A 144,179-nucleotide genomic window follows, 5' to 3' on the forward strand; every position below is an offset into this window, starting at 1 on the left:
TTATATTTTTTTCTTTTCTCCTACCCAGGTTTTCATTAAGCATTAAGAAAATGTACCAGTGGCAAAATTGAAATCACTGCTGCTAGCAAAGCAAAACAATTTCTCACTGACTTATTTTCATTTACCTTCTCTTTATTCTATGCAACCATCAGAGAAAATGTCAGTACCCATGATACCATCATCTGCAAAAATTTATCTATGTCTGCCTCTTTTCTAAAAAAATTGTATTTCTTACTCCTCTAATATGTGACCAGCCAAATCCTTCAAACTTTATTTTGGTGTCTTATTCTCAGCCCCTTTCACAACCCTCAACATTCAATATCTGGGCAACAGAACAACAGGAAAAAAAGGCATAAGCAAATAGTTGATCTAAAGATACTTTACTATATACAAAGTATTTGGGAAGTATTAATTATATGTCTGTAGTATTTGGGTAACTTAAATTACTTTTCTATGGATATTTTAATTTATATTATGCAGTTAAGTTTTGATGTATTCGACCAGTCAAATGAATTTGGTCGATTGCTGTGCAGAGTACTAGAGAATTTAAGGTTAAATGGCAGTACAAGTTTAAATGACAGTTTTTAACTGCAGGGCATACATAGCCTTGTGAGAGAACTGTTTTTGAAAGAATATGCTTACAGGGGTCTCAAACTCAATTTACCTGGGGGCCACAGGAGGCAAAGTCAGGGTGATCCTTGAGTGCAAAGTCAATAGTAAGCCTTGAACATGGGGGGTGTGACCCAAACAACTAAAACAAAACAAAACAAAAAGATTCCTTTAGGGCAGGGCCACAAAATGTTGTACGGAGGGCCACAAATGGCCCACGGGTCGTGAGTTTGAGACCCCTGCAAGAGTTATCTGCTCAAAAGAGAAAAATCATAATTCAAATAAAAGAATAAATAAATTTTTATCTCCACAGAGGTTTTTGGAAATACCAAATAGAAAAGACTTGATTCTCAAAGTCCTCACCAGTTTTGAACTGAAAATGGAAAGCTTCATCTTGGTTAATGTTTTATGTATTAGATCACTTCAACAAGTCCTTGGAAGTCAAATGTAAATCTCAGGATAAGAAAAGTCAGTGATGTCTAAATTATACTTATATTTTTTATAAAAAAAAAAAGAAGAAAATTGAATTTTTAAAAGATTCTTGGTGTTTTTTAATCAGAAGGCAAATAATAGTAAAAATTATAACATCATCATCATTATAATCATGACACCAATAAAGAAGGAGCCAGTATTTTGCATGAATGTGGTCACATTTTTATAAAAAGTGTATAATACTTACTTAAACAACTGGAAGTCTAAGTAGTCCAAGTGCAGTTGCATTTCTAAGGTGAGGACATTTTCTTAACCTTTATTTTTGTGAAATCTAGCTGTGTGTACAGGTTGAATTCTACCTTGGTGTCAAACAATACATAATTACAAGAGTACAAGAATTCTGGATCATTGAGGGACTTTTTTGGGGGGGCGCCACACCCGTTTGAGGCTCAGGGGTTACTCCTTGCTAAGCACTCAGAAATTGCCCCTGGCTTGGGGGAACCATATGGGATGCCGGGAGAATCTAACCATGGTCCTTCCTTGGCTAGATCTTGCCACCTCACTGGCCCTGAGGGACTTTTTTTTTTTTTTTGACTCTGTTCTTTATTTGAGAAAAGTTATTTTTCAAATAGTGAAAAGAAATCTATGACTACACTGACATAGAAAATGTTTTCTAGAACCAACTCTGGTAATTATCAGGGGCCCACAAGAGCTAATCATGAAGCATGTGGTGTCAGAGATTGACTCAGTTTTCACACAAACTAAGAAAGTGGAATAGTTGCTTAGCACAAACATTTTATATATTTTAATTATAAAAAGTTTTATAGAAAATTTAGTATTATATCTGAGGCAGGAAAATAGAAATTAAATTTTTTGTTTTGAAAATTATAATTTTTGTTGTCAAGTCCCTGAATTTTTGTACAAATATCAACCCCCAAAATAGCTCTCACTCTCTTAATAATAAGATAAATTTATTGATTCATAGAACTATAATTTAAGAGTTTATAGTGTTCTTTGGAAAATACAATCCCTTTAATTTTTTTATCAATAGTAGTCTAAGATTTTCTTATGACTTCTCAGAATTATCACAACTGGTGTTCTAGTTGAAGAAACTTTTGATGTCACAGTTTTTGTTTTGGGGACCATCTGGCTGTGCTCAGGGATTACTTTTAGCTTAATGTTCAGTGGTGATGTTCAGGGCACCAAATGCATGCAATTCCTGGGTGGAACCTGGGTTGGGTACATGCAAGGAAAGTACCCTACTCTCTGTACTGTCTCTCCAATCTCATAAGAGAAAATAGTTTGTAGCTTTCTTACATGATGTGCTAAAAGGATTTCTCAGATGACTTGTCTGGGTCATGAGGCCAACTTTACCAACATGAATACCAAGGAAAACCAATGTAGTAATTTGATTGGGAACCTGTTGAGAAAGCTAAATTAAAGAATTTTGTGTGGATGCTGTTAAGTAACAGGAAGAGATATAGGATATAAAGAGAGAAGCATGTACACCAAAATAAAGGGGGGGGAGCATAGGAAATAAAATTTATTCTTAAAAAAGGGAAATTATATTACTTTACACAAAAGTAAACTTTCTCTGTAATCTTTAAACTTATTTGGTCTCTTAAGTAGAATCTGCTGTGAATAGGCTAGAGAGATAGATAGTATAGCAGCAGCAGAGGGTTTGCCTTGCACACAGCAGACCTGGGTCAATACCCAGCAACACATATATTCCCCCAAGCACAGCCTGGAATGATCCCTGAGCACAAGCAAGCAGCAAGCATAGCAGTATTTGGTAAAAATAACAAATACAATTTTGCTACTAACATAATATAGAATTCACTTATTTAAGAAGTAGGTTCAGGTGGACTCTTAGTGATCCTCAGGCTTCCCCCCTCCCTCCATACTCCAAGGGGGGGTGTGCATGGGGAGGAGGGTGGGCAGACATCTGGCTTCTGGTTTCCTCTTTGATTCTGGAGACCAGCTCTTGCCAGGTATGGGGTTTAGGGAGGACCCATACCAGAACCTTTCTCCCTAGCCTGGGGAGTGCTAGGAGGCTTGGCAGGCCCCCAGGCGTCCTTGTCTTTTTCGCCTGACTCCAGGCCTTCCCTGGGTGCCAGCTCAGATGGCCAGAAGTGGGTTCAGGTGGACTCTTAGTGGTCCTCAGGCCTCCCCGCTCCCTCCATACTCCAGGGGGGAGGTGCATGGGGAGGAGGGCGGGCAGACATCTGGCTTCCAGTTTCCTCCTTGATTCTGGAGACCAGCTCTTGCCAGGTATAAGATTTTTCTTCTCTGGACTTCAGTCCTTCCCTGGGCGCCGGTCTAGGTGGACTCTATAGGGGTCAATAGGCTTTCTCCGTATCTCTCCCTACACTAATTGGAATGTGCTCTGGGAGGAGGGCGGGCAGTTCTAGCACTGGTTTATGTTGGGACAGTCAGTGGAAATTTTTTCTCCTTGTTTTCATATTGATAGTATTGTATACATATATTCTATATATCCATAATATCCATCTTGTATTGTGACCTTGATACTGCCCTACAAAGCTCATTTCTAATATTTTACTGTCTCAGTCCCAACCCTTACTTCCCCCCATCTTCCCATGTAGGTGCAGCTAATGACATGAAGCTCACCACATAAAGTGATAAGTGCAGTTAGAGAAATAACTACACTGAAAACTATCATAACAATGTGAATGAATGAGGAAAAAAGAAAGCCTGTTTCGAGTACAGGTGTGGGTGGGGTGGGGAGTAGGTAGAACTGGGAAATTAGTGGTGGGAATCCTGCACTGGTGAAGGGGGGTGTTCCTTACATGACTGTAATCATACAACTACAATTATATTTGTAATCACGGTGTTTAAATAAAGATAATTTAAAAAAATAAAAGGTTTTGCCTTAAATATTGTATAAATTCTGCTAATGCTATAAACTTGCTTGGAAAAACATCATTTGCTCATTTGTATACAACTTAGGAGAATTTCAAGACCATGAAAGAATTCTGAAGCCCATATAAGCCTTACCTATATTGAATACCCACTCTGTTTCCAGCAGTTTTATAACATCATAAATATTGGTTTTGTGTCTGATACTGCTAATGAGTTCCATACAAAAATCTTTAGCCTACAAAATCCTTGTTCAGCATTTTCTTTTGGCAAAAGTAATTAGGGTTTAAAAAAAATATATGTGACTATGCTAAATCATTTCATGGTTGGATAGCTATTTTTATAAAGTAAAATAAATACAATTTTATTGTCTTCACTGAAAGTCTAAAGTTTTTGCTGTTGTTTTTGTTATGCAGTTTTTGTTTGTGTTCTGGTTCTATCTCCCTTCCCCCTCAGTCTTAAACTAGTGGAGCCACTGGTTAACTACCTATGACAGACTTTTTGTCATTCTGTATCCTGGAGGGATGAATGTGTTAAGAGTTTCAATCCCCAAATGTTTTTCAAGTGAAGACTTTAAAGTAAAATTTTTAAATTAGAAGACATAATATTTCATCTCTAGGTCAAAAGTAGTTATTGAAATAGGGGCAAAGAAACCTCAAGCAAAACTCACCAACCACCTAAAGTTTTGAGAAGTTAATTATAAATGAATACAATCTTACAACTCATGATGAATTTTAGAAAAATACTTCTGTCAGATTATACACAAAAGCCTAACTCAGATGTGCCATTAACATTCCTTTCCACTGGAATGTATTATAGAGTATATCTTAGTGACAAGAAGCCCTGGTACCATTAGTGGCAAGATAATTTATAGAGATAAATAATTTAGAATTTTCTCCTTCTTATAGGGGAGTCTGAAAAAATGAGAACTATTTTCTTTATACTACTCAAACCCTTTGAAATGTTTTGTGGGGCTCTGAGTCCTATAGGCAGAAAGATTCCTTTGCCTTGAGGATCAGATATAATGGGTTTTGGATTAAATTGTCAAAATGAAGAGTGTAGTCTTAAAGTCAGAAATTGAAGGAAAAAAAGATCTAAACCTGTTAAATATGTCTTAAAGGGTAGAGATGTATGTTATGTTCACTTTAGTTATTTTTTATAAGGTTTGTTCCTCACAAAATGTGCAGAAATTGGAAAGAACTGGGTGATCAGAGACAGCAAAATGGGTGGTCTGTAGAGATTTATTTAGAGCATTGACCTGAGTTCCAGGGCTTCATCCTTGCACAGAACAGAGATGCCAACTTCAGAAGGATGATAATATGGCTCAGAAAATAATGCAAAGTACTAGAGACAAGAATTCTTTGCAGCATTTTTAAACATTACTGAAATTCAGATATGTCGTATGACCCTAGAAAGGGGGAAAATGTGCCTCCAGATATGGCAAAATTGAATTCTTACCAGAGGAAGCAAGGGTTTATTCATCTTCAACTTAATTTAGTAAGGCAAGATCTGACACAGCTAGTCTTTCGCCTACCTTTCACCTTAGATCACTTTAACTTTGCTGTATCTTGTAATTAATACCTTTTCAGACCTTTGGGAGGAGGTACTACAATACAACCAAGATCAAAATCAGTTTTCTTCAGTGCCATATTTCTACAGATAAAATAATGTACTGGTTCCAACTCTGAATAAAGAACTGAAAGTGAATTATCAGAATAAAATGTCTCCATGAACATTAAAATAACTTAAATGTTGAAAAATAAAATAAAATAAACTTATATTCAAATAAAAATAATCAGACACACATAAGGACCAGGCATTCGCCTGGTTACAAGATAGGGAACAAATTAGCCATAAGAACAGAAAAGTTCTCAAGTAACATTTGCCACAAATGTAGACTTTCCTTGAAACCAGTTAAACTACTTGCTTTGCAGTGAAGGTAAAAACAAAGTACTGGAGAAAGGGTAACATTAGCCAGAATTAAATTGATGCAGCTCAAGTTTCTTCTTGGCTCAGTAAGAGAATTTGTGTCTACCACACATGTTCTTGGCAGTCATTAAATAGTGTTTCTATATTTATTGATTTGTGTGTTTATTGTATACAGTTTATAGAAGGCTTTAAAGCCCAGAAATATTTCAAAATTATTTTATAAGTTGTCAAAAGACTAGGTGTAAAAAAATCTTGGTTATTAATTTTGACACAAAATGTTTATTTGGTTGATCAACAGACTCTTCTCCAATCTCCTTTTTTTGTTTTGTTTGTTTGTTTGTCTGTTTTGGGCTACACCTGGTGGTGATCAGGCGTTACTCCTGGCTCTGTGCTCAGAAATCGTTTCTGGCTTGAGGGACCATATGGGATGCAGGGGATAGAACTCACATTAGTCCTGGGTAAGTCACGTGCAAGGCAAACTTTCTACCTCTGTGCTACCACTCTAGCCCCATTACATCTCATTTTAAAGACATGATAAAATTTTTTGTATAATGTATAATTTTTGTATAAAAATGTTGGTTATAATGTATAAAAGTAAGATAAATTTGCTCCATTTATGTTCATATTATAGCAAAAAATTGAAATTTGCTCTAAAGTTCTTATATAACCATATTTACATACTTACTATATGCCCTATTAAGGCACAATGGTGGGTTTTGTTAAATATTTTGTTATATATAATAATTTTTATATATAATATAAATATTATATTATATTATATTTTATATTATATTATATTATTATATTACATTATGTTATGTTATGTTATATTATATCATATTTATTATATTATATTACATTACATTATATATAAAATATATAATAATTATTATAATTGGGGATTTGGGGTTTTTTAGTTTAGTTTAGTTTTTCTGTTGTTTGGTTTTTGTTTTTATTTTTTGAGGATGGTCTACATCCACCTGTGTTCCCCTAATTACTCCTGGATTTGCAATAGAGTCAATCCTGTGAGTACTGGGGGAACCTTAAATTTAACTTCAAGTTATGTGCTCATTGAGAAGGAAACTCCAAATAACCAATTATGGTAACATGCTAACACAATGATCAGGTATACAATAAAATAATGTGGTCCTTTTTCTCTGACCACATATTTGCAAACTATTCTAACTCTAAATGAGAATAGGAAAATGTCAGTGTACCTCGCTTACATATAGCCTATTAATAAAAGAATATAGAACAGCTTGTCACTATGGGAGTACCATATTTTCTGGCCTATAAGACAACTTTTGAAACAAAGAGAAGTCAACCAAAAATCGGGGGTCGTCTTATACGCCGAGTATATCCCAGAAAATGTTTTGATATGCCGCTAAATGAAAATGGTCTGAATATTGCCACAAAACGAATTTTCCAACTCAATCCTGCACCAGTCACTACAAGGCTGCTCGGGCCTCTCTAACTCAGCTAATCCAAGCAGGCTTTTTATGCATGCAAATTAGACAATGTTCTGGACCCGAATCTACACTGTCAAAAGCCTGCTCAGATTGGCCAGAGTCAGAGAGGAAGTCTATTACAGTATAACCTTTGAACCTTTGTTTGTTTTGATTGGCTTATTGTGGTACATACAGTTGCAGCACAGGAACGTTCTGTCTGATACAGTGAATAAAGGCCTAAACCTATGTTTTAACTGAAAAATTAGCAGGTCGTCTTATACACCCGGTTGTCTTATATGCCAGAAAATACGGTAGTCACAGTTCTCTCAAAACCCAGGGTAGGAAATAGAAAGGTATGAAGGCCTGAGTAAAGAAAATCAAATAGAGTGGAGCAATAATGTAGGTAGTACTTGTAACTAGAATTTGTGGCAAGATACACAATTCTGTGGCTTTACTGTCTTATTAAGTCTAGGCATGACATGAGTAGTAATTATTTACAAATGTGAATGAGATACAGTGCTGGTTTTATGAGGGGAAAGAGTAAGTGTGCTTTGAGCCCATAAACTGACCACACTATACAATAAAACTAATTTGAGGTTACCTGAACTATCCTCATCAATCAGCAAGAGAAAAACCAGGAAGATTAACTATCTTGCTATAATTAAGATCAGGTTGAAAGTAGAGTTTTTATTCATTAACTCTTTAGTTAATAATCCTATCTGGCTTGATAGTAGTCAGAGACTAATGATTAACAGTAAATTATTAAGTATTGACATGGAAACATTCTGATTCTTTTTAATATGTAAAATCAATATAATTTTCCATCACTAGACTTCATTAGATTCCTAGTCTAAAAACCAAGAGATATAAATTTGGCTTGAGCTAAAAAAAATTGTTTTAAAATACTAAAATTGTTTAAAAGAGAATGATGTCACAAACAATGGGCCTTTAGGACCTATTGCTCAGATGGCATCATCACTCTCAGCAAACAGAATGGACCTAGGATTAGCAAATAATGTTGCTAAAAGTGCAATTATTTTAACTTGTGATGACATGACGGTGTAAGCAAAGGAACTTTCCAGCCCTATAGTCTACCTCACTTACTATATACCTATGGGGAAGATATATACTAAAAAATGTGTCTAAACATCATGATAACTAACATCTAATAATGAGTAAAGTTTTACTAGAAGTCTCTGCTCAATATTCTGTAAAAATAATAAACATGTTGTATATCTATAGAAAATTACATGTCATATCTGATGCAAAAATAGAAATTTACCAACTAAGAATTTAAAGAAATAAATAAATCCACTTAATTTCTTTTCCTCTTCTAAAACTACGTTTTAACTAGAGCTGGCTCTTCTTACTCTTCTTAAAAGGCCTTCTTTTTAAAAAAAAATATGAAAAAAAAATTTTTTTTGCTGATAATAGCCAGCAAAGATCTGGCGGGAAAGTTTGGAGACGTCCAAAAATTTCCCACATATTTTTTTCTCATCTCTCATATATTTTATCTGTAACTCATCTATATACTGTTTGTCAATTTATGTGCTGTGTGAATCTGAAAGTTTGTTTGAGTATGCATTGAGATTGTATGTTTGGAATCGTGTGTTGAAATAGTGAGTGCTTTTTACTATAACTAAGTATATTATAGATATGTAAACTTTAACCAGATGCTTTTCCTAGGTCAAAACTGGCCTCAGAGAAAAGCAAAGAAAAAAAAAAAAGTACTTGACTTTTAAATCCAAGTGCTTCTAGGTCTTAGATCTGCTCATCTCCCTGATGGGGAAAGGATTGCTCCAGGGTGCCCATTGTTTAAGGAAATAAGGTCAGGGTTTTTTAAAGTTTCCAAATTTCTCTAACTTTCTATTAAAGTTTTTAAGAAATAAGAATTGTTTAAATAATGTTGCAGTCAATTATGATTAACCTTTTTTAGACAATATTGCTAATTTTGTAAGTGTATAATATTGTTGAGAAATTAATTTTATTGATAGTTTTAAATTTAATCTTGGTCATATTGATATTATCAATGGGTCAAAGTAATATTAGAAATGCTATCTAATTATAATGATACTTAATTGTCATCTTAAAAATAGTAGATCTAAAAAACTAACTTTAATTGTTTTAAATAAACATCTAACATTTAATAATCTATATTAATATTATTTTTTATAAATAAGGGCGGTTTTCATAATTTCCACCTTTGAGCCTTATTGTAAGTTTTAAATACTAATTTGATAACCTGGCATACACTGTCAGCACTGGTCTTAATTAAGTTGAGGTGTAATTCACCTTAAAAATGCCCTCAAATTTTACCAGATTTAAGTACTTTATTTGGTAAAAGGGGACTTGTCCCCAAACTCTAAAGACTTTAATTGTAGCTAATGACATTAAAGCTAATTAATCAGGCCATTGATTATTAGTCAATTAATGCAAAATTATTTTCAAACATAACTACTACTTAATTTAACATCTACCTCCACTCCCACTGGTCGCATTTAGTGCATAAAACCAGTGAAGTGAATTTATATTCTTTATTAAAAATAAATTGTTATCATATATAGTGTCTTTGGTTATCAACATCAAAATGGTAATGAGAAAGTTTGAAATAGGAGTTAACTGTTTAAAAAATAGTGGATTTATAATATTGCATGATCAAGCTGAATTATTCTAAATAATCTAATGTTTTATATAGAAAATTCTAAGTATGTAGGACTTAAATGCTCATGTTACAGTGCTCATAAAATCGGAGCTACATTACTTATTATAACCTAAATTACTGAATTGCATTTTTTTTAATTTTAATGGTTGCTCTATGTGTTCAGTAAATTTAACAAGAATTTGCCTCTTGGCATCTCCAGTGTTTTTTAGTTATTGAGATACTTAATGGCTATATGTATATATATTGCAGATGTATAAATAAAAAGCCTTCTCTGCAGTTCAGATTAATCCTCTTGCAAACAGAGCCTTCAATGAGTGTCCCATAAAGGAAGATTTTTCCAATCTTACTAAATTTATGTTAAAGAGTATAACTTAAAATTCAGGTATCTGGAAATAAAACTTAAAACTACATGTAAAGAGCTACTAACTTCCTGTATCTTACTAAATTATATGCATTTTTAGAGGACTTAAGTCCCAATCTTCTTAGTTGAAGTGGAAGTTACTGATTTTTAACAAACTGGTCATAAGTAACAAAGTTTTAATATGACTACTAATCTAACTTACCAGGGAAATCTTACCCTAAAAATTAAAGTGAGAATATAATGGTAATGTAATTCAGCTGTGTTTTCTCCCAGCATAGCATTAAAGTTTTTCCTAAGTAAGACTGGCAGTATTACTTGCTACTTAACTTTCCATTTAAAAAAGAAATTTTTTCTCTCCCTATTTTCTTTCAATGATTTTTTCCAATACATTTGCTTTCCTTTATTTAAAAAGATAAACAATATCATCAATTATGTCAATTATGTGATTTTCCTAACTATAAAAATTTTTCTTTTAAGTATAGAATAGTAATCTTATGTATAACTAAATTCAATTTAACTTGCAATTATGGCAAAAAAAATTTTTTTTTTTTTTGGTTTTTGGGCCACACCGGGCATTGCTCAGGGGTTACTCCTGGCTGTCTGCTCAGAAATAGCTCCTGGCAGGCACGGGGGACCATATGGGACGCCGGGATTCTGACCAACCACCTTTGGTCCTGGATTGGCTGCTTGCAAGGCAAACACCGCTGTGCTATCTCTCCAGGCCCTATGGCAAAAAATTTTGCTTCTTTTACTTTCCTTATATTTCTAACCTCAAAAAATAGCTATACTATAATTTGTGTAACCTTATATTTAAATAAATAAAAATACTTAAGTGCTTCCTAAGCAGGTGATAGGAAGTCTAATTGATGCTTTTTATGCAACTTTCACAGATTTTCATTATTAATAGAACTAACTTTATTCTTTTCTATATATGTAATTAAATATATACTTAGAAAAAATTCTTAATCATTCTTGTCAAGTATTTTCATAAATCTGTATGTGTATATAAGTGTGAACTCTAGTTAATCCACTATGGATTTAAAATTACATTGACTCATGTGCTTTATGCAGCAATTTATATTACCTTACTATATTTTTTCTCTGCTTGCTTTGAATACATATATGACAGAAGTAACTACTTATTGGACTTTTAAATGTAAAAGAAAGTAAATTCAAATACTGTTATATATAAAAAATATATAGCTATAACTACCACCACTACTTTTTACTTGCATATAAAATGCATTTAAATATTATGACTATAAGAAATTTACCTTGCTTCATAACAAATTTGAAATTAATGCTATGTTGCTTTGACTTAATTTTTGTGTTCTCATTTCAAAGAAAATTCTGTCCTCCCAAAAGGAAAGGACCACGTGCAGCTCCAAAACCTGATCTGCTCCGATAAATCCCACTAATCAATCTGATCTTTTTTAGAAATTAAAATTACAGAATCAAACCAGTCAATTGCATACACTTGCAGTCAAGGTAGCATCAAAATTTTATTTTTTCTTATAGGTAGGAACTACAGTCCTTTGCCATTCTAAAGACAGAGGATGGAGTTTCTCTGCCCGCAATCCCTTTATAATACTACTTAAGATGACATTACTTCTATAATATAAATCTAGAAGGGAAGCCTATAGCTTCTTCTGAAAATAATATGGCTATCAGAATTTAATACAGGTCTAGGGCCCGGAGAGATAGCACAGCGGTGTTTGCCTTGCAAGCAGCCAATCCAGGACCTAAGGTGGTTGGTTCAAATCCCGGTGTCCCATATGGTCCCCCGTGCCTGCCAGGAGCTATTTCTGAGCAGACAGCCAGGAGTAACCCCTGAGCATCACCAGGTGTGGTCCAAAAAAAAAGCAAAAAAAAAAAAAAAAAAGAATTTAATACAGGTCTAGAGACATTTTCTCTGGGACCCAGTCAAGAATAAGCAACAATATTGTTTAACAACAATGTCTGCACTAATATCTAGCTTAAGTTTCCAGTTTTTCAGATAGAACGCAGGAACTATCTGGCCCCCTGGACAGAGTCTTTGCCTGGACTGAGTCTCCGTCTGGACAGAGAAAGGATCCACTTGCAGAATCAGCGACTCAACCCTCTGCAGATTTCAGCTGCTCAATCCCCCCATCCTGTGACAACCAAAAGGGACCAGAATGCAGACATCCTGGAAACTCCTGTTGACAGCTAACTAACTACTGTAGACTGCCTGAGAACAGATGACATCAGACTCGCAGATAAAAATTAAAAAAAAAAAACTGAACTGATACACTTATAAAAATCAACTGAACTTATAGACTCATACAAAAAATATCACCTTTTACTCTTCTGTGTATATGTTTCTTGTTAAGCCTTGTTTAACAGCAGCTGCTACCATTTACTGTCTTATCTAAATTCATTGGAATTTAGGAAAAAAATATTATGTATATGTGTATATGAGGAGATTCAGTAGACCAGCAGTTCCCCTTCTAACAATATTCCTATCAAAATTTGTATATTCTATTGTTTTCTATTGTTTAATTCTTCCACTCTGAAAATATTAGCATACCCCAATATTTTTTTTTGATTCTTATAATTTTCTCATATACAGTGCTTTACCTATTTGTTCTAACTCCTTGGTGTCAGGAAAGATTCTCTGTTTATATTAGTCTATATTTTAGTCCTCATAAGTTAGATTATAACTGATATCCTAGTCTTCGTACTATTTTGACCAATTTAGCTAATATAAGTTTTATATTAATTACAACTTCTGTATCCCACATTGCTGGAATCAGATTGCTAATTATTAATTTTTTGGTGCTGTTATTTCTCCACCTTCTATTTTTACAGCAAGAAATTATTTACTATTACAATAAGACAAGCCTGAGAAATGGCATGGAGGTAAAGTCTTTGCCTTGCAGAAGGTCAGTGGTTCAAACACGGCATCCCATATGGTCCCTTGAACCTGCAAGGAGGAATTTCTGAGCGCAGAGCCAGGAGTAACCCCTGAGCACTACCTGGTGTGACCTTAAAAAAAAAAAGACTGTAATGCCAGGGCATACCTAAGCTTTTAGGGGGGCTCAGCTCACCAGATATATCTTCAGATTTTCCTGGTGGGTAGAACTAATTTAACCCCCATGGGGTTCCTCAAAAGGCCCTCTGTGGATGCCTTTTTCCCCTGCGTGGATGGTTGAGGAATTTCCAAAGAGACACCTGGCATTACATTTTCAGCCAGTATTTGACTATCTCTCCTTTGTATATATCAGGCAAAATAATAGACTCTATCAAATAATTTGGCTCAGAAATTCCAGCATCAAAGTTTATTTGAGTACCCCTTTTTCTGGATATAGCCAGCACTAAAAGCAAATACAATTTTTCTCTTTGCAACTGCAATTTCTGGTAATCAAGGGTGTAACCTGAATGCAGATCTTAACTACTGACCCTCCTTTAGAAATAGGGAACTCTTTCTTGGGGATTTGGTTCCTACCTTTTAAAACTATAGAATCCAGCCTAGAAAGATCAAGTTTCTAGATATTTCTTACTTGCTCCTAGTCCTGATTTTGCATTTAAAGTAAGCTTGCAAGGAATTACCTTGAATTGTGACCTTCTCTCTTGTAGCTTAGAATTTTTAGTCACACCCATAGTTTAGATATTGTTATTGTTATACTAGGCTTTGTGATTATAATTATTCTTCACCTGTGGCTAATTTTACCCCTATAAATTTCTCTGCTCAACAAATTAAACTTGTCACACTCCTGCCAGAAATGTGTTGACCCCACATTCTCTGTGTGGTTTCATTTATTTCATATTTCATATTTTGCCGTCCGTGCAATCCACTCTCCCTAAAGTGGATTCACCGAAATCTCACTGATGGCTGTAGGACAGAAGCTGCCTACAGCAGGAACAAATATCTGCAAATCTGATTACACTCAACATCAATCAATACGTTCCAGGGATCTACAAGAAAGTTTTAATTTTTTGATAAATATTAATTTGTATATATAGTATATATTCATTTGTATATATAGAACACATTCTATTCTATACTTCTCTAGTCTTGGGGGGAAGAGCATATTTCCATTTTCCCCCATTTTTCATTTGGTTATATAGATAATAAAATATCTTAACCGTTTGTAAGTATTATCTTCAATGATATTAAGTACAGTCACAACAGTATGATTACCACCATGTATTTTCACTGTTTGCTGTATGAAGCTCGATGGCCAGTAAAATTAACACACCTGCCTGGCATATAGCTGACATGGGTTCCACAACCCCCCCTAGGAATGATGCCAGGAGTAAGTCCTGAGTACTTCCAGGTGCAGACTAATGCCAAAAATAAATAAATAAAAATAAAAAATAAAACTGAAATACCTATTAACAATAGATCCTCATTGCTTTCTTTTAATATAGGTCCTCACAACACCAATCTACTTTCTGACCCTATTACTTTCAGTGGTCAGGCTGGGAGGGGGGGTACATCGTGACTGTGTTTTAGTAAAGAAAACATTGAAACAGATAATAACAATGGAAAATAGCTCATGCATTCAATTTTGAAGTTCCTAGTTAACCGAGAGGGAGGGGAGGGAATAACCAAAGTTGGGGAGGGGTTTCTATGACAGAGATATATTGATACTTGGTGATAGTTGTTATGTGGTAATTAATGTACTTTGAAAAGGCACAAATGTATACTCCTAAAACATAGTCATCAAATTTTATATTGATAAAAATTTTAATATAAAATATGTCTATGCCAAAATTTTACATGTATGTTTATAGAAGCAGTATTCATATTGTCAAAACAAAAAAGCTACCAAATATTAGTTAGTTAATGTGTGGGTAAACTATGATACATCCAGACATTCAGCTATCATTTGTTACCAAAAAAGTACGATTAGGAATGATTCCTGAACAGCATCAGAAATGCCCATGAGCATCCAGTTTGACTTACACATATATATTCTTCGTTTTTTGCTAATTAATTTTTCACAAAGTATAGATATAACACATTTTTCTTATTTTTTTTTACTATCCACTAATAACTGGTAGCTTTCACATTTTGTCTTATAAATAGAGATATACTAATACGTATTCTGAGACATTTTCTTAAATTCTTTGGTTTGTAGCAAGAAAAAAATTTATGAATTGTACAATAATTTATTTTTAATTTGGGTAGGGTTAGGAAATTAACATTCTTTATTTATTGTTTATTAGTTACCATTTTACATTTCCATCAACAGTACATAAGACTTTGATTTTTTTTTCATATCTTCAGTGGTACTTATTATTTGTGTTTTACTATACAAACTATAATAATGGATATGAGGTGATAGTTTGTTGAATTTTCTTACTTTATCAGCAATTTATGAATTTATTTATTAGCTTCTTAGATAATTAGTTTATCCTGAACTTCTTTGAAATAGTCTGTTTGCTTGTTGTTATTCTTTTTTTTTGGGGGGGGGGGTCACACCCAGCAGTGCTCAGGGTTTACTCCCGGCTCTATGCTCAGAAATCGCTCCTGGCAGGCTCAGGGGACCATATGGGATGCCGGGATTGCTGGGATTCGAACCACCGTCCTTCTTCATGCAAGGATGCCCAACCTCCATGCTATTGTTCCAGCCCTGATGCTCTTTGTTATTCTTATAGAATTTTATAAGTTTTATATATATATATATATATATATGTATATATGTATATAGGATATTAGCCCTTTGTTAAATATGTAGTTAAACAGTCTTCTCTTCCAGTCTGTGAGTTGTCTATTTTAAGCCTGTCCTCTCATAAAATATAAACAGAGTTTTTTTTGTTGTTGTTGTTGTTTTTGGTTTTTTTTTTTGGGGGGGGGCCACACCCGGTAACGCTCAGGGGTTACTCCTGGCTATGTGCTCAGAAGTTGCTCCTGGCTTGGGGGACCATATGGGACACCGGGGATCGAACCCGGTCCGTCCAAGGCTAGCGCAGGCAAGGCAGGCACCTTACCTTTAGCGCCACTGCCCGGCCCCATAAACAGAGTTTTGACATACAAAAGCTTGAAACAAATTTTCTCACTTTTCTCTAAGTGTATTTAGTTATACTTTTTTTTATTGATTGATTGATTGGTCTTTGGGCCACACCCTGTGGCGCTCAGGGGCCACTTTTGACTCTATACTCAGAAATTGCCCCTGGCAGGCTAGGGACCATATGGAATGCCAGAAATCCAACATCCTGGGTTGGCCACAGGCAAGGCAAACGCCCTACAACTGTACTATCTCTCCGGACTATGTATTTAGTTATTCTAAAAAAAAAAAAAAAGGCATCGAAAGTTAACCACTTACCTGTTAACAATCAGAAAAAAAGAAAACAGCCGGAGAGACAGCATGGAGGCAAGGTGTTTGCCTTTCATGCAGAAGGTCGGTGGTTCGAATCCCGGCATCCCCGTGCCTGCCAAGGGTGATTTCTGAGCATAGAGCCAGGAGTGACCCTAAGCACTGCCGAGTGTGACCAAAAAAAAAAAAAAAAAAAAAAAAAAAAAAAAAGAAAGAAAGAAAGAAAGAAAAGAAAGAAAGAAAAAAAAGAAAACAAAAGTGTATGATCCTACCACATATTTAATTTCTAGTAAAGTAGAAAAGTAGTTATTAAATACTAGTAATGAGTACAATTTGAAGAATACCTTGGTATTTTAATGATTTGGTCATCAATCCTTTGAGTCAATAGAAATTTGAATAGAAATTTGCACTTAAAAAGGCTGATTATGGACTACTTTAAGACAGAGCATAAGTTGGAGATCACCATGCTGTCCCAGTGGGTATCTATGCTCTACTCTTTCTTCATGCCAGCTGCAAAGCTCAAGGAACGGTTGGATCAGTCGATGACAGAGATCGCGAGCCGTGTGTCGAAGGGAAAGCTGGGCCGCCATGTGCGGGTGCTGGTGCTTGAGCTGTGCTGCAACGACGTGAGCGGCGAGGATGTCGAGGTCCCCTATGTACGATACACTATACGCTGATATCCATCCATTCCTTGTAGACTGGCCCGCCCCCCTATCCAGACCCCTCCCAACCCAGGGCTACCATTTGGTCTCTAGCAGTGACCCAGCTAGCCAAGCCTGGTGTTCCCACCTTGCCCCCTACCTAAGTTTCTCTTGGCCGCGCTTTCTACCTTATTTGGAACCTGAACCTAATAAAGAGTTATTAAAACCTCCCCCCAAAAAAGGCTGATTATGAGAGAATAATAATGTAAACAAAGAATAATACTGACTAACTGAATCTGAACTTGTAAGTGATTCACAATCCCAGAATGAATGCAGTATATTATCTTCCAAAAGGGTGTTTGTTCTTTACTAACATTTTCATTATATCTGCCACTCACTGATGACTGATATTGGGAAATTTTCTGAATAAATTTGAATTTAAATTCTGAATAAGAATGCTACTTCTCTAGAGAAACAGCATCAAAATTGAAGTCCTGTTGCCACGTAAGTGCAGTCAATGAACTTTACTTGCAATTTTGGGGAAAGAGAATTTGGGGGAAATTTTGTCATGCTAAGAATTTTGATAAATCATATCATCAGTAGTGAACTCTTGCTATTGTTCACTTGATTGATTTTATACTATAAAAGTAAGAGTAATTAAATAATGACAGCAATGGACTACCACAATATATTTATATAAATTAATGTTACTTTCATGTTTTGGAAAGCCAGCCTCCCAAGAAATATGCAGAGGGCCATAGAAATATTCAGCCAGATGGACTGGTCATTTTGTGCTAAAATTTGAGGATCTGATGCTGCTTTGGCTCTGTGGTGACTTCTAAGCAACACCAGGTGGATCTAGGTTTCAAACTTGGATAAATGCAAGTCATGTTCACTAATCACTGTACCCAAATAACTTTCAAAAAAATGTTAGCTACTGCTTTTAGATTAATGTTACTACATTGACTATTACTGGAATTTAGGAAATATTATTTTATAAAGGAATAAAGCTATAATAATCTTATGTTTTATAACCTTGCATAGTTAAATAACACTAAGGTGAATAATTTAAGCAGCTAAAATAAAAGTTGAAATCCAGGAGGGCAATAGATAAAGTTAGAGTGGCTGAGAGTATTTATCTGAAAACAATGACAAGCTGAGGTTATGACAAGATTTTATAGAAGTAAAGACATTTTATTATTCATTTTTAAAAAGTACAAAGAAAAAGTCAATCAAGAAAATGTTCTATAAAGTTTTAATATTAGCTAAAGTAAGTAATAAAAGTAAGTATGAGAGAAGGCACAAAATTGGATTAAACAGACATAGTAATAAATCATGAGAGAGAGAGAGAGAGAGAGAGGAGAGAAGAGGGCACAGAGAGATAGTACTGAGCTAGTCACTTGCCTTCCTGTGGATGACCCCAATTATATTGCTCTGTACCACGCAAACGGTTCCCTGTTAATCAGTAGCAGTCATTTCTGAACACTGGGGTATAAGTGCCCTTTGAGCTTAGCTTGGGGTGCACATTTAAAAGAGATTTTGGCATGGAGACATGAGTGTTTGGAGTTCCAGTGCCAGTGCAGAATAGCACATTTTTTTAATTAGCTCAGTATCATAACTAACCCCCCAAATAGCACTAATTAGTAAAAGGCAGATAGATATAATTTCAGGCTAATTTAATTAGTTACTTGTGACATCATATGAGAATAATAAATACGTGTATACAATATTTGTTTCAACCTTTGGTTCCTGACTTAGGGCTATTAAAGTCTTTGTCATTTCTTAAGTGTTAAAATCACTTAGAACAAAACAGTTTCTAATTTTTTTAACTCAATACAGATTTCATTCTTACATAGATCCCTGACGAGTGGCTGACCACTTCTGCTAGACAACACCCCTTCAAGCTGCACCTCTGCACCTCTAGGTTCTGAACTCCTCCCAGGATACACTCATCTTAGACAAATTATCCAAATTATTCTCCTAGATATTGTTAGCAATTTTGTGGTAGATAGTTAAAAATTAAACTGGAAACATATTATCTAAAACATTTAACTTGATTTGAATTAAACCACTTAAAAGTAGACTCCATCGATCATGTACTTCCATCCTGTGTCTTTAGTCATCTGTCATTTTGCCAGAATCCCTCTCTAAAGTTTTAACCTTAGCATCTTGCATAGCTTCTGTAACTCAAAATTTTGGGGATGATAGAAGCGTATTGTGATTTAGTAAGGTGACTTTGGCAACTTTCTGATAACTCCAGGATGTGGCTGTTCATGGGCAAGATCAACCCAGCAATAGATATTGGATCTTTCACGTTCTGAACAATTATCTTGTTATATATTTCTACAATAAACTGGTAAATGTGCAAAAAGTGTTGTTCAGTCTTATAAGCCTTTAACAAATTAATTACACCTGAAGGTGAAAGAAATAATGGTAACCTCTGATGTGATCAATTTTGCCAATTGGGACAAAAATTGTGGGAAACCTGGGATAGTACCAATTGGACCTGAAATAAGAAATTGGGACAATATTAAACTATTAACCTTCGACTGCAGCATCTGATGTTATTACCTGGTTAATATCATTAGAATTAAATTGAATTTCTTATTGGTCTAAGGAAACCCACATATATATTGCTTTTCATGAGTAAAATAGAATACTAAATTCAATTTATTAATCTAGTTAATCTTAATTTATAAATAGAGTATGATTGACAAAGAAAAGATTAGTTAGTAATATTATACATACAGGTACAGAAAGCTTGTTCAGTTCTTAAAAGACTACATTAAATAACATAGAAACTACAACAAAGGCAATAAAAGTTTACCCCAAGAATGCAGAATTTAAAATAGGAATTTTAGTGTAAAGAGATAATACAAGAGATGAAACCAAGAATACAACCATGTGTGTCCCCCAAAAAACAATACAAAGAAGTTAGATATTTTTAAAAATATAGTAACTGCATTATATTTTATAGGATAAAATCAGTATATCATTTTAATAGTGAAAAACTGAGACCAAAGAGATATTGAAGGGCTGAATTGCATCCATTGTATATTGGAGTCTTAAGTTTGACCCAGCACCACATGGACCCCCAAGCATATCAAAGAATGGTTATTAACACTGAGTCAGGTGTATTTACAGACCATTGCTGTATATTGCCCTTAACAACAAAAATGGAAGGGCCCGCGAATTAGAGGGGTTAACTCACTGACACCAGTTCAAATTGGCTTTTATGTAATCCCCTGATTTCCACCAGGGGTCACTTCTGAGCACAGAATCAGGAATAGCTCCTGAGCAACATGGTAAAGCTCCCCAATCCCCAAATCCACTGTAATAATGGCAACTTAAAAAAAAAAATGATTACGTAGGGCCCAAAGAGATAGCACAGGAGTAGGGTATTTACTTGCATGTGGCCAATCCAGGAGAGATGGTGGTTCGATCTCCGGGATCCCATATGGTTCCCCCAGAAACTGCCAGGAGAGACTTCTGAGCATAGAGCCAGAAGTAACCCCTGAGTACCTCAGGGTGTGACCCAAAAACCAAAAAGAAAAAAAAAAAGTATTTATAGTTTTTAGCTTAATTTTTTTAAATATTAACTTTGGTACATATTGCTTATTGACTGAAGGATAGAATTTATTTCCTTCATATTATCATGTGGTAATGTTAATTGAAATTGATCTCAGCAAATTTTGAACTTAAGACAGCTCATATTTTAATACCATGAGGATTCTTCTTGTAGTTCTCTCTTACACAAAATCATCATTTAATAAATGGTAAGACATGCATACTGCGGGGCCGGAGACGTGGCGCTAGAGGTAAGGTGTCTGCCTTGCAAGCGCTAGCCAAGGAAGGACCACGGTTCTATCCCCCAGCATCCCATATGGTCCCCCCAAGCCAGGGGCGATTTCTGAGCGCATAGCCAGGAGTAATCCCTGAGCGTCAAATGGGTGTGGCCCCCCAAAAAAGACATGCATACTGAGGTTTATTTTAGCATGTTATTTGATATAACAAAAATTTAGTACCAACGCAAAGAAATAAAAGCAAATAAAAAATAGACATGTTTATGATGTAATGACCTGGTTATCTCTGGAAATAACTGTCTCCCCCAAATTTAATATAAATAGTGCATATTACATATTTAAAACATTAATATTTATGTATTTTTAAAGATAAAATGTGAGGGAATATCAATAAAAATATAAACATACCTATAATCTTAGATTCCTCTATGTAAAACTACAAAGCATAAAACACAGAAATTTAGATATAAGATTATAATTTAAAAAAATAAAGTATTAATATATTTTCCGAGGAACTAGATGATCATAGATAATATAATTAATAATAAATAAGTTATAAATTGAAATATTTAGTTATTTCTCTTAAACCACAATTTAATCTCCATTTACTTGCAATAATTCACTGCATTAAAAAATAGATAATTGGAGTTGAAGCATATAGTGTAGGGCATTTGTTCTGCACAAGGTCAACCAGGGTTTAATCCCTCACATTCCATATGTCCCCTGAGCACAGGCAGGAGTAATTCCTGAATAAAGAGTAAAGAGTGATATCTGAGTGCAGCCAGATGTGACCCAAAACCAAAAGTATATGCAGTATTTATTATATGTCTTTTACCTTTTAATTTTTTCTCACTCTCACCCCATGTCTTCTTATTCTTATTGTTTGTCTCCCTCCCTCCCTATTTTATTTCCTCTCTCCCTTTTTTCCTTCATCCTCCCTCCTCCATCCTTCCCTCCCTCTTTCTTTTTCTCTCTCTCTCATTAAGTATGTAATATTGGAACATAGTTCAAACTTCAAAAGAAGAAAGGTTATTTTTTAATGCAATGATATTTGTATTGGCCAAAATTCATGTGTTGAAATACTGATCAAATGTGATAGTAGGTGTGGTCTTTGGGATAGAATTAGGTCATGTGGAATGAATGCTTGTGTATGAGATTAGTGCTGTTATAATTAAAGGCCAGATGGTTAGGTAGTTCTCTTTCTGACATGTGAGGACAATGCAATAAAATGATTCTCTATTCATTGGAAAGAGACATCCATGTTAACTTCCTATCTCTATTTATTTACCAACTTCAAGAATTTCTAATAAATTATTGTTATTTAAATGACTCAGTCTATTGTAGTTTGTCAAATCTGTTTAAACTGATTAAGAAATAGTGGTTGAGAAATAATTATTATGGCATTATTATGGCACTAGAAAAAATGGTGATGCAAGTTCCATACCCTGTGCATAGTAAATAAAATAAATACTACTCTAAAAGAGATATAGTTAATATCTATTTTGTGGTTGTATATATAGCAAATGGTTCTCAGGAAGTTCAGATTAATGTCAGGTTAAGATAAAGGAAGAAATAAAATATGTAAAAAGACAAAGAGGGTCTGAAGAGGCTGGGAAGGCTATGGAGAACCTGCCTTGCACTGGACCAACCTGCATTTGATCACAAGCCAAAGTGACTTCCTGAGCATCAGTCATCTTAGTGGAATCTTTTCTTGGTACTGCAGAGCCCTTATAAAGAAATTCCAATTTGTTGATTGAGTCACATTAAGTGTACGTGGCCTTTGGGTACAGTGACTACTATTTGAGTTATGTTACAGCCTTTTTAATGGACAAGATGAAACATTGATGGAAGATTAATTAGCGGGACATTATTTTGGGAGTGGGAGTAAGAATGAGAGATGAAAGTTGGATCAAGATAACAGGTCATGAGGATATACCAAGATGTGATGTCCTAACAAAATCTGATATTCTCTAAATGCCAAACCCCCAAAGAAAAGGAGTGACTTGACTTCTGTGGAAGGAATTAGAATCATGATGACTGATGTTTAAATTTACAAGAACTAGAGACTTAAGGAGTTAAGATGTTGTTAGTTGTGTGAATTTTCTTTCAGAACCATTTGACATATAATAACCAGGAGTTGCTCTTGATATATAGAATTATGGAACATACAAAGCTGGTAGTTCACTTTATGAGCAGGGGCAAAATGAACCTGTGTTATACACAAGAATAGGAGTGTGTTTCAGTGAATAAACATACAAATAAGTAAATGGAACAATTTGCTGAGGTTGTTTTATTCTGTGGGCCATCTGGTACATATTAATTAGCACACACTTATTTTATATGATCTTTAAATAAGATTTCTTTCAAAGAGCTTCTAATATAAACTTAATGTGAAATTTTCCATACAAAAATAAAATAGGGATCCTGTAGGACTTCCAAAAGAGCAAAAACATTTGACATGTTAGCATCAAATAAAGCACTTATAATTATTATACTATACATATGTGTTTTCATGTATACATACATAGGTTGAATATGTATAGACAAATGTATGTTGTATGTAAATATAGGTATATATACCAATATATATTAATATCCTCTCAGAATAATACTTGTTATGCTTTAAGTGTTTACTAAAGGTTTCAATATATTGAATAAATATTGTGGCTATAATATAAAATATGTTGCCTTAAGGTGAACTAAATAATTTGGTAGATGTTAGATTCATATATTTTTAACATGACTCCAATGTATTTCATCGAATTGTGTTAATTAAATTTTTTTGCTTAATTAGGGATTGCCATGAGATTCAGTAGATAGATGAACAATCTTCAAAAAATTGAAATATAAGTAAAATACTAATAATATTAGATCTGAAACCATAAAATATATAGAACAACATGAAGGTAAAACACTCCATGACATTGAGACTAAGCGCATCTTGAAGGAGGAAACAACACTTACCAAACAGGTGAAAGCAGAGATAAATAGATGGGAATATATGAAGCTGAGAAGTTTCTGCACCTCAAAGGAAATAGTACCCAGGATACAAGAGCCACCCACTGAGTGGGAGAAACTATTCACCCAATACCCCTCAGATAACGGGCTAATATTCATAATATACAGGGCACTGACAGAACTTTACAAGAAATAAATCTAATCTCATCATAAAATGGGGAGAAGAAATGAACAGACACTTCGTTAAAGAATAACAATTGGCCAAAAGGCACATGAAAAAATGTTTTACATCACTAATCATCAGAGAGATGCAAATAAAAACGACTATGAAGTACCATCTCAGACCACAGAGATTGGCGCACATCACAAAGAATCAGAACAAACAGTGCTGGCGAAGATGTGGAGAGAAAGGAACTCATTCACTGCTGGTGGGAATGCCATCTGTTATATATGAAAACATTTCCATAAGATTATTATCATACTGACCCTACCCTAATCAATTATTGTACCCACAGTAGGGTGTGACCTGGAGATAGTATATTGGATTATTACTTACTTGGTTTTCTACTCCCACCCTAGGATGGTACCTGATTCTTGTCTATAAAAGCAAGGGTCTGTGGAAGGCTAGAGAATTCTTCAGCCTTCTCGATTGAATAAAGCTGGTATCTCCTGAAACCTGACTGCCTGTGAATTTCTGCATGCCGCTATCCTGAACTCTCAGACACGCCGGCTGAACAGGGTGGCAGACTAGTGGTCCAAGCTGGAGGAAAAAGACCTCATCCTCCATCTCATCACCTTCCAGCCACATCCAAGGGCTGTATTACAACAGCCATCTAGTTCAACCTTTATGGAAAGCTTTATGGAGATTCCTCTAAAAACTGGAAATTGAGCTCCCATATCTAGCTATACCACACCTAGGGATATACCCTAGGAACACAAAAATACAATACAAAAATCCCTTCCTCACACCTATATTCATTGCAGCACTATTTACAATAGCCAGACTCTGAAAACAATCAAGATGTCCTTCAACAGATAAATAGCTAAAGAAACTGTGGTACATACACACTATGGAATATTATGCAGCCATCAGGAGAGATGAAGTCATGACATTTTCCTATAAATGGACATACATGGAATTTACTATGCCAAGTTAAATAAGTCAGAGGGAGAGAGATAGACGCAGAATAGTCTCCCTCATCTATGGGTTTTAAAGAAAAAAGAAAGATATTTTTGAAATAATTATCAGAGTCAAAGAGAAGGGGGCTGAAAGGTCCAGCTCACGATATGAAGCCCACCACAAAGAGTGGTGAGTACAGTAAGAGAAATAAATACACTGTGAACTATCATAACAATGCGAATAAATGAGGGAAGTATAAAGCCTGTCTAGAGTACAGACTGGGGTGGGATAGGGAGGAGAGGGATTTGGGGCATTGGTGATAAGATTGCTGCACTGGTGAAGGGGAATATTCTTTACATGACTGAAACCCAACTACAATCATAGTTGTAATCAGGGTGTTTAAAGATATTTTAAAAATACTAATACTTAAATTTATTGAATATAATTTTATATTCTAAATTCTAAATCTCTTCACAAGAAGGGTATAATCCACGGTGATATGGCTTAAAATGGCAACTTTCAAAGAGAAGCAGATGGGTTTTCACAATTGTTAGATACCCTTCTCCTCCAGCTACAACTTTTAAGTACTCTTAAAAAAAATCCCTCAGGAATATACAGTAAAATTATGTTAGACAATCGAAGTCTAAAATTATTTTCCTTTTCATCTTGTTTCCCAATTCACAAAAGGCAGTTCTATTGGTGTCATCCATGGCATAGGGTGAGGCGATACTAATTGGCTAATAAAATTCTTATTTGATGAGGTAATTGGCTAAAGGACTGGTAGTTTGATTGTAATTCTTGCTAACTTTTGGAGAGCTGTCTTATTGTGAATTGATATTAATTGAACTGCAAATGCCTCAGGCTGCAAATCAGAATTTTGTGAAAACTGTTTCAAGTTAAAGGATTACAATCAGATGAGAGTTGTAGTTAATAAACAAGCATTAGGCAAAGTATGTGACATCAGTTAAGGGGAAAAAATACTTTCCTGCTCATTATTTCCTCAGCAATGTTAACTAGGAAATAAATTCTTTACAATTTATACCTCAACATTTTTTTACTGCAATGCATATGTGCTTTACAGTTCCTATTTCTTTTAAAGTTTAGCTTCAAAATTCCATGGCATTTAGTAAAATAGCTTTTATATATTTATATTTAAGTACTTAGATGAAAATTTTAAAATAAATATTTGTTCTTTTATGCTTTTTAACAAAAGACATGTTCTGGTTTGTGTTATACTGCTTTGTTCATTTGAATATTTTTCTTCTGACGTTATTGACTCTCATTTAAAAGTCAGACCCATGTTTTACTTATCTTTACAGATTTGAGCTAATAAGATCTTTTACACATTATAGCATTTCCTGAAATACAATTTATTGCTCAGAATTTTCCTCGAAAAGAAGTTAGAAAAAGTGTTTTGGAGTATGATGTGTGAATTAGAGAAATCTAAAAATACTTGCACTGTAAATATACATTGACATTTTGGCGACCCAAAATTCTAGTTTGAACAATGAGGAAACTCATGAATTATTTTTATTGTTCTGACCAATTGAAGAAAAATAATACTATATGTATATAAATATTATATAACTATATTAAACCCTCTGCATCTATTTGTATATATGTAGAAAGCAAAAATTTTCATATAAAATACCTCATAAATGCATCTATAAGTATACACCCTAAGAATATATAACCCGAACTTGAATCTAACATACAGACTGCCCATTAATTTTGTCAACAATGGAGCATTTTTATCTCCATTTATGTGTGATGTCTTGGAAGACCTTGACTCTAATCACTTAAAAGGTTATTTTATTGCAAACTATTTTCTTCAGAAATGGGAAATTTGTGAATTCTACGTAATTTGGATATATTGTGTAAACAAATGAATTTAATTTTAAAATGCAATTGAAGTAAATGTGTTAAAAGTAATAATATTTTATCAAGAAATACTTGGTTAAAACATTAAAAAGAGGGACTTATGAGAGATGTAAGGTTTTGCCTTGCATGCAGCCAACCCAGGTTCATTCCTTGGCATCTCATATACTTTCTTGAATCCCCCAAAGAGAAATCCTGAGCCAAGGAGAAATCCTGAGCATTTCCAGGTGTGTACCCCATCCCCCACAAAAAAAAAAACAAACACAGATTTTTAAAATATTTCAAGACAATACTTCACCTATTAAATCATTATAAATCCAGCGTGCTCAAATGTTACTCCTGGCTCTGTACTCACAAATGGCTCCTGTCAGATTCGGGAGACCATATGGGATACCAGGAATTGAACCCTAGTCAGTCCATAGTTGGCAGCTTGCAAGGCAAATGCCCAGTTGCTGTGCTATGGCTCTGGCCCTAAATCATTATATTTTAAGGTTTACATCTAACTGGATTTTTAGCAATATTATAATTTTTGAATACTAAATATAATGGGCAATGGTTTAATTTCATTATTCAATAGGAATGAAACTATCTCATGAAAATTACTCATTATTGAATAAAAACATAGTAATTCAATTGAGTATGTGACTAACCAATACTCCTGGACTGGTTCACTTAAAAGAAACAGTGAAACAAACAAAAAAAATTAACCAATTACATTAAAGGAAAGGGACCTTGCTAAACTTAGTGTACTATTAAGACTAAATTGGTTTGGTTGTATTGCTATTAAGCTCAAAATCAGTTTGGATAGAGTTTAAGTGAGTTAAGGGCAGTGGGAAGGAAACTTGCAGAGGTAAATTAAAATATCTTAAGTCAGGATGAACTCACATGCAAAACTCACTCAAACTCACAAACACATATACACACACGTGCACACATGCCCTTTTCCCTTTTTGTTGTTACTGTTAGGAGCCAGGATCATCTACTTGGCTGTGTTATTTGTCAGAGTTTATACATTTTGAGGTACACACTAACTTGTGTTCTGCCGGGGATCAGTTTGTTAGGGTGTGTATGGTGCTGGCTCAGAACAGAAACAATTTAGTTCAAGAACCAAACTAACTTTTGACTTCATGGCTCTCTAACCGACTCATATCCTTGGACCCTAGCTAGAATTTTGTTATATGTTGTTGGAGCCACCCCTGCAGGTATTCTGGGTTTACCCCTGGCTGTGTACTCAGGAGTCATTCCTTGCGTTACTCAGGGGATAATATATAGTGCAAAAAGGTAAAAGTAGGGTTGGCCAAGTAAAGGCAAGCTCCTTAAACTTTCAATTCTTTTTGGGTTTTCCTTATTACTTTTTACTCACCTTTAGTATTTTCCCAATGCCAATTTCTTATGCTCTAATCTTAGAAATTAGAAATTATATATGCAATAATTTGGTACAGATGGATTCAAAATATTGGTGTTCTCTGGAAAAAAGTTTGAAGAGAGATTATGATAGAATTAATTACTGACTGAAAACACATCTCTATTTTTCCACTTTCAGGTATTACTTAAAATCCACGTTTGAAAATGCAGTCACTGAAATCTGGTTGTACATGGGTGAGATAGATTAAGAATATGAATAGAAAACTGAGAGCAGTGTCTACAGAAACAGGAAAAGTCAAGTGTAAGTAGAAGAATCCTGGTGCTACAATTTAAGAAAGGAAGATTTAGATGAAAGTAACTAAAGTAGTGACAGCATTAATATAAGTAGAAAATAAGAGAACCTATTTATTTATGAGAAGATTTTTTATTGGTAGACATTGAATTTGAGAGACTGATATTCAGGTTAATATACTACCAGTTCCTAGAAACACAAAATACTTAAGGAAGATAGACCACAGCTACTCTGGAGTTAAGTGACTAAATCTTTGAGATAACAATTATAAAGGAAATGTTAGTGGACACCAATCATACTTTTTTAAAGATATAATCTAATGTTCCATTTGTCATTACATATGCTTAGTGCTGGGATAGGTATATATGCATTATATATGTGTATTAAAATTGAAGATGCTAAAATATTATATTACAGAAAGTAATTCATTCACATTATTTTCAACAAATAAATTTTTATATAAGAAACATTTCTATTTGCTTATCTTGTACTTAAAACATAGCCTTAAAATTAAACTCCCTAACAAGAATATTGCAATCTTGCAAAAATAAAGAATATAAATTAGCAAATATTAATATAAATAAAATTTTGTATAGGCTTAAATCCTATTTGAAACATTTTTCTATCACAGTTCCATTAAAATGATATTGCCCTTGGTCCTTGCAGAATATTAAATTCTATCAGCAGAGTTACCTATAAGATTACAAAACTATTCATAACTAAACTTTTGTGACTAAAGAGTGCTGAAGAATCAATCACAAAGTATTAAATCACATGTCATTGTTTTATAAATTAGCAATGTGGAAGAATATTTAAAAAAATTAAAGTCTTTAAAATGAGCATTGAGTTACATAGGCCAATTTAAATCAATAATATCTAATCACATTTTATCAATGAATTGACAGTACAGGTAAATTAGCTGCAAGAAAATACTCCAAATCATGTTAATATACTTATTTGAGTATTTTGTGGACTACTGATAATTCTAATTTAACTAATGCTGAAATAAAAAGAAATATTGACTGTGATATTATTAAGAAATGCAAGTCTTGTACAGCAGAGAGTGCCTATTTTCAGTATTAAAAAAGAATAAGAACAACCTAAATAGTTTAAACATTTAGCAGGAAAGAAAATTAAGAGAAAATAAGGTCTAACACAGGCAAACATTTAGCTTTTAAATGTTTCACAGCAATTTAAAAATAATAAAATAAAGAAGAAATATTCTGAATAAAGTATCAGAATTTTTAAAAAACATTTTAATAAAATAAAGTTAAAGTTCTTAAATTATTATGTTTTGATCCAACTTGTGATTTGTAGTATTAAGAGATATATTTCCTCTTGGTTTCTTAAGAAATGATATGAAAACACATATTTTTATCTATTTTAATTTTAAATACTTATACTTTTTAAGGCACAATTAATTTTTATACTATATCAACAAAGAATTTCATGAAAATATATTTAAATTTAAAAGTGGACTAAATATAATTTCTTTTATCAGAAATAGTTAATCAATATAATTTTTCATTATAATGAGATGCTAGATTTCAGTATGTACTTAGGTAAATCCAAATTTTCTATTGGTTCAAAAATGCTTACTGTATTTTTAATTTTCTGGCATCTTGACTACATGGGACACCCTTCAAAATGACTTGATTTTACAAATTAGCAATTTTTAGAACTTTATTTCTTTAGAGAGCTCACATATTTATAACTGATATTTTCTACTTACAAAGTTGAAATGTTATGTAATATCATTTTGTTTAATTGGTCTGTCACAATACTATCTAAAGTTATACAAGAATAGAATGGCTTTCTCTGACTGTTACAAGGAAGGAAATTTGTAATGCTACACATTAGAATGGCGATCACAACAAGATTTGGCGTGCACATCATTTTATTATCTGAATTATCTGAAATAATTGTAATTAATACTAACTGATGAAAATCATTGGAATTTAGATTATGCACTATACTTATATTTCACTTGCTTCTAAAGCAAGATGCTTGCTATACATATATACAGCTTTATTAAAGCACAGACATAACAAGATCATGCTGTCAGTCAAAATTAAGGTGCCACATTTTTGTTACAATCAAATGGCATCCAAAATGCAATATATTGGTATGAAAATGCAAAAATTTTCTCTGATTGGCATTTATGAATGAGGTTTGTTACAATTAAATGGGATTTTATTGTGTACAAATGGAAAATGTTTATCATAAATATACAGACCAATATATAACATTGAAGAACAAGAAGCAAAAAGGAAATAGTGCTCTTGCATAGAGATCAATTCGCTTTGCTGCAGTTGGAATGACAGGTTTGGCCGGGGGAGGCTTTTTGTTGTTCTTTGCCTGAGATTTCCCAAGTCCATTGTTAACTTCGATAGGTTTCCCATAACAATCATAATTTGATAATTCAAAATCTCTTGGTAAGCTTCCAACAATGCTGAAATCATTTGATCTTAAGTCAGACTTGGAGGTACAAACCTTCTTGCATCTGGTCTCACCAACCTGAGTAGAAAAATCAGACAGTGAATTTAGAACATTTTTGTTTATAAACACATAATTTGTAAAGGTTATTTATAAATTTGATGGTTTAATCTATTGATTCTTAGTGTAATTCTCAGTGAATTAAGTTCTCAGATTACCTGAACATTTAAAATACAAAAAATGATGACTATATAGGAAGGCTTATATCACAGAAAAAAGTTTTGATAAGTTACATTTATAGTCATAATAGATTTATATTATTATGTTACTTTTTGTTTCTTTGGTTTTTGGAGGCCACTCCTGGTGACCTTCAGGGGTTACTTCTGTCTCTGCACTCAGAAATTACTTCTGGTGGACTGGGGGGTGTTGGTGGAGGGAACCATATGGAATTCTGGGATTGAACTCTGGTTGGCAGCATGCAAGGCAAAATCCTACCCACTGTACTGTTGCTTGGGGCCCTAGTATGTTACTTTTATTTTATATTTTTTGTTGTGGGATCAACTCACAAATTAGTGATTAATCTTAGTTACTCCAGGACATGTAAGAGTTCTCAGTAAAATACAAATACTTCTAATTTACATAAACATATTACAGTCTGCCAAGGACTTCAATAATTTTACAATTTTGTTCAAAATGCAGTGGTATAATATTAGTTTTATTCATAGAAATTATTTAGCAAACCGGTCAGTAAAATATACAAATGTTAATGTTAAATTATTAATATAAAATAGCACAGCAAAAGCTTTTGTTCGTACAAAAATTTTCATAATTTAATTTGTTACACCCTCATCCAAATATGTATTTAAAGGTTCTTATATTTGAAGTGAATACAGGCATATATATGTGTGTATGATAGCAAGAACCTTTACTGTAAATTTAATTTTTAACTATGTGACCCAAGTGAATAAGCAATAAGATTAGGTTTCCTACTGAGAGTTCTTAGGTTCCTTAAATAGCTCATGATTCATTAACTAGTAGGCTAGTTACATCTCCCATTCATCAGAGATTTTTCATGAGCATAATTTTCTTTTAGTTAGTATATGTTATACATAATTATCCTATCAAAAATATACATGAAAGCAAAAAACAGTGTATAATATAAATACTACTTTAGCAATTATAATATCACATAGAGTGCAATTAAGTAAACCGCTTACAAATAAAACATACACAAATTCTAATCAAGAACATTAATGTCTAATTTATAAATTCTCAAATTATAATGTGTCCCATTTATTTTCACCATAAAAATCTTTGTCACTTCTCAAGATTACTGGGAGCAAAAATTAGGCAGTATGATAATTAAACTGTCACAGATTTTAAAATGGTGCAGATAAAAGGTTCTAATGATTCAAATTTTAGCTTCTAAGATTTTCTTTGCCATTTTTTTTTCAGTATATTTTCTACATGTTTAAAAGCGAATCACTTTATTTTATATTACTTGACTGGAAGACTTAAGCATGTTTTCATGGTGATAAAAATACTGTGTGACAATTAGTCAATCCTAATTTTTAAAACATTCCCTTATTCTAAAGTAAAATTATTCATTTCAAAATTTTAAGTCATTCAATCTGTATTGCTGGACATTATTCTAATTTTATCCACATCACTTTTGTTGTAAATAGCAAACACAACATATACAAGTATTAGAAATACGATGACAATAATATCAGGTCTTCAACTGTTATTATTGAATAGAAATGAGTAAACAAAACACTAGAAAATAAAGTAGTGAGCAGGTAGCATTCTCCACAGTCCTGTCTGTCTGCTTTCCTCAAATGTTTAATCGCTGTCCCCTTTTTACAAATTTCCCACCAAGGTAAGTTCAGTCTTTTTATTTTGTGGAGGTCATACATGGAAGTGCTCAGGAGACCATGAAGATGTCAGAGATTAGAATGAAGGACTCCCAAATGCAAAGATTACACTCTGGCACTGCCCCCACCGCATCCCGGTGATGAAAATATCATGGCAAACTTTTAAACACTGTAAGTATGACTTTAGTAACAAAAGTCATAATAGTTTTCTAATTCTATTAGAAACTTTTAAATTGCTGGCATATTTAAATCTACTTCTTGAATGTGCTCAACTTTAATTCATTGAGCTAAATTTAACACTTGAACCCCCAAACAAAATTCAATCTAATATGTATCCATTCAATCTTATCTTTCATTATAAATATGTCTATATGTTCTAGGGGACTATACTCTGATAAGTTCCCTTCCAATATTCTAATTCTTGAAATATATATAAGATCCCAAGATCATTTGATATCACTATTCTTTTTTTTTTTTTTTTTGGTTTTTGGGTCACACCGGCAGTGCTCAGGGGTTTTTCCTGGCTCCGTGCTCAGAAATCGCTCCTGGCAGGCACGGGGGACCATATGGGACACCGGGATTCGAACCAATGACCTTCTGCATGAAAGGTAAACGCCTTACCTCCATGCTATCTCTCCGGCCCTGATATCACTATTCTATATCACTAGGAAAACTCTAGAATTGCCCAGGTCCATCAAAGGTACATCAGAGAATTCAGAGCCATCACACCACTAGAAATTGAGTAAATTTTCTACAGTATATTGTTATTTTCTGTCTATTAAAAGAACCTTAACTTATTATGTGAGTTACATGAACACTTTATTTCCCATGCATATAACTTACGGAATATTAATACTATACTGTATGTATATAAGCACATGATAATTTAATACATATATTATTAGAGATGCAATAGATATAAAATGTGAACACACAATTTTAAGAAATGACAGAGACTTACCAAATACAAACTGCCATTTTTTTAAAGATTGTGGAAATGCAAACTAAAACAACAATGAGATATCACCTCACTCTGGTGAGAACAGCTATACCAAAATCAAGAAACAAGAGAGCCAATAGGAATGTGGATAAAAGGAAACCCTCATTCACTGTGGAATTTAAATTGGTTTAATTGCCATAAAAATATTATGAAAACTGTTTAGGAAGTTAAACAAACTATGATCTGACCCAGCAACTCCACACCTAGGTCAGGTATCTATCCGAAGAATATAAAAACAAAGGTTGAAAAGGTATATGGACAACTGTGATTCCTGTAGCACTATTTATAGTAGCCCAAATCTAGAAAAATCCCAAATGTCCAATGAGAGATGAGTGACTAAGGAAGTATTGTATAGGGTTGGCATGTGGCTAAAATGAAAGGTCTACAAAAGATGGAGAGTTCCAGTAAAAGATTTCAAAATTAGTTTCTATTGAACTTAAAAATGCCAAATTTTCAGTAGAAAATTACACATCATACAAACTGGGATAGATCTGAAATTGAATGATATTTTTGGAGCAGAAGGCCTCTCGAGGGCCTTCTAATGATCCTTTAACAACTCTACTCACTGCTAGAAATTGAAGATCTGATACTGTTTGGGTCAGGCAGTGCTCATGCCAGGCTCACTGGTGGTACTCAGGGTTATCTAAGGCCATGTCTAGTGGTGCTCAGGGGTCTTCAGGCTACACTGTGAGATGCTCTGAAAGCCATGTGGTAACATGGATTAAAACTCATTGTGCCATTGTTTCTCGGCCTTTTCGCTAAGATAAAGTGTAAAATTCATTGTGCCTTGCTTGCTTTCTAACCTCAGTGCCCAGATCTCTACTAGTTAATCTTTTAAAAACATCAGTCAAAATGTCATTAATGAAAATATTCAAAAGTCCCACATGCCTGCAGCAACTATCAACTAGATAGATTTTAAAAATAGAAAAAAAAAACATGAATATGTCAACAACTAGATATAATTAACAAATTAGAAGGAAAGGATAAATTAAAAACTATAAACCCACTATGTTATCTATAAAATATAAATAAAATAAAATAAAAGACATGTTGGATGAAAAAGAGTGAAAAAGTTATGCTAAAGGTAAGCTCCTTTAAAGTCATGCTTTTTGAATAATAGGCATAAGGAGTTTAATAACCCACCAGAAGATCACAACTAAGAATTTTCACTTCGGGCTACATGCTTAGAAAATGACTTAACAGAAACTAGAGTGGCAGACAGCATCTTCTAGGAGGAGTTTACTTGTTATATATCTAAAAAAAAAATCATAGGCGGCATCTTAGGTAGTCTCTGTCTTCACATAGTGGTTAATAGTAGTGGTCAATGTACTGGACAATGTAAGAGGGGACCAGAATATAGGCCCAGTAGACAAGACTTTCAAGATCATAGACAGTGTAGACCTATAAAACTCTGTGACATTTATCACACTGATTAATAGGAATAGAATACTTGCTTGTCTTTCCAGCCAGAGAGTGAATGAAGGACACTTTGGATAAGTGACAGCTATTCTAAAACATAAAGTAATAAGTTTTTTTTGTTGTTGTTGGTTGTTTTTTTTTTTTTAGGATTTATGAAGATCTGTGTCTCAAGGCTTTGGTTACAATTCAAGGTGTAGGATAAAACTTTACCGGATGCTTTTTGTCCAATATCTATTCCCAACTATTCAAAACTGGGCTTGACTAGGGGTTTAGTTTCCTTATGAGCAAAGAAATCAGCTGATTGTCTGATATATTTTGTCAGTCAATGAATCCCAAAAGTGAACAGAACCATCTGCTGTGGGTGCTGATAGATATAGTTGTAGTTGGGAGTGAAAGTAACATGGAGAAATTGTGGGGAAAATTATGAACTAAGAATTCACTGGAAAAATTAATATCTGTGGGAAGTACTTTTTTAACTTTGTATTTAATGTTTCAAATGCTTTTCATTTCTTTTCATAAATATGTTGTGATAGTTCTTTTAATTGGTGTTAAGAACAAAAGAATGCTATTAATTTCATCAAACCTTTATACCCATTCAGTTCTATCTGTTTTCTGACATCACAGAGGAAATGGGAGAAATTGTCTCATTGGACAATTTGATTCTTACCTGCAAAGTGCTAATGTGAACAGGTGTCCCAGTGCCATTCACAGTATTCTTTTTAGCGGCATTTCCACCTTTTCCATCTGCTTGCTCAGCCTTAGCAATTCTGGCTTTTTCTGCTTCAACTCGTTTGGGATTATTCAACATCACCTGGACAACAGCATATTCCACCAGTGAAGCAAAGCCAAAGAGAAGACAAGCGATGAGCCATACATCAAGTGCTTTTACGTAAGACACTTTGGGAAGCTCAGCAGCCAGGGTTGTACACTCTGAAGCCAAGCTGAGTACGGAGAAGATACCTATAGAGACAGAGATAAAAATTCTAGTTGCTATTTACCAATCTGAATTGTTCTGCAAATGTTTTTCTTGATCAAAGAGTTGATAACTTCCTACTCATTGGTGATAAAAGTTCCTTAGGACCTTTAAAACACAAAGGGGAGAAGGAACCATACATTTAAGTTTAATGATAGGATGAATGTAACCAGGAATGTTGTAATTACTTAATCTTCAAATTTAAACTTAATGTTGTTTCTCTTTAAAATAGAAATGTAAGTCAATGTGAGAAAGAAAAAGAATTTTGACCTGGTGCAAATACTAAAGACAGAAAATCAATTCAACAGTATCTCAAGGAAATCATAATTCTGATTAGAGAGAAGGTTAATTTATTTTTCAGCTTCATTTATAATAGAAATATTGTACAGCTTCATTTTGTCCTGTTGACAACTAGCTCAGAAGAAAACCAATAAGGCAAATTTCTGGCAAAGTTCTTAGTAAAATACTCTACTACAGGGGTCTCAAACACAATTTACCTGGGGGCCACAGGAGGCAAGTCGGGGTGAGGCAGGGCCACATAAGGGATTTCGCTTACCGAATATTCGCAATAAAAAATCGCATTAGTAAGAAAAAAAATCACAAAAATCGCATTAAAGAATTGCGTATCCCCTAATGGAACTGCTCGGGGTATGCGAATGTTTAATGAGAATTTTTTCTTACTAATGCGATTTTTATTGCGATTATTCGCTAAGCGAATAATTGTGAATACTGCGATATTTGAAGGCTGGCCGCAGGCCATGGAGGGCCGCAAACGGCCCGAAGGCCACGAGATTGAGACCCCTGCTCTACTAGGAATGGTAAAGGAAACAATGATTACAGCTTTCCAAATTAGATAGAATATTGCTCCCTTTAAGTTTAACTATGTGAGGAAAACTAACTAGTTAAATATAGAAATTAGAATATTTTTAAATTGCAATAATTTATTTCTCTTTTCACATCTTACTTATATTCACAATCTTCTCGGTCTACATTCTTTCATATTTTTATAAAAAGAAATAGAGAAACATGAATCATTGTCACAATCAGGGATGCCCTGGCTTGGAAAGTATCTCAAGGTAGAATGTTGATCAGCAGTAAAGTGAGTACCTGGCACCAAGAAAGCAAAACAACCAAACCAAAAGCAAGACAATAAAACCAAGAATATCATCTGCTCTCTATCCCTGGTGACAGCAACTACAAAAAGAATCTCTTATTTTGCCAGGAGAATCTCACATTTTTCTTGTCTTGTGAATTCATTATTTTTATAGACCAGATGTACTTTTCGCTTCCTGGACATGACTGCCTCTGAGATTAAATGCTTATACTAATTATTAAAGATGTGTTAGGTTCTTGTTTTCCTTTACTTTGAAATAGGAACATTATATTTCCACTTAGGATCAATAAAAACATTAAAAGAAATATTAGATATTAGTTGCATCAACTTTAAGGAGTTGTGAAATTTTGTTTTAAAATATTCAAGAGCACAAATATTTATTCATTGGTTCATACTCTAGAATCTGCTAATGCCTTATAACTGTTGCTAAAAATGTTTACAAACTTAAAGAAGTTTACACTACTGTTGATTTCCTAGCAAAGAGTGCAGAATAACCGCCGTGGTTCAAAATTTAACATTTTTTTTTTGAGGGAGGGGGGAATTTGTGTCATCCTTAGAGTAAAATGTTGCTTTTTAAAATAAATTCGGCTTAGCTAGAGATAGCATTCAACACATAGAGGATAATTTAGTAAATAGACAAAAAGATATAGAGCAGAGTGAGAGCTGGTACAAAAATTGGTTTTCTACCACTCCATGGATAACAACAGTGCTCCCAGACTTTTTGGGGCCCTTCATTGGCTTTATGTTGCTAGTTTCCTTTGGTCCTTGGGCTTTTCGCAAACTCACCACCTTCGTAAAGAATCAAGTGGATGAAGCAACCAGAAAGGACTCAAAGGTTCTATACCAACAACTATGCACCTCAGAAGACCAGCTGACACCTGACATCTCCCCTCCTGCCAACTCTCCGCCACTTAAGTTTGAAGTTATCGAGGAGCTGGCGCATAGACCTCAATCTGTGCTTTGCCAAGCTTTGGAAACGACTGAATCAAGGGTAGCAGATGCGGTGACTGGAAGCCCCACACCTCTTCACCCAGTGTGGCCAGTCCACCGAGGCATGTCTGTCCCTTCTATATTGTATACTAAACAGGGGGAGATGTGGGAGATCGAGCACCCCACATATCAAAGGAACTATGAATGAATTTTCCACCGCCTGTCTGATTCAAGCCACAAAAGTTTGCATAGCCCCGAACCAACAGAAAACTCTGCAAATAAATTTAGCTCAGCACAAAGAATCTGGCTTAACCAGATGCCTTAACCTTTCCATGGAACCTGTTTTTGTAACTGCTCTCAAGCATGTAGTTATAAATATGTTTTTGTAAAGTTTAAATTATTATCCTTATTGCTTGCACAAAAGATAGATCTAAATGGAAAATAGGCTAAACAAATAATTGTATTTGCATAAATATCAATTAGCTATTTGTTTAAGAATTTGCTTCCCCTCCCCCCATCCTGCCAGGTTCCTCTTTATCCTTCCCGCCATCAAAATGTGTTTATGCTCCCATTGGTTAAAATTGTTGTACTTGTACAAATCTGATTGGTTTATGTTTAAATCCTATGTTACTAAAATAGGCCCTGGATTGAGCTATTATGAAAGGGGCCCTTGGGCTACTGTGAAGGTAAGAAGTGCTCAGGCCATGGGGGTATTGTTGGAAAGATGTGTGCAGAAATAATGTTAACCGTATATTAACTTCTGATCCTCAATAAAAATAAGTGACTTATAAAAAAAATAGAAAAAAAATATTCAAGAGCAAAAACGTTACTTTAGGAATGCTTTTAAAAAAATAATGACAATATTACCAAGATCTATAAAAATTGGTAAGTTCCTAATTTAAGGCAACAATAATTATTCTTAGTTTCAAGGAAAGCAGCATTTATAAGATTATGTTTTTAAAAATTAAATAGGTCTTTTCTAAATTGGAAGTGGAAAGTAATATAAAAATTCAAGATGTTCTTAATTATTGTGCTACCTATAGTTAATTATACCTATGAGCATTAATTTGGCAAACTCCTTTTCCAAGAAAATTTTCATAAATTGTTATGTGCCAAGCTAACAATGAAAATAGTTATTTAATTATTTGATATAGAATACAGAATATACTATTTTGTTTCCATAGTACTTTATGCTTATCAATAAAAAGAATACACTAACTATAATAAATTGACCTGAATTTTTATTCTATCATATTAAGAACTTTATGAAAAATTGAGAATAATACAAATTAAGGCACTTTTTTGATTGTTTTAATTTTTCACAATGTTGAACAGAATACATTATTTAAAAACCACATAAATCTAGGACAAGAGAAATAGTATTTTCAAAAGTATTTAAGGACTATGTCTCTGATAGGACTGTACAAAAGAGAAGAAATAAATAGTAGGTATAGAAACAAAGTATGAGGAAATAAGATTAGACTCAATGTCAGAATATTTTGCAAATGTCTTTTCAAAAACTTGGTTACTGATTAAGGTGAAAAGAATTGAGATAAAGGAGAATGAGTAGGAAAAATAAAAGATGGGAACAGCATACTTTATAAAAAAGGAATAGTTGTATGAAAAACAGTTAAATTAGATGAAACACAAGAAATAGGACAGGTGACCATGATTCAGCACAGTAACCTTGATTAGCCAATGCCATTTAGAGAGATATCACCTTGTATAAGGAAAAGACTGAGTCAAAGGCATAAAAAGAGGAAGGAAGGGACCGTCTTTGAAAGGAGTGATATGGCATTAGTGGAATTTTGGAGGAAGAGGAAAAGTATAAACAAATCATGAAATTAGAAAACATAGTTGTCTATTTTTTTTCCGGCCACACCCGTTTGATGCTCAGGGGTTACTCCTGGCTAAGCGCTCAGAAATTGCCACTGGCTTGGGGGGACCATAAGGGATGCCGGGGATCAAACTGCAGTCCTTCCTTGGCTAGCGCTTGCAAGGCAGACACCTTACCTCTAGCGCCACCTCGCCGGCCCCATAGTTGTCTATTCTATTGAGTTGATTATTATTCTAAGAAATAAGAATAGTAATGATGATAAAGAATGTAAATTCCAATGTGGACATTCTCTTCAGCAAACAATATTAAAATAAAATATGCACATTTTCTTTTTCATCCTGAAATAAAAAATCTAAACAGTATATTTCTTTGGACAAATATTTTAGCATTATCTTAACATATCTTTTCTTTTTGGTTTGTTTTGTTTTCTTTGCTTATTTTTGGCTATATTTGGCAGTTCTCAGGGCTAACTCCTGGCTCCACACTCAGAAATCATTTGTGGTGGACTCAGGAGACTTTACTGGCTGGGTACCCGTGATCTGGGTCGATTCTGTGCAAGGCATGAGCCTTATATGCTATACTATTGCTTTGGTCCTTAATATATATCCTTGCAATGGAATTATTTCACTGTTGAATAATGTGTAATAAAGTTGTTTAACTTTCAATTCATGAATTAAAAAATATAGGGTCAGGAATAAAAAAGAAATATAAAACCCATATTCATAAAAAGATGCTTGTTTATATTCTAATATATTTTCTTATAAATGTTCCATATTTAATGGAATTCTTCTTTAATAAATTTTAAAAATCCTTAATGTATTTCTAAAGTATTTTTAATTCATCATTTGTCCAAATTCTTCATTTACAGTACAAAAATGAAATTTCTAGATTTCAACTCTGAGTAATTGTCATTAAATTGGTATCAATTATTACAAATGGATGTTGGCCAAATGTTATTTAAAGTTAAAAAAGCTAAAAAATAATATAAAATAGATAATACTAGTTATATAGTCAGACCTAAATTAATTATTCTATAAATAATGTACAAGAAAAAAATAAAATTATTTAGCTTATCAATATGCACTCCAGTTATATTTCTGGAGGGGAATATAGTGGATATGTATTGGGCCACACTCAGCAGTGCTCATGGGATAGGCATATCTCTAGTTATATGCTCAGTTATGTCTCTAGTTATGCTCAGATAACCATACGAGGTGCCAGAACTGAACAAGTATGGACTGTCTATAAGGCATGTGCCATACCCCTAATTTTATCATTTTTATTACCACTTGGTAATCATTTTATTTCTTACCAAATACAAATTTATTTTATTTATTAGCAAATTTGCCATTATCAAAATTAACACTTGGTAACTTTTATTACCATATTTGGTAATTATTCAAGAGGCCATTTTTTATAGTAAAAGCTCTGGCTGAGAATAAGATGTACTGAAATTTCTTATTCAGCCAAACTCAGAGGTTAAATTAATAAGAGACGGGGCCAGCGAGATGGCGCTAGAGGTAAGGTGTCTGCCTTGCAAGTGCTAGCCAAGGAAGGACCGCGGCATCCCATATGGTCCCCCCAAGCCAGGGGTGATTTCTAAGCCCTAAGCCAAAAGTAACCCCTGAGCATCAAATGGGTGTGGCCCGAAAAACCAAAAAAGAAAAAAAAAAGAGACAAAAATGATTAACAGCATATACAATGTATTGATTACTAAGGAAAACAATAAAGTCCAAGAGCTGAAAAAATGCTAAAGGAAGGAAATATATGGTAGAGATATTATATTTGTCATTAATAATAAGCAGGAACCAAATCAAAAAGCAATTATGAGTACATAAATGCCAAGTACTCCAAGTGATTTTCTTTGTCCTGGCATACCCCACCCCACCCCCACCCCTGCCAAATGATTTTTTTTCACACTGAAGTAAACTACTTATTAAAATTACCCCCTTACTTTTGCAGATCCATACCCTTTGCCAGCAGGAAGCATTTACTGACGTTATAAACCTCTGCCCAGGTACTGGTTACAGATTTAAGGGATAAAAATCTCTAGAAAGGCAAGTTGCAGGCATAGGGTGTGAGGCTGGTCTGGTCTTAATAAAATCAAGAAATTGCCTGGTCCTGAAGTAACTCAGAGGCCTGAGGAGCAAATCCCTTTGAGATGCAAATCCTGACCCCAACAGAAGGAGATGTTGTAGAATGTAGAGGCTTTTCCTGTGAAAATACTCTGACTAACATTCATGAATGCAGAAGCAGAGAAGTCTGAGCCTGGACAGGATTAGAGAGGTTATGTGTAATGTCATCTCCAAAAAAGCCCTTCTTGGCTTTTTTTCTCCTTGAAGCGCTCTCTCTCTCTCTCTCTCTCTCTCTCTCTCTCTCTCTCTCTCTCTCTCTCTCTCTCTCTCTCTCTCTCTCTCTCTCTCTCACTCTAAAATATTCTTAAAAACATTCTAAATTCATTCATTTCTCTAAATTATTATTTTATTTATTTATTTATTTATTTATTTATTTATTTATTTATTTATTTTGGTTTTTGGGCCACACCCAGTGGTGCTCAGGGGTTACTCCTGGCTGTCTGCTCAGAAATAGCTCCTGGCAGGCCCCAGGGACCATATGGGACACAGGGATTCGAACCAATCACCTTTGGTCCTGGATCAGCTGCTGGCAAGGCAAACGCTGCTGTGCTATCTCTCCGGGCCCTCTAAATTATTTTTCTGTGAAATATTTGTATAGTTATAGGGAAATAAGGAACATAGAAGGTAACAAATACTTAAGAAATTGCTAGCCCAAAACTAGCCAAAGACATAGGAATCTTGGTCAGCTGAAATGTAAATCCTGAGCACTTTGGAGATTGAAAAACTGGCTCTCAACCAAGAAGCAGAAAATGAGGCAACACCTAGAAAAGGCTTAACCTGAAACAAAAGAACCAACAGAAAAACCTCAAGGTCATGATAAGAATAAGAAAGGACCATCAACCAACACAAGGATTTTAGTGGGACAATACCCAGAAGAACTTTTATGTGAGTGAGTGCTCCAGATTAGGACAATGTGAAGATAACACCTCCTCCCAAAAGCCATGCACTGTATTTTTTTTTACCCCCTAGGCTTCCTCTTCCCTCACATTACACACAGTTGTTTTACTTCACTATTTTGCCTCCTAAATTATTTTCTTTGGGAAAAGGAAAGCAATGGGCCTGGAATGGCTGCATTAAAGTTAAGACTGCAAAGAGCAATTCCTTGCTCCACCCTGAGTCAAGAGCTCCACCAGAATTTGCGTGGAGGTTTATGGCACTTCTTATGGCTGCCACCTAACATAGGGTTGACATGAGTGTTGGCACCATGTAGTTGCTTGGAGTGGACTTTACCAGTCCTATCCAAACTGACCTTTCCTGGATGGAAGATATGCTTCAAACAGAGGTGGAAAGAAATATGTTAATTTAATCCAGGCCAAATCCCTTGCTCCTCACTTTACAAGCCACTGGCAAGAGCACTTTTTAAAAAATGAACAAAAATTTAATTTCATCATCATGAGATGCACAATCATACTGATTATAATAGCTAGAATCTGGAAATAACCCAAAAGTACTCTCTTGATCCCTCTTTTGATTTAAAATTTAAATAAAAATTTTCCCCTATTAGATAATAAAAACCTATGTGATATCAGTTTGAAATTCACAACCTGATTTCTTGGGAACAATTTAGAAAGAAAATAAAAAGATTTGCTGAGCTTAATCATTCTAATTGCCAACTATTCAAAAAAACATCTAACCCCATCAAAAAATGGGGAGAAGAAATGAACAGACACTTTGACAAAGAAGAAATACGCATGGCCAAAAGACACATGAAAAAATGTTCCACATCACTAATCATCAGGGAGATGCAAATCAAAACAACGATGAGATACCACCTCACACCCCAGAGAATGGCACACATCACAAAGAATGAGAATAAACAGTGTTGGCGGGGATGTGGAGAGAAAGGAACTCTTATCCACTGCTGGTGGGAATGCTGTCTAGTTCAACCTTTATGGAAAGCGATATGGAGATTCCTCCAAAAACTGGAAATCGAGCTCCCTTACGATCCAGCTATACCACTCCTAGGAATATACCCTAGGAACACAAAAATACAATACAAAAACCCCTTCCTTACACCTATATTCATTGCAGCTCTATTTACCATAGCAAGACTCTGGAAACAACCAAGATGCCCTTCAACAGACGAATGGCTAAAGAAACTGTGGTACATATACACAATGGAATATTATGCAGCTGTCAGGAGAGATGAAGTCATGAAATTTTCCTATACATGGATGTACATGGAATCTATTATGCTGAGTGAAATAAGTCAGAGAGAGAGAGAAAAACGCAGAATGGTCTCACTCATCTATGGGTTTTAAGAAAATGAAAGACACCCTTGTAATAATAATTTTCAGACACAAAAGAGAAAAGAGCTGGAAGTTCCAGCTCACCTCAGGAAGCTCACCACAAAGAGTGATGAGTTTAGTTAGAGAAATAACTACATTTTGAACTGTCCTAATATTGAGAATGTATGAGGGAAATGTAGAGCCTGTTTAGGGTACAGGCGTGGGTTGGGTGGGGAGGAGGGAGATTTGGGACTTGGGTGATGGGAATGTTGCACTGGTGATGGGTGGTGTTCCTTTTATGACTGAAACCCAAACACAATCATGTATGTAATCAAGGTGTTTAAATAAAAAAAATTATGCATTAAAAAAAAGTTACTAATATAATCTCGATTTCCTTTGAAATCATGCAGTATATTCTTGCCAAAATTAAAAATAAGTCATATTCAGGTACATATGAACACCCTGAATATTTGGAAATCAAACTATTTTGTATATAATTCTAAAGAAGACATGCATCAAAAAGAAATCCAAAGAAAATTAGGTTTTAGTAAAAAAAAATACATTATATTAAATTTTCGCATTAGGAGCCTGAGAGATAGCATGGAGGTAGGGCATTTTCCCTGCATGCAGAAGGATGGCGGTTTAAATCCCAGCACCCCATATTGTTCACGGAACCTGCCAGGAGTGATTTCTGAGCATAGAGCCAGGATTATCCCCTGAGCACTGCCAGGTGTAACCAAAAAAACAAACAAACAAAAAAAAAACTTTTTTTTTTTTTTTGCATTGCAGAGAAAGGTGTAATTAAGGGAAATTTGTGACTTCAAAGGAGTACATTTGAAAAGAAGACCTAAAATCAATTATCTAAACTCCCATGATAAGGCAAGCAAAATAAGGAAAGAAAAGAAAATCACCTTAATCCAAAGGAAGCAAAAACAAAGGACTATAAATATGAACTAAAATTATTGAACAAAGAAATGAATAAAAGAACAATAAAATCAAGTCTTGTACATTGAAAATAGTAAAAAAAAAAATGTATGTTTTCTCTAGAGCAGGGGTGGCAAACACGCAGCTCTCAAGCCGCATGCAGCTCCCGGCCAAAATGAATGTGGCTCTTTGCCTCTTATCATGATTTTGTTTACTGTGGCTCTTTGCCAAGTTTGGATTTTGTTCTGCTGCTTCTGAGGAGGGACCTCTGAGGAGAGAGCTCCGAGCACGGAGTCCCACCCCCAGGCTGCGTCATCCCTCGGAAACAACTCCACGGGCCAGCGAACCGGGGACCCGTGTGTCACATGTTGGGTCACATCTTGCCGTGAGTTCTTAGTGTGGAGGACGCAGCACACCCTCACCATCACTGCAGGATTTTTACCCTCACTCAAAATGACAAAATGCAATATGTGTTTGATATATTATTGTTAAAATTAGCTGCTTTTGTGTGAGTGTTTGTTTTGGCAGGTCACTGCGTGGTGTGGCTCTCTGACTCACAGTTTAAAATTTTGGCTCTTTGTGTTGAACTTATTCGCCACTCCTGCTCTAGAGTGATCATGAAAACAGCTCAAAATTTAAAAATATTTGAAGGGCCCGGAGAGATAGCACAGCGGTGTTTGCCTTGCAAGCAGCCGATCCAGGACTAAAGGTGGTTGGTTCGAATCCCAGTGTCCCATATGGTCCCCCTGCCTGCCAGGAGCTATTTCTGAGCAGACAGCCAGGAGTAACCCCTGAGCATCGCCGGGTGTGGCCCAAAAACCAAAAAAAAAAAAAAAAAAAAGAAAAAAAAGAAAAAAAATTTAAAAATATTTGAAATGAAAACTAGAAAATCAGCAATTCTGCTCATTAAAGGATATGAGAACATTATTAATAGTTTCATGCTAGAAATTTCCTGAATTCACTTAATATCTAGAAATAAACTGGAATCATTTACCAAAGCAAAGAGGCCCTATATTGTTGGGAAGATCCTCAAGAAAAAAAATTCAAAGCAGTTTGATAGTTGCCATTCTGAAGGAACTTATCCTGTCCAGTTTGCTCGTGTTGACTTACCACTTCTAGAAGCAATAATTTCTAGTGATAATTATAGGAAGAGATTCAAATAACAGTCACATTTCCCTAAGCATAGATAACTTAACTCATTTAACTTTAAGATCTTGGGGCTGCTTTTAAAGTTATAAGCAGTTTTTTCCTTTTATCAAAATAAAACAAGTATTTTAGTTTTGAACATGTTATATATTAACTGTCTTTTTTCCTAAAAATTCTTTCGATTCTCATAATTGACTTATGGAAACTAAGATCAAACCAGCAAACAAGCGCCAGTTACTTGGATGAATCTCTAGTTATTTCTTCAAACAGAAGTCATCTGTTTAACCTGAATATTAACTTTATTTTTACATTTCTTTTTTAAATATCTTTATTTAAACACCCTGATTACAAATATTATTGAACTTGGGTTTCAATCATGTAGAGAACACCCCCCTTCACTAGTGCAAATTCCCATCACCGATGTTCGAATCTCCCTCCACCCCACACCACCCCCACCTGTACTCTAGATAGGCTTTCTACTTCCCTCATTCATTCACAATGTTATGATAGTTCACAGTGTAGTTATTCCTCTAACTGCACTAATCACTCCTTGTGGCAAGCTTCATGTCTTGAGTTGGACCTTCCAGCCCTCTTCTCTTTTGTGTTTGAGAATTATTGCAAAAATATCTTTCATATTTTTTAAAAAAAAAACCATAGATGAGGGAGACTATTCTGTGTGTCTCGCTCTCACTCTGACTTATTTCACTCAGCATAATAGATTCCATGTACATCCATGTATAGGAAAATTTCATGACTTCATCTCTCCTGTCGGCTGCATAATATTCCATTGTGTATATGTACCACAGTTTCTTTAGCCATTCATCTGTTGAAGGGCATCTTGGTTGTTTCCAGAGTTTGGCTATTGTACATAGTGTGGCAATGAATATAGGTGTGAGAAAGGGATTTTTTTTATTGTATTTTTGTGTTCCTAGGGTATGTCCCTAGGAGTGGTATAGCTGGATTTTCAGTTTTTGGAGGAATCTCCATATCGCTTTCCATAAAGGTTGAACTAGACGGCATTCCCACCAGCAGTGGTTAAGAGTTCCTTTCTCTCCACATCCTCGCCAGCACTGATTGCTCTGATTCTTTGTGATGTGTGCCAATCTTGGTAGTATGAGATGGTACCTCATAGTTGTTTTGATTTGCATCTCCCTGATACTTAGAGATGTGGAGCATTTTTTCATGTGCTTTTGTCCATTTGTATATCTTCTTTAACAAAGTGTCTCTTAATTTCTTCTCCTCAGTTTTTGATGGAATTAGATTTTTTTTTTCCTGTAAAGTTCTGTCAGTGCCTTGTATATTTTGGATATTAGCCCCTTATCTGAGGGGTATGGGGTGAATAGTTTTTCCCACTCAGTGGGTGGCTCTTGTATTCTGGGCACTATTTCCTTTGAGGTGCAGAAGCTTCTCAGCTTAATATATTCCCATCTGTTTATCTCTGCTTCCACTTGTATGGAGAATGCTTTTTCCTCCTTAAAGATGCCTTTAGTCTCAATGTCATGGAGTGTTTTACCTATGTGTTGTTTTATATACCTTATGGTTTCAGGTCTAATATCAAGGACTTTAATCCATTTGGATTTTACCTTCTTTGTATATAAAAAAGCTGGGGCCTTGAGTTTGCTTTTTTGCAAGTGGCTAACCAGTTGTGCCAACAACACTTGTTGAAGAGACTTTCCCTGCTCCATTTAGGACTTCTTGCTCCTTTATCAAAGATTCGGTGATTGTATGTTTAGAGAACATTCTCTGAGTACTCAAACCTATTCCACTGATCTGAGGGTTTGTCTTTATTCCAATACCAGGCTGTTTTGATAATTATTGCTTTGTAGTACAGTTTAAAGTTGGAGAATGTAATGCCTCCCATACTCCTTTTCTTTAGCTATACGAGGATGTTTATTGTTCCAGATGAACTTCATAAGTGTTTGATCCACTTCTTTGAAGTATGTCATGGGTATCTTAGAGGGATCGCATTAAATCTGTACAATGCGTTGGGGAGTATTGCCATTTTAATGATATTAATCCTGCCAATCATGAGCAGGGTATGTGTTTCCATTTCCTTGTGTCCTCTCCTATTTCTTGGAGCAGCGTTTTATAGGGTTTTTTTGTATAGGTCCTTCACATCTTTGGTCAAATTGACTCCAAGATATTTGAGTTTGTGCGGCAGTAATGTGAATGGGGTTGTTTTCTTAATGTCCATTTATTCCCTATCATTATTGGTGTATAGAAAGACCATTGATTTTGACTTTTGTTTGTTAATTTTGTAGCCTACCATATTGCTATATGAATCTATTTTTTCTAGAAGCTTTTTGGTAGAATCTTTAGGGTTTTCTAAGTAGAGTATCATGTCATCTGCAAACAGTGAGAGCTTGATTTCTTCCTTTCCTCTCTGGATGCCCTATATATCTTTTTCTTGCCTAATCGCTATAGTAAGTACTTTCAGTACTATGTTGAATAGGAATGGTGAGAGAGTACAGCCTTATCTTGTACCAGAATTTAGAGGGAAGGTTTTTAGTTTTTCTCCATTGAGGATAATATTTGCCATTGGCTCATGGTAGATGACCTTAACTATATTGAGAAAGATTCCTTTCATTCCCATCTTGCTGAGAGATTTTTTATCAAGAATGGGTGTTGGACCTTATCACATGCTTTCTCTGCATCTATTGATAAGATCATGTGATTTTTATTATTTTTTTGTTAATGTTCTGTATTATGTTGATAGATTTACAGATGTTAAACCATCCTTGGATTCCTGGGAATAATCCTACTTGATCATAGTGGGTGATCTTCTTGATGAGGCATTGGATTCTATTTGCCAGGATTTTGTTGAGGATCTTTGCATCTGCGTTCATCAGGGATATTGGTTTGTAATTTTCTTTTTTGGCAGCATCTCTCTCTGGTTTTGATATCAAGGTGATGCTGGCTTTATAAAACCTCTTTGGAGGGCCTGGATAGATAAGCACAGCGGTGTTTGCCTTGCAAGCAGCAGATCCAGGACCCAAGATGGTTGGTTCGAATCCCCGTGTCCCATATGGTCACCCGTGCCTGCCAGGAGCTATTCCTGAGCAGACAGCCAGGAGTAAACCCTGAACACCGCTGGGTGTGCCCCCCCAAAAAAAATAATAATAAAAGCTCTTTGGATTTTTCCCAGTTTTTCAATTTTATGAAAGAGCCTGGCCAGATTGGTAGTAGTTCCTCTTGAAAGATTTGAAAGAATTCATTACTGAATCCATCTGGGCCTGGGCTTTTGTTTTTGGGCAAATATATGATTACCATTGTAATTTTCTCAATAGTGATGAGGGTGTTCAGATATGCTACATCCTCCTTATTCAACCATGGAAGGTTATGAGTCCAAGAAATATCCTTTTCTTCCAACCTAAATAGTATCTTAATAAAATTTTCACTGAATTTTAACTTTTTTCAAAGCAATAATTTGCTAATTTTTCTATGAGAAAAAATATATATATACTTGGGACAAGATATATAACACAGAGGGTAGTTTGCTTGTTTTGTGCACACTGGGACCAGTTTGAATGCCTGGTCTGTATATCGATGCCTGAGCATTGTCAGAAGTGATTTCTAAGAATAGAGTTACGAGTATGCACTAAGCATAGCCAGTTGCACTCCAGAACAAACAATCAAACAAATCTATAGTTATATTACACTTAAAAGTAATGGTTCAATTATTTCTACCAAAAACAAGGAGAATGAATCTCAATAAAATCAACATTGTACCAGAGGTTATAGATACTACCATAAAATTAGAATATTAAATGTTGGGGCCAGAGCTTTATAGTAGAACAGATAGAGACTATGTATATCTTGCAAGCAAAATTTTATCTCTATTATCCCAGATGTTTCCTGGAGCAACACCAGGAGTGATTGCTGAGCACAAATCCAAAAGTAACCCCTGAGTGTCACTGGTTATTGTCCAGAAACAAACCAAAACAAAATATTTTAGACTATGGTAAATAACTTGTAGGGATATAAAACTCATCATTTTGATCAACACAATGATAGTGTTCAATAAAAGTAAAATTCATTTTAGCATAAAATACATTAATCTTATTGTTAGGCTTTCACTCACAAATAATGAAAGCATATGGCCCTGAACAGACGTACAGAATTAACCATAGCGGTGTTATTTATCATAGCCAAAAACTGAATATGGATTTATATATCTACATTTTTCAAAGATAAATCATAAGTCAAAAATTTATATACCTATATTTGGGTTTTTTTATTTTGTTTTGTTTGGGGTTGTTGAAGTCTGGGACTCAGGTCCACCACCCAAAAGACCATCAGGGCGACAGGCAGTAAAGTAAGTACAAGGTAGTTTATTCCAGCATGCTGGGGTCCAACATCTCCTGAGAAATGAGAACACTGAAAATGGCTCCTATGTAAAATTTAAAGGGTTTGGTTCCTAAGCTAGAAGCACAGCTCAGTGTCATCTGACTATCTGTCCATTGCTGCAGATCCAGGGTGTGGTTGGCATTTGCCCTTCTGTCAGCTGCTGTTTAGCCTTATATGGGTGTAAATCCCGCATTCACCCCTAGGGCCTGGTCTAGGAACTGGCTGTTCTCTGGGCCTAGTCTTTCTACCTTCAAATTGAAGCCTGTCATGGGCTCACAGCAAAGCCCAAAGAAAAGTTTTAGCAAGCAGAGTACAGCAGCCAAAGCATTGCTATCTCTAAGCAAAAGCACACCATATTCTAACATCAACATTTAAGTTACAGTTAACTCTAAATCTTAAATTCCAACAGGGTCACACTTGGCATGGACAGAAGCTATTCCTGGTTCTGTACTCCCGAACTACCTCTGATGGTGCTTGGGAGAATTGAATTGAATTGGAGCTGACCATATAAGACAAGTGCTTTATCTTCTGTACTATCTCTTTTGACTTCTTAAATCCTTTTTATGTCTCCATACCCATGATCTATTTGCACACAATTTCATTACTATTCCATGGCCTATATTATGATATTTTTTAGCTGACTTTTAAAAATTGCTTTCTAAATGCTTATTTTCCTTTATCACTTACCCCATCTCATTCTGCTTTAAATACAAAGTAGGAAAAGAGAAGTTGTTATGCTTTAAATTAAATCATTATCAAAATGCCTCAAGGGCTTTACAGTTTGCTCTAAATATAAAAGTTCCACATTTTTAATACTCTTACCATAGTTATATTCCTAAACTTGTCCACTAATTCTAAATCCAGATTCTTCCAAAAAGAATATAAATTCTTTGATGCTAATAATTTTTCATGTTAAAAATTTTGTATAGTCTCAATATGTCATCTATTCAATATACATATATAGTTGAAGAAAACATCCAAACTATAAAGACTTGTTCATTTGCCTTATGATTCCTGGGTAATAAAGAAACTGATTCAAAAAATTATAAATAAATTAGTTTGCTCTTATATAAAAATTTTAATGACTATATAATTTTACCCTTACCTTCTGATCAGTACCTATGACATACATATATTTGATAATTAAAATTTATAAAATTTCTTCCAAATATAGAAAAGTTACACAGAAGTCCACCAAGCGTAACGAGTCTAATAGCAACACAAAAATGCTCAACTAGCACAAAACATAGCCCAATGACTCTAGTAACATCATTGAGAAATATAAAAATTATTTTAAATTGATATTTATTGATTTGTTTTGAAAATTCCATTTGCCTTTGTATAATACAAACAAAATGAAGTAAATTTGTTTGGGTCTGCAAGGGGGCATACAAGGATGGTGGATGAAAGTTCACACCAGTAGTGGAATTTAATGACTAAAGCAGTTTGTATTATGAACAACTGTATAAATCAAGATGTCATAATAAAAATTTAAAATTGCAAAAGTAATAAATAAAAGGGTAAGATATATTTTTCAAGTTGGCAGAGCTCATAAACACACAGCAATAATCAAGCCTAGGTTTTACTCTAGTGATTTGTTGGATCCCCTCAGTGATGCTGTTCGCCAACCACCTGGCAGAAGAACTCTGTAGAGAAACTGTTTGGGGGACCGCATAGATAAGTTGTAGCTGGGGATTCTCCTTGGGGTGAAAGCTTCAGAGGCAGCACTCAGAAGATGGGTGAGGGCACAACAAAAAGTGAGACATTTCTCTATGATTATTGGTTACTAATAAGGGTTGACTCCTAACTTCCCTCCTCTCTCACAGAGACCTCTAACATATAAGGGGATATATCTCTCAACACTATGTTGGTCCCTAGGCATTTCTAATCCCCAATGTTATGCTTAACTTCTACCTGGCACCTCACTACCCTGATAAGCTTCTACTATGTCCTGACATCCTGAACATATCCCAATTACTCTTGCTCTATGTAATTATTGTTGGAATGGAATAAAGTGACTCTTGTCACCTGTGGTGTCCCCATTTTTCCCCCTTATCAGCTGGGGCAAAAAATACCTAGTCCTGAACACACCAGGAGAACGGAAGTGGACCCTTGCTGACCAAATGGATCAGTTCAGTAGCTAACTTTTCTTTTTCTTTCTTTCTTTTTTTTTTTCAAAATTCTTTGGACCATACTCAACATTGCCAGGGCTTACTCCTGGTTTTACACTTGGGATCACTCTTGGTGGTGCTCAGGAAACCATATTGGGCGTTGACAATCAAACTTCGGTGTGCCATCTACAAGGCAATTCCTTACCCACTGTACTATGGCTCTGGCCAATCAGGACTGTGATTTTTCTTTTGTTTTTGTTTGTTTGTTTGTTTGTTTGTTTTGGGGTCACACCCGGCGGGGTGCTCAGGGGTTACTCCTGGCTGTCTGCTCAGAAATAGCTCCTGGCAGGCACGGAGGACCATATGGGACACCGGGATTCGAACCAACCACCATTGGTCCTGGATCGGCTGCTTGCAAGGCAAACACCGCTGTGCTATCTCTCCGGGCCCCAGGACTGTGACTTTTCAACCATCATTTCTGTTCCATGAAATGAGTTTTCTGCCTACTTATTGACAGCTCAGGGACTCATCAAAAATCATGTTATGGATGAGAACTTATAAACTCAATTCCTTCAAGAATATGTGAGAATATGGATGTCTCCTGTATACTCTTGGAAATTTGATTTTTCTATTTATATTTCCACATCAATCTAATTAGCAATCAAACTATAAACACTTTTTAGGGAAGTGTGTTTTTTTCCAAGTCTAATATATTAAATCTAGGCTTAGGGTGTTTCATTCATATTTATTACATATTTCATTCTCATTCCCTAAAACATTAATATATTAATTATCATTGTTTCATGGTGATATGTACTAGCAACGGTAACATTGTATATAGTTTTGATTGTTAAGATACTGACTTTGTGGATTTTATCAAATATGAAACAGTGAATTTTTATTTAGATAAAAATCATCATTTTCATTGTTTCTTTCCTGTTTAGCTATTTTTTAAAAAAATCTGTATTTCATTCAATTTCTTCAGTAAGCTAAGAGAGGAAATTTATACAAGGACATTTTGATAAATAAAAAACTAAAAGGTTATGTTCATTCATTCACTAAAAATTCCGATTTATCACTACCTTACATATATCAGTTCCAGGTGGTATTCAACACACACACACATATACATACATTCACTCACACACATGTATACACAGAGTAATGACAAAAATTTAAGGGCTCTAAATGAGTCATAATAGTGTCCTTATTTTGAAATTTATTCAGTTTTCTCAAAAGAAGGACTTGTGATTATTTTCCAAAGCAAAGACTTAGTCTAACCCAGTTGCAGTCTTCACATCTGGCTAATTATGTTTCTTTCTATATCACAAAATTTAAAAATTCAACAAATTGGAGAGTCTGGTTAACCAGCCCTTATTTTGTCTAAGTCACTATTGATTTCTATGTTTAACAAAAATATTGGCATCACTTAAAAAAATCTTATTCCATCTTCCCAAATTAAGAGATTTAGTATATAATATTATTTAAAAAAATTTGACCAACACAGTTATTTGATTTTAATATTGACATGCTGTTCAGGATTTTAGGCTTTTTAATTTTCTGGGAAAAATTCATTAATTATTTCCTGGCAGTCAAAGTTGGATAGTATGACTTAAAATAATCAGGACATGAAAAGGATAACCTCAATATAATGCATAAAGAGAAAAATCTCATGCACAATCAGATTTTGAGGACAGTCTCAAATGATAGGACATAAATTATCATGATTTCATTAGCACATTGCTTGAATCCAGTGAGTTCATGAAGGCATTACCCATTATAAGATAAGATAGATAAGCAAGACATGATAAGCAAAGGCATTCTTTACCCAGGGGCACTCTGGCTGCACTGGCATCCGGGTTGATCCAGAAAGAAAGCCAGGAGAGAACGACAATGAGGAGGGTTGGGGCATAGACACCCATCATGTAAAACCCCACTTGTCTCCTGAGAGTGAAAATGACCTCCACACATGTATAATAACCTGGAAGAAACAAACATAGTGCAGATATGAGACTCCTGCACATGGATACTTTCAAAAACAGTTATATCTATTGGAAGCAATTGTACAAAGGCAACTCCACATGAAAACCTTTGTTTAAATATATCTAATTTATGAGCTCTCAAAGCTAACATTATGGGACCTGCCTCACTTGACCTTTCACAGCTTCATTATGACATTATGACATTGAGAAATAAGTACCACATGCTGCTCCACTGTGGCAGTGTCTCAGATTTTAAGTCTTTGTTCAGAGACTCAGCAACCAACTTCAACTTTTATTAGTTTCACTGGTACCCTCAGAGCCAATGATCATAGGAAGTCAAATGGAGAGGAGTAGAACAAGTCAGAAAAAGGAAACACTTCCAGATTATGCATTGTTCAGCAATGGACCCTAATTTTTAGCTAGGAAGGTTTGATAATATCTACCATGACTAACAATTAAGAGAAGGATTGGAAGTCAACTTTAACCTGGACAGGAAGTAGGTGTCTTCAATCTATTACATTAATAAATTACAAATTTCAAATATCTCTCATTATCTTCAGTATTTCCTTTTTCTTCCTCCCTTACAGGTTCTGAGATGCACTGTAATTGAGTACAAGGTGGTGAATTTTATGAGCAGAAACATGCAAAAATTACTCTATAATTTAATTCTAAAGCTGACATGACATCAACTCATGGTCCAAATTATTCACAAATTATGGGCAACCTTCTAATAGCCTTTTCTGAGTTGAGAAAGAAAGAGCCACAGTCTCGTAGCACTGAAATTAAAGGATGTTCCAGATGTTTGTGGTTATTTTGGAAACATTTTCTTTCCAGTTAGCAATTTCAATGCATGATTTAGTATCTTCAACTCAATATAGATAAAATGGCATCTATCATTAATTAAAATAAGGTCATAAAGTTACCCTTAAAAAACCAAGAAGTTTAAAATTATTCACTTTTGCAAAACTAAAACAGTACATTAATATTCTAAAAGTTGAAACAAATAAACACTGTAAAAATAATTATTTGAAAGTGTTAATATTACCTGCAAAATTTTTATAGTTTAAAAATTCTGGTCAAGTGTTTTTAACCTAGTATATTTTCAAGTTGTATGGAATATATAAGTATATTATTTATGTATATACCAAAAATTTTTATATTTATTTATTTATTTTGGTTTTTGGGCCACACCCTGTGATGCTCAGGGGTTACTCCTGGCTATGCGCTCAGAAGTTGCTCCTGGCTTCTTGGGGGACCATATGGGACGCCGGGGGATCGAACTGCGGTCCGTCCTAGGCTAGCGCAGGCAAGGCAGGCACCTTACCTCCAGCGCCACCACCCAGCCCCAAATTTTTATATTTATTAATTACTGTTACCAAGAGCAATATTTCTACACCAAAATATTTTAATAAATTTTATTTTATTTTATTTTTATTTATTTATATATATATTTTTTGGTCTTTGGTCTGACCTTCTGCATGCAATGCAAATGCCTTACCTCCATGCTATCTCTCCGGCCCCTATTTTAATAAATTTTAAACAAGAGAATTATTATTTTTATCCTATTGTTAAACTATTCAGATAAGCACTCCATACTATTTCTGATGTTAAATATAATCACAACTAGGTCACAGTGATTGGAAGGATGTTAAAGCTAGATAATACATAAAAAAATAAAAAATTTTTTAAGTTGAAGTATATTTTAATTATGCCAGATATTTCTACATATTATGTGTCTGCAATAATCCCAGAGATTTTTCTTAATTTTTAAATTTTAATTTCAGTTACGAAAATTCTTTTAAATCATACTAGATTTAGCACTATGAAAAACAAAGTAACGGGGCCTGAGAGATAGCATGAAGGTAAGGCGTTTGCCTTTTATGCAGAAGGTCATCGGTTTGAATCCCAGCATCCCATATGGTCCCCCGAGCTTGCCAGGAGCGATTTCTGAGCGTCGAGCCAGGAGTAACCCCTGAGCGCTGCCGGGTGTGACCCAAAAACCAAAAAAAAAAAAAAAAGTTACAAAACTTTGTCTCCCTCTTTGCTCCCACCATTCAGGTTTTTGTGGAGACCAACAAGAACATCAGATCTTTTTAACATAGGATCTGTGCAAAATTTCCAATATTACACATTCATAAACGTAACTAGTTACAATAAAGAAATTTCTAAAGTGATATTTAAGAAACTCTTTTGGAATAGCATCACTCACTTAATGTAATTTTATATACATCTAATACATGCGAAATGAAAATAACCTATTGATAGTGTAAGTTGTCACATATTTCATAACATACTGCAGTGCTCAGTGTGAAAATATTTTGAATGATTCTATTATGTGTAAACACAAACTGAACAACTTATTTTCTGTGTTCCAGAAGTTCCCTCTACATTTTTGTTTTATGAAGTCATTCTCTAGGGGAGCTTCACAAGATTTGGATGCATTCAGCAGTAAAATACATGTTTGGATATTATAGTGATTTGCTCCATAAACTTTTATGAGACACGTCTCGATCTTTTTTGATCATTTCCTGGTACTGTTACGTTGATGAGAGGCAGGTGGGCAGCTAATTGATATAAATGTTCACTGCAAATTTAATTTACATTCTATTTCCTGTGATTTTTATTTGTTATTTACTTAGAATTCCAATTTAAATATTTTTGTGTTTTCCCCCACCAGATTTCTCTACCTTTGTAACTGCTATAATTGTGAAAAGCATAATTTTTAACAAAGTCAAAGTTGAGTCATTATTTCTGAATATATCAAGAACATAATGGCCATCATATTACTTGTTTTGTGTGCTATCATTTCTAACCGATTTCAATGTTATTTATTATATATTCCATATGTTTGCTTATTCAACCTTTTAAGGATATTTCTAAATATTGTTCAACATTAGAATAGCTTTTACTTATAGTCATCTGATGATTCATGTAAGTTCTGATAAAATAAAAAAAACATTGACTGGAATATAATAAATGCCAATTATTATGATGTTAGCCACAAGACTTTTTATTGCTATTTTCTGTAACTAATGAGGTATCACTGACTTACATACCCTAATAAAAATACCACAAGAAAACCTTTACTTAACCATAAATCTTGCAATTCCCCAAATGCTTTCTACCACTGAAGACTTTACTTTTTTTTTAACCTTAGAACTAACATGAACATTAACTTTGTTTACAGTGTAGATGAGGTTTGAACATTCACCGGATTCTATTTCAAATTTATCAAAAACAATTTAGAGTACACATTATGAAATGTTCAGTAAATAACCTACTTGTCACAAATTAATTCAAATAGGACTGATTTCACTGGGAGCAGAGCAAATATCTTTTAAACTTGATACATTATTGTAGAATACATTGGGAAGGTTTACTTTTGGTTCCTACATGAAAGAGTGTAGTAATTTACTAGTTGAACTCATTGTGGTCATTAAAATACTGATCAAAATGTATTAATTTATTACTATTCTTGATTATTTTATTATTCTTTCATTACTATTATAAGCAAAATAAGAATTGATTAAACACAGTACCCTATACTGTAGATATTAGTATTTTCTCAACAAAAAGTTGTGAATTTAAAGTTTGAGTAAATCATATTACAAGAGGTTTGAGTAATATTTTCGTTTATGTACAAAAATGATAAAAATTAATGATGAATACTAAATTTTTGTTCTATAAACAAGACTAAGAATATTATATGAGGAATGTTTTCTGATGTTTAATAATTTTACACATTTATTTCTTTGTGTGCAACATAAAGTTGTGTGTGCTTTTTTTTTTACCAGTTAGAATATGTGGTTCAACCACTAGCTAAAAACTGCACAGGGACAACACATGGGTATACATGGATTATATCATTCAGATCCATAATGTTTGGCTCTAAAAACATCTATCCAAAGGTAGAATTTTATGGTACTACTAAGAAAACAAACATTCAGGGAAAGTTTTTATAACTAAAACTAAAAAGCAAAGGGCATGCATTATATACACTAAAAACTACGTAAAGGTTTTCAAAATCCTTGGTGAATATCATATTTGAAATATTTAATATGTAGATTAGTTCAATAAATATTGAACTAATTAATTTGGAAATTTCTTAGAGAGAGGCATTCCCAGTGGTACTCCAGGATTACATTAGGTTCTATGCTCAGGGGCCACTTCTGGTGGAACTTAGGAGTTCATAGGCAGTATTGAGAATCAAAGCAGGGTCCCCATTTTGTATAAGTCAAAATCTTTACCCCTCTGATATCTCTTAAACCACTAGATTTATAACTTGATTTTCGATTCTTTTCTGGGAAAAATTATTAAGGTCAACCTCTGAAGTTGGATATAGTTTCAATATAAAGAATCGCACTTGGGGCCAGAGTGGTTGCACAAGCGGTTGGGCCTCTGCATGCGCTAGTCTAGGATGGAACACAGTTAGATCCCTCGGTGTCCCAGATGGTCCCCCAAGCCAGGAGCAATTTCTGAGCCCATAGTCAGGAGTAACCCCTGAGCATCGCTGGGTGTGGCCAAAAAAACAAACAAACAAAAATTCATACTTACCAGTGCCTTTGTAGTATTTTGTGCAATTACCATATTCAATATCCTCTTTTTTAATATCAAATTGAGGTAAGGCAATTTTTTCTAACTGAACAGGATCCCCAGACTGCCAGATAAATCGTAAGTCATCGGTTGTATAACCAACTATAAATAAAAATAAATAAATTAAAAGATTAGTTTGAAAGAACTATTAATGATTCAAAAATTTTAGTATTCCAAGCACTGAGCATAGACAGTCAAAAATTTCAAGAATTTCTTGTATGAAATTTTTCTTAAAAACAGAAAGAAGTAACATTAGGAAAAAAATACAAATATTAACAACATACTACATATAATTGGTTTAAAAAAGAACAATAGAAAATTATCTGTATATTAAAATAATCAAAATCCTTGGGCAGTAGTTCATTTCTATCAATATCATCAGAAAGGAAGTAATCATTTATAAGGAATATCAACTTATTAGAGTATATATTTATGATGCAATATATACTACCACAAAACTTAAACAAGGCAGAACTTTTAAAATATACTTCAGATTTTCTTAAAGAAGTTACATTTCCACAAGAGAGCAATAAAGCAATTCCTCAAATAAACATTATTATAGCTTTCTAAAGCATCTTTTTTTGTTTGTTTGTTTTTTGGGCCACACCCGGTAACGCTCAGGGGTTACTACTGGCTATGAGCTCAGAAGTCACTCCTGGCTTAGTGGACCATATGGGACGCCAGGGGATCAAACAGTGATTTGTCCTAGGCTAGCGCTGCCAAGGCAGACACCTTACCTCTAGTGCCACCACACCGGCCCCTCTAAAGCATCTTTTTAGCTTTGTCATGTGGATATAGTTCAATAATCTTATGAGATTTTATGGCATAAGGCAGCTTATCATTCAATTTCATAACAGGTTTCTTTTAGGCAATACTGCAATGCATTTTGTAATGTAGTAAAGTATAAATGCATGGCTGGAATTTCTTCTACAAAAGTATGTATATATAAACATAGTAACAGGCATACATATATACAATATACAAAAACATTAACATTTTATACTCTCACTTGATAGCTAGAAAGCAATGCATTGTGTTTAAATTTAATATACATTTCCAGTAACTTTAAAGAAAATGGTCATACGATCCAGCTATACCACTCCTAGGAATATACCCTAGGAACACAAAAATACAATACAAAAATTCCTTCCTTACACCTATATTCATTGCAGCACTATTTACCATAGTAATACTCTGGAAACAACCAAGATGCCCCTCAACAGATGAATGGCTAAAAAATACGGTGGTACATATATACAATGGAATATTATGCAGCCGTCAGAAGAGACGAAGTCATGAAATTTTCCTATACATGGATGTACATGGAATCTATTATGTTGAGCGAAATAAGTCAGAGAGAGAGAGAAAGACACAGAATGGTCTCACTCATCTATGGGTTTTAAGAAAAATGAAAGACACTCTTGCAATAATTTTCAGACAAAAGAGAGGAGGGCTGGAAGGTCCAGCTCACGACATGAAGCTCACCACAAAGAATGATGAGTTTAGTTAGAAAAAAAAACTACATTGAGAACTATCCTAACAAAGAGAATATATGAGGGAAATAGAAAGGTGGGGGTGGGTGGGGAGGAGGGATATTTGTGACATTGGTGATGGAAATTTGCACTGGTGATGGGGGGTGTTCTGTGCATGACTGAAACCTAACCACAATCATGTTTGTAATCAAGATGTTTAAACAAAATATTAAAAATAAAAAAGAAAATGGTCAGAAAACCACAAACTACTCAAAACCCATATAACAGGCATATGCAAGATATTTAACAAGGTTTATTACTGTTTAACTCCATTAAAATAGGTCATATCATATAGGTATTTAAACAAAAGTTGTTTGGGTCAATGCTAATTTTCAAGTTTTATCTGCTACTTATTTGGAGGGAAATGCAGAATCTGAAACAGTGCTTGGAGAGCCAGGGGCCACTCCGAATGTTAATTCAATGGGTTACTTGGATGGCTTGATGCTAGGTCCCAAAGATGCATTATTGCTCATGCCCTATGGTGCTAGGAACTCTTTGACCACCTCTTCAGTGCTTTGGTTCATTTTGGGCTACATTCAGTCATTCTGAGAAGTGTCATGTGATGCTAGAATTTAAAAAAGGGTCCCTTAGATCTGTGCTATCATCTCAGTCTTAAAAAGATAAGTTTATGGGGCCAGAGCGATAGCATAGTAAGTAGGGTATTTGCCTTGCAGGTGGCTGACCTAGGTTTAGTTCCCCAAGCCTGTCATGAGTGATTTCTGAATGTAGAGCCAGCAGTAAGTAACCCTTGAGTGCTGTTTGGTGTGGCCCAAATGTCCAAATAAAATAAAATAAATATAAAATAAGATAAATGTAGGAATTACTGAACAAATTTTATTTATTTTACTTCAACCACTAGGCTTCATATATAACAACTAAAAATTTGAGCACAGAAATTTTTTAAAATCCACCTTTGAAAAAAATCTACTATCTATCCATCAATGGAAATTAATAGAATTTAGAGAATAGTTTTCAAGGTTGTTCTACACATTATGTTCTGAAAATGTATTGTTCACTCTGAAATCTTAAACTGTATTGCAAGGTAAGAAGTTATTTTTTCCTCAATTTTTTGGTATATTACTTCAAATGATGTTGACAATTGGTGTAACATGGAAGTGTACACCTGTGACTCCACCTCAGATTTACGTGTAACTACCTGCAAGAACCTGACCATTTCTGGGAGGGGTCTTGGGAAAGTTGGATAAGGCTTTTGACCGGAAGGATTAGGGTCTTTTGCCAGCATGGAGGTTGGAGGAGACATGGATGAAAGAAGTTAAGATGCAGGGCAAGCTAAGAATGGCATGTGCTTAATTAGATTTATAATATGATGGCCAGGGCCAATAAAGATGTTATCTCTTTGGAAGCCTGCCTGCGAGTGAGTTCAATATCCACTAATTTCCTGGACCCAGACCCAACGGCTGAAGGGGGTTGCAAAGCCACGTGGCCTGGGATGGCAGAGAAAGGTCCCTCCATCCATCCACCATCCAAGCCCATCCTAAGGGTTTAATGCAACATACACCTACATATTTAAAAAAAAAAAAAAAAGTAAAAAACAAACCATAAGGGCTAGAGAAATAGGACGGAGTAAGGCACTTGCTTTGCAGTTAGTGAACCTCAGTGAACCCCTGGCACCACATATGGTGTCTCCCTGAGCGCAGAACTTGATTCATATTCCCGAGTAAGCTCTGATCACTGTTTTTGTAATCAAAACACAAACAGAAAACAAAAACATGTTGATCTTCATGCAATTGGATATAGTAACACAATAATTATAATTTCTCTAAATAAATGCTTTCGATGAATATTTCTAATCTAATCATTATTTGGTCATTTTTTTTTTTTAGATATTGGTACTCTGTATTGCCTCAGTATTTTTAAATGAACTGGTTCCCACAATGAGTTCACTTGTGGGTCATTGTACATACAACTCTCCAGCTGCATCTTGCAACGTTGTGTATCCATGGGAAACAAGGTCAAGTCCAAAGGACATGAAAGAGTAATAGATAATCTGAAAGGAGAGACAGCAATCTTAGATATCAATTGATTTATTTTCTACAATCACCAAACTTAAGAGTAAATCATCAATATATAAACATTAAAGTTAACAGTACCTCATGCTGACAAGAACATCTCCATCCCGGAAAATAAAGAGAAGGATATTTTCCTGGGTGACATCATGAAAATTGGCACTCTTTTCATTTGCAAAAAATAAATCAGGTTTCCACAGACACTTGTACATTGTGGGATCCACTGTTAGTGCATCTGAGCCCCGAAAATCACTGGGGAGTTTCAACCTAGGATCATTCCACTTTTGTCTTAAAAAGATGTTAACTCTGTAGTCCTAAAAAAAATAAAAGGTGTTTATGTGTGTTTTTGTTGCTTTGGAGAAGATGCATTTAAGAAGAGTACAAAAATAGTTTATGACTAGTATCACAAATACTGTATGTATAACAGCTGCTAACTCAAACATTACCTAGAGCAATTGATTTAGTTTTCAGAGAATGAAAATATTGTAAGAGATGGGAATGTAAAATAATATTGTTATGTTAAAAATATAGAATAAAATTTGGTTGAAGTAGATTTTTGCAAAAGCAATAAGGAAAATTTTTCTTTTGTCTTTAACTAATTAGCAAATTACATATATAGCATGCACTATAAAATATATATTTTTGAGAAAGAATGAGAGCAATATTTTTTAATTTTAAGAATGACTGAGAAAAGTTGAGTTTGAGAGTTTGTTTATCTAGTCTATGTGAGAGTCAACTAGATGTATAGATTCATTAATATATGGATCATAAATGTATACATCATATTCATTAATTAGATTATTAATATAGTAATATGATTAATATCATCAATAATATATTATTAATTATATTCATGGATGTATGGATTATAAAAACAGATAAAAATAGTTACAAAAATTATGCAAGTTGTATGCTTAATCATAATTCATTTTTAACTCTAGTAGGTAATCTGTGAACCCCTCAAAAGATGATTACTGAATTTTCTTTGTACCTATCTTTAATAAATGTGGCATTAAATTAAACACTAAAGCTTTTTAAATTGCATTAATTTTACACAGATTTTAAGAGTAAATGAAACAAAGAACATGGTTACTATCTTAATGCATTTTATATATGGCAATTAAATTAGGTTCTTTTTTTTTCTATGTGCAGAAAATTTCAACAAGAAAGCATAATGCGAGGCCTGAGCAATAGCAAAGCAGTAGGGTGTTTGCCTTGCACATGGCTGACTCAGGACAGACCTGCATTGGATCCCCAGTGTCCCATTTGTCCCCCCAAGCCAAAAGAGATTTCTGAGCGCATAGCCAGGAATAACCCCTGAGCATCACCGGGTGTGGCCCCAGCTCCTCCCCCAGAAAAGAAAGCATAATGCTTAGGAGCTTTTATATTAACTTTATATAGCAAACTAAAAATGTAACAAGGTAAGTTATATTAGGATTCATCTTTATTTTTAAAAATTGAACATTCACAAGACAGTATTATTGACAATATTCTCACAAAGTCAAAATGAAATGAATCATAACTTTAAAATCAAAACTCAAATAGTAAAATAAGATATATTTTATTAAATAATACCTAATATGTATTTTACTTAAAAGTAAAACATATGCAATTTAAATGCACACACATTATAACGGTATAACATACAAAATAATGAATAGTGAATCAAGAAAATTTTTTTTTTTTTTTTTTTTGGTTTTTGGTTTTTGGGCCACACTCGGCGGTGCTCAGGGGTTACTCCTGGCTGTCTGCTCAGAAATAGCTCCTGGCAGGCTCGGGGGACCATATGGGACACCGGGATTCGAACCAACCACCTTTGGTCCTGGATCGGCTGCTTGCAAGGCAAACGCCGCTGTGCTATCTCTCCGGGCCGGAATCAAGAAAATTTTAGAAAATTATTTTATTTGTATGATCTCACTTTCATATTTAAACTATAGAAATTAGAGAAGGGAAAGGCCTATTGCAAAAAATGTACATTCAGTGAAGAACAAAGATTTAATCTATCTACAACCTACAGATACTTTACATCTGAATGTTTATGAAACTTAATATATAAATTGACTTTTAAAATCATATGCAGATTGTTTGGGAATGAAAATGTCAAATAATTAAGAATTTTATAAACTGCACTGACCAAATCTAACCACAAACAAAAAAGAAAATTAAAGAAACATTTTTCTAATCAAATAATTATGAAAACAAAGATGGAGTAATAGACTAAAACTCAGAAAAATGATGCCATATGAATGGTACTCCATATTAACAATAGTGCAAACCAGTGTCAAAAGGGAGAGAGAGAGAGAGAGAGAGAGAGAGAGAGAGAGAGAGAGAGAGAGAGAGAGAGAGAGAGAGAGAGAGAGAGAAGTAAAATGCTTGTCCCAGAGGCACGGTGGAGGTGGGAAGGAAACTGAGGCATTAGTGGCAGGAAAAGTGCACTGGAGAAGGTATTGTACATTCTATTACTGACATTCAATCATGACCAATTTTGTAACCTCAGTGCTTAAATAAAATAATAAAAAAGCAAAGAAAATTATGTCCTACATTACCACATAAACAAAAGTACATATATATTCAAATTTATACTGGGACTAATTACATCTGATAGTAATTCCAATAATTATAAAACAATAACTCTATGATAAAAAAGCCTCCCATAGAAAGGCTTCTAGAAGAATAATACAATATTGTTTCTCGACAAAATCTTTTATCTTTTCCATATAAACATACGTGCCCTTCCAGTTATTAAGATCTATAATTAGGTTAACTATTTTGTAGTAAGAAATAGAAGATGTCACCTAAACTAAATCATTGGGTTGATACCTCTTGGCATTACTTTGAACACTGAACAGTACTGCACTGCATTTCAAATTGTTTGCTTAAAACTTCCTTTAAAATATTCTGTTAAAGAATTAGTTTTTTTAAATTGCAGGTGATATATACTATTTTATTACCATTTCTTTGTTCTTTTATCCAATTGTTATTGAAAACTACCTTTTGAACCATTTTATTTAAAACATTTTGTTAACTTATCAGAAGTTTGTATGAAAAATCATCAGAAGAGGCCATCATGTGCCTTTATATACTTATTGTGAAAGAGTATATATATCGACCCTTTATTTTGATTAGAGAATATTATATAAAAATAAAAAGATGGCTTTTAGTGTGTATTTATTTTTCATGTGTATTAATATATTATTGTAGATCATCACATATTATTGTGTATTTATTAATCTATACAGATATATTAATATAAGCATATCAAAAAATGACTTATTATCTCAAAGCTTACTACAAAAATCCTGTCATTTTAAAGTATTACATCAGCAATTCAATGCAGCAATTTTTTTGTCTGGAAGCTAGGAACTGAAAAAGAAATCCTAGACAATGGAATTTTTTATTTATCTCATATCATGTTATGACTATCATTATATGACTGTTACATATTTAGTCTTAATTCAATCACTGCATACTATCTTTATTATTATAATTGAATACCTCAAATCTTTTCCATAAGCAGAGGTGGTAAAAATATGTAAGTTGAGACATTTTTGTACATTTAACAAGACTTTTTTTTAGCATTATATATGTGCCGAAGACAGTAAACCCTGCAGCAGTGCTTTGGAAGACCCCCTATCCCACAGAAACAATTTGCTTTACACACAACCCTCCAATTAAAATTCCATGCATATGGTCCTTATTTGGGGTTCATGGTTCTATGTTCAACATATATAAAAATGAAATATTGAATTTATAATGTTTTGGTAACATTTTTATCCCAAAATTTTATTGCAATGGTAGTAACCAGAGCTTTCTCCATATAAAGCTGACATAGTTAGCATGTGATGCTTTGATAAAATCTAAAGGAGAAAATGTACAAATGATATATGCAAGACTCAATCTAAATTTCAATGTACTTAAAAATTTAATTTATTCATTTTTTTAGCATTTCAACAATTTTGTTGAAAAAGTAGTTGACCCTGCCTGTGTGCTCCACCTCCACCTCTAATGGTCCCTCCAGGTTCAGGCAGCAGAGCCTCAGGCAGGGCACTTAGATGACTGAAGACCTTCTAACTCTGAGCACAGAAATTCATCTCCTCACGGCCACAGGCAAAATAGGTAAAACAGTGGTGATTTTTAACCTAGGCAGGATTCAATTTCCTTTTTTTTTTTTGGTTTTTGGGCCACACCTGGCAGTGCTCAGGGGTTACTCCTGGCTGTCTGCTCAGAAATAGCTACTGGCAGGCTCGGGGGACCATATGGGACACCGGGATTCGAACCAACCACCTTTGGTCCTGGATCGGTTGCTTGCAAGGCAAACGCTGCTGTGCTATCTCTCCGGGCCCCAATTTCCTTTTTAATTCTGAATGCTATCTTAAGTAAGACTTTAGTTGTATTAATCAATAGTTAACTTTAGTGTATTAGAATCAGCATAAATATAATATAATTGTAACATAAATATATAGGTCCTGATTCAACTCATAATAGGTCAAATTCTTAAGAATGAAGACTGAAAAAAAAAGAGAATGAAGACTGAAAGCTGAATCATCAGCAATGCAAAGATTTACTATATGATACAGAAAAATGGAATAAATAATTTGAAAAGAGGTGAAATCAAATGTGGAGATTTGGAATGATCAGTGAAAGGTCAGAGCCAAAACCAAGACAGATAAATAATTCTTACATGTAGTAATAAAATAACCAAATTTCGGGGCTGAAGTGGTGGTGCTAGAGATATGCTAGCCTAGGACGGACCACAGTTCTATCCCAGTATCCCATAGTCCCCACAACCCATGGGCCATTTCTGAGTGCATAGCCAGGAGTAACCCCTGAGCATCAACGTGAGTGGCCCCAAAACAAAAACAAAAACAACAAAAAAAGAAAATAACCAAATTTAACAAATTGTATCAGTCACCTCAATAAGGAAGATACAAAGTTGGGAAAAAATATTATAATACACCAATTAGAATCAGTCAAATTCAAAACACTGAAGACAGAAAGTTTCAAATGAGAATATGGAGCAACAGGAACTTATTCATCCCCTTTAGGAATGCAAAATAGTGCTGTAACTTGAAAGACAGTTTGGAATTTCCTTACAAAATGAAATATAGTCTAACCATATTTTTGTTTCCAAAAGTAGTTGAAAGCTTAGGTACAGAGACATGTGCAAACAAGTGTTTATTGCAACTTTACTCAAAATTGCCAAACTAAGGAAGTAAGCAAAAAGTATTTGGTAAACAAATACACCAAGTGTACCATGAACGTATAATATAATATAATATAATTCAGTGATCTTTAAAAAAGCTATCAAACCATGAAAAACCTTATAGATATATTAATCTTATTATATATTATATAACCATATATATATGTGTGTGTATATATATATATATTTTGTTAAATTCATATAATATAAATCCACTATTATACCAAAGACCTCAAATTCTCTATATTTTACAGTTTCATCTCTCCTTTACTCACTGAATTTACTCCTGAAAATTATTTATTTTTATTATTGATATATATATTACTTATATATATATTACCAAGTGAAAAAGTCTATATGAAGAGGCTAAATCCTATATGATTTCAATTGTATGGCATCCTATAAAATAGCAAAATGACAGTTATAAGCTATAGTAAAAATTTAGATTTTAGAAATACAATATTTTCCACAGAGGATGAACCAGACAATATTCCCAACAATATGAGATTTATGTTTTATGATATCTCTGCCAACACTTATTGTTTCCAGTGTTCTCAACATATTCCATTCTCATTTGTGGTATGAGAAGATATGTGATTCTCACTTCAGACTGCATTTCTCTCATAGTAATTAATGATGATATAATTCAGCATGTAGTATAAAATTTTTCTAAGCTTTTTCACAATCCATTTGTCCTCTTCATAGAATATGGGTATTATCCCTTTCTCTGATGTTCACAAATATGTTTTCCCAATAGGTAGGTTGTCTTAATTTTAGCCCAAGTTTCTTTTGTAAAGGTATTGTTGTGGGAGGCCCTTTAACTAGAGAGCAATATGGAGTCTCTGATACCTGAGAAGACAAAAAGTCTGTGTATGTGACAGGTTACTGGTGGTGCTTCCCCCATGAACCTAAAAAGAAAAAGCTGACCATAAAAAAAAGCTTTTACCAGAGGTAAATGGATAAAGAACAAACATGCTATGTAAAGGCTACAAGTTGAGATTAGATCTGTAGCATTGTTAACAGAACAGAGCATCCCAGGATCACTTATAGTTAATGTATAACAGAATCACTTATAGTAGAAGTATAGTAAAAGTAGGATCACTGCTAGTAAATGTATAACTCACTAATAACCCCCCTTAAAATATGTGATGTATGGGAATGTTATGGTGGAAAAGTACTGAACCACCCCTTCCCCTCTTTTGTCTGAAAACGTGATCATGCTTGCTATAAAACCTAGCCCCCCTTTCAATAAACTTGGGACTCTTGATCGGAACTTTTCGCCTTGAGTCTCTTTATCTCCCAGCCCCTCTTTTATTTCAGGCCGGAATCCTCTTCGTGACTCACTAATAACTTCATGACCCTCATCCACCCTGCGGGCCGGGGTTCCCGGGGTCGCATATTGTAATTTGACTTAAGCCATTTTGACTATGAAACCAAAAGCAATGATAAAATTATGCACTTCAGTACAACTTGGATAGTTTTGTATAAAAGTCAGATGGAGGGGCTGGATCCGTGGAGCAGCAGTAGGGTGTTTGCCTTGCATGAGGCTGACCTAGGACTGACCGTGGTTCACATCCCCCAGCATCCCTATGGTCCCCCAAGACAGGAGCTATTTCTGAGCGCATAGCCAGGAGTGACAGCTGAGTGTCACCAGCTGAAGCCCCAAAACAAAACAAAATAAAACAATTCAGATGGAGGGCCTGAGCAGCAGCACAGCAGTAGGGAGCGTGCCTTGCACGCATCTAACCCAGGACGAACCTCTGCACATAACCAGGAGTAAGCCCTGAGCGTCACCAGGTGTGGAAAAAATATCACAAATATTAGATGAGTAAAAGAAATAAGTAAACAAAATGTAAAGTTTCAAATGAAGAGAAACATTTAGACCCAGATGACAGAATAAAGAATGACAAGTGAATAGGTGGGAGAGGAGTGGATGGGTGGACTAAAGGGAACATAAGTTCATTGGTAGAGGGCCGTGGATACTTTTCTGTAAGATGTGATCACTGTGCATATTAAAGCCATAAGCATTAATAATATCGTAAACATGTGGACAAAATTATGATAAATTATATATACATATATATAAATAATTTCCAGGAGTAAATTTAGTGAGTAAAGGAGAGATGAAACTGTAAAATATAGGGAATTTGGGGGCTTTGGTATAATGGTGGATTTATATTATATGAATTTAACAAAATCTATCAATGTACAATACAAAAAAATTCTAGTTGTAAATTATAAACTTTAAGTGATATGTCAATGTAAGTTCACTGATTCTAACAAATATACTAATTGATGAGGTATATTGGTAAGGAGGATAATTGGGCATATATACTAGGATAGGCAAGAAGCATATGGAAACTATATTTTTTTGCTTAATTTTCCTGTGAAAATAAAACTTACATAAAATGTCTACATTTTAAAATTGAATTAAAAAATACATACTGTAGAGGTGAGAAAGAGAAACCTAAGAGAAAGAGGAGAGAGAGAGAGAGAGAGAGAGAGAGAGAGAGAGAGAGAGAGAGAGAGAGAGAGAGAGAAAGGGAGAGAGAGAGAAATTGAGACAGCAGATGCCTTACAACGTGGTTGATCTGGATTGATGCCTAGCACCACAAATAGTCCCTTGACCCCCATAGAAGTGATCCCTAAACACAGATAAAGGAGTAAGCCTTGAGCACTCCAGTTGTGGTCTAAAAAACAAACTCAAAGGACTGGCTCACAACATGAAGCTCACCACAAAGAGTGGTGGTGAGTGCAGTTAGAGAAATAACTACACTGACAACTATGGTGACGATGTCAATGAGTGAGAGAAGTGGAATAATGGAATACCTGTCTAGTATACAGGCAGGGTGTGTGTGTGTGGGGAGATTGGGGTCATTGGTGTTGGGAATGTTGCACAGGTGAAGGGGGTGTTCTTTTTATGACTGAAACCCAACTATAATTATGGTTGTTAAACAAGGTGCTTAAATAAAGACAATATCTAAAAAAAGAAAAAGGAAAATGAAACTATAAAAACAAACAAACAAACAAAAAACCCAACTGGTTAATTTAAAAAACATACTAAATGTGAAGATTAGGCACAAAACTATATCTTCTTGTCATGTTTTTATATTGTACTATTAAATATCAACATCCATTCAATATCATACTAAAAGGTTTTCTAATAAATCCACCTAAAGTCTTCAGGATTCTCTAGGAAAATAAAAAATTGTCTAACTTGCCATTTATTGTTAAGGCTCAGAATTGGAAAATTTGGATAACATAGAGAAGACTGATAAATCAAAACATATTTTTGTCTGGTCAAGATGAAAATGAATTCTGTCAGGTAAGAGAGATATTCCCAAAGTTTATGCCTTCATGGTCATGGACCTATGGCCATAAACAAGTCTGTATCTAATTTAGAATCTAAATTTTGACATCTAAATTTGACATTCTTTCTTTCAGTCTCCTGAATTTTCCATTGGTTTTAGTATCCTATAGGTCTCCTCATTAATGTGTAAAATTAATAACTGACATATCCTCACTATCTGCAAGTTTGTTTGCGTTTTAAAAAAATGATAGACTTTTAAACAAAATTATTCTGTAGAATAATTCCATTAAGTTATATACACACAAAAAGAATTGAAAGCAGAAACTACAAAAATTTTATATTAACTATTTGTAAATTATGGTTGTAGCAACATTAGTCACATAACCAAAAGATGTTGGTGTCTATCAAAATGTAAAAATTATAATATTCATGAGACATGTCATATTCATTGTGGAATGAAGCTATCATATATATCATATCACATATATATAAATGTTAAAACATAAATGAGCCTTAAAAACTATACAAAAAAGTTAGGACTGGGGTTGGAGAGATAGCATGGAGGTAAGGTGTTTGCCTTTCATGCAGAAGGTCATTGGTTCAAATCCTGGCATCCCATATGGTCCCCTGTGCCGGGCAGGTGCAATTTCTGAGCGTGGAACCAAGAGTAACCTCTGAGCACTGCCGGGTGTGACACCCCCCCCACACACAAAAAGGTAGGACTAAAGTAGTTTTCCCAATATCATTATTTAAAATAGACACTTGGAGGGTGGACAAGCAATAAAGTGGGTATCTTCAAAATCTAAGAAAGAAGAAAATCATGAAAATGTGACTATACTGAATTAATAGGAAGAATGCTTGAGATGGGTCAATAGCAAGTTCCATAAAATGGGTTAAGTAAAATGAAAGTAAGCACTCTTGGCAATGAGAAAATCAGTGAAGACTCAGCTTGAACAGTTTTGACAGAGCAGCATATGAGAAGCAAGATGGCAGAATATTGGAAATTGAACACGGGACTTTTCCTATCTAATAATATAGATAACAAGAAGACTGATATCCGGAGTGGTGCCAAAATATTAACTGAGTTTCTTCTGAACTCTGCTTCCTTTCAGCTACTTTAGTATATATTCATTATGCCACATACATTTTCTGTGTCTATTAGAATCCACTTCAAAACCAGAAATTTTTATAAGGACATCTATTAGCAATATCCAGGACCCACAGGACTAGAACAGCAGTGCAAAGGGTCATGCAGTATCAGACTCATGCATGCTTAGAACAAGGTCTACCATTTGAATGGTGTCGTGACCATTGACAGTATTTTCTATGTCTGTTATATTACATTATATTGCATTACATTACAATGAACACCACTAAAATGGTGCTTACTATTTTACACAATTTCAGTATCTTAGATCATTTAGCTATAAAAATATTTCAGAGATTTTCTCTCAGTTACATAACTCTTTGCCTTTGCAATTCTTGATTTAGTTAGCCAATGTATATATTAGGATGCTTTATAACATCACAGTTTCATTAATAATTTGAATCAGAATTCATCAAAATAAAAAGCATGTTAGTTGGCTTTAATTAATGTTTTATGAGTATTTCCAGATAATTTCAGTTATTGGTATTTCAAATGCTCTTCTATTAGTATAAATATCTTTGAAACCTATTTACTTTTACTTTCAGTTACTTAGAGACAATAATTACAGCTCCATTTTTTACTTTGCAATGAACAAATTTCCATCAGTAACAGACTTCATTTTATCAGTGGGAAATTACTTAATTGTTTTTAAAGAACTAGACAAATACTATTTATTATTCATTCTAAATAGCATACTATTAGACATTATCTGGAATATAAATGTTCTCCAAAAATGTGTAGTTCTAATTAACACTCAATCTATTTTTTCACAGCAATTAAGCTAGTTTACAATCAAACATAAAAACATGGAAGGTCTTATTGAAAATTCAATATTAAATATGATTTAATTCATAGTACATTTTTATGTTGATAGGAGTGCTCTCCTCTTTACTTATTATTTTGACCTACCTGTCACATACCACAACTTATTTACTTATTTATATTATCATTTAAAACATAAGCATTCAAGGAAATAAATCTCATTCTGATAACATCTGGCTGTACTATAATTGAAGTTCTATTAACAGAGCTCTTAGAAGCTTAGCTTTAAAAGATTGCAATTTAAGCATTAGGAACTATATAGCATAATTTAAAAATTTAAAATTTAACTTCCAATATAAATTATGAGCAATATTTTAGTTATTTTGTTATTTTATAGTTTTCATTAGAATATTTGTTAATATTTAAAAATATTAAGTATTCATTAAATATGCACATTAAAAGTTTTTATGCACATTAAAAGTTTTTATTTTTATGCACATTAAAAGTTTGTAGATCAATATTTCATTCTTAAGAGAAGAGTTTTCTACCTGACACAATAATGCCACACAAAGTTATAAAGGTGTTAGATTAGAAAAATCTGAGTCTAGATATATAGAATCTGTCAAATGTATTTCTCTTAAGAGCAGGAATAAAAAAATTATTTTGGACATTTTGACATATTTAATAATTTGTTCAGTATTATTAATACCTAGTTTTCTCAAATTGATTGATGATAATGACACATTTCTAGAAGAAGAAAATAAAACTTAGACATTTCTCATTCTACCTTCTTGCCCAATGCAGAACCCACAGAGAATGTGATCAGCCACTAATATGTCTGAGAAATATTTCTGCAAGGCAAAAATAAAGAGGAAAAGTATAATATCTTATACTATATTATTTTTCACAAAGAACATTTTAACTACTAAAACTCAATTTCTCTTTCAGAGAATTATGATTTTCATAGTGAAAATTGAGTAATGGTTACCAAAAATGATCATTTTGATATTTTCAACTATGAAAAAAGTTGGGTAGACAGCTTTGCAACAGAATTTGCAAAAAATTAACCACAGTGACATATCCCTTGACAATTTTGAAGAAAAAATATTCATAATTCTTCACCCTGAAAATTACTTTTTTTTGTTACTGTAACAGAGCTGCCAACAACTGTAGGAGCTTACACAACTCCATTACCACAGTACTGGCCTTCAAAGTAACAAAATAGGTTTTCTGGACTGCAGTCAAAGTGTCTTCTGGTCTAGTTCTTTCTGGAGGCCTGGAGAGGATTTATTTCAGTGCTTTTATGAGCCTGTAGAAATCACCTCATTGAATAGGCAGGCTCTGCCTTGCTCATCTAATTTCAGATCAGTCAACTATCACTATCCTCCTACCTCCTCTGACCTCTAAGGACAATGTGTTTTTATTAGGTCCATATGGATAACAACAACAAAGGCTGTTGATAACAACAACAAACCAAAAAGTCTTTAATAGATCAAACATGTAATAATACTTTTACCTTGTGAAACCATATTAACAGTTTCAGAGATTAGGCTGTGGACATTATGAGAAAATCATTATTTAATCCCACACACAGGGTATAAAATGCATGATTAATAGGGGAAAAATGAATGCAAAGCCACTTTAAAATTCTCTTTGGTAAAAGTTAAAAGAGATAGGGACCAGAGTCATAGTACAATGGATAGGGTACTTATCTTCCATAAAGAAGACCTGGATTCTATCCCCAATATACCATAAGGTCTCTTGCACCCACCAGGAATGATCTCTAAACACAGAACAAGGTGTAAACCCTGAGCACCATTGAGTGTGACCGAAAAACAAACAAAAGAACTGGGAAAATATCTCTCTGTCATCCTATAATAATTCTTGCAGTACATTTAACAAAAGTAACAAACATAAAAAAATATGAAAATAAGAAGTATTTAAAGAATGTGTTTAAAACCCACATACAGAATGAAAATCTAAAAACTAAAATTGCTTTTCAAGCAATAAAGATGAACGATTGCTAAGAACTATAATTAAACTCTTTGAAGATTAACCTAAGTGTGATTTTTTTCTTGACAGGCACAACTATGTTGTTCAAGAAAAATAAATTTAAATTGATTATTAAAACAAACAGAAAACTATGCAGCAGAAAGCCATAGAAAGTTTGAAATGACTGTGCACTGCAGGGCAATAATAATTCAATATAATTACAATGCATGGCTATACCAAAGAAAAAAGTGCATTGTATAAACAAACTTATTTCCATAAAAAACTCTAATGTATTTCTGATGAGGCAAAGTGCCTGTGTAGACAGGCAAAGTGTATAAGTATACTACAAAGCCCAGTTTTTTCTCCATGGGAATATTTCATATTTCCAATTATGAAAATCACTTATTTAAGCCAAAGGTAATAACTTTATGGAAAAACAACAAATATGAGTATAACCATAGAACAGAAGTCATCTATCTTCTAACAAAACATTCTCTCCCTGGTTTTTACTTTTCATTGTCACAGCATTATTACAAAAGTGAAAAGAGTTAAAAGTTGCTCTTGTAGCAACTTCAAATTGGGATTATTACCTTTGACAATTTTGGTATGTATCAGGATATATTAATGTGTAGGCTTAATCATTAGAACTTTCAAAGGGGCTGGAGTGGTAGTACCAGGGCTAAGACTCTTACATTTCAAGTAGCTGGCTCTGTTTAATCCCTGGTGCTACATATTGCCCCCAAGCACCTTCACTGTGAGTCTAAGCACAGAGTCAGAGGTAGCTATTTGGCTACTGATGGGTGCCCCAAATCCAAAAGGATACCCTCAAAAAAAAAATAAGGTGAAAGAATACAAATGAACACAAAGGTACAAGAAACAGGAAATGCAAAGCTATAAAATGATACATAAATAAGCTGAAGTTGTCAGTTTTCTTCCAGGATGAAATAATGTTTTGTGAGTAAATGTAAGATTAAGCTTAGATTCAACAGCAATATTTAGCATTGCAATGAAAAATAAAAACAAAACTGAATAACTAGGAAGAAATGTTTTCCAAATAGAAGTGTAAAAATTTCCTAACAACAATGTCCGAGTCTATAACCTTGACTGTGTCTTTGATCATCAACTTTATACATCAGAAGACTAAGTAGCCTTCTCCTTTCAGAAGTTGCCCTACATCTGTCCGCCACCTGACTTGGTGTTATTTATAGCGCCTTAACCCCAAGCTCTGCATCTGCCCCAGGCTTTCTGGAAAATGTAACTGCTGGTTCAGGTAGAAAGGTTTAAATTAGGAGGAAAGAGTTGGTCGATGCTGAAGCTTCCTGAATTTTAGAACTTTATCAGTTCTTTGAAGGAAAATATTTCTAGTGGATTACCAATAATAAAGAAAAAGTGCACAAATGGCTGTAAACTAATGTCAATGGTGCATTTTTCTCCAGTACTTTCTCTACTTAAAATATTATATTAAAGATAAGATGACAAGTACAATGAAGATACATGACAATAAAATAGAAATTGATCATTAGAATGCAATTAATTACTGCTGCACAATATTTTGTAATTTTCATTTGTTGGTGGATATGAGACATAAAATGAAAAATAGATTTACAACTCAAGTGGTATATACAAGTGTTCATCAACCTTTTTTGAACTGCAAACTGGTATCTATCCTACATATTGGCACATGGACAGGTAGCTATACCCAAAGCAATGATTTCCAACCTTAGTAAACCTGCTGAACAGTACCTGCAACAGAGGCTGTGGACCAGTACCTGTTTGAAACCACTGCTGCAAATTTACACAAATATTTACTCTCTACTTTCCAAAGCTTAGTTTGGGGGACTTTATTTTATTTTGTTTTTAAGGAACAAATCTCTCTGGGATTTATCAAAAAGACAAGATATGAAGTGTTGGTAAGGATGTGGAGAAATAGGAAAAACTGCACTCCTGATAGGAATGAAAACTAGGAAAGTTGAAACATAATAGGGAGGTTCCTCAAGAAATTATAACAGAACTCTGTCTGTAGAGATAGTATAGCGGTCCTTGTCTTGCACACAGCTGACCCAGGACAAACCCAGGTTCGATCCCCGGCATCCCATATGGTCCCCGGAGCCTGCCAGGAGTGATTTCTGAGCACAGAGCCAGGAGTAAACCCTGAGCACCAGTGGGTGTGTCCCCAAACAAAACAAAACTAAAAAAAAAAAAAAAAAAAAAAAGAAAGAAATTATAACAGAACTATCAGGGACCACAAAGAAAGTTCAAAAATTAAGGCTTTTATTTTGTGTACATAAAATTAACCTTGGTTCTATAACCAGCAACTTCATATGGTCCTGTAAGCAGCAACAGAAATCTTAGTACAAAACTAGCAAGTTCCGAGAATCACAGGTGTGTCTCCGACCCTTCCTCCCTCCAAAAATTCCGGCAATCTTTTCTAGATGTTTATCTAAACAGACAATTAAAAACAAAAACCCAGAACCTTTGTCTGCAAGTATTCATCGAGGATTTTGATTTTTTTTGGGGGGGAGGGGTTTGGGGGCACACCAGTCAGTGCTTAGGGGTTACTTTTGGCTCTGCACTTGGAGTCTGATGGGCTCTGGGAACCAATGGGATGCTGGAATAGAACTCAGATTGGCCTCACACAAGACAAATGCCTTATTTTACTATCGCTCTGGCCTCCACTGTCTTTTTTTTTTTTTTTTTTTTTTTTGGTGGGGGAACACCTGACTGGGTTTAGTGTTTTCTCCTGGTTCATTGCTCAGGGATCATTTTTGGCAGTGCTCAGGGCAACATATGTGGTTCCTGGAATTGAAATCAGCTTGGCAGCATTCAAGGCAACCATTCTGTTTGCTATACTGTCTACGCAGACCAAATAGCAACATTTTATAAAAAAAAAATTAATTGTCTGAGCTATGTAATCAAGCTATACTGTTACAAATTCAAGTACTAAAAAATGTGATATACACATACAATGTGCTAACTAACTATTCATCCTTTGAAATAAAGGATGAGACGTTTATTGCTGGCAACAACATGGATAAATGGGGAGGACATTAAGCTAAGTGGAATAAAAATGTCAGAGAGACAAACATTTCACATTATTGTTTATGTATGAATTCTTAAAAATATTTTTAAAAATAAATTTAAATTAATAGGAAATTAATAGGAAAGAAATTGTTAAGGGCCTTGGAATGAGGGATACAAGAGAGGTTAGAGAAATAGCACAGAATTTCAATAATAAAATAAGTAGCATCTGTAGAACAAATAAATCATATAGAAACTGCAACGATATAAATAAGACTGAGTTACAGAATTGAAAATTTTCTAAGAGCAGAACTTAAATCTTATCTCCAAAATTGGTAAAATGTGAGTTGTGAACATATTATTAACTTTATGAATAAATATTTTCACCATAAATTATTATATGCATGTGTCTATACTTATAAAATACTTTAAGTAGCTTATAACTATATTTGTTAAATATGCTTAATAAATGGAGAGAAATAATGTAAACCCACCCATGTAATAATATCTCTTAATATTACATCTATTTATGGTATATGCCCATTTATTTCCACTTGTGAGTAATTATTATCAGTTATGATAATGTTTATAACACGCATTGAGAAACAAGTTTTATCTAGATTTATTTTTCCCTTAGAAAATATTTTAATGCTATCTGTATATCTTAATAGCTTGTCTTTTTAATAACTATTTTGCAAAAGGTATTAGACATTTATATATTTTTTTAAAAAATCAATTGTAAATGCTTGATGGCCTTAAAAGTCAAGTTTATAAAATATATTTCATAGGTATTATAAAATACATACTGCTGAAGGCAAAATCATTAAAATGATGTCAAAATGCAACATTAAAAAATTTGATAAGTATGGCTACTGCTCTTTCTTAGTCCCAATATCTGGGCTTTGTCTGCACTGTGTAGTGTGAAAGGCAATTTAATTTTCATAGGTTACTTCTGAAAAGAAATAGCAGATATAACATATATGATTTTGTAGGATAATTTTTTAATTCCAATATAAATACTATAAAGTAAGAACATTATTTCAACTTTTATTTAACCAGGTAACAATTTGGTTTTTGTCTAATGGGGATTATCAGTCTAAATGTGCTCTACCAGTTCTTTTATTTTTTTATTTTGGGTCACACCCGGCGGTGCTCAGGGGTTACTCCTGGCTGTCTGCTCAGAAATAGCTCCTGACAGGCACGGGGGACCATATGGAACACCGGGATTTGAACCAATCACCTTAGGTCCTGTATCAGCTGCTTTGCAAGGCAAACGCCGCTGTGCTATCTCTCCGGGCCCCTCTACCAATTCTTTTATGGCTACCTTAATTCACGTTGTGCAAGATAAAAAATACATAATTTATTTTTTACTTATTCTATCAGCATAGAAATTTAAGAAATTATTTTTTATAGAGTCACTATTTACTGAGTTCTTATTGAAGCTAAATACTATGTAAAATAAAGAGGCATGTTGCACTGTTCCTGACTTTAAGCTGTTTATTGTAATTTAAAGAAAAAAATATGAACAAGAATTGTTTAGTGACAAGTAAAGAAGGGTTTAGAGTTTAGTAATAGACAAATGATAAAGATAAAAGATAGGAATTTTAAAAAAGGGTTAATGTGAGTCAGAATCAGTCTAAAAGCTCTGATTAAAAGATAAGAGATTAAGATTTGAGATAAACAGTGGGGCAAAGACTTCATGATAAGAACTAGTTGGACTAGTTCCCAGCAAGAAGTACTTTGACTCACTAGCTAATCTGATGAGTCTATGCGGAATATTATGTTAGCAATCATGAGATATTTAATAATCATCATCAAGTAAATTGTAAGCAAAGTCTACCTTTTCTAACATCTCATTCCCTCTGGTGTTTTAATGCAATAGAATTATGAATTATACTGCTGTAATTAAGAGAAGTTTAAGTGTCTGATATTTGGAAGAAGTCCAATTATTTTTCAATAATATACATAATAATGATTCCTACCAAGTTCTAACACATCTTGATTTATGGGAGAAAAATAATCATTGAATGAGCTGCAAGACAGAGATATTTCTAACAAGTGGTATTTTAGGATGATGGGTGCAATGTAACAATAAGCAGGATACTATAAAGTGCACAGGGACCAAACAAATCTGTTACTGAGTCATAGGAGAAATCATTTCTTACTCTTATAAAGTGAAGTACTTAGACAGACTAACTACATTTATAAATAATGAATGTCCTGAATGTCTTATGGTAATCATTATCTTCTTTTAGAACTTTCTTCTAGTGCTCAATACTGAACTAGCTATCTTTGCAGTGAAATTTTAAATAAATTTTAGATTTAAATTCAAAGACCCTTTTTCAAATACCATATTCTCCAGCATATAAGATGACTAGGTGTATAAGATGACCCCCCTACTTTTCCTGTTATTAGTGTTTGAACTATATTCGCTGTATGACTATCTCTCTTTTAATGTACACCAACAATCATTTTACATTTGTAATTTGTAGTGAGTGACTGTGATTTTTTAATTGTGATCTACATTGAAAGCAGGGAGAGGCGGCTCCTACAAAAGCAGCTGAGGTGCAGTGATTAATAGGACAACTAGTGAGAGACAGAGCGCCTCCTCTGTGTCCCATAAAAGCTGAACAAAGGACTGAGCACCAGAAAGCCGCATACCCAGCGCCTGGATATGATGCTACACGGTAACTCAGCACCTCTATGTGCCTTGAAAAATTAATCAGGAGAAACAGCAGACTGAGTGATGATGCCTGGCAGCTGGATGGGATGAGGAGGTAAAAGGGGGGAGGATCACTGGTTCCTGAAGCTGGAGTAAGTTTCAGCACGCTGTATACTGGTGTATAAGACGACCCCCGACTTTTAAGAAGATTTTCGTGGGTTAAAAAGTCATGTTATATGCCTGAAAATATAGTAATTATGTAAAACAATACTCTAACTTCAAATAATTCTCAAATTTTTCTTTTCTAATAATTGTCCAATGCTGTCTAAATTTCTGTTATTTAGGATAAAACGGTTCTACAAAAGCAGAAAATATTATAATTACATATACAAAACTAGGCATCTATCTTGATTAATAAACTAATTTAGTTTAATTTAAATATGATATGCAATAATTTTACAACATATTTTGCTGCTCTTCAGAACAAAGTATTAAATGTGTTATATCCTTATTTGTCTAGTGTGTGACATTAAATTAAAACAAAGCAAAACTAAACTAAACAAAACCTGTGCTTTAAGCATAGTATCTTAAAAAGATTTATGTGTTGTCTTTTCTCTTGCATGAATTAGCACTTCAGCACATGGCTTTTCATAAAGGGCATAAATCTAATATTTTGTGAGCTCAAATATAATCTTCTATGACTTCAAAAAACAACTTTATTAAATGTCTTTTGAGAAGTTGAGTGAGAAATGCATTACACATTAATCACTAATTATTCTTTATAAGCATTCAGCATAGAGAGAGCAGACACCCTTTCTATAAACAAAGGGCCTACAAGCACTCCTTTCTGCTCCTTATCAATTTTTCCCATTATATCAAATCTTTTCAGGAACTTCATTTTCTTATTTTATAAAAATCAAATTTCCTCTTTGTATTCACAACTCTCTATTCCAAGTATTACAAAATTAGCACAGCAGAGAACAATGATACTCATTAGTGGGAAAAAATAAATCTGACTTATTAAATGCTTTTGAATCCTCGGCTTTAGAAAGATATTGAGGAAGGAGTTATTCCAGAGTATGTATTTTATAGATTCTTCTCCAGTTATTATTCCAGTAGTTGTTGAAAGTAAGTATATTATTTTATTCATGACTATAAATTATAATGCAATATTAAAGTTGAATTTATCAAGAACAATAGAAGAGTAGGAAGGTGCTTGTCTCACACTTGGCAGACCATACAGTGTTCTTTAGATACAGATCCCATATAGTTCCCCAAGAACATCAAGAGTGATCTCTGAGTGAAGCACCAGGAGTAAGCACTGGCCACCAACTGGGTGTAGCCCCCAAAAGAAAACAAAAGAAAAATTAAAATGCTAAATTTGAATTGCAAATTGCATATGTATTTAAATCACTAACTTAACCTAACCTGGGGATTTGGGTAGATTATGCTGGAAGAAAGCATATATTTATTCCTTAATATTTTTTTCAGTTTTAAAATTGTTTTCATGATCCACTAGTTAAAATTATAATTATAACAAATTAGTTGCCTTACCATTGTTGTCTCTTGAATGGATCCAAAGCTGTTGATAAAAATGTTGACTACTACATCAACAGGAATGCCTATAAAAAATTAGCATATACTTAGTAGTTGTAAAACACTTGGAGAAAATTCTCATACTTTTACACTTACATTTTATTCATTTGGCTTTAATATATTTTAAAAGCCAAATTGGATATAAAATTATAAATATATGGTCTTAATACATCATCTTTGCCATTGTAAATTATTTTTTCTAATTTGGGATAATAATAAAAATCAAAATGATTTATTCCTAAATATTTATCTCTTAAATTATAATGTTTTGGGGGAAATACTTACACTGAAACATTTAAATCAGCTTAGAACACTCATTATAATCAAACACAAATTATTTTTTGAAAATTTATTTATTTAAGATATGGTTTGATTTTTGTATTAGTTTTGTTTTGTTTTTGGGTCACACCTGGTGACGCTCAGGCTCAGGGGTTATCCTGAGTCTGCTCTCAGAAATCGATCCTGGCAGGCATGGAGTACCATATGGGATGCCAGCATTCGAACCATCGTCTGTCCTGGATTGACTGCATGCAAGGCAGACACTCTACCGTTGTGCTATCTCTCTGGCCCCTGATTTTTGTATTTTTATAATCAATATAACTAATTTTGGTTCCCATTAAACGGAGTATTCAGCACATTTTATTTACAACTACTATAGCATGATTTTCACTCATAAAATTGTGAAGTTAATCAGACATAGAACAGAATCATCATAAATATACATTTGCCTGACCTATTGAAATATAATAAAAAAGTTCATGGAGAAAATGTAAGGAATAATTTCGCAAATTTTTATTTCTTTACTCATTGAGGTTGTTGGTTGGGATAACAAAGAGAAAGGCAAAATGTGAACTTAGCCTTTTAGCCATAGAACCACTGACTGATGAAAAACAGGTGGTGAATCAATATATAGTAGACATGTGACAACCCAGACCAGGGCTGTTGTTGAAAGTAACTGAATAGGTTCTGGTAATGAACAAAAACTTCTGTTTTTACAACATAGTTGTATAACTTCAGTTGACTAGAAGCAGCTGCTGACTTTTTTTTTCTTTGCAGAAAAAAAAAAAACAAGTTTATAATGCTAATCTGATCTACATTAATACCTGTCTTTAACCAGCAACTAAGATTACAGTTTTTCAGATGAGTTTTTTTTCCCTATAACATTTTCTATCACATATATCATCAAAAGAACAAAATAAACATAAAATCAAAGCAAGAAAAATACAAAACATCGTGCAGCTATACAATCTTAAACTTTTATTGTAAGTATGATTTTGGCTTTTGAAAGGCATGATAAATATTATTTGGATAAAGCAAAAACAATGTAGAAAACATAATCATCTTTCTTTACAAGGCTTTAACATTCTTTTGTAAACTATACATCATATTGTAGCAAAAGGACATAATTTTCACAAAAATTAATGTGAAATGCTAAAGAAATCTAAACACCTATAGAAGTATTCAATGTCTAAAAATGAATTTATGAAATTCTTCAACAAATTACAATACTAATGTCCATGAATAAAACCAGATTTGTATCCAGAATCTAAAGTTTTAATTTTTCAGATTAAGAATAGTAAATACTTTAAAAATCATTAAAGAGGTAGCTGATTAATTCACAAAATTCACCATTTTGTAGATTTTTTTAAATGGGAATCATACAAAATAGATTTATAATTTGGCTATCTTTGAGTATTTTCAACATGAAACTTTTTATTTCCAGTAAGTAATAGGTCATTTGGCATTTCAAACTTTGATTGTTTTGAATATCACTAATAAATGATTTTACATTGGTGTAATTTTACATTGGTGTAATTTTTAGCTGCAAATAATGAAGGTTTTGTAAAGAAACAAACAAACCTTTGAAATTTGGCCTTATCCTGGGATCATAACTAACCAACAGCCTATTCAAGATATTGCTCGTGGAGTTGGCAGGTACACGGGCAAGGTCCTCTGCTGACTGCTGGCTAAAGAATAAAAAGAAAACAGGACAAAACCTTGATGAATATTTTAGGACAGGAAGCAACAAAAATGGATACTTTTCATGAGAGAATAATTGCATTTGGAGAAAAGTTCCCAGCTATAGCAAGAATTAAATTGAAATGAGTAGACAGTGTCAAATATTGTTAGAAAACAAACCAAAGAAGTTCTTAGCACTTGTCATTTTATAAAACAGCCTTATGTAGTACTATATTGCTTTCTTTTATGAACATTTTACTTGTGATGAAGCCACATGTTTCACAATCTAACATAAAGGGGATGAAAACAATACTAAAAGAAAAATCATATTTGAGTCAAGTGTATTAGTTTTCTGAGCAATAGTGTTTAAAAAAAGTACATGAGGTCTCAAAAAAATAAATAAAAAATTAAAAGTATATGAATGTGCCAGAGCAATAGCACAGCAGTAGTGCATTTGCCTTGCACATGGCTGACCTAGGTCGGACCTGAGTTTGATCCTTGGCCTCCCACATGTTCTCCCAAGCCAGGAGTGATTTCTGAGCACATAGCCGGAGAAACCCCTGGGATGTGGCCCATAAACCAAAAAAAAGCATATAAAATAACTATGTCTATAGATAAAGAGAGGAGTACATACACAGCGTTAAAAATCCAAAATAGTCATACTGATACAGATGGAATTGTATTTCTCAAAGAATAAACAGTGAATGTTCTCTTTGAGAAAACGTTAATCCAGGGGGAAAATTGTTAAAAGCAATTCTCCATTACCAGACACATGAAACAAGGAGAAATACTCTTGAGTGCTATTAGTATAAAGCTTGCTGCACTATCTCAGGCTCTTCAGCAGAATTTTTTAAGACCTGCCATATCTTTATATTTTAATTAATTTGAACAATGAATCTTAACTAGATTAGTAGCTGCTTAAGGTCTTAAAACACACACACAAACACACACACACACACACACACACACACACAAACTTTAGAGATTTTAAAACCCAATTCAGTGCTAAGAAATTAGCTCCTGTGAAAATGCAATGCACCTAAAAGGCTTGCAGTTCAACCCCTGCAGACTCATCCTTAAGTCATTAATTAGCTTTAAGGTTTTCCAAGCACTTCTATGTGTGTGACCTTATAAAAAAAGAAAGGTTTCTGAGGCTGGAGATAGTACAAGGAATAAGGAACTTGCCTTGCACCTGGCTAACCCTCATTCTATTCCCAGCAGTACATATGTTCCCCAGGAACACAGAATCAGAAATAGCCCTGAGCACTGTCAGGTGTGTTCTAATTTTTTTAAGTAAACAACATTTTTTGAAGGTTTTTCAGAAGTTCATGAAAAATACTTTTTATTATTCTATTTTATTTTACTACTTTTCTTTACTAATTTTAGGATTACTAATATTATATTGACAGTTTGGGGTAAACATATTCATATTTTCTGAACTCTAAACCACTCACAGGATTAAAGCTACTTGAAGTATCTAGCACTAAATATGAATTAACAATGGTAAGTATCAATTTCATATATGCTATTAATTTGTACAAAGCATATGTAAATGAAATTAGCTTAGCATTGCCTTGAAATCTCAGTGTGGGGGCTGGAGCAATAGTGTACTTGTCTTGCACTTGGCCAATCTGTTTTCAAACCATAGCATATATGGTTACCCAAGCACAGCTAGGAGAGATTCTTGAGTAACTGAGCCAGAAGTAACCTCTTAGCATTGCCAGGTATGACCCAAAAACCAAGCAAATAAACAAAAATAAACAAAACAAATAACAAAACCCCCTTGGTTGTGGCAATTCAGTTTTGTGTTAATTAAAAAATTTAGTGGGGGGAAAATCTAGTGAGAAAGACAAACACTATGAGAAGTGACTGATATTAAGGAAAAACTTTCAAAATAATCTAAATTGATAGACAAGATTTTCAATTAACATTAGAAACAATCTACAAAATATTTTGAATATGATAATTTAGTTGAACCTTCCAAGAGATAAGACATAATACAATTTTTAATTGCTTAAAACCATTGTGTCTATGATAATTCTCAGCTACAGAGACCCAGGGATGGTAGTGAGATTTTCCAATGGTTCACAGGTAAAATTGTAACCTCTTTATTGTCAAATATCACCCCCTATGAAAAGATAGAAAATACTTAAGAGAATGAGTTTATGTGGGAAAACTGGATATTAGGATAACAGTGTTCAAATCCATCTATAAATATTCTTATTTAAAGGAGGACAATAAAGTTTTTTGACTGCAAAATGCATTTGCAATGGAGCAATTAAAGATTATTACTCCATTTTGATTGAACTTTTTACAAGAACGTTCTTTCCAAGCAATAAAACTATAAAAAAAAGCATAAAAAATTAACACTGATTTTTGTATCAGGGAACTTTATAGCCTGTCTTTTTTTTCTTTAATTTTTTTTTTTGAAGCTACAATATGCTTCTTTGGTATATGGAATATTTTGAGCTAAAATAGTTGAAAAATAGCAGATTTAGCAAAAAGCTTTCTCTGAATTCCTCTCACCTACCTAAGGCCAGATCTCCCAGAAGAAATTCAATTGTCATGAATGTCCTCCCTGGAGCATTTAATTAATGAAGTAGGATTGAGGCTTCAGTCTAGGGTACTAGCAGATATCACAGTCCAAATTTAACAGTACCTATCAGACCTTCCAACCTACTATCCAAGGGTCATTCTTTTCTTTCCTTTTTTACTTTTCCTTTGAAGACTTAGTGCCCTCCCCATCTCCTATTAAAAATGCAATCTTACAATTTCTTTTTTTTATAAATATATTATTTATTTAAGTAACATGATTATAGTTGGGTTACAGTCACAAACAGAACACCTCCTTCACCTGTGTAACATTTCCCCCTCCCAATACCCCCCTTCCATCACAATTTATATTGGAATTTACCTGTTTTCCTTTGTCTGATTCTCCTCCATATATGTGGTATTAAAATTTAATAAAAGTATATATTTATTTGCTGTTAATGTGTCTGTTTTAATTTTATTTCAGATTTAGCTACATACAGAGTGAAAATTAAAATTTCTCCTCTCTCTCTCATTTCAGATTTTATTATTTTACCCTTCTGACTGGTGACCATTCAGGGGTCTCAGAATAATTCTCGTTTTAGTTCATGGTAACTCCCACTCCTCATAGTATTCTAAAGCTAGTCTGTCCTTATCTCAGTTTCCCCACCTTATTGAATAAACAAATGGATAAGTCTGCTAGTTGGCAATTATTTAATGGGTGTGTTTCCAACTAGTCTGAATCCATGGGTTTGGTTCCTAACAGAATCGTGGTTTCTATTGTTATAACTAACTTCCTCTAACTTCCTATAACAAAGTTTGTTGTAGCTTCCATACAGCAAAGGAATATAACTCTCCTATAACTTCCTCGTAACTAAGTTTCCTTATCTATAACAAATTGTAAGACTAGTTGAATTGGTCAAAAGAAGAGATTTGGTATACCATAGCTTAGGATCTAAATCTTAGATTCTAGATTTTTGTTCTTAATTGTAGCTTACCTCTCCTTTCCAGAAAAAGACAAATAAAAATACCTCTCTCTCACACATTTATAAGCTGTTTTTTCCCCTGTCGTTTTTTTATTATACTGTTTGAGTAGTATAAATATATACTATTTGCATACTATTAATACACTCTGCTTCTAGCACTTTCCAAATCCCAACTCTGCAAAATAGGCTTCAGTCTCAAATGCCTGGTTGAAGGTTCATCTTCACCTGAAGGAAGACATTTCTTCCTGAGGTACTTATTCTCTAGAATAGCTAAATTTTTGTTTCCACAAAAGCTTCCCATTACTGTCTATTGTTGAACCAACCACTTCTACAAAGGAAAAAATAATCATGAACAGCTCAGATCAATTGTCTGCTATGGAACCAAAACTGATAAATTTACCAGCATGTCCATCATTTATGAACTCACTTGTCTAGGCAGAAGAGATATTAATCAATAGAAAGCTGATTCTCAGTCTCTCTCTCTCTCTTTCTCTCTCTCTTTCTGTGTATGTATGTGTGTGAGAGAGAGACAGATGACGAAAAGGGAGGAATAAGTGGGAGAGAGAAAGAGAAAATCATATAAGCCAGCCTAGAGGTCAAACCAACAGTGTGAGGGCAAATTTAACAGCAAGGCCTGGGCATACAATAAAACAAGGTTATGAGATTTATTTTCTTTAAAGGTACTAAAATTAAAATGTAATATGGAATTCAAATTTCTATTTAGGTTATCACTCCATGATAGGCCCAAAAACAATCATTTTACCATATAAATATGCATACTTATATGTATGTAGTTCATTAAGGCACACTTAGTGTACCTGAGGTTTTATTAGTCTCACTAAATTTTAAACATGCTCATCCTGAAAAATATGAAATTACCCCTCTACAAGTTATCAGTCACATTCTTATTTCTGGGTGTTTCCAAATATTTTAATCTCTTCACATTTTAAATAAATTCTTATTTATTAGCAATATTAAAACTCAATATCGGGGGCCAGAGAGATAGCATGGAGGTAAGGTATTTGCCTTTCATGCAGGAGGTCATAGGTTCAAATCCCGGTGTCCCATATGGTCCCCCGTGCCTGCCAGGAGCAATTTCTGAGCCTGGAGCCAGGAATAACCCCTGAGCACTGCCAGGTGTGACCCAAAAAAAAACACAAAAAAATAAAACAAAGACAAAAACAAAAAAAACCTCAATATCGGTTTAAAAAATCTCTTGTGATAAAATAAACATGCAAATATTATTTTATTTTCTGTCAATATATTTTCATGTTTTTGCTACACATTAGCTGATAGGAATATTTAATCAATAGTTTACCTCTACATTACCAAGTGTGGCCCTAATCAAAAATATTAAATTTAAAAATAAATTTAAAGCAATTTAAAATTTAAATCACAAACCATATCGTATACAGGTAAACATTATTTCTACCTAAGAAAACAGTTTTTTTAGTCTTATGATGCTAAATGATTTTAATTCATTGCTACATATTAATTATATCTTAAACATCTAGGTAGAGATGCCACATTTTTCAAAGAGCTAAAACAAATTGCAGGTAGTAAACTTATGTTTATGTTTATGTTTATACTCATTCTTAAATTGAAAATTAATGTTTACAGCAAATAAATGTGAATAAAAAGATTAAATTTTTTTTTTTATTTTTGGGCCACACCCGGCGGTGCTCAGGGGTTACTCCTGGCTGTCTGCTCATCCTGGCAGGCACGGGGGACCATATGGGACACCAGAATTGAAACCAACCACCTTTGGTCCTGGATCGGCTGCTTGCAAGGCAAACGCTGCTGTGCTATCTCTCCGGGCCCAGGTTAAATAATTTTAAATGGATCACACACTAAAGATTTATTTAAGTCCATATGTACTCAGTTCAATGTTTTACCTATGCCTTTTTATTTCAAGAAATCTATCAACAATCTGATATACTAGAAAAAAGACTTAGTTCATGGAAATATGATATTAATTTAAGAAAACAGCTTACTCTACTCAAGCATCAAGCAAAGTGATCATATGGCTAGAAAAAATAAGATTTTATATCAAAAGCCTTTTTACAATCAGTACTCTTTTGTTCACTTGCCTAAACTTGAACCAATATCATTACTAATAAGGAAGTTATGCATGGAATGCATCAGGCTGTATAGCTGTATGATGTAATGTTTTCCAGCACTAAAGGTAAAATCCAGAACTTTCTTTCCAAAGGGAAAGATCAATTTTCCATTAACTGCAGAATGTTCTCATTTTAAATGACCATTTTGTGACCATATCGCACAGTTTCATTTCAAAACAGGTATGCATAATTGTATTGCTTAAACTGCCTCCATCAAATCAAGAATCTGATTCCAAAGGGATCGTGTTGTTTTTCATAGATCTAAATGCAGCAATAGTTAGCCAAATATCTCAGACTACAGTCTAGTATGGCAGATGGTTATGAATAAGTTGAATGTGGGGATCTCCAATGATTTCAGCTGAATACAAACTAAAGTAAAAACAGTTAGTAGGAAAGAAGCAAAATGTAATAAAATGGTAGGTTGTATTATTTCTCTTTATTCTAGGCACTAATTCGTCACATCTTTTATTTTATTTTTTCTGTCTTCTAAAAAAATTGCTTGGAGACCCTACCTAGCAGTGTTGAGCGCTTATTTCTGGTTCTGTGCTTAGAGACCACTCCTGTATGGTCTAAGAGCATACACTCTATGAGACAATACAGTGAGCTGAGAAGTAGAGCTCTTGCAAGGTAAGCACTCTACCTACCTACTGTACTCTCTGTCTCTAATTCTCCCTTTCTTGCCTCATTTATCTTTTAAACCATAGCCATCACAGGACAATGACAGTCTATGTCTTTTCTGGAAAAATACACATGTTTTAATGCTAAAGTTTCTATGAAATTGTCCTTCACAGAAACAAATCTAAAAAATTTGTTAAGAGAATATTTTAAAATAGCAGATACTTTGGATTAATAAAATTTTTAAGGTAAACATAAAAATTAGGAGGATGCTAAAGAGAAAGATCTCCAGTAACAAAATTTGGAATGAGTTGAGCAACAAAATAAAATTGTATTGGATTTAACTCAAAGTCAAACCAGTAAGAAAAATTAGGACAGATACATAATGACTTCTTTCATGTGTGGAATATAAAGACACAATGTCAGAGAATAACAAAAGGTCCAAAGAAACAGAACCTGTGAACTGATCTACAGTATCCTTTACCAAGGTGGGTAGATGGAAAGGATGAATGTTGAGAGGTTATTCTGAAAAAAAAATTATAGGAAAAAAATCAAAAAATTTTCTGGGAATATGGTGTTAAAACATTGTATGTTTAAAGCCCTGTTATCATAGTGACTAAACAACAATGTATAAAATAAAATCAGTAAAAAATAAATATTGACTAAATAAGTAATAGAAAACATATATATTTTAAGCAGAGTTCTATATTCTTGATTTTGATTTGTTCTCAACTTGACAGAGCATTAATTCCATACTCTTTTTATAATCTACATATAGTGAATTTTACCAAAATTTACAGAATGTAAAAGGAGAAAATAGAATTATATTTAGAGAAACTTGACAATGGTTACTCTATAAGGTGATTAACCTATAAATTGAGAAGCCATGCTTTTTCATTGTTCTTTTAATATAATATGACAAAACAGGAAATGTAAACACTGGTCTTTCTCTACAAGACTCATGAACTCAGTGTAATCAGAACAAAAGAGCAAACAAATCCCAACTAAAGAGATTCTACAAACACCTAATTATTACTCCTCAAAATTGTGAAGGTCCTGAAAAACAACAAGGAAAATTTGAGATGCTCCCACAACCAAGAATAGTTTAAGGAGCTATTAAAACTATAGTGAAATGTTATCCTAAATGAGATCCTGAATTAGAAATCAGACAATAATTATATAAAATAAGAACATAGACTTTAGTCAGCAACAATGCATCAACATTTCTTAATTGTAGAAAGTGAACCATAGTAGTCATGATGGAAATCTATTATTATAACAGAGAATACTGGGTGCAGTATACTATAAATTTTATACTATTTTAACTTTTTTTTATAGATTATAAAACTGTTGTAAAATAATAGGTTCTGGAAAAAAGAAGTATAAAAGACAAAGATTAACAGCAACTTCACCAAAAAAAATACATAGGTGACATATAAAATTTGAAAAGATATTTCATTCATCTTGTCACAGATAAATGCAAATTTAGGTGCTACATCACTGCATTCCTAATAGAATGGTCAAAATTCAGAACACTGACAATCACAAATGGAAATATGAATATTATTTAATACCAATTTTCATTCTCTGCTTGCTAGAATGCAAAATTTTGCATTTACTTTGAAAGACAATTTGTTCAAAGGCAATAGATTATAAAAACTGGTATATAGAAATGAGCTTACAATGATAATGGTGGTCCAGTATGGACACACTGGTGGAGGGTCTGGTGTTGGAAAATTGTACAGCTATTAAGTATCATTAACAATACTGTCAATTTAATTAATAAGAAAAAAATCTCATCAAACCCACTTACATACCCACTTTCAAGTTCTAGTTTCATTTGCATTGTCAAATAAATTCTCTTTGCCTGATTCTTCAGAGGATATTCATTTTTTCTTTTCTCCTAACCACCATATTTTTAACAGTTTATGAGGTGGGTTTTTGTTTTTGTGCTTCATTCATTACCTATCTTGGTCTTTTCTATTCCACATAAGTGACACATTATTAAGTAATAGGACAGTTTTTTTGTGGTTAATTTACTTTACCTTATATCCATGTTGTAGCAAATGACAGCAGCTGTTCATAATGCTGTTATGAATAAAGGGGTGGCATGTATATGTTTGAATCTACTTTCAATTTTATTTCACGTAATGTTGGGAATAGTATTGCTGGGTTCTGTGGAAATTCTACTTTTAACTTTTTAAGGAATCTCCATACCAATTTCCTTAGAGGTCTTATCAAGTTATATTCCCATCAAAATATGTGAGAATGTCTTCTTTATGCTCTTTCCAACATTCATCTGAAGAAGATGGGTTAGTTTTATAGGTTTGAAGTTATAAGGATTTATGGTTTTCATTACCATGTTCCTATCAATAAGTGAGATCTAACATGCTTTTCATATGTGTTAAATGTTGTTACCACATAGATTTTTAAAAATTGTTTAAATAACAATTTTACAGTGCCTAAGCTAGTATAGTGAATGAATAAGATGCTTCCCTTGCACATAGCCAACCATGTTTTGTTCTTAGCATCCCAGATACCAGGACACTGTCAGGAATGATTCCTGATATAAATGGGAGAAACCACTGAGAACAGTTGGGTGTGGCCAACAAAAAATATATATAAAGATATACTTTCCAAGTGACAACCCCTCTCCAAGGAAATGAATACTATGTTAGTACATACCAAATGTTTCAGGTAATTGCTCAATTAAAAATAAAAAATAAATAGTAATAATTAGTTTGCTATTTCTTCACTGAACTTAATGGCTCACTATTAAAACTATTTGCATAAAGCTTACTTGGAAGCCAAGTTTAACCGATTGAATTTATCTTAAATAAAATCTGATACATCAAGAGAAAAAAGTAAACAGCAACAGGACAAGTATGATTGGATATAGTTTCTAATTATTTCAACTTCTAAAATTAATAATTCAACATTGCCCCCCAATATCAATCAATGTTTGGTTATATGAACTTTAGAAAAGGAGAGTAATGACTATAAGCAGATGTGGGTCTCAAGCTCAGAAACAAGTTGGCACATTATTTATACATCAGTCTTTAATGTAAAATTACTTATTATAGATGATCTAGTTGTTGTTCTGAGAAATAATAAAGTTGGCAGGACACTTGCCTTTAATGTGGCTAACCTTTGTTCAATACGTGGCATCTTATATGGTCTCCCAAGCACTGCCAGGAGCAAAGTTAGAAGTAAACCTTGAGCACCACCCAATAATAAAGAATGTCCTTAAAATTTTTGTTTTGTTTTTGTTTTGGGGTGACACTCGGCAGCGCTCAGGGGTTACTCCTGGCTCTACACTCAGAAATTGCTCCTGGCAGGCTCTGGGGACCATATGGAATGCCAGGATTCGAACCACTGCCCTGCATGCAAGGCAAATGCCCTACCTCCATGCTATCTCTCCAGTCCTCCTTAAATTTTAAGCTAAAAATTCAAGAATTGACTTGCATACCTTCGAAAATATATTTCTTACAGGAATACTTCAAAGTTTCAAGATATGTGCCGCACTGCATCAATACAAAAATAAAAAGTGACATAAAAAGCCATTCTTTTCCTATGTGTTCCTCCAAAGGACAAAAAAAACACTTTTGTTTTGTAGGTGCTCGTGACATAGATTAAGGATAAGGCATTGAAACAAGGCTTGAGTCTTGGTTAGTGGAATAATTGGTCACAGGATATAATGGAGGAAAAAGCCCCTGAATTTTATTCTTCTAAAGTTGTATCCAGTGCTACAGTTACTAAACATAAACATTTAAATAGATTTTTCAGAAGTTTGAAATAGTATGAAGGGTAGCGTTTCAAATGTCATGGTGAGTTTATTCACTATCCAGTAGCTTTATAGCTGGAAAGAGGGACAAACTCATCTTAATAGTTCAAACTTAACAATTGACTAACAGCCAAGAGCCATCCAAGCATGGCAGCTGCTCAAACACCTGATTCTTTCTTTCTGTTCTTCCTAAAAAAGAAAGTCCATTTATCCTGACCTTTGAGATGCTTACAGACCTAAACTCAGCAAATTCTTACTATTACAAAAAAATTGCTCAATATTATAGAGATATGTTTCTTCATGAACAGTAAAATGAACACATTAAATAGGCACACCTAGTAACAGTAAAACAAATCATCGAATAGGCACCATGCAAAGAAAGTACAGGGGCCGGGCGGTGGCGCTGGAGGTAAGGTGCCTGCCTTGCCTGCGCTAGCCTAGGACGGACCGCGGTTCGATCCCCCGGCGTCCCATATGGTCCCCCAAGAAGCCAGGAGCAACTTCTGAGCGCATAGCCAGGAGTAACCCCTGAGCGTCACAGGGTGTGGCCCAAAAACAAAAAAAAAAAAAACAAAAGCAAAGAAAGTACAATTGTAGCTACCATATCTGAATGACATCATACACATAAAGATCATCGTAAGGCCAAGCCAATTTAAGGTGATGAAAATCTTTTTTTTTTTTTTTTTTTGGGCCACACCCGTTTGACGCTCAGGGGTTACTCCTGGCTATGTGCTCAGAAATCGCCCCTGGCTTGGGGGGACCATATGGGACGCCGGGGGATCGAACCGCGGTCGGTCCGTTCCTTGGTAGCGCTTACAAGGCAGACACCTTATCTCCAGCGCCACCTTCCCGGCCCCAGGGTGATGAAAATCTTAATAATGGCTACTGCTTGAAGGAGTTATGAAATTAGATATGACACTTAGAAAAGTTCTAAAATACTATAAACATATTATGCCTTGATCTAAGTGGTAGACTCAACGATACACACATAAGTAAAAAAAAAATCCATTGAGTTTTATGACAAATATATGTACTTTGCTAAATAAATTATGTCTTAACATTTTTTAAAAAGGGGGAAATCACCTGGACATATTTGGATGCCATAGAGATTAACACTAATAAAATTTTACATAAGAACATAGTAAATTACATAATTTTCAAGCAGGCATTTGTTATAGATACACATGCTTATCCCACATTAGATAAATGCCAAGATTAGAAATTTCAGAGATGTAGCTCAAAATGGATTATTATATGATTTCCATGATGAGGCATGTAATTTAGTGCCCAGGGTTTGATTCCCAAGATCATTGGACCTTCTTTGAACAAGAACAAGAATAATACTCAAACCTCTGAATATCATTGGGAACACCCAAAGAAAGAAAGAAGTTGCAAAAACAGAAATATTTTAATTCTTAGTCTATAATGGGTAGGTGGTAATTTTATTATTTTTGCACTATATATTATATATATATATATTTTAAGTAAAATTTTCAAGATTTAAAAAAGGTTTTAGAGGCCGGAGCACTAGCACAGCAGCAAAGTCTTTGCCTTGCACACGGCCAAGCCAGAACAGACCCGGGTTCAGTACCTGCCATTACATATGGTGCCCTGAGCCTGCCAAAAGAGATTTTTGAGGGCAAACTCAGGAGAAACTCTTGAGCACTGCCGGGGTGGTCCAAAAACAACAAAAAAAAAGTTTTTAAAATTTACACAAAACAATCTTATGTGTTCTATCAGTGCATATATGCATATATGCCCATAGAGACATAACAATGAATATAAACATAAAGAGAAAGAAAAAATTGTACAAAGTAATTAAATGATACTTTTGGAATTTTGTCTAAAATAAAGTATCAATTTAATATTCTATCTTAGACATTAAATGCAACTGTCCAAAAATGCAATGGTCATTTAAAGATAGTTCATCGTTTTTGGTCTCTGAAAAATTTATCTAATTCTGTTTTTTATTTCTTGAAAGGAGAAGCAAAGAAAGCCCATTTATTTTATAGTTCCTTGGTGAGTTTGTCTGCCAAGCTTATTAGATGACTGCAGGCATCATGAAGACAGAATTAATACTAAGCTGTGTTCCAGAAACAGAGTCTCACAACTGCCTCATATTTATAAAACTCTATTTGTAACTAACATCCAGATTAAAAATCATTAGTCAAACTAATATGTAACAAATACACATTTGTGATCAGAGAAATTAAAAGATTTGTGCTCAGAAAGTGGTTTTCTTTTATATAAAAATAATTTCATGAGTTATAGGACTCATTAAAAGCCTATAAGTAAACTTAATATGTTGCTTGATAATGATAAAAATAAAGAACCAGATAGTATGAAGCTTATAATGCTTGCTTAGCATGTAGTTGTTGCAGACACAAGCTTAGATCAAATCCCAGCTATCCAATGGATCCCTGTGCACTGTTATGCATGGCCCCTGAATACAGATCGTGTGGAGCATAAAAATAAAATGCAGAACTGAAGTTATAATAAAGAAAATATATTCTTACTGGTGACAGTAATATTGCAATTGTATAAGCGAATTGACCAAAAGCCAATAAAATACTTGGACTAGGGATTCCTAACCCCATATTTTACTCCCAGCTCCTAGCCAAAATTGTTGTGTTCTGAGAATGGTTTGTATTATTTCTGTTAGATGAGCTTACTATTTGGGGTAGGGGTGGGGGTTGGGTTTTTTTATGGGCCACATTAAGCAGCTGGGATTACTGCTGGCTCTGTGTTAAGGGTTCAGCCTGGTGGTGCTCAGAGAACCTATGGATCAAACAGGGGTCAGACAAATGCAAAGAATGTGCCTTAACCCTTGGCCCACAAATCATCATATAGGTGCTTGTCTAGTATTGTGCTAGCCCCATATCAAGCCATATCTGGATGGGATTTTTCCATGAACAGGAACAGCCCCTGACCACAGCTGAGAGTGCCCCCACCAAATAAAAATAAATTATCTTGAAAATCTACTGATTATGTTGTTGTATGTGCTTTATGAGCAAAAAGTTAACAAAAATGGAATCTATATTAACCATTAAATATTAATGAGCAAAAGCCACATAAACTCCATCCACAGTGCAAGAAGAAATAATACACCTACTATATAGTCATTGTGTGGATTAAATGGAGAGTCAAGTCAATCAGTTGAAGGAAGAAAATCACATGAACTCTGTAATATCTGATGATGATGAGAGTATCACCATGGTTCAATATCTATGAGTAAAAATCAGCTCACAAAATAATGAGATCTAGAATAATAAAAAATATGTAAACTGTGCCAAATTTTTAAGACACTCTAATGTCAAAAACATGTGCAAAGTACATTGAGAAACACAGTTTAGAAAACACTCATTTTGCTAAATAGTTTCAAATTAATAAAACATACTTTCAGTACCAGGGAGAGATTATTCCCATTTCACAGATAATAAAACTGAGGACTGGAGAGTCAAAATAATTTATACTTAAGGTTACAGAGCATTAATTGGTCTACTCAGCATAAAAAAGTTTTCAAACTCAAGACAGTATCTTTAGCATGCATTAAAATTTGAGAATATGATTCACTCTCAATTACTATAAGAAATTCATATAATCTTTTGAAATTTTTTTATAAATCAGAAACCTGATTTCCTAATATATTTTTTGGGTCTTAGGATTTATGACACTAAGATTTATACATATATGATATTTTCTGTGTCAACATTCATACAATGAATAAAAGAAAGAATGTATAAAATTTCTGGTTCATCAACAAAGGAAATAATACATGTAATATAATTATTACAAAATTTTTTTTAAAAAATTGTGTTAAAGTTCATGGCTTGTCATAAAACTTTGTTGTACCAATGACTAGAGAGCTAGTATAGAAGATAAGGCACAAAATTCACACTTGTTCAATCCTTAATACTTCATATGGTTACCTGAGCACCACCATGCATGAGTGACTCTGAGCAGAGACAGTAGTAAGACTGCCAGGTGTGGCCCAAAAACCAAAATAAAAGAAAAAGATTTTACACTTATATTTACCGAGGTCAGAGCAATAGTACAACAGAGAGTGCATTTGCTATGTTCAATCCCCAGTGTGAATCACAGATGGCCCTCTGAGCCTGCCAAGAGTGATTCCTGAGTGCCGAACAAAGAGTCACTTTTAAGCATTGGTGGTTTGGCCCCCAAATTGGAAACAAATTATTTTTACTATTAATTGATCTATTGTGGTGAAAATTTTTTATAATAATCATGTTATAATACATTATAAATTATATTATATTAATTATATTATATTATACATTATAATTACATTATATTATAGAGCCTACCAGAAGTGACTCTTGAGCACAGAGTCAAGAGCAACTCATGAGCACTTCCAGATGTGGTCCAAAAGAAAAAAAAATTATTAGGTGGGTGGATTTCTAAGCAACTAAGAATAAAATGTTCACTGAAAAGATTTCAAAATGTTATATCACCTTGAGGAACTATCAATAATTGAAATTTGAGATGAAATTAAAAAGGATTATTCATAATTACTAAGATGACTATTAAACTGCTCTCCCTTTTCAATTAAATATCTGCATGAGAAACATATTTTAATGGTGCTTCCAGCCAAAAGAACATATCACAACAGACTAAATGTAGAAAATAATTCAACTGTTTTCCATAATCTACTAAAGGAAACTGAACAATTTAAAACAATGCCACTCTTCTCACTGTTTAATTATGAATTTCATCAAAATAAGCTATTTTGACATTCAACAATATTGTAATTAAGTACTCTATTTTAAATTTCAGTTTTATATTATAATAAAGAAACATCAGAAGCTTGAAGCAAAGACCACTGCATTCCTCAATCATTCCAGTAATTGGAGGTAGGAGGTAGGTAAGTAGGTAGGTATCTAGGTAGGCCTTCCCTACTACTCAGGATATGGGAGTGGGAACAGGCAGGAAATTTCCATGAAGGATGACGAATTTCTACTATTTCTATCTTATATAAGGACATATATGTCAGGTGTATCAAATTATCTAAAATACCCATTAATGATTTAATAATATGTTTCTGTTATTCCAAGAAGAGTACTACGAATATTATTTTATATTTAATAGTGTCTCAGTGTAGACATTTGTATAAACAAAATTTGAGTAATTTGTAATTTATGAAAATGGAAATTTCCATAAAATGTCTATTTAAAGGAATTATTTATAAAAATGATAAAGAAATTTATTTATAAAGGAGTTTTTGCTTTCTAGGGCACAGCAGTGATATGTCTTATTTACAGGAAATAGTATAAGTATAGTATGAGAAACTTCTTTGAATTTACTTCATTCATTATATTTTTAATTATTAAATTATAAAAGAAATAATTAACAGTATACATTTTAGGTAAAATTTCTTAATTTGTGATGAGCTGATGAAGAATTTACCCTTTTATATATTCCTCCTTGGAGCACATTGAAATATCCATATTTTGGTAAAACAATACTGAAGTTAGATCTCTTCATGCAATTCCCTTAATTATAATTTTGTGTATTATTTTGCTACAAGTTAGGCTGAACTGGCTCTCAATTAGGAAACAAAAATAGTGCTATGAATAAAAACTGTAACTGAATATTAAGGTACCAATAATCATAAATACAACTTAATTGCATCTAAAGGACAGGTTTATTGCAAATACTATATATATCTATTGGTTTTTGGGTCACACCCAGCAGCGTTCAGGGTTTACTCCTGGCTCTACACTCAGAAATAACTCCTGGCAGGCTCGGGGACCATATGGAATGCCGGGATTCGAACCATAGTCCTGCACGCAAGGCAAACGTCCTACCTCCGTGCTATCTCTCCAGCCCACAAATAAAATAATTTACTTAGAAAACTATGAGATAAAGCTTTTCTCAAATGAGAAAACTGAGAATCAGATAAAATCAGTTAGTAAAATTGTACAATCAATAACACTTCTGAAATAAAACAATTTATTTAATTTTATTATAATGCCTGTTTTATTATGATTACCAGACAACCTAATGGTGTTTTTTACAATTAGTGTGTAGAGGTTTGACATACATATTATATACATACTATTTTATTTTGCTGACAGTACATTTTTATGAGAAATTTTTATATGAGATATTTATGAGAAAGCTACATTTATGTTTACTAAATGAAAGGATGTACCTCAGTTGTAGATACATTGTATATGTGAGACTTTATCTTCAGAACTAAAACAAAAACAAAGCGTGTTTGTGCATGTGTCTGTATCTATAAGCTCATTTTACCTAAAATGTTATAATTAATATCATATTAATTATGCAACTAGAAAATAAGTGATATAAGGAAATACAAAATATTACCATCAAATTTATATGAGAGTTCAAATATACTATATGAACAAAAATGATTCTAAGAGAAGTTAAGTCTAGAGAGAGATAGTATTAGGTAAAGAATTTGCCTTGCATGTGGCCAAACAGCTAACACTATTTCAATCCATGCATTTTTATCACTTCCCCAAACACCACCTAAAGTGATCTGAGCTCAGAGCCAAGAGTAAACTCTTAGTACCACTCGGTGTACCATGACCCCCACCAAAGATGGAGTTTAATGTTAGTCTTAGGCTTATACAAAATGATTATGAAAAGAAATAATATATTAAGTAAATTTCCAGTAAACACTACTTGAATTATGTTTAATCACTCAAGGGTCCAAAAATTTCTACAACGTTCTGTCATGTGTATTCTGTATTAGTGTATTCTGTCATTAGTGACAGTACAGTGGGTTGGGCATTTGTCTTGCATGCCACAGACTGGGTTGATCCCAGGCATCTCATGTGGTCTTCCTAGTATCACTAAGAATGATCCCAAATCTCAGAGCCATGAGTAAGCACCAAGCACTGCTAGGCGGAATCCCCAAACAAAAGAACAAAAGAAAACAAAACAAGTTAAAATGAACATGTAGGGACTAGAGAAACAGTAAAGTGAATAGGATGCCTGCTTAGCACACAACAGACCTGGATTTAATATCATGCAACACATATTTTCTCCCGATCCCACCAGGAGGGATTTCTCAGAACACAGCCAGTAGTAAACCCTGAGCACAGCTGGGTGTGTCCCCAAACAAAAACAAGGTAAGAGCCCCCCCACTGAGTGGGAGAAACTATTTACCCAATACCCATCAGATAAGGGGCTAATCTCCAAAATATACAAGGCACTGACAGAACTTTACAAGAAAAATTCATCTAAACCCATCAAAATTGGGGAGAAGAAATGGACAGACACTTTGACAAAGAAGAAATACAAATGGCCAAAAGACACATGAAAAAATGTTCCACATCACTAATCATCAGGGAGATGCAAATCAAAACCACTATGAGGTATCACCTCACACCCCAGAGATTGGCACACATCACAAAGAATGAGAACAAGCAGTGTTGGCGGGGATGTGGAGAGAAAGGAACTCTTATCCATTACTGGTGGGAATGCCGTCTAGTTCAACCTTTATGGAAAGCGATATGGAGATTCCTCCAAAAACTGGAAATCGAGCTCCTATACAACCCAGCTATACCACTCCTAGGATATATACCCTAGGAACACAAAAATACAATACAAAAATCCCTTCCTTACACCTCTATTCATTGCAACACTATTTACCATAGCAAGACTCTGGAAACAGCCAAGATACCCTTCAACAGATAAATGGCTAAAGAAACTGTGGTACATATACACAATGGAATATTATGCAGCTGTCAGGAGAGATGAAGTCATGAAATTTTCCTATACATGGATGTACATGGAACCTATTATGCTGAGTGAAATAAGTCAGAGAGAGGGAGAAAGGCGCAGAATGGTCTCACTCATCTATGGGTTTTAAGAAAAATGAAAGACATTCTTGCAGTAATAACTTTCAGACACAAAAGAGAAAAGAGCTGGAAGTTCCAGCTCACCTCAGGAAGCTCACCACAAAGAGTGATGAGTTTAATTAGAGAAATAACTATGTTTTGAACTATCCTAATAATGAGAATGTATGAGGGAAATAGAAAGCCTGTCTAGAGTATAGGTGGAAGTTGGGTGGGGAGGAGGGAGATTTGGGACATTAGAGATGGGAATGTTGCACTGGTGATGTGTGGTGTTCTTTACATGACTGAAACCCAAACACAATCATGTATGTAATAAAGTTGTTTAAATAAAAAAGTATATAAAATAAAAAAATGAAAAAAAGAATATTTAATACTAGAAATTACTTTGAACAACTCTGCAAACCACTGTCTAAAGTAAAGAATTTTAATTTAAAAATTAGGTAATTGGTTTTAATTTATGAACACACACAAAAAAGAAAAATTATTATGTATTCTTCTATTTAGTGTTTTCTTTGGTCTTGGTTCTATAAATTGGGATCAGCCCAAAGAAGTTTAGTTTACCTTATAAGACAACTCCTAAAATAGCAGAGAAAACCTCCCTCAGTGCATTAGATTTAACACAATATTTTCCATTTCCCCACAGAACCTGAATGTGAAATTTTAGCAAACTCCTACATAATTGAATCCTCCTAAACTATGGCAACCAAAATTTAATACAATGCTTCAAGTATGATAATGAAATGTATATTCTTCCTTCTGAGTTCTGAATTATATTAATACTCAAAACTTCAAACAATTATGTCATATTATATTACAAATCAATATGCATAGTCATATTAATATTATCCTGATATGAAGAATTATTTTTAAATTTATAAGAAAAATATTAAAGTCAAATATTAAAAGACTAGTATGATCTGTAGAGAATATGCAGACAGTATTCATTCAACATAAATTTGTCTAAGTATAGAGAATAGCAAAAGTTTAGGTACAAGGGAAGATTAGCCACTAACAAAAAGAGGTGTTTAGCTTTATATTAAATTCAGGATATAAGTTGGAGAAGTCTTGATAAGCATAATAAAAAAGGTGTACTGGAATGATCAGACAATAGAAAGACATTGTGAGTTTGGAACATAAAATTAACAAGATGAAAATGAAAACAATATGCAAGATGAATGTTTATGAGTAGAGAAAAATAAGATAATTAGGAAGATATTGTAATGAATTTGCTGATAGTGTGAGAGGCAATAAACATGATAAATACAAGAGATCATTTGAAAAGAAAGAAAAAGTTTCTAATTTAGCTTCATGCCTGAGTACCTCAAAAATGAGGATGTAAATTTCAAACAAAACCAAAGGAAGGGGCCAGATCAGTGGCTCAAGCGGTAACGCGTCTGACTTGCCCACACTAGTCTAGGACCGATCGTGGTTGGATCCCTCAGTGTCCCTGATGTTCCCCCAAGCCAGGAGCGATTTCAGAGCGCATAGCTAGGAGTAATCCCCGAGCATCAGCAGGTGTGGCCAAAAACAAGAACAAAAAAAAAACAAAACAAAAAATAAACTAAAAAAAACTTGGATAAAAGAGCTTATTAATTCATTTTATTGCAAAAATAAAAATAATATACTGCTAAACATTCATTATTCAATAGATAATAAAATATGTTTTAAATTAAATAGAAATTAAGTTTAATTTAGGTGTTAAGGTATTAATAGAAGCAATTTCTATTGTATCCATTGTGAGCCTTCATCTTTTTCAATGTATTTGTCTTAACATTTCCACTAATATGTAAAAAACTGGAAATGAACAAAAAAATAATACCTCTCACGAGTAGTAGGTAATAAAATATGAACTGGAAGGATATTATTAATATTATATTTATATTGAATGATGACTTTCATTTCTATTTTGTAAATCAAATGATGATTTGTAGTATACTTACCATCTTTCTACATAAAATGTATGGGTACAAATGTGTATATTAGTTGCTATAATTATCTCTCTCTAGGAGATTTAAAAAACTCATAACATATATTGAATTTTTTAAATGCATTTCTTTAATTTGTAAAGAAACTGAAATAAAGAAGCCATGCTGCTTCTCATTATGCACATTAACTCAGAATAGATAAAAAGCACTCTCTAGTGATTTTTAAAACTAGAGTGTTGAAAGCTAGATATAATTTTAAGATAATTTGAGTATAATTTAATGTAATTTAGGATATTGGATATACAAAAGTTATCATGACCACACATTAATATAAATAGTAGTAAATCCTCCTCATAAAACACCAATTAAGAGATTTTCCTGATCAATGCAACATAAAGAAAAAAATTACATTTCCAATGTAATTTGTAAACATTACTTATAATTATTTTAAATTGCAAGATGATTTAAATTTAAATAGTTTTTAACAATAGGTCTAATTCAGTAATAGTAAAAATAGAAGTATGTACCAGTATTTACAGATTCAAATATATAAATCTATGTTACCCTATAAATTATGGCAGTCTACTTAAATAAGTTACATTTGTAATTCTTTCTTTGATTCCTCCCTTTCTTTTCTTTTTCTTCCTTCCTCACTTTTCCTTCTTTCTTTTTTTCTTTCTCTCTCTTTCTCTCTCTCTCTCTTTCTTTCTTTCTTTTCTTTCTTTCTTTCTTTCTTTCTTTCTTTCTTTCTTTCTTTCTTTCTTTCTTTCTTTCTTCTTTTTTTCTTTCTTTTTTCTCTTTCTTTCTTTCTTTCTTTCTTTCTTCTTCCTTCCTTCCTTCCTTCCTTCCTTCCTTCCTTCCTTCCTTCCTTCCTTCCTTCCTTCCTTCCTTCCTTCCTTCCGTCCTTCCTTCCTTCCTTCCTTCCGTCCGTCCGTCCTTGTTCTTCTTCTTCTTCTTCTTCTTCTTCTTCTTCTTCTTCTTCTTCTTCTTCTTCTTCTTCTTCTTCTTCTTCTTTTTTTTTTTTTTTTTTGGTTTTTGGGCCACACCCAGCGGTGCTCATGGGTTACTCCTGGCTGTCTGCTCAGAAATAGCTCCTGACAGGCACGGGGGACCATATGGGACACCGGGATTCGAACCAACCACCTTTGGTCCTGGATCAGCTGATTGTAAGGCAAACGCCGCTCTGCCATCTCTCCGGGCCCACTTTCTTTCTTCTTTTTTCTTTCTTTTTTCCTTCCTTCTTTGTTTCCTTCCTTCTTTCTGTATGTCTCTTCCTTTCCATCTGTCTTTCTTTTTCTATTTATTTTTTTATGCTTGATCACACCCACTATGATCAGGGCTTGCTTCTGACTATATTTAGGGATCATTCCTGTTGGGACCATATAAGGTTTTGGGGATTGAGGCTGGTTCACTATATGATAGGTAAGTGCTTTATCTGCTGTACTATCTGCCCTCACTTCAATCATTTCTTGAAAAAAAAATTAGTTTATAATACCCTTCTTCAGAGCATCTCTGTATTAGTTATAGTTTTAGCTATTTGGACTAATAAAAGAAGTATGTATCTTCTCATCAAAATCACAGTTTAAAATTTTTAATTTAATTCATCTTTCAATTATCTTTCAAATATTCAAGTCCTCATGTCTTATAAAATTTAAATTTTAAAATGTAGATAAATTATCTGTGTGTGTAAGTGGTAGGGGATAGATTGTGTCACAACTGGCAATGCTCAGGACTTCCTGACCTGAATCCTGAAATCATTCCTGATGTTGTGTGGGCTATAGGGAAAGACAGGGTTAGCTGCATACAGGGCAAGCACCTCAACACCTGTACTAATTCTCTAGCCATGCAATTATTCTTATTTCTCTCCCTTAAATATATAAAGTGGTAGAGTAGAGAAATCTCTATAAAAATAGTGTTCTATTAAGAAATGTGCTTAACATTAACATAAGTGAATATACTTAGCATTAGCAAAAGTTTTATTTCTTATTATTTGTGGCTATATGTATAGTTATTCATTTCTATGATGTATGTATATTTATTTCATTATTACAATAATCAGTATATTTTCCAGAGTTATTCAGGAAAATTGTTTTCTTTATTCTGTTTGCACAATTTTGGATCAAATTAAAACTTAGATTTTTGTCTTTTTAGATTTGTTTCCTCACTCTATCCCTCAAGATTAATTGGGATGCCAATATTGTCACTCATATTCTTTATATGCCTCGATTTTTCATCACTCTTTATTGGATGAGTGAGTTTCCCTTCTAAAATCTTACTTTACTCATTAATAAATATTCAAAATTATAAAGTCGAAGTTTTGGCGGAAAATTTCAAAAAGAATAGAGTGAGGTGAGCAAAGAGCAAGTGAGAGAGGGAGGGAGGGAGGGAGGAATCAGAGAGAGAGAGAGAGAGAAGCAAAATGCATGCCTAAAAGCAGACAGGGGAGGGTGAGTGGGATGGGAGAAGAGGAGAAGTCATCAGAAGATGAGAGAGAAACTGGGGCATTGGTGAAGGGAAATGCACCCTGGTGAAGGTTATGGTATATTGTATGACTGTAACTCAACATAAACAACTTCATCTGTGGAAAAAATAACTGTATTATGAGAAACCGTGGAACCGTGGTGTTTAAATAAAAATAAATTTTAAAAATTGGCAGAAAACATTATCCATACTGAAAATATCCTATTTTTTGATTCACCTGTTTTCTCTATCCTGGTAAGCATATTCATATAATGCCTCAGGGTTTCTAAAATGAATTTTCAAGTACCTGAACTAAATTCAGATATAATGACTTATAAAAGCCAGTGACTTTCAAGCTTTTATTCACTTAAACAAAATTTGATGATCAGTATATTTTGTACCAGTTACTCTTTAATCTCTGGTGACCGAATCAGTAAAACTCTGGTTTCAAGTAGCTTACAATCTAGTGGGGAAACTATTTGAAACAGATAATAACCATGTAGTCTTTTAAACGTGAGAGGCAATTAGGGAACTATGAAGTCACGTACTGCAGTTATCTATATCAGACTGTGAGGAAGAAAATAACAGAATTTAAACTGGAGGCCATTATGAAAAATTAAAATGTTTAAAAATCTGTGTGACTCCCCTCAGAGATTGGAATTGGCAGACTTAGAGGTGAACAATGAATAAATAATATTTCTAGCAACGACTTGGAAAAAACACGAAGGCAAGTATTAATTAAAAAGGAAAGAAAATATTGGCCTTTGAAGTAGAACAATTAGCACTTTTGGGTACGTGTAAAAGCAAACCCATGTGATACCTGAATTGTGTATGAGTTGCAGGAGGCAAAAGTCAGCATGAATTTGAGTGGAGAAGGAGTCATAAAATAAGAATCAAGGGTCTTATTCAGAAATCTATAAAATTTCTACAGAACTCTTAATACTGGAATGATTAGGATAGGTCAAAGATTTAGCAAATATTCTTTACAAACAGTGTGGAATATGATTTAGTAGAGTTAACACTAGTATAAATACTAATAAGAGTTCAGTCAATAAAAAGAATGGGAGGATATAACTAAAAGTGGTCACTTATGAAGAAAATGCAAAGGATATTGCAAATTTGAAAAGGGCCCTAAACCAAGATACTCAATTTGAGCAGAGAAGGAAGAATGCCCATGGTGACTCCTGGATTTTGATTGGATGGCAAAGATGAAGCTGTTATGATTTAGCAGCAAAAAAACACACCATGAAGCATGAGGCAAAGGTTTCTGAAAGCAGATTTTACATTTTTAGTCCCATGTGACAAAAATCCAGATGAAATCATCAAAATTTGTGGCTCAATGCCTACAGTGTCTTTAGTATGAAGAAAGCAATTTTACAAGCAGAGATTTGTACAAAATCACTCAAACAAAATGTACTGAAAATCTGAGAAAAGACCTGTAGATTAAGATTATGATTAAGATTAATGTCAAATCTAAGCAGCAAAAATAAAAAAGTGTCTACAGACATTTTTCTAAATTGTTTTTAAAATTTATATTTTATATCATATTAATTAATAAATTATCTAAAAATTTTGAAAGCACATGTATCAGGAATCTTATCGTTGTAGTACACAGCATCGGTTACACATGAAAACTTGAAAATACCTCATATTTATGATTTTATAGCTTCTCTAAACAGAGTGAGTTAAAAAACTGCAAAAGGCATAAAATTTTATGATATATTTCAAGCTCACTGTTAAATCTGTACCCCAAGATATTGAGGACCTCAAGTTCTTTATTTTTCTACCCTTTAAGTCATTTGTCTTTATATATATATATATATATATATATATATATATATATATATATATATATATATATATATAATTTGTAAGGGAGAATGTTATTATAACATTAATATGCAGAATTTTCACTCATGTTTGCTTTACTAATACAACTTGTAGCTCTTCATTAACTACTCAAAAATAATATAAACCATTCAAAATGTTACTGGCCACCAATCTCATCATACTGAATAAAATTATAGATCTGTCTCTAACTTTTCTCTTTTATAATCTCAAATATTCCTTTTCATCAAGAATCATCATATTTTATCAACTTGGACAAGATGAGAAAACTAGATAATCTCCTAAGATACAAATAATTTGTTTATTATATCATAGCACATTATTATAAATTAAATTTTGAACACATTTATAAAAATTGTAGATAATACATCATATAATCAGAACCACAAAAATATGAATTCCTAATTTCACTATTCAGTAATAATAAAAAATTCTTAATAAAATACTCAAAGAATATATGAATCTAATATATCTAATACAAGACATAGCCAAGAGTTGTGTCAGCATACCAGTTAGTACTCATCAAATAAAAAGATTAATATAGACAACTAAAGCATCTGGAGGTGTCCTTTAAATTAAGACACGTAGGGCCTGACAATGTCATTTCTTGAAATCCTATTATTGTTGTGGCACAATAAAGTTTAAGAATAGGCCCCTAATGGACACTGCGGTTGGGCAGATACCCAGGAAATGACGTGATTAAACACAGAAATCATTTATATCATTTATATCAAACTGTACAGCACTGGAATAGGTTAGATAAGTAAAACTAAAAAAATGGAGTTATTTCTTAATAATGTGTTTTACTTATTTATTCTAGACATTTTGTGGATTTACACACAAAGTGAGGTAGCAGCAAAGGACCAAAGATAACAAAACTGGAGAATTAGTTGTTCCCCAGAATTGCCTTTGGGAAAGAAGGGTTTAAAGGAAGATACTTTATGGTCCTTGATTTAGGGAATTCCCTGGCCTGTTGTGTTGGAATTAAGTGGACATGAAACCATCTGTAACAGTACTATAAAATCACAGTAGTAATACAATTTTAAAATATTTTAAAATACTATCTACAAAGTTATCAATTATGTTCACATATTCATACATATCTCCATCTGCAAATTTTTTTACAGAATTTTCTTCCCCAAATGTATCTTAATGTCTTGGTGAGAAGAAGCCTTAACCTGGGAAGCCGAGCTCAGGGGTTCCTGGGACATTTCCAATTATATTGCAGCCAGTTAGGGATGACAACACAGAACAAGGGCCCAAGATACATTGTTCCTTGGGTCCTACAGTGTCTGGAACTACCATAGCTATCCCTGCAGTGCTCGAGAACACAGGGCACAGTAGGGAAACACATGGCAGTACACAAGAGGCCTCATACTCTGAGTCTGTACCCTATACATTATCCCTGCTCTCTCCTTAATGTCTTTTACAGAATATCAGCGTAACTACGGTAATCTATTCTTTTAATAGTGATGGTAGCTGGAATAATTTGATAATAAAAATCTCAGTGGCATTGAAGAAATTCTCATTTTGAAAATGCTGTATCAGAAACGTTTCCTTCAGATCACTGCATGTTATGTTTTTACCTAAAGGTATATATTTTTTCAGTCATTTAAATAGTGTTGAATTACTTTCCTAGATATTTTGGCTTATATTCACTAATAATAGGAGTCCTTTCTATTAATTAATATAATACAAATCATAAAACTTGGGGAAGTGAGAAGATACAAAGTAATTTGAATTTTGAATTGATCGTTTTTTTCTTTAACAAGTAGTTTCATATATAATGAATTATTTCCTTACGTATTGAAAAATAAAAATGTATCTAGTATGTGGGGTTTTTTGTGCTATGCATCAATATAACTATAGTTAATATAGCTCACTTTTAATTAATACTTATCTTAACATTTTAAAACAAATTTTTAAAATAATACATGCACAAAGTATGAAATTTTGGTATTCAATATTCCATATGTAGAGTAAAAAAATCATTACATTTATTCAACCAGTCTTCATAAAAACTTGCATTTAACTCTGAGAATCAACTACCATATCAAAATCTCTTTTCAGGATGTTATTTTCTACTTAATGAATTAATAAGTGCGTAATATGATATAAAAGGTGGACTGTTAGATCTTACAGTAAACTACCTTATTTTGATTAAACTATGCATCAGTATTTCTCTTTATAAGAATATAAGATATGTAGAACGTACGATGGGCATAGATATTGCTTCTTTTTCCCCTTTCCTTTCTTTGAAGACTTCTCCTTAGAATAAGCTTCTTCAACCCAAAAAGAAATTAAAATAAAAAAGAAAAACGCCAATAAAAACTTCATCTTGAGAAGTTAATTTTCAGAAGATGGATCTACAAGAAAGAACAAGAAAATGTTTACATTTATTAGGCAAGTAAAACTATATAACTTTAAAAGCATCTACTCATCACTAGTCGTCAAGTATATTTTTACTTGCTCAAATTCTCCTTGCTCAATCCTATGTTTTTAGATTTCAGTAAAAATTTAAAAATTAGTTTGAATAAGTATTAACAGAAAAATCATGTCCAACTGAGATTTAAAATTTAAGCATGCAGCATTGCTGATTTTATAGTTCTAGAAAATTATCACCTGACATTGAATAGCATGATATTAAGATATATTGTGAAAAATACTACGGATAATGTTTAACATAGTGTCAAAACTTTTACCTTACGTTAAGTGCTGCTGAATTTTTTTAAATTCTATACCATATAAATGATGCAGATAGATTTTTCCAAAGCTTACGTATTTTAAAGTAAAAGATAACTGTAGGTATTAAAAGTCACAGATATAAAAACTTCAGTGCCAAGTACTTAGTACCAAAGGGTTTCACACTGAAATTCATGTTTTTTATTTATACACTCTAAATGCACACCTGTGTTTTACTCAGACGCAAACATATATTAAAGTTCACCGCTTATTTTCCCTTCTTAGATGATATTGACATTTACATCATAAAGATTTCTGACTCAAAACATTTTAGGTAATATGATAGGCAACAGCAAATGTGGTCTGGCTTCCAAATAATCCTCTTCACCACATTGTATTAAGTTTCCCTGCCCAATAAGAATTCACATCCCGCTGAAATTTGCTGCATTAAAAACAGAAAACCAAACCATAACAACAACAACAACAACGAACTTAAGCTTTTAGCGTGAGATACTCAAACCTTTTCTGGGTCCTTTCTTTCCAAATCCTAAAATGCTGGTTTGGGGGCAGTATCCTAGACCTGTGATGGATTTCCTTCATTCCCATTTATTTCACCCTTAGAAATTCGCCTCTCCTCTCTCAGGTCTTTTCTTCTCCCTTTCTCCCACGAATTCTGAGTCCCACATTTAGGCTGCAAAGTCCCTAGATCAATCCAGGAGAAGCTTCCCGTGTTCTGCATTCGCAAGACAGCAGAGGGGACTTGGCGGGTCAAATAGAGAACCGAAGCCTCTTCTCTGGCCACTTGGAACCTCAGGAGTCCCCTTCCCCCACTGCACAGTGGCATCTGTTTCAGGGCAACTCTGCCCACCGCATCAGGTACTCCCTCCACCTGCACCACCTCCCCCAGAAAATCAGGGGGGGGGGGCCTTCTCCCAGTTTGAAGGAGTAGGAGAAATTGCACACCTCTCTTTTCACCTGCAATCTTTGCAAGGGGTGAAAGAGGGCTCCCTCTCTTTTCACCTGCAATCTTTGCAAGGGGACAGCGGTAGTAGTGATCCCTGCAGAGATCAAACCGCTTGAGAGGCCCTGCTTGGCCACCTTGCAGATCCCTTCGTCCCCGGGGTGTCTACTGTCCCCTGCTACCCTCCACCCAGAGCATGAACTCAGCTGCAGCTGCTGGACGCCCCGCGCTCCCCAGCCTCCCTCCCTCCCTCCCCTGCACGCCGCAGTGCCACTAGCGCCGCCGCCACCCCGAGCTTGACCCGTTCTCTCCGCAGTGGCATTTATTGCCGTCCCTCCCCGACCACCGTCTCCGCCCCGGCCTCTCCAGTCCCTCCCTCCGAAGGGAAGCCCCCTGCACTTACCCTGAGGCGCCCCCGCCCGCAGCCGCCAGACGAGGATGCGTCCAGCGGCTCCGGGCCCAGACGGCCGTGACAGCGGGGGGTGCGGCGGGCGCAGAGAGGGGGCAGCTGCGTCCCCGCCGCCCGCGCCACCGCCGAGCTGGGCTGACGCGCCTGCTCAGGCAGCGGAGCCTGCGCCCTGCAGCAGTCGCGGGCCGGGATGCAGCAGGGACCGCGGGGCCGGGATGCTGCAGGGACCGCGCGGGCCGGGATGCTTCGGGAACCCTGGGCCGTGCTACTGCGAGCCCAGGGCGGCGGGGCTGGAATGCAAGAGGTGTCCCCGCCGAACGTGCAAGGACGTCACACACAGGACCTTCCCCTCCTGGCATTTGCAGAGGTTTGGGGGCAAACATGGAATTTCACATCTGCCCCATCTGATCACCACCAACACCACCGTCACACTTTGAGAGACTAGACAAGACAGGAAGGAGCCTGTCTGGAAGTTGAGGTGTTTAATTTAGGATGTTCAAGACTCAGGGAAGGGAAAAAAAAAAAAGAAAAAAACCTTTAAAGGAGCTGGAATTGTTTAGGATCAGCTTCAGGCAACACCCTCTACTACCAAAAAGCATAAAAGTCCAAGAAATTAACAGAGGTTACCTTCTTAGACCAAATGGACTAAAGACCATTTTGTGAGCTCATCTTCTTCCTTAGTGTCCTCTGTCTCTTGTTCTTATTTCCATATCCGAAACCTGGACATTTCAAAGCAAACTAGTGTTGGTCAAATGACCATATCCAGTAATTCTCGCAGGTTATGCTGTTGTAATGTACGTCGCATAATTAATGTATGTAGAGACCAGACTTTTTCAAAATCCTGTTAGTGCTAATCTCATTTTACCTTCACACAATTCTCTGCTGCCTAATATTTTTTTATCTTTCTTCCCATTACTCAGATGAGGAAAGAGAAGCTCAAATATCCTGAGAGATTTACTTAGCATCGCATACTCTGGATAAATTAAAAGTCATTTTTTCTGAGCCACGTAGTTTGGGCTTGATCTTTGCTCACAAAGTATCGTTGATTTTGTTTACCAAATGGCTTTACAGTGGCTTGTGCAGCTCTTGGATCAGAGACAAAGTTTCTCATTACCTCTTGACTGCATAGCACATGATTTCTTTTTTTTTTTTTTAATTAAGAAAGTTTTTATTCAGGTGAGCATCATTCAACATGGTATTGTGGGCATATCTATTAATTCACGAACAAGAGTTTCTATACACAATATGTGGCAGAATACTGAAGAGTCTCATATATAAGGAAAAGGAGAGGGAGTATGAGAAGAAGAGAGTGGGAAGATGAGAGAGAGCTATTTTTTATGGGAAGCAAAGAAGAACTTCACAAGGTTCTTTGCTACTTAAGATGTTATTATCTTCACAATTTAGATTATTCACAGTAAAAGTAAATCAGCTATTTGGATAGATATAAGTTTGATTTTATTATTTTCCCATAAAATTGATGTAAAAAATGATGGGTCACAGGCCTATGAAACTCTGATGAGATTCAGAATTTTGAATATTTCAAATGTCAAATAATTATATGAAGATTATCTGGTCACCTGTAATTTATATTTGCTTTATATTATATTGTCAGAGGTGAAGCTTCCATATTTCTATAATGTCCTTATCTCTGTTCAATTTTATAATTTCAGTTAATCACATGACTTTAAGTTCAATATTGATGAGTCCTAAATTTATTTATCCAACGTAGACCTCATTCTAGAACTCTACATTTGTATCCATAACTTCTTTCTCAATATCTCAACTTGTGTATACATTTAACCAATATTTCAAACCCAACAAATCTCCAAAACAGAACTAGTATTCATTTCTTCGAATTCTGCTCCGTTTTCATCCTTTTGAATTCATAGCAATATCTTCAGCTTACACAGGCAAAAAAATAAATTACTAAAATCCCTCTCTTTTTCTTATATTCCTCATCTAATCTATGAGGAAGTTCAGGCTGTGTTTATGTTACATCCAGAATCCAACTATTACTGTTTTCTTTCCCTTTTTGTTTTATTTTTTATCAGTACCAACTGCAGCAATAATTATCTGAGCACCAGCATCTTAAGTTGGCTCATGGCAATAGCTTCAAAGATATTTTCAAGTCTCTACTGTTGTCGCCCCTTCACAATCCCCAAATAATTCAACACAGCAGATAGATATCACTAAAGCATCTCACAAGTCAGAATATGTCAATTCTCAACCCCAGAGATACTTCTTTTCACTCAAATTCCAAAGAGAGAGCATATAATGGTCTGAATTGCTATACACTCTAAATTACTTTGTCTACCCCATTATCACATATTATGTCATTTATTGGATCATCAAATATGTTATGCAGCATTTGGGGGGGGTTTGGCCACACCCGATGATGCTCAGAGGTTACTCCTGGCTATGCTCAGAAATCGCTCCTGGCTTGGGGACCATATGGGAAGCCGCTGTCCATCGTAGGCTAGCATGTGCAAGGCAGACACCTTACCTCTAGTGCCACCGTTATGCAACATATTAACATATGCTTGCTCATATTAAAATTTAAGCTCAATGAATGTAAGTATTTTTGTTTATTGATGTTGAAGACCAGAGAGCTGTTTTGAATATATGAGTAAATACATATATTTAAATCTTAGTAGCTGTTTCAATCAGTGATATCAAAATGATAATAGATAAACTTCAGGGTTTTTTCTATAAACTGAAAAGGATAATTTGTGTTAAATACTTGGTACATGGAAGAGATTTTATCAATAATTCTATTATCAGGGTCAGAGAGCAACAGGTAAGGTTCTTCTTTTGCAAAAAATAGTGAGTTTAATCTCTTGCACCACATATGGTCCATAAAGTAGTGTCACAAATGTTAAATGCCAGGAATGAGCACAGCCAGATGTCATCTAACAACCAATAACCAATAAAATATTAACTTTTTTCCTTTTGATTTTCCTCTTTATTTTTTTAGAAGGTGGAGAAGTTTATTGAAAATTTGTAGAGAAAGGAATTGGAACTAACTCCCCACATGGGATGGAACTTAGCACAGGGTTAAGTCCCTCCCCCTTCTTTTCTTAATGGAATAATACATTTCTTAATTAAGAGTATCTCCCTGAGTTCAAAATAAAATATATTAATTAACTAAATATATATATATTCAGTTATATTTTGAAATCCCTGAGTTCAAAAGAATTACATATATTGTTTATTTATATATATAAGTATATTTGTAATATAGTTTATAGGCCTATCTCAAAGCACTCAATAGAAAAACTATTTCCTAATATAGCTCAGATGCACAGGCCTACAATGTATTAAATTTTATAATTGTTTCTGAAAATTAAATACTGTGTAAAATATCATGAGTTAAGAATTAAAACATTATTATAAGACTTAACAAAAAGAAAATGACTATCAATCACAATAAAAAATGAGAAGAGATGAGCAGAAACTTCCTTAAAAAAGACCTACTGTTGGTCAATAAGGAATAATGTTCTGGAGCCAGAGCGATAGCACAGCGGTAGGGTATTTGACTTGCATGCAGACGACCTGGGACAGACCCATGTTTAATGTCAGCATCCCATATGGTTCCCTGAGCCTGCCAGGAGCATTTTGTGAGCTCAGAGCCAGGAGTAACCCTTGAGTGCCGCCGGGTGTGGCCCAAAATTTAGGAAGGAAGGAAGGAAGGAAGGAAGGAAGGAAGGAAGGAAGGAAGGAAGGAAGGAAGGAAGGAAGGAAGGAAGGAAGGAAGGAAGGAAGGAAGGAAGGGAGGCAGGGAGGGAGGGAGGGAGGGAGGGAGGCAGGGAGGGAGGGAGGGAGGGAGGGATGAAGAAAGGAGGGGGGAGGGAGGGGAGGGAGGGAGGAAGGAAGGAGGGAGGGAGGGAGGGAGGGAGGGAGGGAGGGGAGGGAGGGAGGAAGGAAGGAAGGAAGGAAGGAAGGAAGGGAGGGAGGGAGGGAGGAAGGAAGGAAGGAAGGAAGGAAGGAAGGAAGGGAGGGAGGGAGGGAGGAAGGAAGGAAGGAAGGAAGGAAGGAAGGAAGGAAGGAAGGAAGAAAAAAGAGAGAAAGAAAGAAAGAGAAAGAAAGAAAGAAAGAAAGAAAGAAAGAAAGAGAGAGAGAGAGAGAGAGAGAGAAAGAAAGAAAGAAAGAAAGAAAGAAAGAAAGAAAGAAAGAAAGAAAGAAAGAAAGAAAGAAAGAAAGAAAGAAAGAAAGAAAGAAAGAAAGAAAGAAAGAAAGAAAGAAAGAAAGAAAGAAAGAAAGAAAGAAAAGAAAGGAAGAAAGAAAAAAGAAAGAAAAGGAAGGAAGGAAGGAATAAGGAGAACATTTTAAGTATTATTCATTCTGTTAAGTAATATTGCTGAACTTTTTTTGTTTTTTGTTTTTTTGTTTTTGGGCCACACCCGGCGTTGCTCAGGGGTTACTCCTGGCTGTCTGCTCAGAAATAGCTCCTGGCAGGCACGGGGGGACCATATGGGACACCGGGATTCGAACCAACCACCTTTGGTCCTTGGATCGGCTGCTTGCAAGGCAAACGCGGCTGTGCTATCTCTCCGGGCCCAATATTGCTGAACTTTATAAGAGAAACTATTAGGTCCTGGAGAGATAGCACAGCGGCATTTGCCTTGCAAGCAGCTGATCCAGGACCAAAGGTGGTTGATTCTAATCCCGGTGTTACATATGGTCCCCGTGCCTGCCAGGAGCCAGGAGTAACCTCTGAGCACAGCTGGGTGTGGCCCAAAAACAAAAACAAAAACGAAAAAAAAAAAAAAAGAGAGAGAGAGAAACTATTAGGAAATGTTGCTGTCTTAATATATTATGAAAATAGCGTTTAATAACCAAAATCAATTAAGTTTTCTGATATAGCATTTATCCTTAAAATACTCATCAAAGTCTTAATTATTCTTAAGTAACTTTAAAAGTAATAACCATTTGTTTTATTACTTATCAGTTGCAAGAAAAATCACTCATACTTAAATTTTGTCAAGCTATCTTTTTAACTTTTTCATACCCATGAGTATGAAAATGAATCTTAAATTATGCAGTGTAAATCATAGAGTTAAAAAGGGGGAAACAGGATTATATCATTGCTAATGTTTCCTCATGATATTTAGCTTCAGTTTCTAGTTGCATAAAAGTATGTAGTCTCTGCTTTTAGACAGCCATCTTTATTTTCTTTATTTAGAACTTAAAATTTTATTTTTTAATAATATCTTTATTTAAGCATCAGGATTACACAAATGTTAGTAGTCAGGTTTCAGTAATAAAAAGAAGACCCTCCTCTTTACTAGTGCAACATTTCCACCACCAATGCCCCCCATAACTCTCCTCCCCCACTCCCTGCCTGTATTTTCATCAGGCATTCTACTTCTCTCACTTATTAACATTGTCATGATAGTTGTTAGTGTGTAATTATTTCTTTTCTTTTCTTTTCTTTTTTTTTTTTTTTTTTTTGGTTTTTGGGCCTCACCCGTTGACGCTCGGGGGTTACTCCTGGCTATGTGCTCTGAAATAGCTTCTGTTATTGGTGGGTGGGGGACCAAATGGGACCTCAGGGGATAAAACCACGGTCAGTCCTAGGGTAGCAAGGTAGACACCTTACCTCTAGCGCTACCTCTCCTGCCCTTGTATAGTTACTTTCCTAATTGCACTCACCACTCTTTGTGATGAGCCAGTCCTTCCAGCACTCATTTCAATTGTCTCTGGGCATTATTACGATAATGACTTTTATTTTTCTTAAAACTCATAGGTGAGTGAGACTACTCAAACACAACCATCTTTAAACAGAATTGTGACTGCAGAAATCAAGTGCTATTTTAGTACTTGATCTAGATTCTTACCTCCATCTTCATCTTGTTCTGTTATTCAGTCTATGAAACATTTTTTAATTTATGTATTTTTGTTCACTGTACTAATGATAATATTACCATTAATTATGGGGCTATGGTGATTTCCAGATATCATACAACTGTATTCAATCCATTATCTCTTGAAAAAGTTGATGGCATGTGTATTATTCCTATTACAACTTATAAAGATCCATATACATCAGGTATCTATTCCAAATCTATTTTGCTAATAAATGGTTAAAATAATGATTTTCTTATGTCTGGTTCTGAAACTTGATTCCATAGTGTTTTTGTGTAAGCTTTATATTCAGTTACAGAAATAAGTATTTTACTTCCATTTGCATTGTTGGGCACATAGCTCTCTTTTATTTAGTCAAGAAAGTAGTTCAGAACAAAGACCACTGTTGTATCTACCAATCCATCATCAGTCCTTGTTTGATGGAGAAACTATACATATAAAGGGACTGTGTGGGTTCAAAATAAATGTCAAGGGGGCTTGGAAATTGTACAACAATTAGGGTGTATAACTATCATCCACTTGACTAGGATTCAATTCCTAACATATGCAGTAACCCAAATATCACATGGTGCTGCCTTGGAGGGCACAGAGCACTGCCAGGTGCCTGAGATACACCCAAGAACTCAGTACCTGAGTCAGCATCATCATCAGATTCTTGCTTTGAGCTACTTGACTAATTTACCTGGGCTTCTGAGCTCTATTTGGGAAACCCCCACCCAAATTACATATCAAGATTTTAATATTTATTGAGTATTCACTGCAAGCTCAAATGACATGATACAACTGTTAGATTAATTAAACATATTAAAAAATGAAAAGAAAATATATTCTACCTCTTTGTAAGTAAATGATACTAATAAATAAAATTAAAGGATATGCTTTTGGAACGAAAACAAGAGCTATTAAATATTTAGAGTTATTAAGATATAAACAGTGCCAGCCACTAGTTTTAGTCAGCATTCATACTCAGAATAGCTATCACCCAGTATCTGCCATCCACACATCAGTCTGCCTGATTTATTTATTTCTGCCGTGTATTGTTGGTTTGGTATACTCAGCTCATTTGGGCCTTCAAAGCCAAACATTCTAGATAATAACAGTTCTTATGGTAGAAGTGATGACAAATAACTAAGGCTCACAATCTCATAGTAGAACAGACTCTTCCAAAACTACTTACAGTTTTCACCAAGGCTCAACAATTTATAGCTCCCTCTCTTGACAAGCTTTGCATCTTTAACTGGGAGTCACTGCAGATCAGGATTGAAGACTTGCTATCTCTCCTCCAGCAGCTAGGATTTAGGGCTGAGTGCTTGGCCCTGTGATCTCTTCCTCTGAATACAAAGCATGTATGTACTCTGAAAAACAATCCCGAAACAGTCCTTTTTAGAATATTTTCAACAATGTTCAATTTCTATTTTTAAATATTTCTTTCGGGCCAGAGAGATAGCACAGCTGCGTTTGCCTTGCAAGCAGCCGACCCAGGACCTAAGGTGGTTGGTTCGAATCGGGCGTCCCATATGATCCCCGTGCCTGCCAGGAGCTATTTCTGAGCAGATAGCCAGGAGTAACCCCTGAGCGCAACCGGGTGTGGCCCAAAAACCAACCAACCAACCAAAAATATTTAACTTTCAATATCAAGGCAAGTAACAGTAAAGAATTATTAGAAACATTAAGAAGGTATTTTTATAGATTTTTATTCTTATTTGTGTTATTGGGGGGGGGCATTTAGTGTACCACATTTGGTTGCTCAGAGCTTACTTCTTGCTCTGAACTAAGGGACTTCACTAGCAATGTTCAGGGGGGCCACAAATGCTGTCAGAATTTGAATGAACCTAGGTTGGATGAATGCAAGGCATACAAATTACATGCTGTACTATATCTTTTGCCCTCTTCTAGATTTTCTAATAACCTGAAGAAACGAAAATTTCCAACACCACAATTATTGATTCTAATTATGTGCCTTTGTAAGGAATTATCATATTTGCCAAACCAGGAATTCCATTTTAAATTTGCATATATAACGTCATGAGATGATAAATAAAAAGTTATTTTACTTTATATTTTTCAGAAAAAGCAAGAGAATAATGATTTTATAAGTATTAAAAATATGGTATAAAATGAAAGTCATGGGAATTATCAAATGATTGTGGCTTAAAATTGCACGTTAAAATCAGCCTCACCAAACAAGTTAGACTAATTAATTACATGATCATGAAATAACTCATGCTCTGAACTGTAAAGATTACAGCTCTCTAACCTAATTTCAAAACGAGCATTATCCATAGTAGCGGTGCAGTAAAAGAAGAACATTTGTTCTAAGATAGTATCATCAGCAGGTTGTGATAAAGACTGACAGGTATTTTATGGGTCCAATTTTTAAACTGTTTTGGCTCAAAACTAGAAGGTGAGAAGGAAGTTAATCATTGGATTGGGTTAGGAGAAGAAAGGAAAGAACCAGAATAAAATATATAGCATGTTACATGTTTGCATTTTTTAAAAGCATATTCTTTTTTTTTTCTTTTTTTTTTAATTTTTATTGTGACCAAAGTGCTTTACAAATCTTTCAATGCATCATTTATGGTACATAGTGACAATGAATGAGAGGCATTCCCACCACCAGTGCTGTCCTCCCTCCGCCCCTATTCCCATTTGCAACATTAGCCTTCAAGTGTGGGGAAAAAAGAATGAAAGTTGGACTAGAAGAAATATAAGGACATTGATGGAGGAAATTGGGCACTTGGATGGTGGCTGGATGTACCGCCATTGTGCATCCCTACCATATTGTCAACACTATTGAAATCATGTTACCTAAATAATATTAAAATAATTTTGAAAAAATGTCTCATAAGAAAAACAAATGTTTAGACAAAAATTCTTGAAAATTAATTTCTGTTATATCTTCTAAGAATTATATTTTAGCAATAAATAGGCAACTCTAATTCACAAGGACCATGTTCCAAGACCCCCATGATGATAGATAATACAAGCTGTTTCTATATTGATTGCTCTAGTATGTCCATGTCTATGGCAGTTTAATTTCTAAATGAAAGAAAATGCATTATTAATAACAAAACCATTTTAATAATATTATTTTAAAGGTAATGTGAATATGTTTTTATCTGTCTCTGTCTCAAATTAAAGAATATTTTTAGATGACTGCTGACTATAGAAAATTACAACCACAAAAACAACTTTGGATCGGGCTGTGGAGACTATAAGGGCAAATTATTTGCTATGACATAAGTAATAAAATGGCATTTCAACAACATTTAGTTCTATTATTGTTTAATGAGAAAGTTTTAATGCTGCAATTATCTCAGAGACCAAATCTTTCATAAATTCTAATTCAGAAGATACTGTTTTGAGCAAAAACAATAGAATAATGAACTTCTGATAGATTAAGAAAACTGAAATAGCATATTTTATGTTTTATAGAAGAACAGAATATTAACAAATGTAAGGAACTTTTAGTGCAGAGTCTAACTAGAAAAATCTTAGAACAATCATGTTTTAAATTAAGGAACCAGATTAAATGTTGACTGATGCCAGATAGTACAGTGTCTAAGGTGCTTACTTTTCAGCCAATTCAGGTTCAATCTCCCAGGTTCATTTCTTGGCACAGCATATGGTCCCTGGAGCGTTACCAAAAGTAATCATTAAGCACAGAGCCGGTACTAAACTCTAATGCAATTGGGTGTGGCTAAAGTAAAATACAAAAGTTAAAGGAAACAATGCCAACATTGCATAAAGACTACAAAAAACTAATCTATTTTATACATTTTATGGAGATATATTTAACAACTCTTTGATAATAGTCTGTACTGGTAACTTTAGAAAGTGTAGGTGACTTATTTTCGCAATTAACTTATAGTTCTAAAAGAGAATGCAAAAAACATAAATTAGTACAAAATATGAGGGCTTAAGTTCATCAACACAAATGATAATCTGAGCAGATAATCAGCGTGAATTATTAGTCAGATGATAATTTTGTGCCTTAAATAATTTACTAAGAATAAAGATATAATAGGACAGCATGTCTAGCACAAAGAATAAGGTCTTACAGGAAAATAGGAAGAAAATGTCATAGGAACTAGGTCATCTATAAGAACAAGATCAATGAATTCATTTCTATATAAGATTAAGTCTAATACAGTACTTTTACTTCATGTAAGTGTATATAGTACAGTCTATAGTAGAGTGCTTGCCACAAATAGCGGGTTAGTACAGTTGGGCAGAGAAGGGACCACTATGAAAATGGTAGAATACACAAAAGTTTTCAGCATCAGAACTGGTGTGCCTGGAATTTTCTATGGGTTGACATCTCTCCAGAGATTAGTCATGAGACAGGGAAGTTATGCTAATATGTGGTGGATGATATGAGGGGTGTAATGTGGCAGCTGGTACTTTGGCAGGGTAGAGACTGGGTCCAACCCTTCTGAAATGAACCACAGAGATTTCAACCCAAACATTGGTGTACCTTTGACTTTTAGTATAGATAGCAATATTTTTTAAGTATTCATTGAAATCAAGGAATATCATATAATTCAATTTAATTTTATTATTATTTTGATTTTAGGGCCAAATTGACTTGCTCAGGGGTTACTCCTAGGTCTGTGCTCAGAAATCACTTCTGGCAGGCTCCGGGGGTCATATTGGTTGATGGGGACCAAACTCAGGCCAGCCGTTTGCAAGGTAAACACCCTATCCATTGTACTATTGCTCCAGCCTTAGAATTCAATTTTATTTTATTTTATTTATTTATTATTTATTTATTTTTTGGCTTTTGGGTCACACCTAGCTGCGCTCAGGGGTTACTCCTGGCTCTACACTCAGAAATTGCACCTGGCAGGCTCAGGGGACCATATGGGATGCTGAGATTCAAACCACCGTCCATCTGCATGCAAAGCAAACTTCCTGCCTCCATGCCATCTCTCAGGCCCCTCAATTTTATTTTTTAAGACAAAATGTTTTGGTTTATTTTACATATTTGATAATTAAAATGGGTAAAATAGAATTTAGTAACCAAATATAAAAACAACTTCAACTACTTTAATAAAGTGACCCAAAACAGAGAAAAAATTGTACACAAAATATACAGCTAATTAAGTCAGAGTATTCATAGAACACCAACCCCAATGTGAGAAATCATGAATGTTCCCAAGAGATAACTAGCTGTGGTGAATCTTGTTAAATAGTTACCGTATTTTCCAGCGTATAAGACGACTTTTGAAACAAACAAAAAAAAAGTCAACCGAAAATCAGGGATCGTCTTATACACCGAGTATATCCCGAAAAATGTTTCGATATGCCGCTAAACGAAAATTGTCCGAATGTTGCCACAAAACGAATTTTCCAACTCGATCCTGCACCAATCACTGCAAGGCTGCTCGGACCGCCTCTCTGACTCAGCCACTCCAAGCAGGCTTTTTATGCATGCAAATTAGACGATGTCTGGACCCGAATCTACACTGTAAAAAGCCTGCTCAGATTGGCCAGAGTCAGAGAGGAAGTCTATTACAGTATAACCTTTGAACCTTTGCTTGTTGTGATTGGCTCACTGTGGTACATACAAGTTGCAGCACAGGATCGTTCTGTCTGATACAGCGAATATAGGCCTAAATCTATGTTTTAACTGCAAAATTAGGGGGTCGTCTTATACACCCAGGCAAATACGGTAAATGTTGACTGAGTAAATTTTAGATATTTTTCTAATCAAACATACTTGAAGGTAGGTAAATGTGCATTTGAACTGAGTGAGCTATTCAGAATAACAGTATGGTTGGCACAATGCAGAAAAATGGCAAAAGATAAAGCCAGAAAGGTAAATATGAGAGATAATGAAGAACACAGTGCATTATGATGAAGAGTTTAATTTTTGTTTACTTATGCCATATCATATCTCCCCAGCACCATGAAAATTGATCCCTATGTAGAGTCAAGAGTAACCCTGAGTATGAGATGTACCCCCATTCCTCAAAAGAAAACATCATCATTATTATCACCACCACCATCAAAACCTATAAAATTGATCCAGGAAGTTACTTGTAATTGTAAGAATTCTGCACTCAGAAGTTCTGCTTAACACTTGAGTGCCCATCAATCTATACTTTCAACTGACATTTGGCTCTAAACCAAACATATTTGTTAAATAAGCACCTGAGGTAAATAAATGAGAATGAAGATGACACTGGAAATTAAAAAAGAATGTTTTTATCACAAATCAATGTTATTCCAGGAACTTTTATATTTATGTAAAGAATATAAGTTGGAATCAATGACTCACTGGGAGCTTGAAATTAAAAGGAGAGAGGAGGCATCTGTATGCAAGTATATACATGTAATAAATAATCTTGTATGGAGAATTTCAAAGAAGACAAAAAAACACACCCACATATTTCAGGCTTGCAGTTTGAAGCACATACTTAGAGAATTTTTTCCACTTTATTATGAATTCAAAATTTCATCTAATTTTTGAAACTGAATTAACACATTTGTTTATGTGCCAAACTATATATAACATAGTAAGTCAGAATCCCTAGATTTGTAGTACAAATATGAATCGGTGTAGTTTTATCTAAAAAAAATCTCATATAAATAGCCCATTTGAATTTCACAAAGAAGAAATATATTTATTCTTATATAGAAGAGTTATACAGATATACATAAAAATATATAAATAGGTAAATATAATACATGAGATACATATATGCCCCTTTAAAAAGTATAGATTTTGGATTTATTTTTCAGAAATAATTTTGTGGTTGAGGCAGAGCAGCGGCACAACTGTAGGGCATTTGCCTTGCATGCAGCTGACCTAGGATGGACCTCAGTTCGATCCTCCAGTGTCCCATATTGTCCCCTAAGCTAGGAGCAATTTCTGACCTCAGAGCCAGGAGTGTCACCAGCTGTGGCCCACAAACAAACAAAAAAAATGAAACAATTTAGTGGTATTATTTTTACAAGTGTACAATTTCTAGGGATTGATATATAATTGATCATTTTAATTACTTCCATTTGACAATAAAGAAAGGTGTCTCCCCATATGCCATATCATATTCAGTGCTAGAATGGAAACATTTAAAATATTAGAAATTTTAGTAGACTAATAAAAGAATATATTTTAAAATTTATGAGAGATGGATTCATTGCAATTTCACTGATTTCATTATGAGCACTTAAATGCCTTTAACAGGTTTGTAGCTTCTAATGGGAACTGATCTGCAAGTGACAAAAAAAGTTGAAAAGGAAAAATGCCAAAATCTTAGATAACTAAAGAATCTAGAATGTTAACATGTAAATAAAGCTTTGTAATTTTAATGTTTCAATTGCTTTGAAGTGATATAATCAATTTATTTTCTCTTTTTTTTTTTTTTTTGGTTTTTTGGGCCACACCCGTTAGATGCTCAGGGATTACTCCTGGCTACGCGCTCAGAAATTGCCCCTGGCTTGGGGGGACCATATGGGACACCGGGGGATCGAACCGTGGTCCTTTCCTTGGCTAGCGCTTGTAAGGCAGACACCTTACCTCTAGCGCCACCTCGCCGGCCCCATAATCAATTTATTTTCCACTGACAAATAGTGAAATATAATAGTGGAATAGTAAAAATAAATGTTCATAAATAGAATCCTTCATTTGCATAATTTATTAAGATAGCATTATTGTGTAAATAAAAAGAGCATTGTTGATATTAAAGTTATACCTGGATAGATGCAAAATAATTATTTGTTTTTCTTTTTTTTTTTTTTTTTTTTTATTTTTTTTTTTTTTTTTTGTGGGTTTTTGGGTCACACCCGGCAGTGCTCAGGGTTACTTCTGGCTCCATGCTCAGAAATTGCTCCTGGCAGGCACGGGGGACCATATGGGACGCTGGGATTCGAACCGATGACCTCTTGCATGAAAGGCAAACGCCTTACCTCCATGCTATCTCTCCAGCCCCAATTATTTGTTTTTCTAATGTATATGTTTATATATAATACTATTTTATAGATATAAAATATAGCTATATTTTCTTAGCTAATTTAAATATAATAATATGTCTTATGTAAAAAAGGTAACATAAATATCTTATTTTCTTCAGGCATACATTGCTGTATTTTAAGAGATATATATCAATAAAAAGTCACTGTTTGATGCAGGGGTAAGGGTTGGGCCCATTCAATGCTCTGTGTTCAGAGGTCACAGCTGATGGGGCTTGTAAGAGGACCATACATCGTGTTTGGAATTCAATCCTGGTCAGCTGTATGCTACATAAGATTCTCTACTATGTCTTTGGACCTTAAATAGAAAATTTTTATAAACTGTTATATTAAAAAAAAAAAAGCTAGCAATCAACAACATGAGATCTAATGAATACTTTTATTCAACAAATGTGTGTGTATGTGTGTGTGTGTGTGTGTGTGTGTGTGTGTGTGTGTGTGTGTGTTTGGGTTAGGAGGTTAGAGGTATGGAAATCCTTAAAGAGAAGCAGGATATTCCACAACCTTTTAAAAGCTCTCTTTTACTAAAACCTTCTGCAAGGACTTCTATCTATGCAATGTATTTCACAATCATTCAAGCTGTACAATGTGAAAAGAGTACCCACATGAAGATATTGGAGTGATAATACTCCAAATCATGACTCTTACAGAGGAATTGTCTGTATCTGTTTTATGACCATAACAGAGGAAAATATCATGCTCTTATCTAGCCTGTCTGCCTGGAAATGGTCTGTACTAGAGGAAAGGGATGTGAGCAGAAGAATGCATTTTATTACTCACTCAATAAGAACTTCCCTTACTGGGGACATGAGAGCATAGCCAATCTATGGGCCATAGCTTGCCAATCCATTCAACTGGTGACAATTGATTTTTAAACATGCCACCTGGGGAGACAGTCTCCAGATACAAGGCAATATAAATAAAATTTCAAAATGATATAAAAAGGCATTTTAAAAAACTAGCAGAGGGGAAAAAAGCAAAGTATTTTTAATTGAAATGCAGTATAGTATTTGAAAACAGCTAAGTTGATGGAAGGAAACCAAAATAGCTGATTGAAACAAGTCATTAGCTTGAAAAATCAAACATCAGAATCATCATAATAAGAGTAGGACAATGATGGGTTGAGAAACTTTATTCAGAGGATAATGCTGGTCATAATAATAAAATCCAACTATGGGCTTTCTAAAAGGAATGAAGGAAAACCAAAAGTGGCTCAATAAAGCTTCAGAAAATAATGTCAGTAGGGATGTTTGAAACACTAGGTAAAATAAGAAAACATCTAAAATCCTTTTGTAAGTATCCTTGTAAATCATGGTAAAGATTTCTAAATAAATATTAATATAATATAAAGCAAAATATCAAATAAAGCAAATATGTGTATTTGGGGTTTTCTCCATTCTGGAGTAGCCCATGTTCTTCCTTGAGCAAGTATCTTTACTGTCTCCTCTCACTTTATTTCCCAATAAGCTTCTCAAAAATGAAAGGCAAAATGTATGTATATAATTATAAAGACTAAATTAGGTACTCTTTTTTTTTTTTTTTTTTGTTTTGTCTGGGGGCCACACCCAGCTATGTTCAAAGATTACTTCTGGCTCTGCATTTAGGAATTACTTCTGATGGTGCTTGAGTATAGTGGGGATTGAATTCCTATGCAAGACAAATTCCCTACACACTGTGCTATGTCTCTGCCCCTCTAAAACAGGTACTTCTAAAGAACTTTAAAATTGACACTCTTTCCCTTACAAGAAGCAAATCATTCTTTTTTTTTATTTTAGACCTCTCAGAGAATTAATTTAGATGACTGGTCAGACACAGGCCCAACTAAAAATAAATTTTAATAAGACGTTTATTAGAATGCTTTTTTCATGAGTATCTTTTCATGACAATAAATGACTTTCTTAAAAAATGGAATATAACTGTGAAAAACAAATCCATTCTAAGGAGAAATACTTAAGAAAACAAGTAAAGAAATGAAAGAATAGAAGAAAAAATGCAAACCTTTTACAACCAAAGCTATGTAGCAAACACTATTCAACATCCAATCAATGGTATAGCAAATAGTTTGTAAAATTCAATACTGATCAATTTAACATAGAATGTGAGACTAAAGCCAATTCCATTATGACAAAATTACAAGGCACATCAAAAACCTAAAACTAAATCAAATAAAGAGGCGAAGCAAGCATCGGTATCATACTGAGATATGAGACAGGTGTTAGAAGAGAAGCAGAATTTTAAATTACTATGATTAATATGGTAATAGCTCCTATTGGAAAGGTAGCAACTTGCAAGGACAGATGAGTTATGTAAGCAGATGGGGAGTCTAAGAAAAAAATTGAATGCTACAAATCATAAAGACTGTAACAGAAATGAAGAATGTTGATTATCTCAGTAATAGACTAGATACACTGTGACAAGAAATCTACTGCCTATTAATTACAGAAATCTCAACTTTGTATACATTGCACTTATAGGCAATAGATTTATTGGGGCTGGAGTGATAGCACAGTGGTAAGGCATTTGCTTGCAAGAGACCAACCTAGGGCAGGCCTGGGTTCATTCCCCAGAATCCCATATGGTCCCCTGAGCCTGCTAGGAGCAATTTCTGAGAGCAGAGCCAGGAGTAACCTCTGAGAGCAGCCAAGATATGCCCCCCCCCAAAAAAAGTTTTATTAAAGTATAATTCTATAATACCAGAGAGATCCTGCCGTGGATAGAGTTCTTGCTTTTCATGCAGCCCATATGGGTTTGACTCCCTGTATTTAATGTATTCCTCTCAATCCTTTTAGGAGTAAACCCTGTGCACAAAACTAGGAGTAATCCCTAAGTACTACTAAGTGTGGTCTAAGCACACATAAAAAATAAAAATCAAGATGACAAAAAATAAAGTGTTTGGGATTGGTTTTATTTTATCACTTGTTTTATGAACAAATATTTGATTTTCTTGGCACCAGAGTGAATCTGTAATGATGCAAATAGAAAGAAACTAAACCTATGTGCTAAGGCTGTCTTGGTCTAGATATGTTAGAGAATTTCTCGAAATTTTCTCAGGAAAGTGGGTGCATGTAGGTCAGTGAATTATGAATGACAGGAGCAATATGCAGTTGTGTGGGAGAACGGTGTTCTGGTTTATTAAACAAATATTAGGGATATATATTCAGAGTTTTTGCCATTCAGAGTTTTTAATATATGTAAAAAAATAGCTCACATTTGTTTCTTTGGGAAGTAAAACATCTCTTGTTAACAGAAGCTTTATCAGTATATACTATTTATCTTCAAAACAATTCACATGCCTCTAGGTGGTTTGCGGACCTTATGAATAGATACATTTCAATTCAGAACCCAAAGGATGAAAAGAGAGTAAATTTTTTTTCTTTTCTTTTATTTAACCAACTTTATTACATACATGATTGTATTTGGATTTCAGTCATGTAAAGAACACCACCCATCACCAGTGCAACATTCCCATCACCAATGTCCCAAATTTCCCTCCTCCCCACCCAACCCCCGCCTGTACTCTAGACAGGCTTTCTATTTCCCTCGTACATTCTCATTATTAGGATAGTTCAAAACGTAGTTATTTCTCTAACTAAACTCATCCCTGTTTGCGGTGAGCTTCATGAGGTGAGCTGTAACTTCCAGCTCTTTTCTCTTTTGTGCCTGAAAATTATTATCGCAAAAATGTCTTTCATTTTTCTTAAAACCCATAGATGAGTGAGACCATTCTGCACCTTTCTCTCTCTCTCTCTCTCTCTCTCTCTCTCTCTCTCTGACTTATTTCACTCAGCATAATAGATTCCATATACATCTATGTATAGGAAAATTTCTTGACTTCATCTCTCCTGACAGCTGCATAATATTCCATTGTGTATATGTACCACAGTTTCTTTAGCCATTCATCTGTTGAAGGGTATCTTGGCTGTTTCCAGAGTCTTGCTATGTTAAATAGTGAAAAGAGGGTAAATTTTAACATTTCAAAGTTATTCCTCTCTGACCAGGCCTTATCAGGTCAATTTTGATGTAGATTAAAGAATTATCAAGATGCCAGATTTTCCTAACAAGGTTCCTTTTTACCTTTTACCTTTTTTACCTTTTACATTTTATCTTTTACCTCTTAGGACTTTCAGAGGTAACTAACTTCCTAAAGTCTGACAAAGAAGCAGTTTTTAGAGGGGGCAATAACATAAATAAACTTATTTGAAATAGATCAGATCTATACTTGGTCAAAACTTTCTTCACTTTTAACATTACTACTTCCAGGCCAAACTTTGGATGTTATATCTGAGTTTAAAAAAATTAGTTAGTAAGTCACTCCACTCAGAGTCCCCTAGAAATATTCTCCCACCTCCCCCCCCAAAAATTTTCTTTTATCTGAGAGTAGCCTGCTTAAAGCTATAGGGTTTTTTAAAAGACTATGGGGATTAAAGTTGTTTATAAGTATCTCTTGGTGCTAAGTTTTCCAGGTAAAGAGAAATGTAATCAAGGATATATTTGCCTTACTAATGCTTATATTTGAAAGTAAATGTCAAATATATACATATTTGGTAAAACAAAAGGAAGATTCAATTTTGGACAAGTAAATGTCTGTAACTAAGCTTGAGAAATATTACCCTCATTATCAGTTAAGTCTGGTCAGCCATCCACCTGAGGGGGGACCTCTCAGCTGATCTTCAGACAAACTCTCTTTGACCATGGCAGCAACAACTATGTTCTTTTTCACCTCCTTGTTTTCTTTTCTCTCTTTCTATTTCTTGTATGTCATGTTGTTTGAAAGTCTGAGATGCTGAGAATACAACTTGAAAGACCAACTAACATAATTGGTCTACTACTACATATAGAATTTTGGAAATAATTTATTTTTTAGTTTTAACATAGCATCCAAAGATAGACTTAGCCAAGTTCCAAGTCATTCCTTTTCCACAGCAGATAATGGCTATTTTGAAAATCACATTAAAATCTCAATTAATTCTAGGAAACAGAATATGTGTATGTTTCATTTGCAAAATAAAGTGAAGTGAACCTTCAAACTACTTAATCTGTTCTAAAGTACAATATGGTATTATTCGGTACACCCCAGTAGATCCTCAAGCACCATTTTTTGTGCTCCAAAAAAAACCAAAATGCCAGTACTATGTCGTCCAGAGTTTACATTGAACCACTAGCCTAACTAGTTCAGAATCACTGGAAGTGCTGCTCAGACTCTCTGAGCACTGAGTCTAAAAAACTCTTTCAAATCTACAAACCACTCCTGGATCATCTTTTCTTATGACATGTGGTCTTCTATTTAAGGACCAATGTGATATTATGTGGAGCAACCAGAAGGTAAGATGTCCTTGTCCTTGACAATAGTGCAAGATATTGAGCATTGCCTTAGAAAGTATATTTGATTTGATTTGATTCATTTACTGATTTTTATTTGTAGGGGCACTAGAGAACTGTGTTCAGGGCTTACTCCTTGCTTTGCTCTAAAGATCACTCCTAGGATTACCCAATATGGCTTGTGTTGATTAAAAACATAAAATATATAGTATAAAGTCCACATGTTGGGTAAGACCTCCCAAGGCACATGTTTCTAACCCCTCAAGTCAGCGGGTCTGATAAAGAAGTATAGTGAAGGAGACACAATTCACAAGCAAAGTTTCATTGGAGTCAGCTTGCTTTGATTTCATGGCTCTGTCTGCCATGTGCATTTCTTCACAACAGCTTTTCTGCTAAGCTTTCTGCTGCCCCCCCCCCTCTTTGCTTTTTGATGCTTATCCCATGTCTCTGTCTCTGTCTCTCTTTCTCTCTCTCTCTGATACTTCCCTGTTATGCTTTTTTTATCCTCTAGATCCCTACCTACTAGGGTGGGGGTTGGCCATATAATCCAGGTGTGATTAACATCTCAAAAGAAGAAGTTAGGTAAGCAGAAAGTTGGGGAAAAGGTTACATTTCCACCTTTCTGATTTAAAGAAAACAAACAAAAAATTTACAAACTTTTGTTTTCCTGTTCTGCACCAGAGGTGGGGACTCCATATCAAAATTTAAATTGTATACAATTTTTCTCAAAACAATCAGTCTCTTTCACATCTTATACATATCACAATTTTTTCCCTAGGCTTCTCTGAGCATAAATAAAAACTTTTCTGCAAATACACTTATAGTTTGAAAATTCTTAGCATTATTACATAAACCACTGCAATATGTCTAGAACATCCGAGTTCCTTTCCATAAACTTCTCTAAACAAAATCATAAGAACATTTCTGCAGATAATACAGTTTGAAAATAAGTTGCTACATTGGATACACAATAAACCTCATAGCAATTGGGAAATGTTCACTAGGATATCTGAGAACTGTTAAAATTAATATCAATGTGCATTTCCCCAGAATTGTGCAAACTTGTAAAACTAACAACATTATGCATTTCCCCAGAATTGTGCAAACTAATATTAAAATACTAAAGTTAGATAAAAAAATTTTTGTTTGTAGTGGGGCTTAGAACAAACAGTAAGATCCATATAGATAAAGTAGATTTTAACCAGCAGTATAATGACCAATGCAAATAGGGTTAAGAGATTAACCTGAAACCAAGTTAAGATTCAGGAGTCTCTAAAAAAGTTTTTCTTCAGTTGAGCTTAGGCTGGGCTTGAATTTTTCACCTTCTCTTCCTTCTGTGTTAGGCTGCCTAGATCATCAGGGACAGAAAGTCTTTCAGTTCCAGACCTGGAAGATGGGTTTGAGGAATCCACTACTCTTCCTGCTGCTGTTCCCCCTCCACTGAAGCTTTCACTTTTGCTTCTACCCAATCAGTGATTTCTATAGGTTTCTGAAGATTGGGAGGCCAAGGTCCTCAGAAAAAGCACCTTAGGTAGAAGAAAGGCAGTGGGTCTTGGCCTATGGGGGACTGTTCCAAGTTTTCAGCTCTGTCCCCTTCACTGCTAGCTCCTGAGTAGCCTGAAGGGGTCTTCAACATGTTCAGAACAGGGACCATGTGTACCAACATTTGAGAAGCAGGACAGAGAGAGAGAGAGAGACAGACAGACAGACAGAGACAGAGAGACAGAGAGAGACAGAGAGAAGAGATGGAATAAGCAGAAGAAAGCAGAGAGAGGGGCAGCAGAAAGCTTAGCAGAGAAGAAATGCAAAGAAAGAGGTCAAAGTAAAGTTATAGTGGGAGGACAATCACCCATAAACAGAATTCTCAAAAGAAATCCCCTTGCTGACACCTTAATTTTGAATTTTCAGACAAAAATCATTAAGAAAAATAAAACAAAACACATCACAATTACTTTGTCCCTCAAGTCCCCAGATAGTAGTGAATTATAACATTTCTTAGCAGTACATAAAGCAATCTAAAGCCACAAAATTTATGTAACTCCTTTAACATTAAAGACTATAGTATTGTTGACACAGTTGATCATAATACATTATTTCATTAAGGATGAGTCAAAGGAGCACAGCAAATACGGTGTTAGAGTAGCAATTGTTTGCATAGGCCCAGCAAAATATAGAGGACATGGAAAGGAAAAGCCTTGGCTTAAATACAAGGAAACCTTACCCCTGAAGCTTTCTGGCATAAGACCAACTCTAGGCTCCAGGCATGCTAGGTTGTCCAACCCAAGTCATTGTCTGTAGTGCCAATAAACTTTCATTTTTTACACAGTCACTGTTGTTGATGTTGGGTTTCTGTAGCTAAGGATCCTGAAATATGTCCATATCCTACATCAAAGTCAGGATGATGGGGAGTGTAATTTAGTTTCACCTCACAATTAGAGGGTGATGCAGACAGCTTGGTCCTGAAAGCAGGTCTTTGTTGTTGTTGTTGTTAAGTCTTCTGGGTGTTAAGGGAAGTCACTGTTGAGTTGGTCTATACCAGAGCAGTGGTAGGGTCTTCCCTGGTAGTGGATTGCTTTCAACAACTGTGGTTGTTTTGTAACCCATGGTTTAGGGGTAAATGGACAATGCCCGTTCTTCTGAGGCCTGAGCCAGGTCATTATGACAATGTTCAAAATGTAAGATTCCTCTGCATTACAAGATTTGTGTGTTCCCATCTCTATTAGATAAGAATGTGTTTAAAGATGTATAGTAATTTCCCATTTTAATGTGCCTATGCAAAGAAAGAACAATGCCACATGGCATGATTGGTGCCTAACGGGACGCTAGAACAAGTCCAACAATCCCCTTGACTTGGTTCTAATATAAACTTTAAATGAAGGGACACGTCTACAGACTTCCTTATTAAACAGATAACAAAGAGAAAGACAGACAAAACATATAAATAGAGGGGAAATTTTGAAATAGTTGGGTGGGGTGTTAAATTCAGTGCACCACTTTAGTCTGTGATTTGACCTGTACGATATGAAAGGTAAAAAGGGTAAATGGGGGGAAATAATGGTTGGGACTGAGCAGTAAAGGACTAGAAATGAGCTTTGTAGGGCAGTGTCAAGGGCACAATACAAGATGGATATTATGCATATGTAAAATATGTGCATAGAATACTATCAAGCAGGTTGACTCCAATGAAACTTTAACTGACTTCCTGTGAATTATTTCTCTTCTATTACCCTTCATCAGGCCCATCTACCTGCGGGGTTAGAAACATGATGCGTGGGGTAGCCTCACCCAACACGTGGATCTCTCTATACTTCATAATTATATTTTAATCACAAGTACTTTGATTTGATTTGATTCTTTACTAATTTTTATTTGTAAGGCCACTAAACTGTATTCAGGGCTTACTCCTTTGCTTTACACTAGGGATCACTCCTAGGATTGCCCCATGTGGTTTGGAGTATCACACATATCATCCATGTTTATAGCAACTACCTTACTTTACTATTTCCACCTCTTGAACAGTACTTTATGTTTAATGTTGTTATTATTATGGGAGGATGAGCATATATCTGGTGTGCTGGATGATGCTACAGACTGTGTAGGGGCTGGGCTGAAAGATGGGGATGAGGTATCCAGGATTAAATCAAGTTAGCAACATACATGGCAAACACCATAACAGCTATACTGTCTTCTGACCCTGGTAGAACTGAATTTTAAATGCTTTGGGGGTTGGAGTCTCCCAATGAGTACTTAGCAGGTCCAGGATCCCACACCAGCTATTTCATCCAACATGGCTTCAGTTCAGTGAGAGGGTCCAAGAATATGGTGCTGATTGGACCTTGCAGTATTGGGTGTCACCTGGGCCACCTTGTCAGTTCCTAAGTGCCTCTGAAGTACTTGGAGTACTTAAACCTCAGTTGGGCCACTAGATCCTAGAACCTGAAATGTTTATAAATATCTATCCCAAATAAACATTAGCAGTGTACATCTTCTCTTCTGCTAATGCATTCAATCCATGGCCATTTATCTTGCACCTGTTATCCTAGTCTAACAAAGATAATAACAGCTGGCCCAGGAGTTGTATCTGAGGCTACTACTGTGGTGTTACTCTAGTTGCCAGCTGGCATCTGCCAGCTTGAGATCAGCAGGGCCAGCTTTGAAATTACTCATTAGCATCTGCTTTTTGGGAACATTTCTGGCACTAACTACTGCAATTTCGACCCCCTATGAAGCAAACTTTGAAATGGAGTTTAGTTTGCCAGACATTTATTAGGAAGCACACTAAGAGCCCAACAGTTCCTAAGAAAGAAAACAGGATTGGACAGAAAGGCTGAGTTGTAATGCCAAAGCAACACACACCTTTTTAACTAGAAGAAGACACAGACTGAAATTACCTTTTAAAGTTGTCTTGAGTTGGGGGAGGGGGCTGATTAGTCACTAGATGCAAAGTAACCCCAGAAATAACTGTGACTTAAGAAAGCCAGTTTTCTTTGGTTGAGGAAAACCTCATTAAGTTTTATTGGAAATCATCTTCAGCAGCATTTTCAACATTGGAGAGAAAATGCGTTCTTGATTTATTAAGAGAAATGAGATGCATGTCACAGCATTCTATTGACAGATTGTTGACTTTTCATTTGCTTTCTTTTTTTCTAACTTGTTTATAAAATTTTTTACTTGTAGTTTTATGAGTGTTGTTGTATCTAGCAATTTTTTCTTAACTATCACTATTGTTAATCCATAGAAAAAATTTTAAAAAAGTATCACTAGTTTTTCCTTAAAAACATGTTAGTATTTTGATTGTGATTGAACTTTATTTATTATTTGTGATTGTACCTAATTATGTAATTAATAGAAATGAACATCCTTAAAATGATGGGTTTTACAATACTTTTCAAAGGACATAAGTGTTTCCATCATTGTGAAGACTTCTCTAATCTTAAAATATTTAGATTATAGTATACAAGCTTTGAAAACTATTTTATAGAAACTTTATTAAATATTTAAATTTGTACAAGCTATTACAATGATACCAATTTTTAAATTTTATTTTAAACATTTTTGGCAGAAGGAAAGCAACCTCTAGGTAGATTAAACACATTCAATATAATTGCTAAATTTACTTATTAACTATTTGCAAAATCTTTCTATCTTATAGGCACATAATTACCAGGAATAATAATAATTTCTTCTTTGTAAATTATTATATTTGTATTCTTGCCCTATTTTGCTGGCAAGTAATTTTAATATAAATTTTAATAAAATTTTATATCAAGCATCAATATTAGTTCTATTTTCAAGATAAATCTTTTCTTTTGTTAAAGATGCATCATTTCAGTATTATTTATTGTGTCTTATATTTCTCCTACTATTATTTTCTAGGTATTCTTATAAATAAAAATTTATCTATACTAATATCTATCCATAGTACTCTATGTTTTTATCATAAATATTAAATTTGTTAAATGTTTTTCTAAATTTATCAAAATAATATGTGAATTTTTTTGTGCTTTGATTTTTTTTTAGTGGGGTAAATCACACCTATATTTTTAAGTGATATACAAACTCATTTATTCAATATGTGCTATAGATTATTGTGATAGATGTTGATGATATATGGTAATTTTTTGAAACTAAAGAGAGCTAGATTGAAAAGTCCAGGTGAGATACTTGACACTACTCTTGAGGATATATATTTTAGAGGGAAGGCAAATTTCATCAACAATAAAGCATAAAACATAAGAATATCAACTTTAGTTAACTTTTAAGTGGAGGCTCATGAGCCATAAATATTGATGATGAAGAAAGTGATCTAAGTCCACATATTGTCTGAAACTTTCTTGGGAAATAATATTTGCAAATCATTCAATGCTGTCAGTTCATCATCACATACTTTTTTTCCATTTCTCTTTTATTTTTAAAAATATTGTTACCCTCACTGTTCTCAAACATAACTACTTCTACAAAATGGGCTAGAGACTTGGTCACTTTTCTAGTACAATCTGAAATCCCCACATCAGGAGAAAAAGTCTGTTCTTTACTCTGGGTTTTCACCTTTTGTTTTCAAGTGGAGAGAAAGATTTCTCATTATTCTTTTATTGCCGTTCTCCTCCCTGCCACATGGTGTCTCTGCTATCAACTGCTCTTCTGTCATGAGGTAGGAGATCGAGTTCATAAAGGTCCAAAGAAGGGCTCTTATATTTTGAGAACTGTGTGGAGCAAAAATCTCCATTGCTTAGATTTGCATAATCCAGCTAGTTGTGCTCAACTTTATGAACCATCACCCAAAACTCAGTAGTACTGTATTAAAAGACCTTCAGGAATGGTTTCTAAATATTCTAAAACCTTTTCTTTATTCCTCCCACTTAAAGTCTTTCCTCAAACTATAAAACCACGCCTGCACACGCACACACACACACATACTCTCTCTCTCTCTCTCTCTCTCTCTCTCTCTCTCTCTCTCTCTCTCTCTCTCTCTCTCTCTCTCTCTCTCTCTCTCTTCATGTTACCCACCTAAATTATTAGATTATTAGATAAAATAGCCTTCCAAATCCAAAAAAGTACCTATACAGTGGTTCCCTAGATCAGTGTTTTTCAACCTTTTTGTGCAAAGGCACATTTTTTTTTTCAAGAAAAAAAATCACGAGGCACCCCACCATTAGAATATGTTAGAAAAATTTACCTCTGTGACTATATTGACTATATATAAAGTAATTCTCTTAAATACAAATCAGATAAACACAAAGAAGTTATTTTATCATTACTTTATTATTAAATAATAAAGTATTTTATAAAGATTGGTCTATTTGTGAGCCGAAGCCACATGTTAAGAAGGAAATTGAAATTTTTCCCACAGCACTCCAGACAATATCTCATGGCACACTAGTGTGCCACGGCACAGTGGTTGAAAACTCTGCCCTAGATCATGGAAGCAATTTTGCTTGCTCAGAAACATAGATTGACTTTAGCTATCAAGGGAGATTAATCTTTCAAAGATTTACTGAGTAGTTTCTCTTTGTATCAAAAAATATAAAAAGAAATAACCACAAAAGAAATTTGGGGAGGATATACACAATAAAATACTCTTTAATTGAACATGTTTCCATTCTTGTCAACTCTGGCATGGAAAAAAATAGTTATTTTTTTTTTGGTGAAAACTTCCTCGATTTAATTACAATAGACTTTCTTTGTGAGCTTTCCTTCTCTATAATAAATAACAAGTTTTAACATTTTAAATTTAGAATTTACGTGTATGATTACCAAAAGTACTCACGGTATCTTCATAAAGAGCTCATGGATATAATAATACAGCAGAAAGTTATTTCCAAATGATCATGAGTTACTCATTTTAATAAATTCCAGAAACATAATGGCTTAGATGCAACACTAAAATTCCAGGTTTCTTTTTAATTTGCGTCTATTGAGTCCTTTCAAGTTTTTTTTTATTTCTACTAAATTTTATTCTGCTTTAGAAATTTTTAAACTATCATCAATATAACTCTTAAAATTTCAAGGAAAATGGAAGGACAGCTTACTCTGAAATTCAGCACTTCTATGTAGTATGTTGATTGTTTAGTAGTTTAATTTTTTGACTTCTGAAATAACTACTGGGAATCACCGTCGTACTTTTTGTTTAGAAAGAAAAACATTGTGATTGCTCATAATGCCCTTCTGATTTTTGTCAACTTGAATTGTATTGTCTTCAACATTTTAGTAATGACGCAACATTTTTTTCACAAAAGAATCATTTCTATTGTCTGCTTTTCAACAAGTTCTCTTTCTAAATATATTTTTCTACTTATTTTAAATGCCAAAGCAGCTAATATATCTAGACTCTAGGTATATCAAATAGTTTATTTGTACTTTATTTAACAGCATTAATTTATGTAAGTAAACATATAAATTTTATAGTAAACATAAAGATTTATAGTCTTTTTTTATTACACTAACCAAGTACCAAGTACCAAGTTCCTATTACATCCATATCAATGAATCTTGAAGTTGCATTATAATTTTTCAAATGAAACCTGCTAAGGAACATAAAACTCACGTAACTTAAAATACATTTGTCTAAAATTAATTAATGATTGAAACTAAACTAAAAACTAGTTTATGTCATATAAAATCTTAGGTTTTTCTTTTAGATAGCACCAAATTCTAAATTTTCATATTAATATAAGTAAATATAAATATATTTTTCATATATACAAATACAAGTTGTGATATATTATTGTTTTTAGAATTTAATTATACATTTAACAAAATTTTGTTTTATAGATTTTTTTTTTTTTGGTTTTTGGGCCACACCCGGTGACGCTCAGGGGTTACTCCTGGCTATGCGCTCAGAAGTCACTCCTGGCTTGGGGGGCCATATGGGACGCCGGGAATCGAACCGTGGTTCGTCCAAGGCTAGCGCAGGCAAGGCAGGCACCTTACCTCTAGCGCCATTGCCTGGCCCCGATTATTTTATTTTTAACATGTATGTATATATTTACATATATCTCAGTGTTGCTTCTATATATTTATTTAAGCATGTTTCTTTTTAGCACTTTCTTTCTCTAACATTCTAGAAAAATAATTTTCTTGAATCAACAGTGTTACTAATTATAGAAATCAATCAATTTGTTTAAATGACACAAAACAACTCAGAAACTTAGAAACAGCTATATATAGTCATAATTTTTAATTACTAAAACTCACTCTTCGTCTTAAGTGGTTTTGGGGACTAAGTTGATTTATAGTGCTTGTTTTACAAGTGAGACAGCAGTGCCTATTCTAGTCCAAAGCATGTGAATTAAGAGTTGATTTTCTGGACCATGAGCTAGACAATTTCGAGACAATTGAATGTCTACTTGAAAGAGTTTTCAGCAGATAAAGCAAGCCTAAAATTACTTTCTCAATCTTGAAGTGGTATAGTTATTTGAATTATCTTTATTGGTATATGAAACATCTTAATTGCTTTGTGTACTTTGCTTGACACAATATTTGAACTGGAACATCAGCTACCTAATTAATGAGATTAGTCCAAGCTTCAGATTTGAAATACAGAAATCCTAATTGCACTAGGAAGCTAGTGCAACTAATAGTATCTCCAAATTATTGTCCTGGGGAAATCAATAGTAAAACCTTTCCATTTCCTTCTCTCTTCATTATTCACTACTTTGTTCTCCATTGCGGGCATCTCAGACCCTGCTCTGGTACCCTGCCCAAGCCTGCCATCCATAGGTATCTCTCTGTGTTCTAGTATATGTTCTGTCTCATTTATTCCTGATAATATTTTTTAGAACTTAAGCAAGCAGACAGAAATAAGAAATCAGGTAAAATAATTCATAAGTAGAATATAAACAAAAGCTACACAGGACTTTGCAGCATTAAAGGAACTAATTCTTATTTTTATTATAACAAATAAAATCCTGAATACATGAAAAGATAAGTCAAAACAAAAAATTCTTAAATGTGAAATTTTAAGTGGTGCAGCTCATTACTTATAAACCTATTGAAGTGTTTGTGTTCTTAAAATATTGACATATACATACACTAAACCTATAGATTTGGTATTGTTGTGCCTTTTAGCTTTAATAAGTAATTTTATGTATATAGACCCATTTATATATTATCCCTTCGCCCCCCTTCAGAAATCCTTCTATCTTCTCATCCCCCAATCCTGATCCATTATCTTCCTTATTTAACCCTCTTTACCCTCAGTTATTAACCCAAATCTCCTGCTCCAAAAAAGCCCCCAAACTGAAAGGACACCCTCCCAGTCCCACATCACATGCCTTCACAAGAAACTAAAACCAACACACCTGCTGACTCATGCTTTATGACCCTTCTTCTTACCCTCCTAATCGTAGAATTTCACATGCTACCAATTCAGCCCCAGAAAAACCACAGCCTAAGGACACTTCCCTCATGGCTACAAATAACTTCACAAACCCAACAAGACACAATATGTGATGAAAAACTGCCCTGGATTCCACCACCCACAAGAATATCCCAAAGGACTCAGTGGGGAAGCCTATATTTCCTGTATGTGTTTAATACATCCATAGTAATACTGCCTAGTCTGGTTATTCCCCAAAGTAAGTTGTAAACAGCACTTTTTCTTTAATGACATTTTTTTTTAATTTTTATTGTGGCCAAAGTGAATTACAAATCTTTCACTGTAATATTTAAAGTACATAGTAACAATGAATCAGGAGCATTCCCACCACCAGTGATGTCCTCCCTCCACCCATGTTCCCAGCATGTATTCCATATCTCCCTCCTTAACCCCCAGAATACTAGTATAACATATAGCTTGCAGTGGATTAGGTATAGATTCTGTTGTCGTTGATTTTGGGGTTTGATGTTCAGGTCTGACCATTTTTTATTTCCACTAAATGTTCATACGAGTGTCTGTACCTGGTAACATTTGTTTTTCCTGTGCAATTTATGAGGCTGAACAAGATGTTTCAAGCAATATAGTTCTGTTGGAGATATGAAAAAAGAAAAAGGGAAAGAAGAAAGAAAGAAAAAGAAAAAATACTAGGAAGAGTCCTTCTAGGTGTTATAAGCATCAATTTAGAAGAGGGCAAGGAAAAAAGAAAAAAAATAAAACAAAAAAATAACAAGTAAAAACAACAAAGCAATAACAAGAAAATACAAAAACAATACAAAACAAAAAACAATAACAAGTAAAAAACAACAAATGAATAACAAGAAAATACAAAAAACAATCAAAAAACACAATCCAAAAACAATACAAAACAAAAATAAAACAAAGCCAGCAACTACAAAAAAGACAAAAACAAACAAACATAAAAGCAAACAAACAACGACAAAGAGAAATAAAAAAAAAAAAAACAGTTAAAAAATCCAACCAGGGGCCGGCGAGGTGGCGCTAGAGGTAAGGTGTCTGCCTTGCAAGCGCTAGCCAAGGTAGAACCGCGACCTCGGTGCGATCACCTGGCGTCCCATATGGTCCCCCCAAGCCAGGGGCAATTTCTGAGCATCAAACGGGTGTGGCCGAAAAAAACAATAAACAAAACAAAACAAAACAAAACATACCCCAACCAGCAACTACATAAAAAAAATGTGCTTCTTCTTCTTCTTCTTCTTCTTCTTCTTCTTCTTCTTCTTCTTCTTCTTCTTCTTCTTCTTCTTCTTCTTCTTCTTCTTCTTCTTCTTCTTCTTCTTCTTCTTCTACTACTTCTTCTTTCTTCTTCTTCTTCTTCTTCTTCTTTTCCTCCTCCTCCTCCTCTTCCTCTTCCTCTTCTTCTTCTTCTTCCTCTTCTTCTTCTTCTTTTCCTCCTCCTCCTCCTTCTTCCTCTTCCTCTTCCTCTTCTTCTTCTTCTTTTCCTCCTCCTCCTCTTCCTCTTTCTCTTCTTCTTCTTCTTCTTCTTCTTCTTCTTCTTCTTCTTCTTCTTCTTCTTCTTCTTCTTCTTTTTCTTCTTCTTCTTCTTCTTCTTCTTCTTCTTCTTCTTCTTCTTCTTCTTCTGCAAAGGCATAGTAAGTATTGAGGAAGTTAGAAAGGGAATTTCCTTGGCCTAAGAGATTTTGGATTTCTCCACCCTTGAAGTATGCTGTCATGAGAACCACTACAGGCTCCGTACACCCTCTTTTTTCTCTCCCCAAGGTGTTTTTATGGTGTCAGGCATCTTTCGACTCAGTTGTGGATGATATAATCAGGTTTCTCTAACTTGATATCTAGGTATTTACACACAGGTCATAGGACAAAGCCTAGGAACAATCTTTATAGTTTTAGAAGTTCTGTTTTATCACTGTTGTTTTAATCAGACTTTTATAATTGGTGGTCTCAGTTTTTGCAGTAATCCTAGGGCAAAGCATGGAATAGAGTTTTAATGATTCCAGAAGTTCTATTCCGTCTCAGTTGTTACAGTCAGACCACTGGGATTGGAGATCTTGGTTTTTGTACAGATCCTAGGTCTAAGCCTAGGCAG

General features: G+C 34.3%; 1 protein-coding gene across 1 annotated transcript; it reads right to left on the minus strand.

Annotated features, from left to right (window-relative positions):
• Positions 1-30,324: 30,324 nt before the first annotated feature.
• On the minus strand, positions 30,325-113,206 carry GLRB (glycine receptor beta). The gene is made up of 10 exons (XM_049769621.1): positions 113,077-113,206; positions 111,246-111,396; positions 84,818-84,924; positions 82,916-82,983; positions 63,352-63,581; positions 63,166-63,248; positions 59,670-59,810; positions 54,962-55,114; positions 36,056-36,348; positions 30,325-31,176 (listed from the first exon to the last, which is right to left on the minus strand). Exons 2-10 carry the CDS (start codon positions 111,365-111,367, stop codon positions 30,880-30,882), a joined length of 1,494 nt encoding a protein of 497 aa, XP_049625578.1. The 5' UTR covers positions 111,368-111,396; positions 113,077-113,206; the 3' UTR covers positions 30,325-30,879.
• Positions 113,207-144,179: the final 30,973 nt, after the last annotated feature.

Source organism: Suncus etruscus, chromosome 3, assembly GCF_024139225.1.
Source record: "Suncus etruscus isolate mSunEtr1 chromosome 3, mSunEtr1.pri.cur, whole genome shotgun sequence".
Classification (NCBI taxonomy): domain Eukaryota; kingdom Metazoa; phylum Chordata; class Mammalia; order Eulipotyphla; family Soricidae; genus Suncus; species Suncus etruscus.

Excerpts from the sequence above, each read along its gene's own strand:
- GLRB (XM_049769621.1), bottom strand. The coding sequence starts at position 111,367 with ATGAAGTTTTTATTGGCGTTTTTCTTTTTTATTTTAATTTCTTTTTGG. Across the intron at positions 55,115-59,669 it reads AAAATACTACAAAGGCACTG|GTTATTATACATGTGTGGAG; the intron begins GTAAGTATGAAT and ends TGTTTCTTCCAG. Across the intron at positions 31,177-36,055 it reads TTCACATTAGCACTTTGCAG|GTTGGTGAGACCAGATGCAA; the intron begins GTAAGAATCAAA and ends TTTTCTACTCAG.